Source organism: Podarcis tiliguerta, assembly GCF_965153285.1.
Source record: "Podarcis tiliguerta genome assembly, chromosome: 4".
Classification (NCBI taxonomy): Eukaryota; Metazoa; Chordata; class Lepidosauria; order Squamata; family Lacertidae; genus Podarcis; species Podarcis tiliguerta.
In genome coordinates this window covers 74,433,366-74,577,544 of record NC_139537.1, presented here as the reverse complement: position 1 = coordinate 74,577,544, position 144,179 = coordinate 74,433,366, and the positions used below count along the sequence as shown (strand labels likewise).

Below are 144,179 nucleotides of genomic sequence, written 5' to 3'. Positions count from 1 at the left end.
GCCATAGTCCCAATAAGACTCCTCACATCTCTTATATTAGCTATCAATGCAAGAAAAAGCAACTGCAGGATTTAATTAAGTGGCAAAGACTACCTCTCCATTCTGAAGGAAATCAGCCCTGAGTGCTCACTGGAAGGACAGATCCTGAAGCTGAGGCTCCAATACTTTGGGAAGAGAAGACTCCCTGGAAATGACCCTGATGTTGGGAAAGATTGAGGGCACAAGGAGAAGGAGACCACAGAGGACGAGATGGTTGGACAGTGTTCTTGAAGCCACTAACATGAGTTTGGCCAAACTGCGGGAGGCAGTGGAAGACAGGAGTGCCTGGTGTGCTCTGGTCCATGGGGTCATGAAGAGTCGGACACGACTAAACGACTAAACAACAATTGTAAGAGGTGGCAAAGGGTTGACAGTCTTGGATATAAAATTATTTCCTTATAGAAATAGGTGCTTCAAAGAGTAAGAGACTAGCGTGGACCTGAATTCTACCTACCTTCTGACAGTTGATATATGGCATAGCCAATAGTTCATTTACAGATTGCAATGGGAAAAATTCAATCTCCACAGAATGTTTATATCTGAGGGACTCCGCTTCTCAGCTCCCCCCACTTGTGACAATTGTTGCTATTCAATGAATATTCACAGGGGGGAGTTAATTTCAGGGAACATAAATGAGAGGTTTTCACATTTCTAAGCATTAAGGTTACCGCCTCAAAATGTAGTGCTTTTCTTTTAGAAAATTGGTGTTTTTGATGGGTTCTCAGAACTATTCACTTTGTGTGTGTGTGTGTGTGTTGGTGTTGAGGGGGCTCAATATCAATGAACAGGAATCCGAATCAAGATTTTTACAGACAAACAAGGTTGGTCTACACATTGCTTGATTTAATGACTGGCAGGTGAATGTGTGAGTTAATTTTTGGGGCAGCATGATATCAGGTGCTATGGGAGTTCTCTATGGTCTTGTATGAATGAGTCACCAACGATCTAAGGTTGAATACTCAAGAATGTTGCCCAAGTGGAGGAAGTTGGCACCTGGCTAGTAGTTGCTTAGATTTTCCAGATCTAGAGAGTTTCTTGAGGAATGGTTTTACTGCCCCCTCTCCTCTCAGACATATATTCCCTCCCTCAATAAAAACAAACAACCCCCCCAAATAAAACAACAATGTTCTGTGTAGGCAGGCAGAAATGTGACAGCCAGCCTAACAATATCTAGGTAGATGACAGCCTTTAGGAAATGGTTAGAGAGGAATATATGACACATGTTGGCACATGTATGAAAATATCAACATTCTTGAATTATTGGCCTGTATAGCCACGGTACATTTCCTTTTCTGACTGATGCATACTGTTTAATGTGGTAGAAAATGTTATACAAAATCATGTCACTTTCTCTCGCTTGATTATTTTACAGAAGCTTTCTTTTGGCCTTCTTTTGGCATGCATTTGGAAAATGTGATTTTTTTTATCAGTTAACCTTTTCAACAAGAGAAATTGAGACCATAGCTCATTGGTAATGAGTTCTATTATACACAATTTCATGGGAAGTGCAGGGCAAAATTAATGTTTGTAAAATATTTTATGTAAAATGTTTTGACCAATATTCATTGCTCAGAAGGGTATTCGGCCAACTTTGTGGCTCGGATTGTGCATGACAGTTGCTTCACAATGACAAACTCAGTGTGACTTACTTCCAAATAGACTTGGATAGATTGCACTGTTAGGTAATCCTATATTGGGAATTGATGTGTGTTGCTTATGCACAGATGTTTGGGGAAAGGAGCCCCCATCTTGAAAGACGTAAACCCCTAGAACGTACTTTGTATAGTTAAGCATTTAGCTCTATCCTCAGTACAGTGTGTTTTGTTATATTGCTATGGCCAGTGGCTGATAATTTAAAAATAAGATTCTGTGTATGTATGAAAGATATTCCTGAGTCAGGAATAGAAAGTAGAGCGTTAAGAACTTAATAACCCGTACTTGAAAGCAAATTTGTGTTTCAGCCACTAATCTGGAGTAACTCAAATGATGTTAATGTTGGGGGCGGGAATTGAAATTAACAAATAAAAATCGAGAGTTAAGGAGTAGGGATGTTAATTTATGAAAATCTCAGTGCTGTATTTACTATGCACATGGATTCACCACCACCACCACCACCAAATTCCGGTTTTGCTCTTTGATCTCATGGGAAGAAAGGTTTTTTTCCAGAGTCACTAAAAATAAGAGCAATTACTGCATAGACTATAAGCAAAACAGTATATGAATATACAGGTTTCCTAAAGCAGTCAGATACATAGAAACAACGCATAAATTAATAGAGTTAGCAAGTTTGATGGCCAAAATAAGGAATATTGATTTTTTTAAAAAGAAGCAAGTGGGAATGCCTTTGAAGAATATTTAAAGAAAGATGACATTAAGGTAAACTGGCAAGTAAGATGAGCTTATGATCAGCAGTAGACAAGGCAAGTGATGGGAAGGGATGAAAAAGGATGGTAAAATAAAGGAGATGTAGCAAAATGAATGTGATATAGGATGTCAGTGAAGGATAGGTTGGGAATAAGACTATGGATAAGACTATGGCAAAATGGTGAATGCATGTAAAACATAATCTGAAAAATGCATAGATAAAATTCAAAAGAAAAGAATAGAAAAGAAACAATGCATATAACTGGTTGAAAATAGTGACTCATGAAAATATAATACTATGCTGCTGAAACATGATTCCACATAGGGAATGAAGCTCTTATGCATATCAGGCATATAATTTTGTTGTTGTTTTCAAAATCAAGTTTCCACCTCAGCTGATTATACTAAGCTCTCAGGCTGTGGTTGTGGTCCATGAGCTTCATTCAGGTAGTCTACGGCTTGTCTCTAAAAATACAATTAAAAACCATACAGCCTCTGGCACAGTCGTTTGAAATTGCTACAACAGACAGAGAAACTATCAAGTGGTCCTCCAAGATCTTCAACTATTTCCAAGTGGACCACGGGACAAAATGTTTGGGGAGTATGCGCCCACAGAGGCCTTCCCTGGTGCCCACATGGGTACCCCCTCCCCTGCTGAAATTAGACTAGAAAGAAGCCTTCTGTTGTAGCCAACGTAATAGGTTGTTGTGTGGCTGGTTTTGGTGCATGAGCGTGTGGTGCTCACAATATTTTCGCTGGTTTGCAGATGTGCCCAAGGGCCGAAAAGGTTGCATAACTATGGTAGACACTTCTCCCCAAACACCTTGTCAGCTCCCAAACACCTTGGGAGTCGAACGTTCCAGCTCCTGAACAATCGAAGCCTGGCCTTTGGCTTGGAGTCAATTTGATTCCCTCCCCCTCTTTCTTTTTCCTTTTTCCTTTCTCCTCCTGTGATGAGGTCGCATTTTAATTGTTTTAATGTTGTATTTTAATCTTGTTTTTAAGTTGTATTCATTCAACTCGTTTTTATTATTGGTTGTTAGCTGCCCTGAGCCCGGCCTTGGCTGGGGAGGGCAGGGTATAAATAAATTTATTATTATTATTATTATTATTATTATTATTGAGTGTTTCGGTTTTCAAACATTCTTTGGGAAGCCGAATGTCCGGCGGGGCTTTCGCAGCTTCCGATTGGAAGCAGGAGCTTCCTGCGGCCAATCAAGAGCCGTGCTTTGGAAGTCGAACGTTTTGGAAGTTGAATGGACCTTTGGAACGGATTCTGTTTGACTTCCGAGGTACGACTGTATAATATTTGTCTCTGTGTCACCACAAATTAGAGTGTAATGTAGCCCAGGGGCGAATGAAGGCGTCGTGACACCCAGGGCGGCAAACTGCTATGTACAGCGCATGTGCGGCATCGCTACCTACAGCGCATGTGCCGTACATAGCGGTTTGCCAGCAGCGCTGCTACAGCACCGTACGGACAGTGCCGGGATCCTCTGCTTGCGGCTGCAGCTGCGAACAGAGGATCCTATACACGCAGTGTCACGATGGCTGCTCGCACTGCCGCAAGCCCCTGTGAGGTGCCTTCTTGTCACCCCTCCCACAGGCATTGCACCCGGGTCACACCACCCCACACCACCCCCGTTGCGATGCCACTGATGTAGCCTCAAGGTAATGTCAGTTTTCTCAAGGTCAACCATTTCATATGGAATCTGGAGATTAGCACATTTTTCTTCTTTGCATCAGATTATGACTCCCCACCCCTACCCCAAAAAAATTATGTCTAAACAATTGCTGCTCAATTTCCTTTTGTTCAGATATTGTGGTCTTGGTGTGCTCTTCATACTTTCAACTTAGTAGGACATATGGATCTTGCACTATCTTCCTGCTAGCAAGCATATTTCATCACGACAAGTTTAAAGGGCAGAGGAAATGCTTCCTTCAGAGATAAAACTTTCCCACATACCAGGATATTAAAAAGGGAAATTGATTTACACCCTTTCCCTAAGAACAGGATATTAATCCTTTGTAAGCAAATGTACTTCCAGATACAATTACAGGTCCAGCATTCCCGTGAAGCACAAACAGTTTTATCTGCACCTACTTTGTCCAGCAATTGAAGTGATTATTGCTGCACACAGTAATTATCTTAACATGTGGTGTGATGCTGATTAAATGGAGTCTGCAAGTGACAAGTATATCAGTGGACAAACTTAAAGCCCTTTGATTTCAATGAGTCTAAGCATGACCAAGTCTGGATCCAATCCATTATGTTCCAAGTTTCCCAATCATATTTACTCCAGTTAATTGGAGTGCCTTGTGTGTCTCTGCCATCAGCTAGCATCCATCTGTTAATTTTACCTTGTAAAACAGATTTCCCTACTCCACAGAATAGTAATATTAGTAAGACAAACCGTATTCATGAGAATATTCACAAAACCTTCAGATTCATTTTGCAAAATAAATTCTGACTTAATGTGGAGTGTGACTTGAGGAGGGGAACACCTGAGGCGAGGACCCAAATTTACTTAAATGTAGGGTTGTGACAGTCAGTGTTGGAGCAAGCCAATCGGGCACCTGGGGCAGCACGTGTGCCCTGCACCCAGGGGCGGGGCCAGCCGCCTGTGCGGTGGTGCCAGCCGGGGCAGGACGCTCTGTGCCTCCTCCCTCCCTACAGCTAAGGGGGAGGCAGCGGGTGGACTGTTGGGGGTAGCGCGGAGCCTGCGGGCACCCAAGTCACCACATCACTCCCAGGAGAGACAAGTGGCTCGGGCACGCTGCAGGCCCCACTGTGAGTGCCTCCCAGCATTTTGTCACACACACCCCTCAGTGGTGACACCTGGGGCAGCCCACCCCCACCGCACCCCCTTCCTCCGCCCCTGGCGACAGTGACCATATAATAGTAATAGTAGTGATTGTTGTCATCACTATTTTGTGGGGGGCATTAAAGGGCTTAAAAGGTAAAGGGACCCCTGACCATTAGGTCCAGTCGTGGCCGACTCTGGGGTTGCAGCGCTCATCTCGCTTTATTGGCCGAGGGAGCCGGCGTACAGCTTCCGGGTCATGTGGCCAGCATGACTGGTGAACCAGAGCAGTGCACGGAAAGGCCGTTTACCTTCCCGCCGGAGTGGTACCTATTTATCTACTTGCACTTTGATGTGCTTTCGAACTGCTAGGTTGGCAGGAGCAGGGACCGAGCAACGGGAGCTCACCCCGTTAAAGGGCTTACCGGAATGTTAAAGTGCATGAAAGTGCTCTTTTAAAAAGTGGGCTTTTTGCAGTTAGAAAGATGGCAGAAAATCCGCTAGAAAGTGTGGGATGAATGAATCGTTAATGGGAAGGCATGTAAGCACCCTGAAAGCAAATGAGGATAGATGCAGAATGAATGCTCCTTGTTAAATACCCACCCAGGAAACAAATCAGAACAAATGCTCTATAAAGACAGGGAATAGTTTAACCACCATGTGCAAGCAGAGCAGGATGAATGCTGGATAAACAGGTTGTCTGGAGGAGCCCAAAGTAGCAGCAACATGGTGTAGATATCAAAAAGAAAGGCAACATAAATTAGATTTTTATAGCTACAAAAGACATGGTGTCTCTCTGAAACCTCAGTATTTGCATGTAAATTCTTGTCCCCTTTGTAATATCTATTTTCCAGCAACTCTTCTGATCTTTGCTGATCCTCTCCTCTGATTAAAATCTTTGTTTTTCCCAACAACCTCCTCCCCACAGGCCTGCCTTAGATCTCTCTCTCTTTGCCGTAGTGACTTGGCAATTATTGATCCCTTTTTGTTATTAAGAGAACTTGCTTTCAGGTTGCATTTGTCTGAGATACATACAGAAAATCAGGCTGCTGCTTTCTTTTACAAGACGTGCCAAAATCTTCTATAACTTGTTGAGGAAACGTAAGCTCCTTTTTGAAAGCTTATTTCATAATGCACAATCCAGGGTGGGCGGGGTGTAATTTGGTGTTTTGAATCGTACTGATCCTACACAAATTTCTTCCCTTTGTCAGCAAAATGCAGTAAATATGTTAAGTGGATAAAGTACTTAAGAGGGGATTTGTGATCTTTGTTTCATTTATGTACGGTGGTTTGCGTGTCGAGGTCCCCAGGTCCACCCCAAATAACTCACACATCGCACAGAAATTTTTGTTTAAGATTTTTGGCATAATTTTGGCCACAACTTTATTAAAATACAAATTTGTGAGTGGTTGCGTAGGCATTGGTTGCGACTATCTGCCCCCACCATGGGGGACAGACTGACATTCCGCACGATGCGAAAGTCAGAATGGGGGAATACACTTGGGGGTTACGCGGAGCAGGGAACCTGCCCTCACCCCAAATGCAACCAGGTGCGACTATCTGCCCCCACCATGGGGGACAGACTGACATTCCGCACGATGCGAAAGTCAGAATGGGGGAATACACTTGGGGGTTACGCGGAGCAGGGAACCTGCCCTCACCCCAAATGCAACCAGGAGCTCATTGCTATGGTCCGAGCCCCCTTGACAGAGTGGACAAGCAATAGTTAGCTCCCAATTCCTTTAACGGAATCCCTTGCAGCAGCAGCATTAGAGGGGCAGGCACAGCCAATCCATGCCCCTCAACCAACCAAACCATAAACCAATGCCTAACCGCGAACCTTACAAGTTGTGACGATTTGCTACGCAGTAGGCAAAACCAAATGGCCCCAGCCAATCAGCCAGATGGACAAATTCCTACCAGGCCCCTGCTCCAAAGCAGACGACCCCATGACAGGCAATAGCAAGGTCAAAGCGAACAACCCTAATTCTAGGGAGGGAGGGATGGGCAATCCGATGCACTGGCGAAAAGAGGAAGCCCTAGCCTCGTGCAAGGAGTTTTAGTATTTCTGGCTGTCAATCAATAAATGGCAACATTAACTTCTTCCCAACAACAAGGGAAGCCCCAATCGCATCAGTGGCCAACAATCAATTAGCCCGCCTTCCAACTTTGGAGTGTCCTGAAGGCCCCCACCGCAACACGTGCTCTCCATGAAGGAGAACACGCTTTGCGTGTCGAGGTCCCCAGGTCCACCCCAAATAACTCACACATCACACAGAAATTTTTGTTTAAGATTTTTGGCATAATTTTGGCCACAACTTTATTAAAATACAAATTTGTGAGTGGTTGCGTAGGCATTGGTTGCGACTATCTGCCCCCACCATGGGGGACAGACTGACATTCCGCACGATGCGAAAGTCAGAATGGGGGAATACACTTGGGGGTTACGCGGAGCAGGGAACCTGCCCTCACCCCAAATGCAACCAGGTGCGACTATCTGCCCCCACCATGGGGGACAGACTGACATTCCGCACGATGCGAAAGTCAGAATGGGGGAATACACTTGGGGGTTACGCGGAGCAGGGAACCTGCCCTCACCCCAAATGCAACCAGGAGCTCATTGCTATGGTCCGAGCCCCCTTGACAGAGTGGACAAGCAATAGTTAGCTCCCAATTCCTTTAACGGAATCCCTTGCAGCAGCAGCATTAGAGGGGCAGGCACAGCCAATCCATGCCCCTCAACCAACCAAACCATAAACCAATGCCTAACCGCCACCGAGCACTCAAGCTCGCCGCCAACCACTCACAACTGCAACCCTTCCTTCAATCCCAAAGCAACCACATCCAGCCAGGTGTTGTTCCCCATAGGGGAAAGATGCACCCCATCTGCCCTAAAGAGGGCAACAGCCTTGAAGGAAATAGCAGGGTGCAATATCACAGAACCACCTAAAGCAAGGACCTATTTTATTTTATTTTATTGGTTATTTTATTGGTTATTTTATTTTATTTTATTGGTTATTTTATTTTATTTTATTGGTTATTTTATTTTATTTTATTTTCCACCGCCTTATTAACATGCTTTCTGGCCTGCTCGGTGGTTCCGACTATCTGCACCTGACCTCAGCAGGGCAGCACTGACGACTGGGCTCCACCATATCGTCAGTACAAGCAAACATCGTGGGGGAGCAATGAACCAGGATCAGACTCAAGCGCACCCCAAATGCTCCAGGGACCCTTGCGTGGCCCTACCCCTCGAAAGGGGTCGACAAAAGCATGGCAAATCCTTGAATTCCTTTAAAGGATTACCTTTACGCATTGGAGGGGACAGGTGCTCCGACCCCCTCCAGACCACCTTGAACCAATGCCTTAAATTATTTTGAGTCCAGGGAGAGCTGCCATCAACTCATCCAAGTCCTCCTGCATGCAGGAACGCAAACTTATGCTGTAAGAAGACGGCAAGTCATTCTCGTCCAGCTGCACCACTAGCACTGCGGGAGGACCTGCACATGTCACACTCGACCGCACCAAAGGAAGGAACTCCTTCCAAAGCATTCTGCATCTGGACACCCAGTATATGTTCACATGGGCAGGAAGACTGAGATGGCGCCCCAGTCCAGACTCGTCAGCGCGCTTGCCAGCCCAGTGTACAATGCTGTGACCGACAATCCAAATGTGCACAGCTGCTCCTATGAAAAAAGGAAATAACAGACAGGCATCAGCACAGACATCATTGGTGACACTTCCTGACGTAACCCTTGTCAGCATCAGACTTCCAATGACCTGTATTCACAATCCTGTCTACTGACAGGCCCTCAGTGTGCAGCCTTTGCAGCAGCCCCATTCGGAAGGAATGAGGCGTGTTCAGCGGTAGGCAAGCCGCAGGCCGTAATAACTGGTGCACGATGTAAGCACATTGATGCCTGGCTAATGGGAACCCATTTTCATGGACTAGGAGCAGGCCAGCCCCCAAGGGAACGAAAAGCCAAATATTTCTGGTATCCATAACTGGGCAAAAGGCCCTCCTCACCTGTGAGGGGAAGCCTGATGGTGGCACTCCTGCCCACTAGGTCTGTTTTAGAGTTCCCAACTCTAATGACCAGCTCCAAAGCAGATAAGGAAAAGTCCTGAAGCAATAAGCCTCCAGACTCTCAGCCCCGTGCTGGCTCCAACACAATTTCCCCAACCCTCAGTGCACCAAAATTGCAATGGAATACTGAAAGAAGTCTCGCCTTGATCTTTAACCAGCAGACAAGTTATAACTTGTTGCAGATACTGCATAGGTAAAAACTGACCGACTTCCTGCCCACTGTCGTATGAGGTTGGAGCCTATTCCGACCTTCCAAGGCCCTGCGCACGACAGACTTTATACAAGGGTCTCTGCAAATTAAAGCTTTACTATAACAGACATTGCAGCGGACTAAATACTGATAGTTTTAACAGCACATTCAATCTGCAGCAGGTGGACCAAATACTGCAGGATCTGCTCAGCGGATGGGGGCAAGTTCCTCTGAATGGCCAAGGGCTGTCAACTAAACCCTAAGAAATCCATCCAGACCTTCTCATAAGAGCTAAAGGCAGAAGGGGAATGGAAACTGCTACTCCCTGTAATTACTAATTGTTGTCAAAGTGCAACAGGTGGTCCGGAAAAGTCTGGCAATAGCTGAGGGTCTGGAGCCCAGGATCTGAAGCACTCCATCTGAAAATGGGTTAGAGTGTCAGCAATATCATTAGAGGATCCCATAATCAGGTGAGCAGCAAGCACAATATTAAACCTTAAGCAGTGCAGCTCAAAAGCTTGAGCGGAGAGGCGGAGACTCTGCTGGAGCGCGAGGACTGTTCCGCCAAGATGCTCACCACTGCCTGGTTATCAGACCGAAAGCAGATCCAACGGTCACTGAACTCCTCGGTCCAGATGTGAACTGCTACTACAATGGGGAAAACTCAAGCAAAGTTAGGTCACATGACAGCCTCACCACACCAGGCTTGAGGCCATGGCTTTGCACACCAACAGCCCCTGAAATAAAAACCAAAGGCCAAAGATCCAGCAGCATCAGCATGAACCTGAAAATCACTGTGCAGGTTCAAGGTATCCTGCCATGGTGAACTACTATTGCATCCATTTAGGAACTGCAACCACCGCATGAGATCTGCCTTCCCCCTCACTTGGTAAGCGTACACGAAGGTAAGGGGACCTCGGGCCACAGGCAGCCTGGCCAAGTGGGAACGGAAGGGGTGGCCTGGGGCAACCAATCTGCATGCAAAATTAATTTAACTGACCTAGCAAATGAAAGGATTTGACAAAGCAACACTTGCTTCAGAAGAAGTATAACAAAATAACTTCCTTGAAGGCAAACAGCTTCCCCACAGGCAAGCAGATGTTTGAGTAAAGGTATCCAGCTAACCCCCAAATATTAAGAGGGGGTCCCATCCACTGCCTATGAAACACTCAGCTCCTCAGAGGGAATAAAGGATGTCTAGCAAGCCTACACAGAGGCTGGTGTCACATGAACCAGCCAGTAAAATAATCCAAAAATTGGTACCCCCAGTTAAATGAGTATAGACTCGCACTGTTCAATCCAAAAAGGCGCTAAAGGACTCGAGTGCTGCACAGGCTATTGCGCAACCCATCGGCGTCGCCTTATCAATTTAAGGAGCCCCGTCCAATTTAAAGCCCAACCACTTAAAATCTCGCGGGAGAACCAGCAGCAGCCTAACAGCCGATTCAATATAGCATATTGCCAACAAGGCACCTCTTCCAATTTTGTGGTAAGCTCAACCGCCTGCTCCAAAGACGTGAACTTCGCGGAACAATTCCTTAAGGATAGCGTCATTCACTGAGGTGCCTTAGGGATGCGATAAATAAGGATCAGACGGAATTATATGGGGCTTTCTTAGGGGTCCCACTTATGTCCCAATGCAAGCTGCTACCTGACCTTCTTTCTGGCTACCTCAGGTGGCTCTCTAACTGACTTTTGATTTGCTGTATTCCGAGCCACTGGCTGAAAAGCCAGAGGAATCCTAAACCTTGAGAAAACCCTTTCCACAAGCACAAGTCGCTGACCCCTCTAGATAACCTTTTAGCCAGGCTTTCGAGGGAGATAATTTTATGGGAATATGGGCCAAAGATGAGGAGCTATTGCTTGCCAGCTCCCAGCCCCCGCTTGGGCAGGGGGCGTCTTGTGCTGCCACCTAAGATGTGTGAATTTACAGGGCTGCCACTGTCCAGAACCCCTAAACAACAAAGTTGCCGCCGGGCCAGCTTCCTGCACACCAGTTTCAGGTTCTACTGCTCAGGGAATTTCCATTTGAAATGTGGAGCTGCGTAAGTGGTCCACACGTCCCCGTCCCTGCGATCCCAGCAAGCTGTGGGGATGATGGCAGCCCTGTGTCTAACATTCCCATCATAGTGAATTGCTACTTATAGAATCATAGAGTTGGAAGGGACACCAACAATCTTCTAGTCCACTCCCTAATAATAATAATAATAATAAATAATTAAATAAATATAATATAATATGCCCCGCCCATCTAGCTGGGCTTCCCCTGGGTGGCTTCCAACAAAATATTAAAATACAGTAATGCATCAGACATTAAAAGCTTCCCTAAATATGGCTGCCTTCCGATGTCTTTTAAAAGACTGGTAGTTGACATCTGGTGGGAGGGCTCTCCACAGGACAGGTGCCACCACCGAGAAGGCCCTCTGCCCGGCCCCCTGCAACCCGGCTTCCGTCCAGTTAGAACGATGAGGGAGCATGCAGCTGTCCCATACAGGGAACAATCCTGCAACCTAGGCATTACTGGCACCACGTGCTGACCTGCTGAGCTAACCAGGATGATCCTTAAAGACCTGGGAGAGCCTCACCCTGACCCCATAGAGGTCCAAGGTGACGTCTGAATCGTCATAAGAGCCCAGGGATGAAACACCTGTGAGGAAGTGTAAGTATCATCTCTGCTCTTCTTTGTCCTCCCCTCCTGGATCGCCGCCTCTGAAGAAGCTTTCTTCCAGAAGAAGGCACCTGGGGCATCAGCAAAACATCCTCTGCAGGAGAGGCTAGCTCTGGAGGCATCTGCAAAGGCCCTGCCATAGTCTGCAAAAAACTAAATAATGTGAGGAACCAGTGAAACCAATGCTTTGTGCACCACATGGGGACGCTATTCAGGTCGGAAATTGCTGCCAGAGGCCATCGAATTCTTGAGCAAAGCCCTAGGATCACCTGCTAGGCCAGACATAAAATGTTTCCAATGAGATAACAGACTTGAGGCAGCCCACTGCCTGTCCAGGTACCCCTGCTTGCCCTTTTAGAGGGAAGCATCCCCTCAAGAAACCTAAATTTATTTTGATTTGTTTTGTTATAACAATGGCTAAGTGAGGGATATGAACCCTGTCTCCCAGGACCTAGTCCTGCACTCTACCCACTAAGCCACAATGGCTCGTCTCTAAAATATTTTCTTTACAATTAAATTACACAGGCTGCAATGCTCAGAGCGGCCATTGTCAGCCTAAAATAATGCAATAAAAACAAGCGCTGCAGTAAACAAGCGCTGCAGTAAACTATGAGAGCAAATTAGGCCTCAAAAATGGCGCTCCCGCCAAAAAGAAGCAGGGAAAGTGGCAATCACAACGGGGCCTGCTCCCAGGCCCCAATTAGGCCGCGCCTGCCTCCCTGCAGCCCTGGCAGACACCAGGCCTCCCTGGTTCACAGGGAAGGCCTGCCAGGCTAACAAGGCCGAAACGGCCCTTTAAATAATAGGACGGGGGGCCTCACGGCAAGGCCTCATAAGGGCCTGGCAAAGGCCTCAGCCAGGCCCACCCTTCACCCGGGACTGGCAGAAAAGGGGCAGCCGGGGCAATAAATAAAAGAAAACAGGCCTTGGAGAGGCCTGCCACCAAATTAGAAGACCCAAAGTTAAGGTAAGCTAAAGGAGGGGGAGGGGGAGTAGGGGGGAATTAAAGACCAAAAGGGGGGGTGGGAAAGCAGACTAAAAGTAAAAGAAAATATTACACAGAAAAAAGAAAATTTAATAGGACTAAAATAACAATTAAATAGAAGCTAATGCAATTAAAGCAGGCCAAAGACACAAGGTAATTAGTAGAAAAAATACAACCGTCTCCCTTCGCTGTGATCAATCCGATGCACTGGCGAAAAGAGGAAGCCCTAGCCTCGTGCAAGGAGTTTTAGTATTTCTGGCTGTCAATCAATAAATGGCAACATTAACTTCTTCCCAACAACAAGGGAAGCCCCAATCGCATCAGTGGCCAACAATCAATTAGCCCGCCTTCCAACTTTGGAGTGTCCTGAAGGCCCCCACCGCAACACGTGCTCTCCATGAAGGAGAACACGCTTTCTTGCAACAATTGAACTCTTTCATTTTCTTTACGGTCATATTTTTGATTCACATTTTGCTTTATTACATTTAGGAGTCTATTATTAAATCCTGCCCCCCCCCCCCTTTTTAGAACATAGTCTCTTTTTTCATTTGAATTTCACATTGCTGTGTTTCATGTTATTTATTCAAAACTACGTATGTGTAAACTCCCCCCCCCAAAAAAAAAGTATTGCAAAACCTCCAATTGCCAGTGTTAATTAACAGTACAATATTGTCATCTAAAACAGTTCCTCTAAATTAAGCCCAGATCTAGAGGTCGTAAAATGAAGCAATGAGCCTCTCCATCTATAGCCACAAACTTTATGTGTTATTCCCATTGTGGGTTGGGATCATGCACGCAGCAATGAAGCCTATGTGCCTTCTCAGTGGCAGCTCCCAGATTTTGGAAATCACTCCTTGGAGAAGTTAGATGGGCTCTCTCCTTGTTCCAATAAGCTTTCGGGAACTGACTGCTTTTAATGAAAGCACTGGCATTTTATGGAAATTATTTGCATGGTTTTAATAGGTTTTCTTTTTTAAAAAGTACATATGGTATATTGTTTTAATTCTATCAATGTTTCATTGTTTTCTTCTTCTTTTATGTTTTTAAATGTTCTTATTTTTATCTGTAAGCCTCCTTGAGTCCCTGTCAGGGGAAAAGGTGGGGTAGATATAAATAAATTATCAATAAACACAATGAAAATAATAAATGATGCTAATAACTCAGCAGCAGACTGCCTTCTGGAAAATAGAATTTCAATCTCTCATGCAAGACTGTGTCTCTACCTAGCAGCGTTCCCACCCTCAAGCAACACGTCTCACGTGATTTTCAAAAGTGTCAACACGAAGAAATATTGTCCCCACGGAAACATGAAAACCCATCCACACCTCAGGCGAAGTGATGATGGTGACAGGATATCACATTGAAGGTGGGCAGCGTTCACGTGCTTCAGAACACGTGCCATTGGTTGGAAGGCTGCTTGGAAAAGAAACAAGAAACAAGAAAACAAATCATAGCAGGAAACAAAGCGGGACAAACCGCCCACACCATCTTTTGTTGAGCCAATGCAATAGTGACACAACTGGTGGTATAAACTGGCAATTCACTCCTTTTATGCCATAGGGCAATGCTATCAAGGTAAAGGTAAAGGGACCCCTGACTATCAGGTCCAGTTGTGACCAACTCTGGGGTTGCAGCGCTCATCTCGCTTTATTGGCCGAGGGAGCTGGTGTACAGCTTCCGGGTCATGTGGCCAGCATGACTAAGCCACTTCTGGCAAACCAGAGCAGTGCACGGAAACGCCGTTTACCTTCCCACCAGAGCGGTACCTATTTATCTACTTGCACTTTGTGCTTTCAAATTGCTAGGTTGGCAGGAGCAGGGACCAAGCAACGGGAGCTCACCCCGTCACAGGGATTCAAACCGCCAACCTTCTGATCAGCAAGTCCTAGGCTCTGTGGTTTAACCCACAGCGCCACCCGCGGCCCACATGCTATCAAAAGCAGTGTCTACCTTTGCAATGACCAATCCTCAGGTGCCATCTTCTTAAGGGGACTGAGGTGTTGCCCATGCGCAACGTCACACAACGACCTGACATCGCACACACAATACCAGGCGGTGAAGCCAAATGCCCTCTGGATATTGAGGGGACTTGGAGGAACTGCCTTGGCCCCTAGGAGTTGGTGCACCTGCCCCAATCCATCCCAGAGGCATAACATTTAGAATGGGTGGAGAGAGAATCTCGCAGGCTTCTCTTCCTGTTCCTCAGGCCATACTCACGCTACCCAGGCCACACCACTTACAAGCTTTGCTTTGCACTGTGACTATGTTTGCCGGGCTGAAATGTGTCCCTGAACTCTGAAAATGTCTCTTGCTTGTCTGGAAGGATTGAGTGTTGTGTGTGAAGGAACGAGCCTACTGCACAAAGATAAATTTTCCCCATGACAATTAATCGAGCTTCTGGTATATATTTCTAGTGGCTGGCTAGCACAAGGGGCTTGGCAATTCACAATATGATAGCCAGGCACCAACCACGAATGTTTCTGGATAACTGTAATGGATTGGGGGAAAAGGACCAGTCAGCACAGAGCGATTATGGCAGTGTAGCACACCATATTAAATCAAATATTATTTTGCAAAATGAGTCTGAGGGTTTTGTGAATATACTCCTGTCTACTGTTGTTCTGGCTAATGTAACTATTTTTAGTGTAATCCATTATAACTTGTGAGGATGAGAGAAGGATGAGCAAATCTTTGGGAAGGCAGGTCTGCAATGTGCCCAGAGTTCAGCAAGTTCCAGTAGCTGATAGCTATAAACAGGACATTGTTTTAAGCAAAACATCAGGTTACAGGAAAGGTAACATTCCTTGGGAGTTTAAACTGCATGTTCCAAGATAGCTGCACCCATTTTCCTAGGCCGTAAAGGCACAGTGATGGGTACAGAGATGATAACCTTGTGTTGTCGGACTGAGAGCTCTTCAATAATTGAAATCAATAAATATTTTTGAAAAACTGGTACCTCTCCCTTAGTCTCTGTGCCTTTCCTCTTTGCTTCAGGTTGCATTTATGACAGCAGAAGCCATACTTTGATGGGTGGTCAGTCAGGCCCCACCCCAGCTGAACTGCTGCTGCTTGACAAAGACTTTTTCTATTCCATAAGGCTTTTAATGTATTATGCCTGTTAATAACTTTTTACCTGAGGCTTTCATTTGTTTTAAACCCCGTGTTCTTTTGTTGGTCTACTGATCGTTGTGTAAAACATTTTGTGGCCAACTCTGGTGAAAAGCGATCTGTGAATATTGGAAATAAATACATAAATGTGAAGAGAATACTATTTATAAAGTTTACTAGCAGGCAAATGTAGAACAGAAGTGCTAATAACCATTGTCTGGAAATATCTCCTATTCATCGCAGCAGATTCTGCAAGCCATACGGCAGCCTCTGCAGAGAATATAGCCTAGATGGAGAATATAAAGGGTGTGGGTGTAGAAACTATCCTACAGTAGAAAGTGAAAATTTACATCTGTTGCCCTGCCTACTTTTGTCTCTGGCCATGCCCACCATTGCCATGTGGACCCCAGAAGGTTGCCTGTAAGGGAATGTGGCCTTCAGACTGAAAAGTTTCCCCTCTCTGACGTAAGATGTTGCGATATATGGAAGCCCCACATGAAACACTCAGGCGTCAAGCTGCAATTTAAGTAGGGCTGTGTTCCAATTGCAGTCTTGCATCATCCAGGAATCAGCATACAGAGGTGGGATTACATACAGGGAAGAAGGCTGTGTGGGCAAGTCAAACATACCTCTTTATACTAACTGGCTATAGACCAATTTGGCAACGCCCCATGTCTCATGTTCATAGCAGCCAACTTCAAGGGGCCGAGGGGTCTTCAGCCTCCTCTATAAAATATTTGAGGGCCTCCCACAAAGTAGATAGGCACTGGCTTTCAAATAGGGTATGTGCACCGCATCATGTGATTAATTATTTGGGGCTGAGTTTACCCGGGAGGTTCCCCCCTCAATATTTTATTCAAATTGGCACCTCTGCTCATGTTGCTGATTCACAATTCAGCGTGGGACCAATTCAGCATCAGCAGTTGATCTTTATGTGCCGCTCAAGACCATTCTCTGAGTCACTTCTGGAGTGGCACCCTTCATGTTAAGGATTTCTATACTTATTTCCAATGTATCTCCTGCAGCAAGGTTAGGTATTCCAGGTCAGTTTGGTAAATGTTAAAGAGTTAAAATCCATTTGGTCTCAAGAAGCTTCTATGGCTTTTAGCAAGGCTACTCCTGAATAAAGGTAAAGGTAAAGGGACCCCTGACCATTAGGTCCAGTCCATTAGGTCGTGGCTGACTCTGGGGTTGCGGCACTCATCTCGCTTTATTGGCCGAGGGAGCCGGCGTACAGCTTCTGGGTCATGTGGCCAGCATGACTAAGCCGCTTCTGGCGAACCAGAGCAGCGCACGGAAACGCCGTTTACCTTCCCGCCGGAGCGGGTACCTATTTATCTACTTGCACTTTGATGTGCTTTCAAACTGCAAGGTTGGCAGGAGCAGGAACCGAGCACCCCATTGTGGGGATTCAAACCACCGACCTTCTGATTGGCAAGCCCTAGGCTCTGTGGTTTAACCCACAGCGCCACCTGCATCCCTTACTCCTGAATAGACGGGTTTTAATATAATGGGACCCACATACAGTGATTTTCCTAAGATCTCAAAGTGTTGAGCCTCAAAAGAATCTTTAAGACAGGCCAGTATTGTTCTCCCAATAGCACAGATGGGGTGCTGAGGGTAAGTATTAGTAGCTGTGTTCAAGGCTCAGCATAGATTTCATACTGCAAACCCTAACAAGGAATGTGGAAGCTGTGGCCCTCCAGATGTTGTTGGGCTACAACTTCCATCATCCTTGACTCCTGGGGCTGATGGGAGTTGGAGTCCCACAACATCTGGAGGGCCACAACACCGAGGCATCCCAAACCTAAACTTGACCTTGAGCTCTGGTCAATCTCTCATGCCGAATTAAACACATTTAAAACCTTGGCTGTGCCAAATGTGCATTTATTTTCTTTTCCTTATATTTAACTTCCTCCCACACTTACTGATTTTATACAGATACACATTGCAGTTTCTTTTGTTCCCAAAGTTAATTGGTTCCTCTCAGTGGACATTGAAAATAATTAATTAAACTGAAGATCTGCAAGCTTAAAATACCTCTCAAATTCAAAGAGACCACTTTTAAATGTCCAGCTTTCTCTTGAATACCTCCCAACTGCAGATCTCATAATGCATTTTTTTCTGGAGTTGCGTCAAATCAGGTCTCTTTTAATGTGTGCCAAGTGCAGCCATGGGATTGGATCTCACAACCTCTTTTTCTTTTTCACTTCAAAGCAGCTGTCTGAGGCTACAGATTTAATCAGGAAGCGGTGTTGATGTGTGGGGGGAGGGAGGGGCGAACATATTTCCATCATGCCATTTTCCTATTCAAATCGCCCCCCATAGCTGCTGTTAGCTCTACTGTGGGGAAAGGTCGAGTACAATACACATAACTACTGTCTCTTTACCTCCGAGAAGCTAATAGGTTTTGGGGACAGGGGAAAACAAACGACCATTGGGCAGCAGTAATAAATAGTAAGGGAAAAGGTTAAATTGTTGCTTGATCAAATTAGCAGTCCCAGACAGCTCTGGAGTTAAAAAAGGAAGCTGGAGGATTCAGTCATGTATTGCCAGCATCACCTATAATATCTGTTTGGCACTCATGTGACGCTAAATTCAAATGGCTTGAAGCAAATTGCAAAAAAAAAAATAGCCAATTAGGGCTTTAAAGGCCAGCACCAACACTTTTAATTGTGCTCGGAAATGTACTGGGAACCAGTCTAGCTGCTGCATTCTGGATTAGTTGTAGTTTCTGAGTCACCTTCAAAGGTAGCCCCACGTAGAGCGCACTGCAGTAGTCCAAGCAGGAGCTAACCAGGGTATGCCCCACTCTGGCGAGACAGTCTGTAGGCAGGTAGGGTCTCAGCCTGCATACCAGATGGAGCTGGTAAACAGCTGCCCTGGAGGCAGAATTGACCTGCACCTCCATGGACAGCTGTGAATCCAAAATGACTCCCAGGCTGCAGACCTGGTCATTTAGGCGCATGGCTGCTGCATTTAACCTACCACAACTATTTCTCACATGCCAACTGCAATTCTGAAAACAACAACTCTCCATCCAACTCTAAAACTCTCCTCCCTTTGTCTTTCTGACAACTCATCTTTAGTGGGCTATTACCAGCCTGCCCCCCTGCTTGTATTTTAAGATTCTAAATTCAGTGTCTGGCACCCTGGAATTATAAGGGGGCTCCAGGACTTAGAAGGGGAGTCCAGACTCGCCTCAAACTCATAACAATATGCTATGTTGTTAAAAATACGGGCAAACAAGAAATGTGTAGGATCAGAGTGCCATCTTTCTTCACATTTCAATGAAATGTCATATAATAAGATTTCTTTTCATATATAAACAGTCTGTTATGCATTGTTAAGGTCGCTTCCAGGTGACCTGTTTATTAAGCACTCCTCCTGATTTATTTGTTGAATGTAGGGAGGTTAGATAAATGTTGGCTATCATGCATTCGTGATGATTTTATTTTGGAGGAGTTAGATGATGTTGCATCAAACAGTATCCCACAATTTCTAGTTCATTTTCCTGTCACTTCTCACAAAAAGTCTGAAGTGGGTGGGGGTTTTTGTGGGGGGACACACAATTTGGTTCGACAACAGCACAAAACCAGTTTAGTTCTGCAGCCTGAATTTGTCAGTATGTGGTTGAATCTCACCTGAAAATGGTGACAGTCTGGAATCCTAAACCGAATACAAATGCTTCCCACGCCATAATAATAGAATGGGTTCCCCCACACAATGTTGTTAATTTGCATCTGGATATTTCCTGGGCAAATAAAGAGTTTTCTTCTGGTGACATGCACTAAGTGGCATTTGGTAAAAGCAGCAGAAAGATATCTCAGCTGAGTAGAATTTTAACTGTCTGCAGAATATCAAGCAGGATAAACATGCCCTCCACACAGGTGCTCCCCTATAATTACAGTACAGCAAATCCTCCAATCTGACTTTGGCCCAGTGGTTTGATTTCTGCTCCACTTGATGAATTTCGTACAAGACTAGTATAGACATTGGATAGACTAGTACAATTATATGTCTGGGAAGCACTGCTAAAAACACACTGAGCTCTGGGATAAACGAGAATGGGGTAAACGAAGGGCAGTTTTCTTGACCTGCTGCAATTATGTGAAGGTCACAAAAGCAACTCGCTGCCTTTTTTCTTTCTTTCTTTTTTTTGCAGACGTAGCTGCTTTGGTGTTTATAATCACTGCTGATTTCTCCAGATCAAGGGCAACAGAGCCTTACTGCATGTTGCATTCTTAACACTGGGGACTGGGGAGTTAAATATATGTGTAGAAAAGCTTCTTTTCCCATCCTCCAGTCAATGCCTTGTTAGATTTAGCATATATTCACAGGATGCTAACGCGGAGAATTATCTTACCAGAGGCTTTCTGAGGACGTATCTTCTAAGTTAACAGCAATTGCTTCCTGATCATTTCCCCGTTTATAGATGTAGCGAAAAGAGAAGAAGAAAAAGTAATCATACCAACAAAGCAACCTGTTTAGAGTTGGTCTCATTTCTAATAGTCTGGCTTGCAGTGCAGTCCTTTCTTTAGTACTTCTGAGATGCAGCGCTCTCGAGAGCCTGAAGGTGAAAGATCTTTCTGTGTTACAAACACACAAAAGAGGAAGTGGAGAAGTCGGGAGTGAAAGGGGAAAAATAAATTGCACAAATAAAGATATGGACTAGAATGCAGTGACTGCAATATCCACCTGGCAACATACTCATTCGTCTATATAAATACTTGCACAGAGAAATGTATAGACACATAACACCTGTAGCCATACAAGTACTTCAGTTTGTCACATTTTGAAGATGTTGCTGCTGAAGTCTACTAAGTCTGCACTCAAAGGGTTCAGGAAGCAATAATGCAAACACACAAATTCTAATACAGAGATCAGTCTGCATTTGGACCCAACCTCTCCTATTCATTGGGACTCGGGTGGCGCTCTGGACTAAACCACAGAGCCTAGGACTTGCCAATCAGAAGTTTGGCGGTTCGAATCCCTGCGACGGGGTGTTCGGTCCCTGCTCCTGCCAACCTAGCAGTTCGAAAGCACGTCAAAGTGCAAGTAGATAAATAGGTACCACTCCGGCGGTAAGGTAAACAGCGTTTCTGTGTGCTGCTCTGGTTCGCCAGAAAGTGGCTTAGTCATGCTGGCCACATGACCTGGAAGCTGTATGCCGGCTCCCTCAGCCAATAAAGCGAGATGAGCGCCGCAACCCCAGAGTCGTCCACAACTGGAACTAACGGTCAGGGGTCCCTTTACCTTTACCTAACACCTATTCCTTGCATTGGAAAGAACCAGCTGGCCATGCAGAAAGGAAGATCAATAGGCAAAATAAAAAGCAAATGCTTATGTGTGATGATCATGCAAGTGTCTAACAGTGTTCTTAGGCATGCATGTTGATGATTTGATCATACAGTACAGTTATCCCAAGTGATGTACTGCAGACAGCAAGTGCTGTCTCTGTCACCTTTGATAATTTCAAAGCAAGGACTTAGTAAGAAAGGGCTCTTTCTTTTTGGTGCCCAGGTTCAGCTCCTGAACATTTGGTAAGATGGCTGATGTGTATGGGAAGATCCTGGTTTAAAAAGAGGTAAGAATTCTCTTAGTTTCAGAGAGTATATTCCTCAAACCCTGTGACATCACTTCTGGGAGGATAAACAGGAAAGCAGAATGGAAATTACTTGCCTGCTACTTACTTCTTCACACAATCATTCCTTCTGCTGAGCTGAATTTCAGACTTTAGGAGGGCTTGGGCTTTGGGCACCTGAATTAAGAAGCATCCAAATAAGAAGTCCAGTTTTCATGACATGACCAACACCTGTCAGGCGTTGAGGCGCAGAGGACTCTTGCAATTATTTCTGCAACAAACTAATACGGCTACACAGTCTCTGGAAGTTGCAGAATGAACCTTCAGATTACCATTTAATTCCAATCTGAATGATGCAGGGATCCACATTTGACTTATATTTATATCACAGCATCCTCAGAACACACTATTCGGGCACACAGATCCAAGGTATGTCTTAAGATCCATGCACATTCTATGCTGAAGTTGCATGTTCTTTGCTGCAAACACACTGGTGTTTGCCAACATGTACTGTGGCAACGTAAAGTAGGAAGAAAAAAACAGTTGTGAAAACATGTCAGTCAGTCTGAAGTCACATCCCAAAACACAACCCTAGCATGTTTTCAAATGTCTGCACTTTCCATGAGCCTTGCTCAGGTGTTCTGAATTTGTCAATAATCCAGAGTGGATTGATATGAAAGTCTGAACAGAGTCTACTCAGCTACACTCAAGGAGAGAAACTATGTTGCCAGTACAGTTGTTGTTGATGATGATGTTCAACAAGTATACAACTTTGACAAAAGAAAAAGAGGAAACACAAAAGAAAACAAAAATACAGCCATGGACATGAAAGGAATACATGTCATTTTTACAGTACTAAGGTACACTTTTTAATAGAAGCTCAATGAAAGAGCACTAGCATCTAATTGTAAACACACAGGCAAGGTTAAGTCGTGGCTGGAAAAAGTAAAACAGAAAAAATACTAGTTAAAGGTGCTTGCAAAAAAATATCATAATTTGTAGGGGAAGATAATAATATGTGGATAACTATAAAGATATGTGTACCAAATGCCCGTATAATCTTCAGGCACCTGTGCAATTTTTAAGGCTTTATTAGGGTCCAAATTTAGACTTTCAGATCAAAAGACAGAGGCTGTAACTAGGCACAGAAATAATGACATTATTCTCCCTCTTTTCCTTGCCGATTATGAGTGCTTCCTGGTAGGTGTTTATTGTGGGATCAATGCTGCTGCTCACATGGGCACGTTTTTCACAGCGCCCACGCAATGCCATTACCATCAACATGCCAGCCTGCATTCTCCCTCTTCCAATTAATCTGGATTCCCTCTTTCCATGGAAAACCCAGTAATTAAAAAAAATAAATCAAAACCTGTAACCAACAGCCCCTTTGCAACATCTTCACGACCCTTTTGCTATTACAGTGGTACCTCGGGTTAAGTACTTAATTCATTCCGGAGGTCCGTTCTTAACCTGAAACTGTTCTTAACCTGAAGCACCACTTTAGCTAATGGGGCCTCCTGCTGCTGCTGCGTCGCTGGACCACAATTTCTGTTCTCATCCTGAAGCAAAGTTCTTAACCTGAGGTACTATTTCTGGGTTAGCGGAGTCTGTAGCCTGCAGCGTATTGTAACCTGACGCGTATGTAACCCGGGGCACCACTGTATATGTATATATACAGTGCTTTTTTTTTCTTAAAAAAATGTTTAGGGGTACTCTCATTTTGACTCAAGAAAACCACCATTTTATAGTTCAAATTGGGAAAAGGAAATACAGTAATTGGACAAAAGTAGAAAGATTCACAAAATGTTTAGGGGTATGCATACCCCTGCGTCCCCCCAGAAAAAAAACACTGGATATATATGTGTGTGTACACACACACAAGGGATGCGGGTGGCGCTGTGGGTTAAACCACAGAGTCTAGGACTTGCTGATCAGAAAGTTGGCGGTTTGAATCCCCACGACGGGGTGAGCTCCCGTTGCTCGGTCCCTGCTCCTGCCAACCTAGCAGTTCAAAAGCACGTCAAAGTGCAAGTAGATAAATAGGTACCACTCCAGCAGGAAGGTAAATGGCGTTTCCGTGCGCTGCTCTGGTTCGCCAGAAGCGGCTTAGTCATGCTGGCCACATGACCCAGAAGCTGTACACCAGCTCCCTCAGCCAATAAAGCGAGATGAGCGCCGCAACCCAAGTTGGCCACGACTGGACCTAATGGTCAGGGGTCCCTTTACCTTTACACACACAAACAGAAACTCCAGGGAGAGGCACTTGAAGGGTTCTTTGCCTCTGGCTCCAAAATGACTTAGTCGGCCATGGCTCGCGGAGGGTGGGCAACCATTTGCTGCTGCGCCTCAGGCGGCAAAAAATATTGAGGAGTGGGCGTTGCATCTCACAAGGAACCCAAGCGACGTTCCCGTAAGGAAACGCGGTTGCCCCCGCCGCAGCTGCGCGCGTCAATTTGGTCTCGCCCGTCCCACTTGGGCATATTGGGGTCCGTTCCCCTCAGCCCCAACTTGCAGAAGACTTTTGAGGGAGAAGCTGCTCGCTCAGCCTTGGGCGCGGGAGACCATATGGGTGCGGCGCGGGAGAGCGAGAGACAGAGCGAGCAGTAGCAGCGAGTGCGCGCGCACACACACACCCCACACACACCCCGAGAGACCACCGGCAGCATCCCCCAGTTTCGAGCGAGCAGCCCCACCCGGGCGCGCGCTCGCTCGCTCTCTCTCTCCCTGTGCGCAAAGGGGTTGCCCGCGTGCGTCCAAGTCTCCTCGGCCGCCCTTTCCCTCGAACAATGAGCAGGGGCCGCGCGCGCCACCACCCACCCCTCCCCTCCTCTCCCGTCCCTCACCGCTTCCCTCCCGCCCACAGCCCGGGACTAGGAGCCGGCGGAAGCAGCAGCAAGCAGCAGCTGCGGCAGTTCCCACCCCTCAGCAGCCACACAGAGACACCGGCAGCAGCAGCAGCAGCAGCAAGACGCGGCAACGGCGCCGGGTTTGGTTCAGTATGTCCACCACCGCTCGGCGCCGGCGGCGACCGAGGCTTGCAGCGGCCAGCCGGCAGCAGCAGCGGCTGAGCTTCCCGGGTCTTTAACTTGACCCTCTGCCGCCGCCGCCTCCTTCTCCTGAGGTAGGGGAGGCAATGGTAATGAACTGACCCGGCGGCAGCGGCCAACGACCCAGCCTTCTTCTGCGCTCCCCACTCACGGTAAGGAGCGGCGAGGGAAGCGCGCGCTTTTCTCACCCTGCCGCCCACATACACACACACACACAAACACCCGCCGTCCCGGGAGGCGGCGAAGTGAAGTCGACCCAGTCACAACAAACAGCAACAACCGACACAATATTTTCCAAAGGAGTCGAGGGAGAGAGAGGCGCTGCTCTTTGCCCAGGGAAGGAGAGGCAGGCAGGAGCGCGCGCGCGGTGGACCCACACAGCGTGCAACCTTCACGGCCATGTGCAAGGAGGGGAAAAGGCGGGGGGGGGGGGGCGGGCGGCGGGGTCAGAAGCTGGAGTCGCCCAGACAAGGGAGCTGTTTTTTGGGGGGGGGGGGGGACGGACTAATAATGCAGTGCCACTGAAGTGGGGAGGGCGTGGGAGATAGGAGGAGTTGACAGTTGGGCGGCTGGCAGGCAGCAGGAGGAGCTGGGGGAGGGGGTTGCCTGCGTGTGTATGGGGGGGGGGGAGAAGCTGGTTGGCGCGTGCATTAAAGGGACCCGACTCCCCCCCCCCCCCGCCAGTTTCCCTCGAGGAGCAGCGAAGGAGGAGAGATCTGCTGTCTAAAGCGAAGCTTCGGTTGCTGCTGGGTCTTTGAGGAATTCCTAGAATGTGGTACGTTGCTGGGTTTTCTTTCTCCACACCCCCCCCCCCCCTTCCGTATGTGTGTGTGTATCTCTATATGTGCACGCGAGAATTCTTCGCCAAAGGGAAAGGCGTTCTTTTTTTTTACACCCCCCCCCCCCCCCGCTAATGAGGGAGATGCTGCCTTTCTTTCCCTCCAAATGGAACATCGCTGCCTGGGCTTGGCAACAGCAGCACCGGAGCGAGCGAAGTGGCCCCCGGCGCAGCGAGCACACACACTCTTTCTCTCACACCGAGATTGTGGCAGCTTGCAAAGTGCGTGGGAGATCAGAAGTATTTTGCCCTCTGGCTCTACGAAGAGAAGTGCGGCCGTTTCTTTCTTCCTCTCTCCCTCTCTCTCTCTCTTAATAACCCGGCGCTTTTGTGTGCAGGGAAAAGCAAGCCTCATTCAAGGAACGGGCTAAGTTGTCCTGCAAATCTCCCAGAGCTTCAGTGATCTTGAACATGAGAACCGGAGGGAGCCGAGATTGGTTCGACTCCTAATCCCTCTCGTATAAATGCAATTTGAGGAGGGGTGTGTGTGTCGTCGTCTTCGTTGAGACCAGTTCCTAAACTATTTTATTTATTTATTTTTGCTAATGTTTAGTGGAGCCCAGCCTTTTTGTTTGTTTCCAGACTTCTGCAGCTTACAGTAGGCAGTGTGGTTATTTATTTATTTAGCGAGACTTGGCTGTTCAAAGAGTTGAATAGATATGTTTAGAGAAGCAGTGCTTTCCAAGAATTTAAATGAGGTCTTTTTTCCTTTTTTTTTTAAATGGCTTTCCAGGACTTTTCTATTAGCTCTCATTGTTTTCTCTGGCTGACCTTTGGGTAGTTTAGCAACTGTACTGAATTTTAAGACAGAAGTATATGGTCACACAAACATTTTGTTGTGCGTCTTTTGTTTGTTTTTCTGTGCAACTGGAAATATTTATCACAATCACCATGGTGGGAAATATTTGCATTTAACAATATGATTTACAGTTATAATAATAATAATAACAATATGCTCTAATACCAGCTTTTCCTTTAATCAGATGTTTTGTGTTTTCATAAAGAGTTTATGTGTGGTGTAGAATGATATAGTCGAATTACAAGGACAGAAATTATTTAGATTGCGAGCCTTGTTACTTACATGCTTACATGAGGTCACAGGTTACATGACTGTTCACATGTTTCACTGAACACAGAAACATACTGTCTCTACACATGTACAAGTGTTCATTTGCACAGTTTGGCTGAAATGTACGCAGACTGTGCACTGGTTGAATATTGCATGTGAATTACTGAATGAGTGTGCAGCTTAACTATCTCTGTATGTACGTACATTGAATGTCCATCTAGACATGTTTACTCAAAAGTAAGCCCCATTGAATTCAGTGATCTTTACTTCCAGCCATAGTTTCTGATTTCAAGCATTTGCACTTCAATCCTAAACACTTTGACTTTGAAGCAGTTTCTATTGATGAGAGTAGTTCTGTTGAGAATACATTATATGGAAATAATCTTCCCTGAAATTGATGGGTTTCATTGCAAGTGAAACAACTCAGGTTTTAAGGCTCAGCCAGCACCTTGGGGGGTATCTCTGTGTGTAAAATTAAACCAGGATTTCTTCCAAGAAGAACCATTGCACTGTTGCTTTTTAATAGTTGAAGAAAATAGCTCAGATAATTTTTGAGGAATCATTTCAAGTGACGGGGGAAAGTGCATTCTAATTTTAGAACTGAACTCTTTTTCTTTTTCAAGAAAATGCCAATCACTTCACTAAAATGCCTGGGAGTTTAAAGTTGAAATTGGACATGGAAATAGCTAGTACTCAGCAGAAGTGCTTTGAATCTTCAGAGAAGATTTGCCATGATTGGGGCTGAGTTAAAGAACCTGTAGAAAAATCACATGCTGTGAATGTGTGGACTACTTTGCAAGAGGTTTTCCCCTCAGAGCTCATAAACCGCACAACTAAGGGAAACTGTGTGATGCATGCATGAATGGTAAGATTTCATTGTGTAGCATAGTCATATTGCACTGCAAGTTAGGAATGGAAGTCATTCTGCACTGTATTTGGATGTGCAGATGAGATATGAGCTGTAAATGGACCTGGGTGCAACTACATTTCTATCCTACCTTTCCTCTCGGGAGCTCAAGGCACAATGTAAATGGTCGTTCCTTCATTTTATTCTCACAGCAACCCTGGGAGGTAGGCTAGGCTGAGAAACAAGAGGTCCAAGTAACCCACTGGATGGCTCAGTGTTGATTTGAAACTGGGTGTTTCAAATCACTACGTTCTACAGATGTAGGTAGTCCTGGTCTATATTAAAGATGGTTGGTGGGAGCAACTGTATAATTTTGGTATAAAAGTTTGGGTCAGAGCTTTGAGATAGGAGGTCTTATATTCGATAAATTTTGTAGGTGAAAGCCCTGTGAACCTTTTGATCATACACAGTTTATGATATTTGCATTTCTCCCAGTAGTTCTGCATACAGTGGTACCTCAGGTTACATACGCTTCAGGTTACAGACTCCGCTAACCCAGAAATAGTACCTTGGGTGAAGAACTTAGCTTCAGGATGAGAACAGAAATCGCGCTCCAGCAGCGCGGCAGCAGCAGGAGGCCCCATTAGCTAAAGTGGTGCTTCAGGTTAAGAACAGTTTCAGGTTAAGAACGGACCTCCGGAACGAATTAAATACTTAACCCGAGGTACCACTGAATATGGAAAGCAAATTTATAAGATGTGTGAACTGTCGAATCTTATGTTTCAGAATTTCTGTGAACTTGAGGTAGAAGACCTGTGAGATTCCTTATCAGTATCATGAATCGCCTGCCCACCCAATAAATATAGTATTGGAGCCTATAGCATTGTTGAGATACTGTCAAGGTCTGGTTGCACATCAAAACGATTGGTGTCATATATGTACTTCCATTTTGTGAATGTTGTTTACCAGTAATAATGGCATCTTTATGCATTTGCATGGATGCATGTTGCTTCTGGAAGTGTACATGATGCATTTGCATATGCATATAGTGCAAGGCATACTCCTGCAGGGGCAGTGTTTTGAACATAAACTTTATATAACCTTTCAAGTGTGGGTGACTTCAACAAGGATGTGCCCTCTGCCTCCTCATTCTGAGAGATCAATACTTAATTTTTAGTTAACATGTACTAAGTACACTGGAACACGAACGCAAGATACAAGGTTTTTCTTCTTTGCAAAGATTTTCAGTGAAATACCATGTATTTGCATTTGTGTATCTTAGGAGTCATTCACACATGCATGTTGACTCGTTGGCTGTAACATTGTGATGGCTGGCATGTGTGAATCACAGATTCATGTCCATTCACATGCTTACAAGAGTAAGCAAGCATTGAATGTACAGTGGTACCTCGGGTTACATACGCTTCAGGTTACATACGCTTCAGGTTACAGACTCCGCTAACCCAGAAATAGTACCTTGGGTTAAGAACTTTGCTTCAGGATGAGAACAGAAATCGTGCTCCTGCAGCGTGGCGGCAGCGGGAGGCCCCATTAGCTAAAGTGGTGCTTCAGGTTAAGAACAGTTTCAGGTTAAGAACGGACCTCCGGAATGAATTAAGTACTTAACCTGAGGTACTGTGGGTTAAACCACAGAGCCTAGGGCTTGCCAATCAGAAGGTCGGCAGTTTGAATCCCTGCGACGGGGTGAGTTCCCGTTGCTCGGTCCCTGCTCCTGTCAACCTAGCAGTTCAAAAGCACGTCAGAGTGCAAGTAGATAAATAGGTACTGCTCTGGCGGGAAGGTAAACGGCGTTTCCGTGCGCTGCTCTAGTTCGCCAGAAATGGCTTAGTCATGCTGGCCACATGACCCGGAAGCTGTACGCCAGCTCCCTCGGCCAATAAAGCCAGATGAGTGCCACAACCCCAGAGTCGGTCACTACTGGACCTAATGGTCAGGGGTCCCTTTGTACATGAGTGAAACTAGAACTCTTAGTTACAGTATGAGACATCAGTGTTTGTAGCATTTGTTCTAATGCATGAACTGTGGTTTCAGAGAACATCCATGTTTGTAGATGGGTCACAAGGATCTTCATGGAGGTGTGATGTTACGCTAAACTACAAAACATATTTGAGAGCAAATAACGTTTGTGGCAATCTTTTCCTGGGGTGAGAAGTATATGCAGAAACAACAGGTCTTTGTGAACAGCTTGATTGACCCCACTGACCAGTGGAACTGACCTTTGGTTGGAAAGGGATGGTGAGAAGTTCCTTGCTGAACTTGGCAGAAGGGCGAGCAGGAAACTTGGCATGGTGCAACGTAGTCAATGGAATTGGCATGGACAGCATCAATAGGAAAAGGAACATGGGAGGTTTTGATTTAAGTAAAGAAACCTAACCCCATTTTCTTAAAGTGGATACTACTTATTCGTTGTAGGGATGCGAGTGGCACTGTGGGTTAAACCACAGAGCCTAGGACTTGCCAATCAGAAGGTCGGCAGTTTGAATCCCCGTGACGGGGTGAGCTCCCATTGCTCGGTCCCTGCTCCTGCCAACCTAGCAGTTTGAAAGCACATCAAAGTGCAAGTAGATAAATAGGTACTGCTCTGGCGGGAAGGTAAACAGCGTTTCCGTGCGCTGCTCTGGTTCGCCAGAAGTGGCTTAGTCATGCTGGCCACATGACCCGGAAGCTGTACGCCAGCTCCCTCGGCCAATAAAGCCAGATGAGTGCTGCAACCCCAGAGTCGGCCACGACTGGACCTAATGGTCAGGGGTCCCTTTACCTTTACCTTTACTTAGTCGTTAATAGTTTTATTAAGGAGTCTGTGCCACACACCCTTTCTGTAGCAATGCTGTTGTCCCTTTTCATGGTGGCAAGGTGTACCTGAAGTGATTTGAAGAACCAAGGTTTTATATTTTATTTTAGCAATGAGTTTCGGTAATTCAACAGGGTTTCATGATATGGTGGTTTAGACTTCAAACCGTTTCACTGCCTCTGGGTCTGAACTGAAGCAGTGCTGGGACAGCATGTGGATATTGGTTTAGCCTTCTTTGTTGACTTGTTCCTGCAGGTGTAGAATAAGATCTGAGTCGTTGCTTTTCATTTCTTTAAGAGTACACACTGGCCCAGTTCACACATAACACTAAGCCTAACAATGGCTTAGAGCAAACAAGAGATGTTCAGAGAAAATCTGCCTTCCCTGATACCCAGGCCTTAGCCATGGTTTGGCTTAGCATTATGTCTGAACCCAGGCTCATGGTTTTGTCTTGCTTCAGAGCAACTGCAAATGGTAAACCAAAAACAAACCTTGATTGCAGCTTCTGATTTGTCTGAAGTGAGGCAAACCATGAGCCTGGGTTCAGGCATAATGCAAAGCCAAACCATGGCTTAGGACCTTAGGTGTATTAAGTGCAGTGACAGCAGGACCAGGGGAGGAGTGCAGTGCCTGTGATTTTCACTCTGAGCATCTGCATGTTTGCTCATTCACACTAAGTCATGGCTTGACTTGGTGTTAGGTGGGAACTGGGTCATTGTGCACTTGCTCCAGAGAAGCGGACATGGAGCAATGGATCCAAACTACAAGATTCCACCTAAACATTAGGAAGAACTTCCTGACAGTAAGAGCTGTTCAACAGTGGAATTTGCTGCCAAGGAGTGTGGTGGAGTCTCCTTCTTTGGAGGTCTTTAAGCAGAGGCTTGGCAACCATATGTCAGGAGTGCTCTGATGGTGTTTCCTGCTTGGCAGGGGGTTGGACTCGATGGCCCTTGTGGTCTCTTCCAACTCTATGATTCTAATGAAAGTTATCTTATAGAGCAGCATTTTCCATGCATTGATATATTTGACAATATTATAGTTGGTGCTAAAATTGCTGCAGGGGACAAGAACTCTGCTAATCCCCGTATTTCTGAATACTATACTTCAGATTTAAGGCAAAGATTTCACCATTTTTACATACCTGCATGGCTGCTTTTCTGTGCTGAGTGGTATTGGTTGTCTCTTGGACTGGTAGTTCTTGAGCCTTGGGTGTGTTTGTCAACAATGTATTTCACAAACGTTTTGTGTTTATTACTGCTATGTTAAAAGATATCCAAAGCACTTCTTTTTTTTCAAATTAGAGGCCTGAGGACACCGCCTTTCTTTCTGACAAATGCTTGGCAGCCCTCCTTATCTTCCCTAGAAAACATTTCCCCAAATATTACATCCTTATTGGCAATTTTTGGACTTTAGCATTACCCAGAAGCCTCCCTCATGATTCGGCAGTGAGATAAATGAACTCGGAGCACACAGACCTCATCCTTTATGAAGCTAAGATGTAGTTCTGTGTTTGCTAGATGGTGCAGCCAATTAGTAGGCATTTCTTTCCTATGCTTCCTCTTGGTCACAAGGAGAGAGTCTTCCTATTACTTTAAAAACTTGTCCCTGTAGGATACTGACATAGGTACGCATCCATAACGAAGGTAGGCAGATATCAAAGCTCTTGGAAGACTAGGTTTCAAGGCTAGCACCTGACAGATAAGTAGAGTTGTGGATTCCAGTTTCCAAAAGGTGTTGTTTACTAACTGAATGGCAGGGTGTAATTTGGAAGGTGTGACTGTGTCACAGAGATGAAGCACACCTGCTAAAACTGTTCCCTGCTACACAGATTTTGAAGAACAGGGACTTCTTTCATGTCACAAATTGGCAGCAATGCCAGGGAAAATCTGTTCTTTTGCAGTAGTTCACCTCAAGCATATATTATGCTATGCATGTGTCGAACACTTTCCCAAAGACATAATCGAATCTGCAAGAAACAGCGAGGGGAAGGGACTTGACCATGAATGTTGATGTCAGTAGATTGATTCTTTGCTCAAAAAAAATGCTAACGCCTCTGTCAAAGGTCTTTGATCCAGTGAGCGTTGACATAAATAGTTACAATCACTTTGCAATTGCTTTGTTGAAAAACCGTAAAGGAAATAAAAACCACTGTTGGTACTTTCAACAGGTTTCGCTTTTGTAAGTCAGTGTAAAATTCACTGCACATTTTTTAACATGCATGAGAAGAATGGCGGAGAAGGGATGGCTGAGAAGGAATTAAAACACACAATGTGGTACCTTCCGCTTGTCTTTCCACAAAATGTTAAAATAGTCTTCCACAACTTGGTTAATTTGTTTTGTAAATGGCTTGTTAGGTATCATTTGATCTTTGTCTGGTTTAATTATCAAAGATCAGCATGGCAGTCTATATATGCTATTGAGCTACAATAATTATATTCAGCCCCTAAAATGAGCGTTTATTTGTTTAGGAGCAAGCTTGTACATAATGCACCATAAACTTTAAACCTTTCTCATCCTTAATTGTTGCAGTTTTGGTACATACAATTAAAGTGTGTGAGAGAGGGAGTTTGTTTTGCACTGCTTAGAAGAAAAGAAAGATAAATGCCACTGGATGTAATTTTTGAAGCTGTGTTATTTAAACAAATATTTTGTAGTTAATTATACACTATACTACATATTTAGGAGCTACAGCATGGTTTCCTGGAACTTGAGTTATTTATAACTATAGTGGGTTTCTCAAAATAATCAAGTGAGGTTCCCATCTTTCAGGCTCAGATACGTTTATTTGAAATCATGTTTGCTAAAAAGTCAGATGTCTTTATTCTTTCTCTCTCTCCCTTTGCCGCACTCAGCTATGACTACAGCAGCAGTCCTATGCACATTTACGTGGGAGTAAGTTCTGCTGAAATCAGTGGGGCTTCAGATTTTATGTGCATGGTAAGAAAATGTGCCCAATATGGTACTCTGCAGATAAAAACAACCCTAGTTGGTAGTGACATGTATCAAGCTGTATGAAAAAAAAAGCAGGCTGTAATCAGCAAAATTTTGAGGGTGTGCAAAACTAAATCACCCTCTCCCCAAAAAAATGGTGGAGAGGGTGATATTTGGACCCCACGCCCAATGTTGTCACTAAGTCTGCACCTTCACACTGCCACATATTACTTCTAGAGCTGGGCGATATATCGATATATCATCCAAAACCGGTTCGAAGTCCATATTGTGATATCGGTTTCATAATTTTTGACTGGGCAATATATTGCAAATCACGGTGTGTTTGTGTATGTGTGCTATGCAAAAATCATAATGTGGGAAAAACTGTGAAGCCGGCCAGTGCCTCTACAGAGCTCCAACCTTACTTCCTTGTGATATATCAGTATATTGTGATGTTTAGCTGGTGATATATTGTGATGTATGCTGTAGATTTGGGTTTGTGTGATATGTGTGTTTGTGCACAAAGATGCAGATAAACTCATGAGTTCTTGAATATATGGATCTTTGTCCCATTGTAAAGCTGGGTATTTTATTTTTTATTTTAGTTTTTGATACTTAGTTTTTATTGTTTGTTTGTTTAACTTGCATTCTGCGTTCCTCCCAAAGGTGCCCAGTGTAGCAAACACATTTGCAATAAAAAGCGATGTAACTAAAAAACTAAAAAACATATGGATGCATTTTAAAAAACTTAAAAACATATAAGAACCTTTAAAAACAATAAACAGGGGGGAAACGTTGAACAAAATTTTAAAGTGGCAGATTGTTGTGTCTGGATAGGCCAGCTGAAAGTGAAAGGTTTCCAGCAAGCATCTTAAATGGTGAAGTGAGGGTGGCTGCCTAACTTCAATAAGCAGGGAGTTCCCATGCCTCACTGATGTGGTCCAAAGGAAAGCAGAGCGATGCATTTTTTTGGAAGGAGGCGTACAAGGTGCTATCCACCCACCTTAGGGACTCTAATCCGGATTTGTGTAGGGTTCACTCCTCAGCTTTTTCTTTTCCCGGAGAAATAATGGATCAGAGATTTGCTTCCTAGATGGGCTACCTTCCGGGTAGACTTGCCTTCATATGCCCCTCACTTCCCTCACTACAGCATGGCCATAAAACTGCCTTCTTGACCATTGGACCCACTATTGGTCTCATCTGCTCAATCGGTTGACGTCTGTCTTTACATGCGGGGGAAGTTCCAAACTCACCAAGGGTTTGAGACCCATCGGCTACCCTCACCTGGTTCAGCCGGCCAGTTAGAGCCATTCCCGGAGTGTGGCCACTGTGTCATGCTGACAGCTTCTAGGAGCCACAGGTGAGAGCTGAGTGGAGGATGAGGACTAAAGGTAGACAAACTACACCAGAAGGAACATGGCGTGTCCCCCACCAGAGGCACTACCCCTCCCCTAACATCCCGTACCCCCCAACCCCCCTGGATATATATATAGAGAGAGAGAGAGAGTTTCTCAGGATGTTATGGACTTCATTGATGCTTTATATTTTTAAAGATCAGTTTTTAAAGATCAGTTATTGGTGTGGTTACAAAGATGCCCTCCCCATGCCGTGAACAAGAGTTTTTACAATCAACCTTCAAGGTGAATTTCATGGTTAGGGGTCTTGTCCCCTCGCAAAGAAGCCATGCCCAAGTGCAATAAGACACAGAATTTATTTACTCTTAAAAACTGAGCTTCACTGTTGCAGTTTTATCTGCCCAAAAAACATCTTTATCCCACCTTTCTGCTAAGAGTGGCTTCCAAGAAGGTTTACAGATTCAATTTTAAAGCCATCAAATGACAAAAACTAATTAAAAGTTCCAGATCTCCATATCTTTCCAAACCTTGATGTAATTATCCTTAAAGAGATTACTATTCCTATTTGTTAATCAGATACCCAGATACTTTGTTTTGTTCACTATTGCCCGACCTGATGTTTCCTGTAAATAATCTCTTTCCTGTGTTGACATGGTTTTTGCTAGCATGTTGGTCTTACTTTTATTTAATTTGAATCCTGCGACCTTTCCAAATTCTGATATTCTTTCTAAAAAATTTGGCACACTTTCCACCGGATCTTCAGTTGTTGTTATCAAGTCATCTGCGAAGGCCTTTATCTTATGCGATTTCCCCCGAACAGATACCCTTTATTTCTTTGTATTTTCTAATTGCGACCATTAAGAATTCCAAAACCATTATAAACAGTAGGGGCGAAAGAGGACAACCTTGTCTAGTCCCTTTATTTATTCTGAATTCCTATGTCATCTCGTTGTTGATAATTAACTTAGCTCTTTGTTCTTTGTATGTTGCCTCTATGCCCCTGCTGAAATTTTCTCCAAATCCTATCCTCTTCAGTGATCTTTTCATAAACTTTCAAGAGACACCATCGAAAGCCTTCTCCGTGTCGATTAGCATTAAGATAGCATTTTTATCCAATCTTATTTCTAAGTACTCCAAAATATCAATAATATTCCTTGTATTGTTATGCATGTGTCTACCCGGTAGAAAGCCTGATTGATCTCTGTTTATTACTTCATTTAGTACTTTTTTTAACCTATCAGCCAAAATGCTCGCAAATATTTTATAATCATTGTTTAATAGAGATATAGGTCTGTAGTTTTTTACTGATGTTCTATCCGTTCCTTGTTTGGGTATCAGCATGATATACGCTTCTTCCCAGGACTTTGGTGTTTTCCCTTCTTTCAATATACCATTTAGTATAATTTTCATTGGTTCTGATAGCACATCTTCTAATTTAATTATAATTATCATTACTAGGTAGAATCTCTGTGGTTAAAATGAGCATCCTGCCCAGGTTGATATTCCTATTTCAAATGATACCAATAATTGGTGGGGTAGGATGCTTTAAACAATGGGGGGGGGGAATCTAACCAAATTTATTTGGCAATATAAAACATCGAAAATTAAATATAAATTAATAAAAGTTAGTAAAAACACAGATTTGTCATTAACTGACTTAATTTTATACTATGATGCAGTGTGCTTCATGTGGTTGAGAGAATGGCTAACATTAGAAAATGGTGACCTATTGGATTTGGAGGGGTTTGATAATCGTTTTGGATGGCACGCTTACCTAGGGTATGAGAAAGTGAAGGTGCACAGAGGTTTCCTTAATCAGGTCACAAGAAAATCATTATACAAAACTTGGGAGAAATACAAAGAACGTTTAGAACCCAAAGTACCCTGGTGGCTGTCACCCATAGAATCGTTAACGATTAAGAAGAAAAACATGGGAACAAATTGGGCCAGCTATAGGGATTTGCTAGAAGAGAAGAAGAAGAAACTAAAATTAAAGGATTATGAAGAAATGAAACACCACCTAACAGGGTGAATTCAATATCACCAGCTACCAGTAATCAATATCAATATCACCAGTAAATTTAATGAAGACAAAAGAAATAAAGGATTTGTGACAGAAGTCTTACTATTGGACAAAAAATTATTACAAAGCAAAGTAAAAGTAATTTCTAAAATGTACAGTTTATTGTTAGAGTGGGAGGTTAAAGATGAACAAATTAAAGAAGTAATGATAAAATGTGCCATAGACTTGGGTAAAAACATTCAGATAACACAATGGGAAAAACTTTGGAGGGGAAACTGGAAGTTCACAGCATGTGGAGCTATAAAAGAAAATATGATAAAGATGTTCTTTAGGTGGTATTGACACCTACAAAAATCTGTAAAATGAATAAACTAAATCCAACTTATGCTGGAGGTGCAACCGATTAGAAGGCACGCCTATACACATGTGGTGGCAATGTGAAAAAGTTAAGGGCTTCTGGGACTTGGTTTTTGAAGAAATGAAGAAAATCTTTAGATATAAATTTTTTTGGGGGGGGGGGGACGGGGGACAGAAGCCTTCTTGCTGGGAATAAATGATACAGATATACCCAGAGAATACAAGAATCTATTCTTGTATGCTGTGGCGGCAGCTAGAATCCTGATCGCAAAAACATGGGGAAAAAAACACAATTCCATTTAAATGAGAATGGCAAGATAACTTATTCAGTTACATTGAACTAGCCAGGCTGACAGACATGATCAGGGGCCACAGCAAACAAAAACTTCAGAAAGACTGGGGAAAATATAGTGATTATCTGAAGAAGCAATGCCTGCATATTACTTCTTGGACTTGTTTTAATTAACTTCTGTAAACTGATGTGGGACGCAGGTGGGGCTGTGGGTTAAACCACAGAACCTAGGACTTGCCGATCAGAAGGTCGGCGGTTCAAAAGCACGTCAAAGTGCAAATAGATAAATAGGTACCGCTCCGGCGGGAAGGTAAATGGCGTTTCCGTGGGCTGCTCTGGTCACCAGAAGCAGATTAGTCATGCTGGCCACATGACCTGTAAACTGTACACCGGCTCCCTTGGCCAATAAAGTGAGATGAGCGCTGCAACCCCAGAGTTGACCACGACTGGACCTAATGGTCAGGGGCCCCTTTACCTTTAAACTGATGTACGGTTAGAATAAAAACAATCAAAATGGAAAGTAAGTTTAAAAAGAAGATTAAAGAAAGCAGATTACTATGGTTGATATTAGACCCACGTAGAGGACGAAGGAAGTCAACAAAGAAAATGGACTCAAATTTAGGTTAATACATATCTTTATTTTTTGAGATACGTTCTTTTTTTCTTATTTATTCTTTTTTCTATTTTTATTTTCACGTTTATATATTATTTGTATTTTGTTTGTAATATATTGTATGTCTATGTGTTGTTTTCTGTATGTTTGTCAGCATATAAATAAACTATATATACAAAAGAAACCACTACTTAAACGTTAAAGTGAATACAAGAAACAAAAAGGCATTTTAAAAGACCGCCGTGAAACAAAATGAATTGTGCGCTAAGTATTGTTAAAAGCACAGGCAAAATAGGACAGACTTTACCTGGCACCTAAAAATAGTAACAGTGTTACCAGGCAAACTCACAGTTTGGGTACTACCAGTCCCTGTGTCCAGTAGCCACTCATTAATTAATGGTAAACATATACAGAGAATTCTGGCAGACCTTTAATTGGCTGACAGGCTCCTAGGACAGCAGTTGGTCCTTTAGCATGGTACAAACCCCTTAAACCTTTGCAGTATGGTAAATGTGGGGGGTTTTGCCACTTCTGCAGGATATTGCAATATAGATGTGAGAATACAAACAACGCTAACATTTCAAACACCACTGTGATAGTACAGTCCATACCTCATGTTACGGACGCTTCAGGTTACGTCTTTTCAGGTTGCGTCCCTCGGCGACCTGGAAGTTACTTCCGGGTTTTGCCGCTCGCGCATGTTCACAAGCTCCAAATTGTGCCGCACACCTGCGCAGATACGGCGCTTCAGGTTGCACTCTTTTCAGGTTGCGAACGGGCCTCCGGAACAGATCCCGTTCGCAACCAGAAGTACCACTGTAATAATAATTTATCTTAATACTTAGGTGCGAAAGTAATTACTTTGTTCCTGTTCTCTTATGCTCATTGCTTTCACGGGGGAGAGCGAGGTAAGCAGTATAGAATATATTGATTCTGCTGGGTCTTATGTCCGGAACAGGTCTTCTAACACCTAACACTGCCTGTCAAAACCATATTATAACAAACCCTGGTTCTGTGTTTGTGATTTCCAAGCATTCATTTCAATTCTAGTGCCAAGCTCCTAAGATACTAACCCTATCCTTGACACACAGCCTGCTGCAGAGATGGGGAACCTGTGCCCCCTCCCCAAGATGATGTTGGCCTCCAACTCCCACCATCCCTGACACTGGAGCAGTGTATCCATCACAAAGTGCAAAGAGTAAGTATGCACTAAAGGCTGCTTCTGTTAGCTACAAGCCCACTGCTGCCTTTGGTGAAAGCAGTGGGGAGTGCAGCCTTTTGAGCTGGGGAAACACCACATGTTCCATCCTACTCATTCCTCTTGTAGACCATTCATAAGGTGTCCTATCTTTCAGGATGAAAGCTGGGGCATCTGCAGCAGAACGAACAAACAACATGGAGAGCGCTCCGGTGTGTACGGGATGTGTGAGTATTATATTAATGACTACTTTGTCCTCCCCCAGCAAACGAGTCTGCAAATGCAGACATCAGTGGAAGGCAGAGCTAGTCTGCAGGTGTCTCCCTTTCTCGAGACCTCACTCATGAGCCCCTAATGAACCCCTGGTTATTATACCTTTTGGTTACAACTGTTATCCATTATGCATTATCATGTACATGTTTCTCACGTCTCCCCACAGGCAACCAGGCAAGCATCCAACACAAGCAGAGGAAAGGATGTTTCTCGCTTCTAGTCCAGTGCCCAGTGGAAGGCCAGTTGCTCCTCTGGGAGGTTGCTCTGGTACCTTTCCTTTCTAGAGTGCATCGTACACAGTATTTAGCAAATGCAGCATGGACCTGAGATGATGATGATGATGGAATGAGCTGTCTGCTGTCCCAACTGTCGCAGGTACAGGAACCCTGCTGCCCTAACTCTCCATGTTGTGATACAGCTTAATAAAAAGCAATGACTGTTTCATCTGTGTCTTGTCTTCACATTTGTTTGATTTATTTAGAGTGTTTATATACCACTTGATCAAAAAGAGAATCTCCAAAAAGTATACAAACAAAATTATAGAGAAGACGTATGTAAAATCCGCAAACGAATTGGAAACAAATACACACACACACACATCATTATTAAAGCCATTGTGGTCAAACCGCACCCACCTGGCCTGCACCTGACGTCATATATGACACCAAGTGTGTGGCAGGTAAAGTCAGACCTGGGACAAATGGGGTTTGCGGGGTCTGCTGGTTGGTTGGTTGGTTTGGCTGCCCCTATGGAAACTTTGAAGACACTCTGAAGCCCTGACTATCAGCTAATTGTCAGGTTTTCAAAGCGCAGCAAAGAGCTCTCTGCAGGCACCAATGAATGGTTGATTGTTGGTGCTTGGAGGTTGCTGCACAGCCAAAGCCAAGCCAATCATCTGGGACTGGCTGCACTAGTGCAGTCAAGGGGACTGGAGGAAGCAGCCTGGAATCAAAGTGTTTCCTCCAGTGCTTTATAAGGACGTCAGGTGGTTCAGGTCCTACCCTCCAGAGCAGGAGAAAACAAGTTTGTTCCCACCCCTGTGTGACAGGCCATTAGATAGTTGAAGATGGCAGTCGTATCTCCTCTCAAGTCTCCTCTTTTCTAGACACAGATAACTAAGTCATGCTTCTCAATCGGTTTGCTGAAATGCAATGGTTTTCATCAGGCATCTAAAACAATATGGTGTGGGTACTTGCCTCGGGGCAGTAAGATCCAGAGCACAGGAGCTGCCCCACTAAAGGAACGACTCATCAGGAATTAGCTGGCAAATGGGGTCCCTAACCCATTCTGATTGTTACCTCCTCCATCTTCAGGATGGTATACAATGGGAAGAGGGCTCAATGAACTGAGGGTTGTGACTTGCCTACAGTACAGTGGCTGGTCCAGCAGCAAGGAATGAGGGGGTGGCTCTTCCAGCTCACTGCCCTCCTGACCCTTCTCCATCCCACGGTTATGGTGTATTGTCAGCCGGTTGCATGAAGTGGCGGAGAGGAAATGGATAGCAAGCTCTTGTGGGGAAAGGGCTGGTATCTGCTGGTCTTCAACCAATGGGATATGTGGAATGTGTGGCTGGATTGGATGACGTGTACCTTGGGGTCCAATTAAGGCAGACAGCTGTGTGAGGTCCCAGGTGTACATGTGTGTTCCCCCATCAGCTCTTTCTTGCCGTGTTCTGTGGCCAAGTCAGCCCCCTGCCTACTGAGTCTGTGCTGTTCCACTGATCTACAGCTCTCTCCGTAGACCTCCTTGAGTAGCAGGCTTTGTGGTCAGGGGCATGATAGTCATGGGAGACTATCAAGCCCCCCCCATCATGAGCTCTTCTTTCTGTGGCTGTGTGGTTAAAAATGATTAGCTGAGGGGAATGGGAGTTGTGGTTTCTACTCTTGCTGACTCACCCCCTTTCTATCTATAATTATTGTTGCTCACCAGGCACTGTCTCCATAGAAGGGTTTGTGGTTGCCTGTCCATCTCTTTGGTGTGAGAGTCAAGTTCACCCGTCTCATTTGTCTGCTCTTTTCCGTTCGCTAGGTCTTGGAGCTACTTCCTGCTTACGCACTTCCTGTTGTAGCTTCTTCCTTGTGGCCCTTTCCCCTCTCCATGGCAAATGCATAAATACCAACATAGGCATTGTGCATGCAGTGTTATGTGCATGGCTTGCTTGGAATGTTTTAGCTATTCAGGAGTTGTTTCTCTGGAGGGCTTTAGTCCATCTTTTCTTCATGCAGATTTCATTATAGCTACAGAACTGAGCTATGGAACTGCTGGACTTTTTCTGGACCGGATTGACCATTTCCCCTTCAACCATGTCTAATTCATTGGCAGAAGAGTTGCTCTTTTGGTACCTGTGTCTTGGGTATATCTGAGAATTTGAACCCCTGCCTAGAGCAGCCATAGTTCGATCTGAAAAATACAAATACCTAGGTTACAAAACTATAAAAATAAAGAAAAATTAAGTTTGCAAAACAATAATTACCATGTGGTTACGGTAGATCAACGTGTCAGTGCCCACTTAGCCCCAGTGTAAATATGACATACTCTATCAGCAAAAGTCAGAAATTGAAAGATAACTATAGCACATACACAAAAATTGATTTCAGATTTGAAATCAGCATTGAAAGAACATATAAGAACAGTTGAAAAAATCCCATGCAACAGAAAATGAATAAAATTTTGTTCCCCAGTATATTGTGTATCCCAAGGGAATACATTTTTTTTGCATACCTCCAACTGTACATGTCATTTTCAATGCTATATAAGTCACTTAACATTTATTGTACTACTTTGGCTATGTGTTTAATAAAATATTGAATTCTTGCATTGTGAAAAACAAAGATTATGGTGAAAAGTGAAAAACATTAATTGCAAAAAAAAAAAAACTAGAGCTTACAGAACAAAACCAACTTCGGATATGAAATCAGGTCAAAATTAGGTTAGAACAACTGCAGGTGTCAATGCAACAAAAATTTTGTTTCCCAGTGATCAGGTGTGGTCTGCGGCCGTTTCTAACCATTAAACTACTAAGAATTTGCAACTGTGCTGGAAGAGGTGCTGTGGGTTCACCCAGTGGCAGAGCTTCATGCTCCGGGGGGCGGAGAGCAGGGGGTGGGGCTGGCGCGCATCCCAGGGGTGTGACACGTCGCCCACAGGGACGTGGCACCCAGTGTGGGCGGTGGGACAGCTGCAATGGCACCCCACCGGGATCACGCTGCCGGGGGCAGTGCGCTCCCCCCACACTCCTCTTCTTCCTTCAGTGGGTTCACCCTCACAGCGTGGTTTTGTCTTGCATATGAAAGAGGAATTGTGTGGGTTAAGTGATGTTGTCATAGTGTTTATGCTGTCACTGCATGTTAATTGGTGGTTTTCATGCCATGTGGAGGCAACTTGACTGGTGGATGGTGGAATGGTAAAGGGGGGCCCAAAGTTTGTTTTACAATTTTACCCCAAAGTTGTTCAGCTTTTTAGGATTGAGGTTGCTGAGCTTTTTTTACAATTTTGCCCCAGGACATATACTGCCATGGGAGCCAGATTAAATCGACTGGTGAGCTGGATTAGGCCCCCGAAACGGACTTTGGACATGCCTGGGTTACAGTCTCTGCATGGGAGTAGCCATCTCTGTTGCTGCATTGCCTTTTTCCCAACACTGTTCTTGTGCTTTTATCATTGCTGCTTGGTAAAGCATGGGAATGCAGCTTGCTACACCAGTGTAAGCTATAGCAAAGTGGCTAGAACAAAATGGAGAAGCCCTGGCTTCCAGGCATCCTTCAGAGTAGGAGATCCCCCTAGTGACTATCTGCAATGAATTCCTATGCCCTTGTTACAGAGGTTTCCTTGGAGAAACCAAATGACAGGATAACTGGAGAATTGAAAACTGCTTTAATTCTGGATAGTGCCTCTTAGAGGGCTATAGAAACATTGTTCTTACCTATGGGATAGGTAAGAACATAAGGAAATTTGATTCTGAGCTATTGCCATACAGGGCTGTGTGGATAATGGAGGGCTGAACTCCGAGATAAGCAAATTGTTCTATTCCCAGACACACTGTAGTGGTGTACTTTAAATGCAGAAATACATACACAGTATTTAAGCCCTGCAAATAAAACATCTCTGACAAATGCATGATTAGCTAAGCCAAGAGATGAGGAAAAGGCTTTGTACAGACTATTCTCTTGAGTAAATAATCTGAATTTTATGGGTTTTGTAGGTTTGAGGCATAACTTTAATGTTATTTAAATGTAAGGATTTCTCGAGTGTGGTCAGCTATAATAGCGTATTGATTTTTGAAGATGCAGCGAGTAATTGCAGACACTTGGAAGCTTATTCTCCTTTTGATGCACTCTTGTAACTTCCATCAGTGTGGCAGTCATGCATGCATGCATTTGAAAAGAACAGGCTCCTTTGTGGTCGAGCCATTTTTTCGCCGTAGATACATATTTGCAGAAACCGAGGCGTAAATCCAAGTTAAAATGGAGCCTTGGATTTTCTATCAGCTGATACTGCATGCAAATTCTAAATGACTCACAATGTTAATCACCCACAATAACCACAAATAAAAAGAGAAACTACATACCGTATTTTCAATAAAGTAATTCCCCTTCATATCGTATGCTCCCTGGTGGAGGTGGGGAATGAGTTAGAATTACAGTAATAGAATCAGAGTATGTGGTAATCCCTTTTTGATGGTCGCATCCAAGCACTGTTGCCATGCAGTCACTAACGATTAATTTCACTGGGACTTGGCTTGGAATTCTGGTGTAACATCCTCTACCTTGAATGGAGTGTCTCTGTTAACAATTGGGCAGTGGTACGTTTCTTTGCTTTCATTTTTTGTATAGCTATTGAGCTTGGAGATTGCTACTTGAAATTTTGACACACTTGGACTGTGCCTTGGGCTGGTCCTGAACACCATATTTTTCTATCACATGGAAGGTTAAGCATTTTGCTTGCCATTTTGTCACAAGCCACCCCCTTAAGTTACAGCAGCATGCAATAAGGCTTAAGTCCTGCACCTTTGCGGAAGTAGTAGTCCTGCTCTATTCTGCCTTGGTCAGATCACACCTGGAGTACTGTGTCCAGTTCTGGGCACCACAATTTAAGAAGGATATTGACAAGCTGGGATTTGTGCAGAGGAGGATGATCAAAGGTCTGGGAACCAAGCCTTATGAGGAATGGTTGAGGGAGTTGAGTACGTTTAGCCTGGAGTAGAAGAGACTGAGAGGACATATGATAGCCATCTTTAAATATCTAACAGGCTGTCACATGGAAGGTAGAGAAAGCTTGGTTTTTTCCTGCTCTGGAGTTACAAGTTACAAGAAAGGAGATTCCGACTAAAAATCAGGAAGAACTTTCTGACAGTAAGAGCTGTTCGACAATGGAACAGACTCCCTTGGGAGACTGTAGACTCCTTCATTGGAGGTTTTTGAGCAGAAGTTGGATGGCCATCTGTCATGGATGCTTTAGGTGAGATTCCTGCATTGCAGGGGGACAAACAAATGGTCCTCAGAGTCCCTTCCAACTATATGATTCCATGTTTCCGTAACTGATGACCAACATAGATCAAAGAAGTTGCATGGAGGAAGAGAACAAGTGGCCATCCAGATGTAGTTGGACTCCAGTGGTCAGAGATGATGGGAATTCTAGTCTAGCAACATTTGGAGTTGGCCACAATTTATTCACCCATGAGCTAATATCAGGGGTGGCTCGGGATGTTCTGCCACTGTAGGCACCAACCCTAGTTAACTCCTCCTGGAAGATCTGGGCCCCCTCCCTGACCGCACTGCCAACACCCACGCTTATGCCAGGCCCACCTCTGCAACTTGGCCTGTGGCTACACCCGCACTGTCGCCTTGATGCATTGGCAAGGGTGAAGGCAAGGCCACTGTGGCAGCAGTGGCAAGTACAAAGCTGGTAGTGGTGCAGTGGTGAAGGAGAGGGTCAGGTCTGCCGGCTGAGGCAGATTGCTTTGCCTTGCCTCAAGGAAGCACAGAAGGAATTCCAAGTGGCTGTCTTGTTGAATCGTACTGCCAATGTGAACTGGACATAAGTCACATCTTACTACTTACATATAGAATTGTACCCGTATGGCATGGCACTAACAGCTGTCTCGGGCTTTTACTGGGATCTTCAGTATCTGAATAATTATGTGGGTTGGGTTCAGCTAACCCACTGAAACCAGCTCAATGACTCCCACTAGCGCAACAGGGCTTCCCCTCCTGCCCCCCTGTGCGTCCCCCAAATCTGCTCTGGAGGATCAGGAAAACTCGCAGAACAGTGCACATGGTGGAGACGGGGAGATCATTACATCAAGCAAGCAGAAATGCTTGCGCCTGACAGAACAATCATAATAGCGTGACCTTGAATTCCTCCCATTGTGTTAACAATAATTGCTACTCTCGCTCAGTAATTTCAGTATAGCCATTTCAAATATCAATGAATTTATGTTTTAACATCCTAAAACTATAGTGAACTCATTTTTTGACTACCTAGCCTGACGTAGTGAGAGGAGTACCATCTATGCACAAAACGGGAGGTATCAGCAGACTTGTGGAAGCTTCAAAGTTTGCAGAAGTTGTTGTCTCCTATCCACAAAAGAGCATTTAGAAAAATTCCATAAGGATGGGGGGAACCCTAAACAGTTGGTGAGCGTGGCTACAGAATGATACAGATCTGTTGAGAAGGGTTTGGGAATGAAAACCAGAAGGCACAGGGAACCCTGAACAGGAGCACTAACTCAGTGCAACATTTTTGGGACACGCACGCCTGACTAGTTCTTTTTGATAGAAAACTTGGGTAATGGCAAAAAAATTATAATTATGCATTATGTAAGGTTTAAGGAATATAATTGTAAACACAATACTTTTATGTTAAAATGGAATAAATTTCTGGCTTGTTCTGGCTATGTGGAATACCTTTGAGTGTTAATTATGTATTTCCGGTGTTTTGAGGGAGCTTATCTGTATTATGTTTTCTCTTTCTGTTGTTAGCGTTGTCGATATGGAATGGAAGTTTGAGTACTGAATAAATAAATATATTTTTTTTAAAAAAGGTGTGTGGGGGGAATAATAGTAGTAAACACAGATACAGAGAGCCAAGGGGATTATAGCCAAAACAGCAGTGAGAAAAAGGAGCGAGAGTATCAGCATGCTCAAGGGGAAATCAAGGTTCTCAGAACCAAAAAATAAAAAATAAAAAAGCAACACATTGAGGCCTGAGATTGTTCCAATACCTAAGGAGTACAGTGGTGCCCCGCAAGACGAATGCCTCGCAAGACGGAAAACCCGCAAGACGAAAGGGTTTTCCGTTTTCAGAGGTGCTTCGCAGGACGAATTTCTCTATGGGCTTGCTTCGCAAGACGAAAATGTATTGCGATTCTTGAGGTTTTTTTCCGCTCCCCAACCCCTTTTTCTAAAGCGCTAAACTGCTAATAGCCTTTTAGCAGCTAATCCCTTAAGCCTTTAATAGCTGTTAATAGCCCTTAAACTGCTAATAGCGCTAATCCGCTAATGGGCTTGCTTCGCAAGACGAAAAAACCGCAAGACGAAGAGACTCGTGGAACGGATTCTTTTCGTCTTGCGAGGCACCACTGTATAGAGTGGCAAACTGAAAGCAGATTGGGAGGAGTAAAGGAATGAAACATCCTTTTTTGGATGGGATGGATGGAACCCTGAACAGAGGTTCTCCTTAGTGCCATGTCACTAGACCTCAAGAGGAATCTAGGCCTTTAATCTCTGCACAAGCCGCAGCTGTGGGTTTGCTTTTCTCCCCAATAAGGAGAGAAAAATGGAATTGCAGGGATGAACTCTTCTGAGGTAACTCTTTGTTCCTTCATACTCTAAAAAGATCAAACCTTCATGAGTTGATTGCTTCACGATGGAATGGAACATCCTCTCAAGAATGAAGCGTGTCTTCAGTTTAAAATTGGTGTTGAGGAGTCTTAAGCTATTAGAAGCTTGGTCCAGCATGGCTTCAAATTGGACGGGGGACCGTGTGTTGAGATTCCTGCATTGCAGGGGTTTGGAATAGATTTCCCTTGGGGTTCATTCCAACCCTACGATTCTATGATTCTGTGAAAGGGTTTCTGATTTGGGACAGACTTCTTCTGTTCCAGACTCTTCACAATTTTTTAAAATTTGACCATTTGATTTTGCTTCATTCTTGCATGGGGGCTGGCGCAAGGTTTCTTTGTTTAGTGGTTGTTTTACGGTTCTTTAAGAGCAAGGGGTTAGTGTCAAGAACACCACTTATTCAGCCTGCCTTGGATAACGTGGGTTTAGTTTGGCAGCTGGTAGAAGATAGACACATTTGGAACTAGAAGGGGAAAACCAAAAAGGGGCAGAGCAGCAGGGAAATTGTAGGAAAGGAGGTATTGGGCAAGAAAAATGTGGTCTGCAGGAAAGGTGTGGCAGCCGGCCAAGATTCCACTGCACGACACAAATTGTGTTACTTTGGTTTTCTCAAACTCAGATAACTTTACTACAAGCAAATTCTAAGCTCCCAGGGGGGGCGCCTGCAGAGGTTCTTTTTGTAAAACCCCTATTTATGGAGGACAGAGACACCTGATTACAATAAAAGTATTGCTAAACTGCTGGTTTTGGGGTTGTTTTTTTAACCTGGGAGGGAGGAATGGAAAACTAAAGTCCACTAAAACCCCAGGGTCTACTTCATTATTTCAAGACTAACTAGTGCTTCCCAGAAATTTTTAATATTACAAGCTGATGGCTCAAGTTTATTCATTTGGCTCCGATCATTGTAAGATCCCACTTCTCCAGAGCGGAGTTTTTCTCCTGCCTCTTAAGCATGGGGGTGTTGCAGATTTTCGAATTGTGAGTATTTGGTGGAAGTGAAGTTACTGAGCTTGTAATATGTCTGTAAAATATTACTGAGGGGAGAAAGGGGGAGTAAAAGCTCAGTCTAAATGGCCTGAGAACTACAATCCTAAATACTCATGGAACTGTTAAGTTGTACAAGCAGCTTTTACCACACTGGCGCTAGTTTTTCCACTGTGCAGAAATGTCAACAAGTGGTGTTGGCAATGTGTTGGGACTGATATTCCGCACGTAATTCAATTTCAATTAACGAGCACCCTCAAATTAGTCAGAGGCACTAGCTTTTGCCAAGATAACATGAAAGTAAGTTTTAATTTTCCGAGCCAAGCCATTTTGAAATTACAACAAGCCAAAGGAAATTAGGAAAATATCCAAGAACAGTACAACACCTCATGGGGGAGGGCAGGGGGGGAGGACTCATTTATCTTCAGAATGCCCAATCTAGTATGTCTCAGATTTGATAAGTGAACGAACCCTCAAACTCTATTATAGGAAAAGGTGATGTCTGTAAATTGGCATTATGTGATGTTTGCTCTCCTGAAAATATGTATATGTTGGGCTTTTAGTAACATTTCTTCCTCCACCCCGGCAGAAATCATTTATGAATTTTCTACTACAGAGGATTTTAAAACAATTTACCATATTTTTTTGCTCTATAAGACTCACTTTTTCCCTCCTAAAAAGTAAGGGAAAATGTGTGTGCGTCTTATGGAGTGAATGCAGGCTGCGCAGCTATCCCAGAAGCCAGAACAGCAAGAGGGATTGCTGCTTTCACTGCGCAGCAATCCCTCTTGCTGTTCTGGCTTCTGAGATTCAGAATATTTTTCTTCTTCTTTTCCTCCTCCAAAAACTAGGTGCGTCTTGTGGTCTGGTGCGTCTTATAGAGCGAAAAATACAGTATTTTTTATTTGTTTGGATAATTTTATTTACTTATTTTAGGAGTTTCTATCCTATCCTTCAGATATATTTTTTTTATTAGATGGCTTATTTAATACTACTACTACTACTACTAATAATAATAATAATAATATGCAGAGGGGGGAAATAGACATATAAAAAACTAAAGCAGCAGTGACAACATTGTGACAACATGAGAGATAAAGCTCCAACTTGAAGTCTGGGTGGACGGGGAGGATGACTCTCCCAGTAGGTACCAAGTGAGTTTACCTGGAAAGTTTATCACGAGTTTATCATGACATCATAAGAAGGTCTGATGGCTTATTGCCACTCACCATCACTGTGACAGCGGAGGAAACCTGAAGAAAGTCTTGCAGCAATAATCTTGGGAGTATTAGCAGATGGACCTTTTCAGACTCTCTATATTCCAGGACACACTCTGCATGTGAACTTGTCTTCCACATAACTGTGAGTTCTTGGGATTGGTCTAGAACATACATTCGGTTTATAATAAGATTCTGGGCAGCTCAGTAGTGCCTTGCCAGTGCTCTGTATGCCACAGATAAAGTGCTTTAGATGTAGCCATCATGTCATAATTGAAGGTAAAAAGGTAAACTTAAAGGACCCCTGGACAGTTAAGTCCAGTCAAAGGCAACTATGGGGTGCGGCGCTCATCTCACTTTTCAGGCCAAGGGAGCCGGTGTTTTTCCACATGCATCTTTCTGGGTCATATGGCCAGCATGGCTAAACCACTCCTGGTGCAACGGGACACTGACGAGTGCCAGAGCGCACGGAAATGCTGTTTACCTTTCTGCCGCAGTGGTACCTATTTATCTACTTGCACTGGTATGCTTTCGAACTGCTAGGTTGGCAGGAGCTGGGACAAAGGAATGGGAACTCACCCCACAACATGGATTCAAACTGCGGACCTTATGATCGGCAAGCCCAATAGGCTCTGTGGTTTAGACCACAGCGCCACCTGTGTCCCCTCTGTAATTGAGGACAGTGGGCCAGCTTACTTTCAAGGAAACCATTGTGATCTCATTGAGGAATCCTTGATAAGCTTCCACAGAACCCATTTCTGTACCACTTTGAAAGCCACTGGAGTAAAGTAGGAGGGGACTGTTCAAAATGCAACAGACTAAAGATGTTGCAAATGTTGGAAAGGGGATATCGAAAACACAGCTATATTCTTACAATATATGGTACGAAGCAGCTCTAAGTAGGTAGTATTTCTGGAGTTAAGAGACTGAGACTGCAATTCTATATTCACTTATCTGGCATGAACTCAATGAAGCTTACTTCTGAATAGACATGCATAGGATTACGTTGCCAGAATTAAAAAGGAGAAGAAGACGATTATGCTTTGCCTTCAGAAAAAGTGGGAAACGGCCTACTTCCTTCATCAACTTTCTGAGCTACAAACAAGGTAGACAGGTAAATAATTTCTCAAAATAGAGAAATGTGGGCAGTTTCCACTTCCTGTGTCATGCGCACCGACCCCTCTCGCTCTCCAGGCTTCAGGAAGACATCCGCAGCCTAGGCAGCCCTGCGGGAGTTCCCGCAGGGCTGTCTAGGCTGCGGATAGCAGCCTGCCACCCGGCGCGTGGGACACCCTGAAGCAGAGCGCGCTGGGCAGACATCCACAGCGTGGGGAGCCCTGCAGGAGTTCCCCGCAGGGCTCATCACGCTGCGGATAGCAGCCTGCCGCCCGGCGCGCAGGGCACCCTGAAGTAGAGCGCCCCGCGCGCCGGGCAGACATCAGCCAGCCCCACAAGCTCGGGGGACAGCAGGGAGGCGCAGCGCCGCCATCCCGCTGTTCCTCGACCTGGTTCGGTTTCCCCGACCTGGTTTTGTGGGGGAAATAAAGGAATTTTTCCCCCTTTATTTCCCCCCAAAAAAACTAGGTACCCTGTGGAGCCAGGCCAATGTTAATAAACTGGGGCTTCTATCAGATGTTCTGGTGATATCTAATTCCTGTCACTTGCTTTTGATGAGCCAAAATTCCATTTATCCTTGAGCATTCACCATGCTGACTAGCGATGATGAGAGTTGGGAGTCCACAATTGGTGGGCACTAAGCTAGTTACCCCCTACAGTATTCGTTATAAAAACAGTTAAAGAAAGTAGTTAAAGAAGTTTTTCCTAACAGCAACAAGTATTTGAGGTAATTTATTATTATTATTGTTATTATTATTGTTGTTGTTGTTGTTGTTGTTGTTGTTATCTGGTCCAATGGTTGCCATTGGTTTGAATTGAATTAATTTTATAATGAATGATTTTAGAGTGTTGTGTTGTGTTGTACTGTTTTATTGAGCCCGGCTTTGGCTGGGGAGGGCGGGATATAAATAATAATAATAATAATAATAATTATTATTATTATTATTATTATTATTACCCCGCCCATCTAACTGAATTGCCCCAGCCACTCTGGGCGGCTTCCAACACATATAGGAATGTAATAAAATATCAAACATTAAAAACTTCCCAATACAGAGCTGCCTTCAGATGTCTTCGAAAATTTGTGTCGTTCATTATTTCCTTGACATCTGATGGGAGGGCGCCACTGCCGAGTAGGTCCTATTGCCTAGTTCTAATAATAATAATTTATTATTTATACCCTGCCCATCTCTCTGGGTTTCCCCAGTCATTCTGGGTGACTCCCAACAGAATATTAAAAGCACAATAAAACGTCAAACATTAAAAACTTCCCTAAACAGGGCTACCTTCAGATGTCTTCAAAAAGTCAGATAGTTGTTTATTTCCTTGACATCTGATGGGAGGGCGTTCCACATGGCAGGCGCCACTACCGAGAAGGCCCTCTGCTTGGTTCCCTGCAACCTCACTTCTTGCAATGAGGGAACCGCCAGAAGGCCCTCAGAGCTGGACATCCGTATCTGGGCTGAACAATGGGGGTGGAGACGCTCTTTTAGGTATACAGAGCTGAGGCTGTTTTAGGGCTTTAAAGGTCAGCACCAACACTTTGAATTGTGCTCTGAAATGTAATAAATTTAGCACTACTTCTCCTGGGATAGATCATACACGACGCCTCTTTAGTGCACTCCCTTGGTGCTCCACAATTGCACATTTGTCACCTACGCTGGCTGGTTCCTTCAAAGCAGACATTGACACTCGATTTCTGATTCTTGTCTGCCAAGCAGAGCTTGTAATCATGTCTTCCTCCACCCCCTTCTCTTTGAAATGCAATACTTTTCTAATCAAAAGACTTGTTCACTTTCCTTTTCTTTTTTAATCTCTCTGGCTGAGAGACAAGAGGAAGAAAATAACACAGCGAGTGTAGAGTAAGCGAGACATTTGAAATACCTTCAAAACACGCAAACAAATAACACTTCATGACTGATTGGCTTAAAGACCTTGACAACTGCTGTGACTTTCCCCCCCTGCAACATCCATTTTTAAAAAAAGAAATAAAAAGATAATGCAATTTGAAGCCAGAGCTTAAGAAAGTGCATTAACGCTAGAAACTATTTGGATGGCATAATTTAGTCCTGGAGGGCATGAAGTAGAAATTAAAGGAGAGTGTACTTTTGAGCATGTGAGGTGTTTCAGACACAGGTTTTCCTAGCCCTACTTGGAAATGCCGAGGAAATGCGACCTTATGAATTAAAAGCGGGTGCACTACTACTGTGAACACCTTTTTCTGTTATTTGCAGGAGCTTGAATTTCAGCAGTTCTCACTTGGGTAGTGTAATGGTTCTAGGGGTTGCTCGTGCGTAAATCGGTGCCAACACCTGGCTGGGTTGCCTGAGTGAACCTTTCCTGTCCGGACAGCCACTCACCCGTGGCTGTCTCAATCGCTGGCAGAATCTGTCAGTGGGCGTTTCTTGAACTTCTTCCAGCATAAAAGTTCTTTGATGCCTAGTCTTCGCCTACTCTCCCTGCGCGGAAGCCTTCTGCGCAGGGAGGGTGTGGGCACCGGGGGACCCGTGCTCTCCCCGCTGGTTCCCGGCAAAGAGTCTTGGAGCCACCTCGCCGATTCCCCCATCTGCCCCCCTTCTCCACTGGTGCTACGCTGATTTCCTTCCCCAGAAGATGTGCTGCTTCTCTCCCTCCCGGGACGCTCTCCGGAATCCCTCTGGAGCCCTCCCTCTCCTTCTGGCTCCGATGGCAGTTCCCTGACAGGTAGTGATGGGAAAACTCCTCTGAGTCTGTTCCAGAATTAATGTGGGGTTGGGGATGATTAAGATAGTGCTAGTCTCTTGGCCATGGTCCAGTGGCCCACCCATCCCATCAGATGTCTATATGCAGGGAGAAGACTCAAACTGTGGTCAGAGGAGTTCAGAGTCATTCACACCATTATGCCCTGAATGATACCATTTCGTGTTTGAAGGGGTCTAGAGGCCTAGTGGAAAGCCTATTTTAGGATGTACTACGTGGTCTAAATGCCTCTAAAATCAAAAACAAGTGTGAGATCATGGTGGCCATTTTGGGTGCTGCAATCTTGCACGGTGGGCTCTCGCTTTTTGGAGGGCCGTGATCTCGTGTGGCACCCCAAAACACACCTCCCCAAAAAGCGCCCTTTCGGGATGAGGGTGAGGCCTGGGTCACATGACTTGGCTGGGAGCGCGTCCCTGTTTTGGGTCTGAAAAGTTTGGACGGTGTGAAGAAAACCAAATACCAAAATGAGCCCCAAATACCCTCATGCGACCAGCCTGGGTGTTAAAATTGTCAGATGATGCCCTGTTTGCAGTACAGTCATACCTCAGAAGTCGAATAGAATCCATTCTGGAAGTCCGTTCGACTTCCAAAATGTTCGGAAACCAAGGCGCGGCTTCCGATTGGCTGCAGGAAGCAGCAAAACACGCGTCGGACATTCGGGTTCCAAAGTTTGTTTGCAAACTGGAACACTCACTTCCGGGTTTGCGGTGTTCAGGAGCCAAAACGTTTGACTCGTAAGGCGTTCGACTTCTGAGGTATTACTGTACTTCCATTCTACGTGGTCCAAAGGGTTGTGGTAGCCCATGAGAGGGCCTTCTCTGTGGTTGTGACCTTTCCTGCAAGGTGTATTTTACCCCACCATTGTATGCTTTTTGGCAAGTGGTAAAAACAAACCTGTACTCAGGCCTTTGGATATCTATCCTTCTGCATTACTCTTCTGGACTTGTGCTTTGTTAACTCTGTTATTGGTTAGTTTTGTGGGTTTATTTTATGTATTTAATGATAATTTGTATATAATTTTTGTACCCCACCATGGGATTATTTAGGGAATTGGGGGCGCTATATATAGAAATAATAAATCAATAATAAAACGGTTTGCAGAGCTCCAATTCGTGAAAACAACAACACTTATATTAGGTAGAAGTAAGCACTGCTTGTTTGCCTCAAGTTGTATGTTAGGGATATTCTTTGAGTCATCTAGAATCACAGGGTAGCCACCAAACAAATAATAAAGTATCATGCCTAAAAGAACTGGGGGGCAGGAAGAGAATTGCAACATGATCAGTGTCTCCCCTTTCTGTAAAAGCTGGGATATTTCATCATCCTCTAAGTGCTTTGATCCTCACCAAGCCTAGCAAACAAAAGGTTGTTTTTGGGTGCATGTAAGTGTGCAATTTGCTCTTCTATTTCTATTAAATATGGATGGCTAACTCTCAGTTTGGGGGCCTGATCTAACCCTCAGAGGTTTCTACTGTTCCAGTCAATAGTGTTCTGCATCCACGGTTTCTGTTGCTTGCACAGTGGTTTGGTATATTGGAGCTGGGAAGCTCAGTGCTAATTGCAGACAGTCTAGGCTGCAGTCCTGTGCCCATTAATTTGGGAGTAAGGGCCATTGTTGAGAAGACACATACAGGACAGTGTTGTTACTCCCTGTGGTTCAACCCCTCATGCTATGGAATGTCTGGAGGAGTCAATTTACTGTGTAGGTGGATACATTTGATTGACAAAAGGGTTTCAAATCCGTGAGCTTGTGCGAAATGTGCTATACATTCAGCCTCATCTGATTTTGTTTACTTTGAGCATCATGTGCAAAGGTTAGTGCAGCCAGCTGCCAATTAATCCCCCACCCACCCACCCTGAAATTAAACTGAATAGAATCAGACCAGAGGATCTAGGGTACTCATTTGCACTGACAGAACTATAGCGTCAGGAATTGAGCATGGGAGATTAAAGCAGCGACTGTCTGATGGGTGTATCTGCAGTGCTGGTGCCTGAGAATTCTGGAATGGAAACTGTATTGCATGCTGATGAAAAATGCTGTTCTCAGAAAAGCATACCCTTAGGCATGTTTTGTTTGAAAATATGGCATTATACTTCATGTAATTCCATATCAGTATGGGAACAGTGACATTTACTGTATCTGCAGGCTGCAGCTCGAGTATTTCCTGTGCATTACCCCCCTTTTTTAACAGTAATCAATCATTGCTCATGTCAGAAATTTCAAAGTATGAGCTCAGGAGTCTATGACACGAGCAGTTAATGGTTCGACATGCACATCTGTCTCAAGCAATAAACTTTAGAAAGTCTTCTGAAAAGTTTTGCTTATGTATGATCCATCCACTCCAAACATAAAAATATGTTGCTTGAGACATTTTTTTTTAAGGAGCTTAAAAGTAGACATTTTCCGTTGTGAATTGTGAACGGAAAAACATTTTCCGTTGTGAATTGTAATAATGTGGTGTTTAAATACTGCATAAATTCATAACAGTTAACCCTTCTTAGGTAATCAAGAACTTCTAAAAAATCTATGTCACTGATAGCGCAGTTAATAAATCTTTGAATTGACTTGTAAACATTAAACCAGAAAGCAGAATTGTTACTTTTTAAAAGCTACTGTTACGAACATTTTCTTGGTGCTTAATCAGGACTTCAGCCCTTTATAGCCAACACTTTTAGAATACTGTACCACAATACGAAAGAGAGAAATGAAAAACGACGCTTATAATAGTTTTAAATCAATCTCTCTCCCTTTTTCCAGTTCAGTAGTTTTAATCATTCTACGAGTCATAAAAATGTTAGCTTGGAAGTAAGTTTCATCTGTGGCCAAGTAGCTATGGATTCTAACTTGGTGCTTAAATATCTGGCTGAAATGTATTTTACCTAATAAAAATTATGTGAATCACAATTGGTAACCCAGTCCATTTTTATTTAAGTAGCTGAGGGAAAACTGTGCATAACGATTTAATATCAGCAGGAACAGAATACTGCATGTTTTCCTTCTCACAGTGAAGTTAGAAAGACTCTTCACCATTTTCTGCTGCTGCTGCTTCTTTGGTAATCACTTGTAGCCAAATAAGATTGTTTTCCATAAACACGGTTTTAACAGTGAGTCCGTAAATGACTGTGGAGGCCAATTCTGGATTCGCACATCCTTCCACAGTGGGGACATTGGTTTCCGGAGGGGAGCTGATCACGGTGAGGGTTTGCCAAGTGTGCCTTCTTCTTAGCCCGTTTCTCCCTTTCATCCTTAGTTTGAGTGTCTTCAAAGCCCATGGCACCTTTGGTAAAGGCTGTTCCCCAACTGGAGCGCTCGCAGGCCACAGTTTCCCACTTGTCAGCATTTATACTACATTTTTTTAGATTTGCCTTGAGAGAGTCTTTAAACCTCTTTTGTTGACCATCAGCATTACGCTTTCCATTTTTAAGTTCGGAATAGAGTAGTTGTTTTGGAAAACGATCATCAGGCATCTGCACATGACCAGTTCAACAAAGTTGATGTTGAAGAAACATTGCTTCAACACTGGTGATCTTTGCTTCTTCTGGTACACTGGCATTTAGTTCAGCTGTCTTCCCAAGTGATGTGTAAAATTTTTCGGAGACACCTTTGATGGAATACAGTGGTACCTCGGGTTAAGTACTTAATTCGTTCCGGAGGTCCGTACTTAACCTGAAACTGTTCTTAACCTGAAGCGCCACTTTAGCTAATGGGGCCTCCTGCTGCTGCCGCGCCGCGCCGCCGGAGCACGATTTCTGTTCTCATCCTGAAGCAAAGTTCTTAACCTGAAGCACTATTTCTGGGTTAGCGGAGTCTGTAACCTGAAGCGTATGTAACCTGAAGTGTATGTAACCCGAGGCACCACCGTATTTTGAGGACTAATACTTTAAATATGAAGTGTGTCTGCATCCTGGAGCTCTGGTTTCCTGGGACATCTCCGGGCTCCCCTGTGACAGCTGCCCCATGGCTCAACCCCATGTCCTGATAGGTGTTTTGTTAACTTTAATTCTTTGGAATAGTATAAACAAGTCTAGCGACAGAGGGGCAGGACTTACAGGCTGGGATGTTCATTTGCTTGTAAAGGGCTCCTTGCCTCCGCTCTTATGTGTCATTAGGTAATTCCTCTTGTTCTCGACTTCAGATATCAACTGTTATAAATTGGGAATAATGACGATCCACCTCAGAGGCTTGTTGAGAGGGCAAACGTAGAGTAGACGGTAAAGCACCTTTCCAGTTGAAATGCTATATAAAATAAGCAGTAGCATCAGCACTCCAAACACAATAGAGATGATGAAGCTCCTTTCAGTATGAAATGTTATATGAAATTAGCTGTAGTCTCTTCAAATGCCAACCAGCAAAGTCTTTGTGCTTATTGTAACTTCACCTCTTCCCCATTATGCTCCTTCCTGAATGTTCTTATCCCTGCGTCACTTTTTTCTTTCATTTTTCTTCCCCATATTTCTGCCTGCCCTCCTTTTAAATAATACTATGCTTGTACTAGGGACACGGGTGGCGCTGTGGGTAAAACCTCAGTGCCTAGGACTTGCCGATCGTCAGGTTGGCGGTTCGAATCCCCGCGGCGGGGTGCGCTCCCGTTGTTCGGTCCCAGCGCCTGCCAACCTAGCAGTTCGAAAGCACTCCCGGGTGCAAGTAGATAAATAGGGACCGCTTACTAGCGGGAAGGTAAACGGCGTTTCCGTGTGCGGCTCTGGCTCGCCAGAGCAGCGATGTCACGCTGGCCACGTGATCCGGAAGTGTCTCCGGACAGCGCTGGCCCCCGGCCTCTTGAGTGAGATGGGCACACAACCCTAGAGTCTGACAAGACTGGCCTGTATGGGCAGGGGTACCTTTACCTTTACCTTTATGCTCGTACTACTCCCCCCTTCTTTTTCAAAGAGGAAAGGTATGTCAGCCATGGGCCTGGATCAGGCATACATATCTGGGCTAAATAATCTTTTTCTCCCTAGCATGCCCAGAAGTCTGAAAAAACCAGTATCTTAAATCACTGTTTAAAGTTAGGTTAGGATCCTGGCTTGTTCCAAACTTGGTAACCTTAGTTTCCAGTTTAAATGTGCAAGGAAACTATAGATAATTTTTAAAAAACCCTGGTTTGTCGTAGCATACTGAGTGGAGAGATGCAGTGCAAGGATGGCCTACGTGGACCGTATCTCAGCTTATACGTCAGAGCTGAGCCTTAAAGTGGTTGTACGGTGGTACCTCGGGTTAAGTACTTAATTCATTCCAGAGGTCCGTTCTTAACCTGAAACTGTTCTTAACCTGAAGCACCGCTTTAGCTAATGGGGCCTCCTGCTGCCGCCCGCCGCTGGAGCCCGATTTCTGTTCTTATCCTGAAGCAAAGTTCTTAACCTGAAGCACTATTTCTGGGTTAGTGGAGTCTGTAACCTGAAACGTATGTAACCCAGGGTACCACTGTACTGAGATCCTCTTACAAACACCGCTAGGTTGGTGGCCTGGAGGTGATGTACAATAACACAGCCCCACCTGCAGACAGAGCTACCTTTTGCAGCTTAGCTCCTTGAGGTTTAACTGGCATCCCTTCATTTTAGGAAAGGGGGCGGGGGAAGAAAGTAATCGCCTAGGCACCAGCCCTAATAATATCATCATTTCTAGTAACTGAATTGCTGTCTTTCTGAACCCTTACATGTCAGGATTTGTATCCCATCCCAAGAAATTCTTAGACTCAGACATGGAGAGCTCAAGCCAAAATTACTTATTTGAATTGAAGGTGCTTTTTAACATAAAAAACCTGAAGATGAAGCATTAGAAATTTGAAGACAGTTAAATGTTGCATTAATTGCATTGGAGACAGACTTTTTATACTATAATAGTAAACAAATTGGTGGCGGCGAAGAAAATGCTACCAGAAGTGAAGTTGTTTTGTCGTGTATTTTTGGAAGCAACATTGTTAACAAGTTTTACCATCACAAACATATATATATATATATATAAATTAATATATATAAAATTTTGAAAGCTGCTGTTCTCTCAAGGTCTCTGCATGGTATAGGAAGACTCTGACATAAGAGCAGCATGCAGTATGTTAGCAATAGTAATGGGAGATTCAAATTCCTTTGTGGCCATGGGGAAGCTCACTTTCTTAGTTTTGGGTGTTGCTGACTTTCTGTTTAAGTCTATCTTGTATAGAATTGTTGGGAGGAAAAAGCAAGAGAAATAAGTTTCAAACTATTCTGTTTGGATAGAACAGTAATAAAATGCAAGGCTAAGTTCATAATTGGGACTTGCGTTTGGGGGATATGGAAGGCAGAGATAAAGTTACCATCCAGCTTAGTTTTTGAAAGTATTCATTTCAAGTTAAAGTTTGTAGATTATTTCCCTTTCCCACCAACCTCACTACGGATCTTTTGCTTAAAGTAGCCTTAATCATTTGCTTTCCCTAGCCTTTGTTCAGCATCCTCTTTTGCCCCTTGTAGAACCATGTGCAGGTGTGCATAATGAAGACTAAAGGCCCTGCAAAGAAAATTGCCTCTATTGCACAGGGTTCTGAAAGAAAAAGACTGAAAAAAGGTATGTTTCCAGAGAAATGTCTGCTAGAACAACTCTTGACTAAAACCATTGTGAAAATGAGGGAAGAATTGTTATGATTTGAGTGGGCCTCCTCTTTGCGCCATTTCTATGCTCATGATTTATAGGCAATGCTGCATGGTTGCAAAGAATTCTAACCAGGTAGGAGCCACGACTAAATCCCAGTGGCTTGTGTTAGGTTACATATACAACTGTATCGCATGCAGAAGAAAGCCTTCTTGATCAGATGCTGGCTTAAAGTACTAAAATCTCTCAGCCATGTGTGAAACTGTGCCAGAAAAGAGAAAATGTACGCATTAATACTACTTTATTTTCCTTGAGAAGGCCAAATAAAATATCCCAGCTGGTGTTCATTGGCTTGTCATCAGCAATTTAGCCTTATTATATGTTGTTTTTTGTTTATTAAGTTATACAAAAGAAAACAGTGTTAAAAGTCTAAGAATTTCAGGTTTTTTTCATAATGCTTTATGCATCACCAAGCAATGAAACTGATATTTATCTTTAGTTTTGGCAAGCTTCTTCATAGATCAGAGGTGGCAGTAAAAGTTTAAATAAGAATTCAAATCAGAGTTGCTGATTACTGTATTTTTTGCTCTATAAGACTCACTTTTTTCCTTCCTAAAAAGTAAGGGGAAATGTATGTGCGTCTTATGGAGCGAATGCAGGCTGTGCAGCTATCACAGAAGCCAGAACAGCAAGAGGGATTGCTGCTTTCACTGCGCAGCGATCCCTCTTGCTGTTCTGGCTTCTGAGATTCAGAATATTTTTTTTTCCTCCTCCAAAAACTAGGTGTGTCTTGTGGTCTGGTGCGTCTTATAGAGCGAAAAATACAGTATATGCCTGGTGGCTGTCGCGCAATTGCATGTGGAGTGTCTAGGACCAACAGCAATGGGCTCATGACCTCCTGATTGTCTTGTGGTGTGTGTTTTTGTGTGTGTGTTCTTTTGAATGACTAAGGTCCAATATGGTTTCTCTTTGTGGAGCTATGCAGTTGCAGCAGCCCCACCAAAAGCATGATATATATAAAATCAAAGCTACAGTAGTAAGCATCTGTTTTCAGTGATATATTATTATTTACTTAGTCGTCTGAAAGTTCACAAGAGTGCAAGGTCTGAAACATTAACACAACAGACTGTGTGACATAAGCATCACTATTAGATATTAGTGACTATTCTAAATCCTGTATTATTGCAATTGAGATACTAAAGCTTTTATTACAATATTTGTCTGAAGGCACACTAATGCGAGTAAGGCAAAGAGGATTAGAAGAGAATATGAAACTTTGAAATAATATTTTCCAGAATTAACTCCAAAGCAAGTATCTGATTAATCTTATATTGCATTATGAGCCACCAGCAACCTGTTGAACAAGAGAAGGACTAAAAGGTACAAAGAGAAAAGGAACTGGGCTGATATTTAAAATATTTGGTACAATTTATGTGTACTTAGCAGTTTTATTCTAGAGAACACCAGCACTAGCAGTGCAGTCCTCTGTATGTTTATTTGGATGCAAGTTCCACTATGTTCAGCGGGGCTAACTACCTAGTATGTGTGCTAGGAATGATGCTTAGATTTCTATAAGGGGAAAAAATGAGGTGTCTTTGGCCACATGACCCTGAATCTTTGTTCCTTGAGCCTTAGTGGGGAAGTGAGGACACTCTGTACATGCACAGAGGTTATGAGCAGTTCCCTGGGTTTTTTTTGGAGGGCAGAGGGGGAGAAATCCCAGGGTTGCACCGTGTTCAAAATTAAGTTTTCAACCAACCTTTGTTAGTGCAGACTTAAGAAACAGCAGTACTTGACTGTTTAAAATACTGTGAATTCAGGGCATACAGAGTTGAATCAACATTAACAGGTTAATTTTAATAGGTTAAGGAAGAAGAGTGGTGATGCACAGGTCAAGGTAAGTTTCACTTCCGTTTTTTTGACCCGTGCTCTGTTGTGAGCGAACAAACTTGCACCACAGCATGCAACCCAAAAACACACGTTTTTTGGTCTGGTGGTTTGGCACAGCCAGAGCATGGGATCCAACATGGGACGTCTGAAATGGGGATCAGAAGCTGGGGTGCCTTCTGTCAATCCAGAATGTCCCACTTAAAAAGGGGCCCCTGGAATATATGCAAGTTCAATCCCTGCCATCTTCAGATAGGGCTGTTAATGAACCCTGGAGAGCTGTTTCCACCGGTCAGTGTAGACCACAGCTTTCCAAACTTTTCATGTTGGTGACACATGTTTTAGACATGCATCATTTAGTGACACAGTAATTCAGTTTTACTAGCAAACTGGACATACTAACCCAGACATAGGCAAACTCTGGCCCTCCAGATGTTTGGGACTACAATTCCCATCATCCCTGACCACTGGTCCTGTTAGCTAGAGATGATGGGAATTGTAGTCCCAAACATCTGGAGGGCTGGAGTTTGCCTGTGCCTGAACTAACTTCTTTTTTCCAGCCCCAGGAGGAGCGTGGGGAGTGTTTGCACGACACAACTACACACTGAAGCCGACACACCAATGTGTCGCGGCACACAGTTTGGAAAGCTCTGTTGTAGACAGTAGCGAACTGGAAAGAGCAATGGCCTGACTTGCTAAACTGCAGCTTCTTATCTTCCTATTCCCATTTTACAGATGGGAAGTAGAGGTTGACAATAACTTGCCCAATGAGTGCTGTATATATGGCAGATGTGTGTTCCATATCCTAACCCAACTCTCCATCACTGCACCACAGTAGTACTCTGTAAGCAAATTTTTTTATCTTCCATTTAGAAGACTTAGCAGAATTTGTTAGAATTAATGACTAAAACTTTGTAACTGCTGGTATGTAACTTTTGGAATGATGATTTCCAGCGCTCTCGTGGCTGGAAACCTTAGAAATTTTGTCTTGGAAAGCAATTTCGTTTGTTGCTCTCAGCTGCGGTTACCTCTGTTGATGCAGAGTAATGTAGCAAGAGCAAATATTTGTATAGCAAAGAAAAGAAACCTTTATTCTAATCATGCTGAGAGCAGATATAAAATGAGTTATTGCATATGGAGTGTGAAACTTTGTAAGGGGCTGTAATATCTTATTTCTAATGGCCACGTCTTGCACCCAGTCACAGAGGTGCACATAACTTTCTGAGACCACAGATTTATTTATCCTGTCAAAATGTTTTAAAACTCCTCATTTTTGCTGTTTATTATGTTTCTTTAAATACGGCATCTGGAGTCAAACACAAAATCCATCCCAAGCTATGCACACTCATTTGTGCAGGTGTGATTAATGCAGTTCGTAAAAACGCTGCTATAGGCCGTTTCTGACGTTGAATGGTTCATTCATTACCAATAACTCCTTCTCCCAGCAGCCATTTCTGGTTGTAATATACCATAGAATACTCCTGCAGTCATGCACAGTTACCCATGATGTCAGAGCAGAGGAACGTGCTGCTTTGAGCGGCAGTTTTTCAATTCATCTTCTCCTCTAAATTGAATGAAGTAGGCTGAGAGAAATCAGTTCCATAGGAGATCAGAAAATGGCTTAACAGTTTCTTGCTTGTACTCCCAAATTAATAGTCTCGCTGTGCCAATTCACTTGTGTTGCCTTTCAACCACAGAGTGCTTAATAACACTACTGTTAACATTTCAAATACATGTGGACAAATACCTGGTGGGTTGTGTGATAGAGGATTTTCTTTTCGAGAGCCAGTGTGGTGTAGTGGTTAAGAGCGGTAGTCTCGTAATCTGGGGAACCGGGTTTGTGTCTCCGCTCCTCCACATGCAGCTGCTGGGTGACCTTGGGCCAGTCACACGTCTCTGAAGTCTCTCAGCCCCACTCACCTCACAGAGTGTTTGTTGTGGGGGAGGAAGGGAAAGGAGAATGTTAGCCGCTTTGAGATGCCTTAAAGGGAGTGAAAGGCGGGATATCAAATCCAAACTCCTCCTCCTCCTCCTCTTCTTCTTCTTCTTCTTCTTCTTCTTCTTTTCTATAGAGAAGTTGGGGTACAGAAGTTGGGGTAAAGGATTAGACGATAGTTCCTCTCCTGCAGACATAATTACCTATGGCAGCTTTAGGGCAGATGGCCAAGTGTCTTAAAGGCACACAGATGGCTTTAATGCCAGTATCAGGAGGAAGAAGCCCCAATGGCGTATATATACCATAATTTACATCCATGGCTGATTCTTATAGCTATTGTATCCTAATATGATTGTGTCTTTTGGTTTTTAAAACAGGAGATTGTTTGTTTCGTGGTTGGTTGGTGGTCTGCTTCGGACTCCAAAAATTGGCAAATATCCAGAGACATTTGATCAATGCAACTTTCAGTGGAATCCTAGTGATGATTGTTGGTCGCAAAATTCAACATTTGGATTTCAGGAGCCAGGATTCCATGCTGATAATAATAACTCGCGCACTTTCAAGATTTCATGTTGATGGTACACTTCTTGCTAGAGAACGGTTTACTTGGAAAGGAATTCACTTGAACCTCTTGTACCACAATGATACATTTGCATCACTCCTATTCGTTGCAGCATAACTTTCTGGTGGATTGGTCTCATGGTTTTTTATTTGAAAATTTAGCTCATCTCCACGGCTAGCAGAACTCTCACACTCACATGGTGCTGCTCCCTGAAGAAGGGCTGAATCACAGTTGCATGTTGAGCACTTGCAGTCCTAACCTCCTGTTCAGAGTGCTATAGGGGATTAGTAATTGACAGAATCACTGTCAACCTGGTGGGAAGGCTCCTTCTCCGCTGCTGAGGCTTTGCCACAGGTGGGAGATCCCACCTGTGGAAATCCGTGAAGTGGGGTGTGGTGGGTTTCTGCTGGCTTTGGATCTGCTAGATCCATAGCCCCAGGGATTCCCCCCAAAGGGCCTGATAAAGCCCACCTTCTGTGCCACCTGTTATAACTGGCAGGGCTTCAGATGTAACAGTGGACTCACCACTCTGCTCCCAGACGGGTTAGAATTTCTGTGTCCCTCTCTCATCCTCCAATTACTCACACTGACTCACAGGCTGTGAACTGGCCCTACTGGGGGGGGGGGGGGGAGTCTGTGATGATATAAAACCTCTCTGTGGTTTCTGATACATGTAGATCATTACCGGATGATGCGGACTGCAAGTGATGAACACTTACATGTGAATAGGGATTTTAGAAATCATATTTTTGTACCCATTCCCCCTGAGACTGGAGAGGAGGAAGCTGACGGGCAGAATCACCCCATGGGCTAGTTTTTAAGCACAAAAGCAGCCAGGTGTGGGCTGGCTGAGATTGTTGGGGGAGCACCCCATTCACCCCAATGGACCACCCTCCACTGCCTTGAGGGACTTGTTTTGGGTTTGCCTTGAGGTTTCTGCTATGTTAGGTTTGAGGAAAAGCGACTGGTACTTTTTGGATTGTGCTTTTATAAACCAGATCCTGGTTCATAACTGGATGCTTTTTTATAACCATTTGCTAAAAGTTATTTCGAAAGAAAAATTAATGCTATGTCAAATAATAACAAAAACAAAACAAAGCAGCACCATGGGGTTCAGTACAAATGGCAGTATTGAACTGCATAGTGCTAGCAATGTATTAGAGAACTGAGAGTGAATTATGCTGCTTGCGCATGAATGTTGGCTGCGAATTGTTCCTTTATATGGCACCGAAATGGAGAGGTGACCTTTTGTAACACTCAGTCTGTGCAAACCTGAAGCGTATATCATGTTGATTTCTAGCTTGTTTCATAATTTCTGTCTGCTTTCCCTTCTGTTCTTTCAGTTTTGTATTTTTTATCAGCTTTCTCAAACCAGTTGCTTTTAGATGATCTGCACACCTACATGAGATGGGCAAACACAGATCAGCTGTTGCATGAATATGCGCTCATAAGGAAGGCAGAAAATTTACTTAAATGCTCTATTTTGCACTGGAGGCAATTGCCTTCTGCATGGTACAGCGCCAAAATGTGTGCCCAGGCATGTGCCTCAATGTCACAGAATAACACCTTTTTAACAATCTCTCATCTCTGCCTGAATTCACTGGTGAAATACACCTCTTCCTCTCTTAACTTGTGCAGGTATGTCCAGGTGTATCTGTATCATGTGAATTTTATTTTTCTTCTAAGATAAGTTGCGTTCTCAAAAAGCAGTGGCAGACAGTAACTCCTGGCAGTCTCTAGTTCAAAGAAAGGGTTCTAATTATATGATGGGGAAGTATTAAAAGCCACACAACAGCTGCAATGCAGTGTGTCTGCGTGTCTGCGCTTTGAAGAGAATCTTCCTTTGCTTTATGCTGGAAAGGTTCTTTAATTCCTCATACCACAAGAACCTTTTCCACCTAGGTTGCAGAGTTTTCCCATCAAGTTTGAATTCCCAACGCCATGGGAATGTCTGGCCGCAGAATTCACAACCCCTGCTAACCCTGCGACGAACTTCCAATTGAAAAGCTGCAATATCCTTCCTCCCTTTCTCTCGAGGGAAGAAAAGGGCCTATTTAACATAACAGTGCCTAACGTAGAACATCAACTTGAACCGTCCTGACCTCATAGCTGTGTGTCTTTATATGCTTTTTCTTAGCAATGGAGAACCTTGACAATACAACGTCCTGAAAGAGAGGAAAGTTTGAAAAGGATAAAGACTCTTCTTCCACTCAGCCCCCCTCCTGTAATAAATAGGAGGCCTAGTTTAGAGACATTAAAAGTGCCTTCTGTTGCAAAACAATGGGAGTTGTGGCACAGGGGCTGCAGTCAGCCACTTGAATAGGATCAAAGGAGGATGAAAGCTCCTTCAGCAGCACAGTATTTTCACTAGAGAATATCCTTTGTTTTAATGCAGGCTGAGAATCACGCAGCCAATTCTTGGGAGTCTTAAGGAAGCATGACTGCCACACTGCCACTTATTTAGGATACCAGAATTGTCATAAAAAACCCGACTCCTAATAATAGTTAACATTTATATTCCTTTCTTTAAGTTATGTGCTTCATTGGCATAACACTTTAAACATCCCTGAGACACACAATGGTTTAATCCCTAAATTGCAACTTGAGACAATGGCTTGCATAAAGCTACCTTGGTGACTGAAATTCTGGACTAAAATTTGAACCAGGGTATTTTTTATTCATAGCTGTGCCTATTAACCTGCTCTTGTCTGAAATTCAGAAAAGAACCTTCATGGGGACTGTGCTAAATATGTTAACTGTTCTGAGATACACAGTATTCTGTCTTGATAAGACTAGATTAGATTTCCTTCAGACCTGTTTTAGCCCTTGAATTCTGCCATTTGTATAACTTCTAGAAATGAGTTGAGTCAAAAACCCACTGTGATAAAATGTCTTAAACTTGCAGAGCACTGTGGACACATGCCTCATGTGGAATAATAAAGATTTGCACGGGCCCTTCAGTTCTATAAATGTGTGTGTGTGTGTGTGTATACCCTTGTTTGAAAGTTTGAAGCTGATTGTCACTTGTCAATATAATTTTTTTTTCAGCATGAGTTGATTTGGCTGTGGTTTGCAGATCAGCATGCAAAATGTGCTTAAAGAGGGACATTATGCTGTGTTGCCCTGAAAAATTGACATTATGCCATAAATATCCTAGGTGTGATATCTGTTGTTGAGGAAAACAATTTACCTACCGATAAGTGTTCCTACGTTGCATAGTTTTCGACACATTATCATTGACCTTAGAGTTGTTTGTTTCTTTCCTACCTTGAGAGACGTTCTTTGCTAATACTGAATCTTCTTATTCCAGGTTTGATGCTCCTTCACTGGGCCTTTAGCATACGGCAGAATAGGCCCAGAGTTGCCATGAAACCTAACTTGAAGCAATGGAAACAACTCATGCTGTTTGGAATATTCGCGTGGGGTCTCCTGTTCCTGGTTATCTTCATCTATTTCACAGATAGCAACACGGCTGAAGCAGTTCCAAGCTCCTTCTCCTACACTGAGACTAAAAGGCTTTTGCCCATTCAAGGCAAGCAGAGAGCTATCATGGGAGCCATGCACGACCCGTCCTTCTCTGAGACAGCTGATGAGAACGAGCTGCTTCTCGGCAAAGACGTCTCGGGTTCACTTAAATCGGGGACTGGGAGCATTAAAAAATGGGCTGACCTAGACGATGGCTTTGAAAGTGAAGAGGAATTTTTCCCTCCCCAATTAGGAAGAAAATCAAAAAGTGCTTTCTATCAAAGGTCTGGTGATTATTTATTTGCTGCTGGTCAGCGTCGGTCACAGAGCAGTATTCAGAGAATAGGGAGATTAGTCTCAGCAGAGGGGGCGGATCAGAAGAGCAATGCCTTGGAGGATAATTGGCTCCCTCAAAGGAAGAAAAAGAAAAGACATGCAAGACGCAGGAGAAGCCAGATGTTTGAAGAGTCCAATGAATGGGATGGAGTATATTCCACAATGTCGAAATCTTTCCTCTACAGGCTTTGGAAAGGGAACGTCTCCTCTAAGATGCTTCTCCCTCGCCTACAGAAAGCAAGGAAAGGTTACCTGGATACTAATAAGCATAGGGTGCACTTCAAAGGGAAGCGAAACCTCAAGTTGACTTCAGAGCAGCTCCTCTGTGAGCTCAAGGCACGGGTGGACGTCAGGACCATCGATGGCAAAGAAGCTCCCTTTTCTATCCTCGGATGGGAAAGGCGGGTCCCCAAAGTTTCTCTGAGCAAGCTGTACCCACGTGGGTTTGGTAGCTGTGCTGTCGTCATGTCCGCTGGTTCCATACTGAACTCTTCTCTAGGGGATGAAATAGGTGAGTGGAAGGATCTCGACAAAATGTGCAAAACCATGTACATGTGGACCAGGACTGTCCATAATAACATAGATAGAGAGCCCTGATAGGTCAGATCAAGGCCTATCAGCTTGTTCCCCTTGTTGGCCAATAGATGTCTCTTAGGAAGCTCACAAGCAGGCCAAGAGCCCAATAGCCCTCTTACACTCATTCCCCAGAAACTGGTGTGCAGAGGCATACTGCCTTTGAAGCTTAGAGCCACATATAGCCAGCATGATTTGTAGCCAATGATGGACTTAAAGGTAAAGGTAAAGGGAACCCTGACCATTAGGTCCAGTCGTGGCTGACTCTGGGGTTGCAGTGCTCATCTCGCTTTATTAGCCGAGGGAGCCGGCGTACAGCTTCGGGGTCATGTGGCCAGCATGACTAAGCTGCTTCTGGCGAACCAGAGCAGCCCACAGAAACGCCGTTTACCTTCCCGTCAGAGTGGTACTATTTATCTACTTGCATTTTGACATGCTTTCGAATTGCTAGGTTGGCAGGAGCAGGGACCGAGCAACGGGAGCTTACCCAGTCGTGGGGATTCGAACCGCCGACCTTCTGATCGGCAAGCCCTAGGCTCTGTGGTTTAACCCACAGCATCACCTGCATCCCTATGATGGACTTAATCCCCCATTAATTTGACCACCAACATTTTCAAATCACCTGAGCTAGTGACCATCAGAGCATCTTATGGCAGGGTATTCTGTAAATTAACTAGATTGTGTGCTTGGCGTTTCAAGAAGATGTTAATAAAATCCTTCACCAAAGGCTCCTGAGTGAGCTTAGCAGTTGTGGGATAAGAAGACAGGTTCTCTTATGGATCAGTAACTGGAAGAGGAAGCAGAGAGTAGGAATAAATGGGCAATTCTTGCACTGGAGGGGTATAAGAAAGGGACTTTCCCAAGGCTGTGCTCTTTAACTTGTTCCAAAATGACATGGAGTTAGGGTTGAGCAGTGAGGTAGCCAAGTTTGCCGAGTATTAGGAGGGAGCAGGCATTAAAATAAAACGACAAACAAGGTTCATTGTGAGCAAGTGTAAAATAATGCAAGAAATTCTAAATCTGCTGTGCTGATCATACTATACCTAGATAGGATTAGGGCCACCTAGTGCTCGAAGGCAGGAACTTTAGTTGCTTTTAGCTGGTGGCATTTTTTACATTTATGCACATGGGATCTGAACTGGTGTTGACTGTCCAGGAACGAGACTTTTGGGTTGCAACGGATAACTCACTGAAAATGGCTGTGTTGATGTGTGTAGCATCTGTGGAAAGAGTAAATTTTCATGTTAGAGATTGGGAAAGGCATTAAAAATTAATCTGCCCCATCATAATGCTGTTAATTAAATCTGTGGCATGGCCACACTCGGAATGCTTCATACAGTTCTAGTTGCCACATCTCAAAAGCATATTGTAGAGCTAGGAAAAGTACAGAGAAGGGCAACCCAATTGATCAAGGGTTTGAGCAACTAGTGATGTTGGCTTTTAGAAATTTTGCGTATGTAAATTAGAGTAATTTGCATAAGGAAATGTTCTGATGCCCTACAGAATAATCTAATTTAGCACTTTTATTTTACTTGTATTCAATAGACAAAATCAAAACTGCCAAACTTGCCTAATTATTTATTTGCAGCTAGCATCTATTCATCTTTACTTTAAGGAATGGAAAAAATTTCCACAGATTTTTAGTTTATTTTTAATGTAGAAAATGTGCCTTTCCATTTCATTGGTAGAACCTTTCCCCATGTGAAACCTTTACAATATTTGAGACTTTTTAGTTTAGAAGTGGTAAGTAAGGGTGGACCGATAGAGCTATAAAAAGTTATGCTGAGAGTGTGGATAGAGATAAGTTTTTTCTCTCACACACCCATCATACTAAATCCCAGGTGTCATCAAATAAAGATGAAGCCAAGCTCATTGGTGTGATTTAAATTGAGTGTGACGCTGCAGTATATTGGTCAAAAAGCCGCAGTTCCATAAAGAAGGTAAAGGACCCCTGGATGGTTAAGTCCAGTTGAATTCTCTTGAACTGCTAGGTTGGCAGGGACAAAGCAACGGGAGCTTACCCTGTTGCACAGATTCAAACTGCCAACCTTGCGATCGGCAAGCTTAAGAGGCTCAGTGGTTTAGACCACTGCGCCATTCATGTCCCTATGCAACAGACACTGCTGTGTGAAATGAAGGTTAGGAAATGGGACAGGAGAGCTAGTGTTATAGTCAGGAAAACTCACGTAATAAACGCTATATCTGAATGCACCCCTAATCAACACACCTTTGTTCCATCCTGAGTGTGATCTGTTAGATGTAGACTGTGGAGGTTTGCTCCAAATTGTGGGGTGAGCTAGAATCCTCCCTAATCCCTGGTAAAGGCTAAGGAGGAAAAGGGAATAAATGTTTTGTCACTTCAGTTCCTAAACACCAAAACAATGTTCTTCCCACAGATTCTTTAAAATGAACTCTGGGTTAATCCTCTAGAGCCATTCATATTTTCATATCCAGATAGGTTTCCCTTTAAATCTCTTATGATGAAGTAGAACTACTCTCATTATCCAACTACTTTAATAGGCTTCCTGCTCAGAACATGTGCCAAAGCTGCCCTGGTAGCTTCCAGTTTCAAAAGATAATCCCACTAGTTTGAAAACCTATGAGGTGTGAGAACTCCACAGGTTCTCTCCCCTGCCTTTTCCTCACAGATAATGAAGCAAAATATTTCCTTTTTCTGGTTTGTGTTTTAAAGTGCTGTTGTCTGTCTTCCGCTTTCTACCAAACTGCGAGTTCAGTATTGAATAAGCTGTTTTGTTTGTTTGTTTTAAGGGTTTTTGGAAGGCATGTTGACCTTTACCTTGCAAAAAGGCTGAGATGCCTCTGAATCAGTGACCTTTTGACGCCATAAGAAGTAACATTTTTGTTTCCCATATACCCAGTTTTAGTGGTCACTCAGTGTGCCCGTACATTGTAGTTGTGGAACTCTCCAGTTGCCCACCCACAGTACTTCCAAGTCACCTCTCCCTCTTCCTAGTTGACCTAGTTTTGCTTACTAAGAAAATAATGTTCCTCTAAGTGACCTTCTTGTCGAGTATTCATCATTTGCTTGCACAAAGCTTTTTCAAAGGTTAAACAACGCCTGCTCTTTCTTGATAATTTATTCTGATTTGCATGCAAAGAGGTTATGAGTATTCCCATCAATTGGTCATTTATTGCACTCTTTTTAATCATTCTCCCCATCGTGTTCCCAACAGCAAAAAGCCAGTTTACTGTTGTTGTTGTTGTTGTTGTTGTTGTTGTTGTTTGTTTTAAAAAAAATGTGTTGTTGTTTTTTGGAGTGCCGGAGCACTTTAATTGCACAAATTTAATTTTCCAGCTGAATCCCTCCTGCAAAATATTGACAATCTGGAGGCAACCTTGTTACATTTTAAACGCTTATTTGCATGCACAACCAGAGTAAATGACAGATTCCCTCTTCCCACCTTTTCATTGCAAGCTTGCATGTGGAACAGTGAGTCATACGTAGCCATGCTAATGATTGAGAGGTATGGCGCCTCAGGGTGATGCCTAGTCTTGATTGATTGATTGATTTAACCCAGAATAAAAGAGTGTGATACAAAGTGTTTATCCTGGGCTCGTTCTTGTGTCCTACTGCTCCTATTTCACTAAATCCCATGGATCAGCGACATTCCGCCCCAGCCCCGTTCTCTTAACACAGATGCGTATATTAACAATGGACTTCCCTTCTCTTCATGTAGGAGCCTGGATCTGTTGCTAGGGGGATTCGGGAGGGAGGGAGAGCCTATTGCAGTGAGATGCTCCACAACGACTGCCCTGCCGCATTTGCCATAAGCTAAACGGGTGTAAATGTGAAGCCGTCATGACTCTGCCAACAATTTATAAGGCATTATGAGAATGCGTGCTGTCATGTTCACCTCATGGCAGCCTGACTTTTGTTCTGCTTTCTTATTCTGTTCTAGGAAAGCCTCGGCTTTCGTTCGTTTGACAAAAGAAATATTCGTGGTTATTGTCAACCTCACCCCCCCCCCCATCAAGATGCGTTTTAAAAATTCCAGAGGCTTAATGTGTCACTCAGTACCCTCTCGTAATGCTTCGTTTATGTGCCTCCAGGTTGTTGTTGATGATCGCAGTAGTAGTAGTAGTAGTAGTAATATGATGTAGTATTTATGTGGTATATTTCAATAGCTAAAAGCACATTTTTCTTGCACATTCACCTCAGCAGTCTCGGGTTATAGTGTTTGGCTGTAATTCCTCTGAGGGAATCACAAGGCACACAGCACCTGTTTGTTCCACCCCAGCTCCCTCTTGCCACTCTTCTGTTTCTTTCATAGACTTGCCACTCTTTCCCTTCCTTTGCTGACCCTGGTGATGATCCCTGGGGACTTCCTACTTTGGGGAGTGAGCTGCTGTCACTGCCACCCTAGCCATTGGGGATAGAGAGCAGCAGAAAGGGGTGGGGTGGGGGGAGACCAGCTCTTCTTGTCCCACCTGCACACAAGCTTCCTTTAATTCTTCTTATGTTCTTATTTATTGAATCATCTGTTTCACTCAGTCTGAAATAAGACACCCTGCTTCACACCTGAGGGTGTTCTTTCCCTGGCATTGAACTCAGATAAAGCCTCCTGCTGGTCTAAATGGAGAACACAGAGGGGGATTTGAGCTAGCCTACTGTACAGAGTAGGTGTGGGTTAAACCACAGAGCCTAGGACTTGCCGATCAGAAGGTCGGTGGTTCGAATCCCCGCGACAGGGTGAGCTCCTGTTGCTCAGTCCCTGCTCCTGCCAACCTAGCAGTTCGAAAGCACGTCAAAGTGCAAGTAGATAAATAGGTACCGCTCCGGTGGGAAGGTAAACGGCGTTTCCGTGTGCTGCTCTAGTTTGCCAGAAGCGGCTTAGTCATGCTGGCCACATGACTCAGAAGCTGTACGCCGGCTCCCTCAGCCAATAAAGTGAGATGAGCACCGCAACCCTAGAGTCGGTCACGACTGGACCTAATGGTCAGCGGTCCCTTTACCTTTACCTTACTGTACAAAGTTAGCATTTGCATTTGTTGCTCCACCCACTTTCACCTTTGGCTCCACCCACCCGTTATCTGGCCCTTGGAAGATTTTCCAGAAGGAAATGGGGCCCTCAGGCTGCATAAGGGCCTCACCCTTGACTGAAGCCTGTCAGTTAACTATGAAGTTGTTGTGCATTGTGCAGGAAGGGTCGTAGGTGTAAACCCCCAGAGTATCTAGGGTATCTAGACTGCTGGCAGTGGGAAACACCAGGATGATCTGGAATTATTGGGGGTACAGTGGTACCTCTACTTACGAGCACCTCTGGTTATGTATCCTTCAGGATACACACGCAGCAAACCCGGAAGTATTTTTCCAGGTTTCACCACATGCGCAGAAGCGCTCTACTGCACCGCTCGCATGTGCAGAACAGGCACCTCTTGTTGCGAAAACCTCAGGATCCGACCATATCTCCTGTCCGCAACCGGAGGTACCACTGTATTTTCACACTACCTAGAAACCTGGACGTCATTTAAAGAACCAAAAATCTGAAAATGTATTCCCCTACCCTGCACTTGGAGGTCGAAGAACAGAATGCAAACTATGCCTGTAGTAGTGGCCAGACTCTTATCAGTAGAAAGAAGATAAAAGTCTGGGGTTGTCAGACAATGCCATTTGGTAAGAATAAGTATTGCTTTAATACTTCCTTCGCTGGTTGATAGTGACTGTTCTGCAGTGCGACACTCTCAGGAAGCATGATCATAGGTCCGGGATCCAAGGATTGTAACATGAAGCGGTAATATGGGCTGAAAGTGGGCAGGGGTCAACTGATGATGGGTCCTTGAGGTCTTCAAAGGAACACAGCCTGGTTAACTAGCAAGGCAGAGCAAACCAAGACATGACAAGTCTTGGCTCTCCAGACGTACCAGTAGACTTTGGGCGCCCCCTTCTGTTTTTGTGCTAGAAATGTGATATTTAGGTTTTACTTCTGAGCGTTGAAAGTGTGGTTTTTACAAAAAGGGATATATGCAGCTGGCCTGAATACTTTTTTTTGAGAGTCCAGATGCTTTTATAGTGAGCTGTTTTAAGCAGAATAGCATTGTTGTTTTTTTACGATACGATTCTAGGACATGGTGTTCTTGTAACCTGAGGTGGTTTTCCAGGACCGTTTCTCAAACGTCCATATCATAAATCTGAAACGGAATGTAATACTAAACTTAAGAGTAATGCCATTTTATACAGGGTTGTGGGGTTTTTTTAACTGTAGATGTAACATCTGCTAGCACTTGGTCTGCAGGAAACTTTGGATTTGTTGTGGTTATTCACAGCTTAGAATTTTCTAACAACCTTGCTTCTAAAGTAGAAGTTATCAAATTGCAAATGTGCTAAAGGAAGATAGGTAGACTGGTGACCAGCATTAGAAATTCAGATATATAAGCTATGTACCAAATGGCTCCTTAAACCAGGGTTACAGTCGCCTAAACAGAATGCCTAGTTGCCATTTTAGGACCAGAGGGCTGAAAAGTCGTATTTTTCAATATAACTTTTTGGTTCCTGAAATTCATTCTGATTGGATAGAATTCTACAGGATGTGTTGCTAGTGTGTGAAAACAGGCAAGATCCAAGGATCCCCAAGCACGTACTTCCAGATGGTGGGGACGTCAATAATAATAATAATAATAATAAATTTTATTTATATCCCGCCCTCCCCAGCCGAAGCCGGGCTCAGGGCGGCTAACAACAATTAAATAATCAAACAATCAAATAATCAAACATTCTAAAAACATTCCATTATAAAAATTAATTAAGGTCAAATTAATGGCAACCGTTGAGCAAAATTCTGTGCAGGTTGCCAGAGGAGGGAGTCAGGCTGGGACCTGACCAAAGGCCTGGTGGAACAACTCTGTCTTGCAGGCTCTGCGGAAAGATGTCAGGTCCCGCAGGGCCCTAGTCTCTTGTGACAGAGCGTTCCACCAGATTGGAGCCGCAGCCGAGAAAGCCCTGGCTCTAGTTGAGGCCAGCCTAACCTCTCTGAGGCCTGGGACCTTCAGGATGTTTTTATTTGATGAGCGTAGGTTTCTCTGTGGGGCATACCAGGAGAGGCGGTCCCGTAGGTACGAGGGTCCTAGGCCGTATAGGGCTTTAAAGGTTAAAACCAGCACCTTAAACCTGATCCTGTACTCCACCGGGAGCCAGTGCAGCTGGTATAGCACCGGATGAATGTGATCTCGCAGTGAAGACCCTGTAAGGAGTCTCGCTGCGGCATTCTGCACCCTCTGGAGTTTCTGGGTCAGTCTCAAGGGCAGCCCCACGTAGAGCGAGTTACAATAATCCAGTCTGGAGGTGACCGTCGCATGGATCACAGTGGCTAGGTCAGGGCGAGAGAGGTAAGGAGCCAACTGCTTAGCTTGGCGGAGATGAAAAAATGTACCATCGTGGCATCTAGGAATCTTCACTTGGTTGCAAGTGGCCGATAACCGGGTGCAAAACGCGCCTGGCAAATTTTGAATGCTGCTGGAGACCAATTTACAAGTAGATATTACCATTTATTGTCCTTGCAAGCATGGCACTGTTGTGTGTCACAGTAGAGGAGGGGCAAGGAACTGGACCTGACCAGCAGAATACAGTGGTACCTCGGGTTACATTCGCTTCAGGTTACAGACTCCGCTAACCCAGAAATAGTGCTTCAGGTTAAGAACTTTGCTTCAGGATGAGAACAGAAATCATGCTCCGGCAGCGCAGCAGCAGCAGGAGGCCCCATTAGCTAAAGTGGTATTTCAGGTTAAGAACAGTTTCAGGTTAAGTACGGACCTCCTTAACGAATTAAATACTTAACCCGAGGTACCACTGTAAATTGTTATTCCCCCCATCCTAGGGCCAAGTTTGACAGTTGAGTGGGACTGCAGCACCTACCAATCACATGATGTTGCAGTAACATTAGATGACATGTTTTTGCCCACGAGGTTTGAAATCAAACAGCAGACAAAGTCACAGCCTGCAAAATGACAGCAATCAGCTGATGGTTGGGTCTTGTGAATCACTATGCACAGGACTTTTGAAGACCCAACCATAAACTGATGGTCGGTGTCTGGCCAAACCTCTTTTACCTGGTCCACACCTGACATCAGGTGTAGGGCAGGTGAGCTTGTCTAAAATGGCCTGCAGTCAAGCGTTTTTGTTGTAGCAGAGCAATATTCTGTTTGCATTCACCGCTAATCTTCAGATACTATTATTTAGAGTGCAAGACTTTGCATGTCTAGTCAGAAGTAGGTCCATTTTGTTTCAGTGGGACTTAACTCTTGTGTAAGTTATATATAGAATTCCACTCAGAGATTGCACTTGTGCTTTGAGCCCCAAAACCCATCCTGAAAGACACAGTGGAGACAGAATTTAGTTTAAATGTTAATGAGCAAATTCTGGCCACAAGTTTATTAAAATATACAAATGTGACTGGTATTTGCTTAGGCATTGGTATCAAACTATATCTGGCTCCTGCCCTACCCTGCAGGAAGCCTGGAAGGGTAAACAACCAACAGGGGGGATCTCTGTCAGTGTATATTGACTGGTGCTCACCCCGGGGTTCCCAGGGGTCTTGGCATGGCCCTAGTCCCTCTCGGGCCTCAGACGAGATCCAGACCCCCAGATTCCTTTAACGGAATATCCTATTCATTGGAGGGGCAGGTTAAAAAAAAAAAGCTTTTAAGAAATTGGCCCCATTGAATGCAGCAAGAAGCTGCTCTTCATCTAGGGTTCCAGCTTGCACTTCTACAACTCAGTAGGTGGGCAAGGGAGAAGCATAGCCAGTGAGAAGGACCACAGACTCAGACTGTGAATGAAAGAAATTAAACACTTTATTGATATATAATGAATGGGAAGCTCAGAGCAATTTGCAAAACACAGCAATTCAAAATAGAAGAAAGTACCAGGCAATTCAAATAAGAAAAAAGAATGTGGAGTGATTGACAAAGCAAGTACTAATTAAGCAATTAGTAATAAAGCGATTTCAAACATACTGATTTCTAGACCCCTTCCTTATTTTAACTCCCATCTAATTTGATTCCAGAACACCACAGCGTTTCCCCATAGCTCCCAATCCAGGGTGGTGTGTCTAAGGATCTTTCCAACAGGGTCAAGCAAAACACACAAAAAATGTGGGGAGATGAAACAACCCACCGGAGTCCAGCAAGATTGGAATGAACATTTGGAAAACAGCAAATCTAGGGTAAAACAGAACCCCAGTAAAAACTGGACTGCTCCTACAACTACTGCAGGCATAAATGAACCCTGTAAGAGCAATTGGGGGCGTAAAAGAGCTTCATTTTCCATCTGCCAAACATTTTTCCTTGTAATTATCAGAGAGGGAACCAGACCTCGGCATCAGTTTGGAACTGAGTCTAAAGATGGAAATCCTCTGCCTTCTGTACAGGCTCAGGATTCTCCAGAAAAAATAATCCTTGCTGTAGGCTTCTTGTGCTGTGCCAACCTGCTTAATGTGGCCAGCACTGCACTTAAATTTTCAAATCCATTCTTTTAAAAAAATCACCACCACAAAAGCGGCAGAAACTTGCCCCTACCCCTCAGTTTTCATGAGAATATTTTATGGAAAGTGGTTTAGGGGAGAGGGGATTTCATCCCAGTGTAAATAACAGCAAACCGCTCTCTCAACCCCCCCCCAAGGCATATTTTGACTCCTTCATCTACTGTGTTCTTCACACATTCATTCCTTGTCCAAGTGCCAAGATACCACACAGGAAATCAGTTCTCAGCAGAAGTTGCTCACAGCTTGCTTGCGAAGAGCCTGGGTTTCTTGTCACTGATGCTACTCATTTTATTCCCTCACTTGCTCCCTTCCTGTGTGCTGACTACAGTGGTTCTTGGGAGCCCAGCAGGAAGGGGTCGATGCTTACTTCCATGTAAACATGCAGATGATTTTACTACACGATGACTCTTGTCGGTTACTCACCTGAATGTCCTTTCCTCTGACTTTATAGACTCCCATGATGCCGTCTTGCGATTCAACTCTGCTCCAACAAACGGATATGAAAAAGATGTCGGAAATAAAACAACCATGCGCATCATTAATTCCCAAGTAAGGCACTTGAACATCTGCATACTTGTGTTGTTTTCCGTATGTCGCAACTCCTCCTAGAACTGAACCAGAAATCCTGGGGAATTCTGCTTTGATTTTAAATAACAGGCCCCAGCTTTCATCATTGCTGGGAACTGTTAACGTGTCCAGTAGTGCTTCCTAAAGATTACATACCAAAGGGAGGAGACAGGTGGTGGATTAGGTGCTGTAGCTCCTATATCTTCTGTCCCTCTCCCCTGCCTCCAGGGGGTTCCCAAACTGTGGTCCATGGGGTACCAGTGGCCCACAAGCTTTTTATTCAGGTGGTTGCTGGTGTGTTTGGATTTGTGGTTTTATACGAAACAATATTTATTTATTAGACTTCTTACTCGCCCTTCCCAGGGCAGGTCACAGCTACCTAAAAATGCAACATTAATATAAGCTGAAACAGTCTACAATCTACAGAAGAACTGCAGTAATGTTGCACAGTTATGGTGATAACATATTCAACTGAGGTGGTTGATAGCGCAAAACAACAAATAAGCAAGGCGTGGGAGGTGGAAACAATATAGATGCAGTGTTTGACAAAGTTGCATGACTATACTGAAGGAAACACACACACACACACCCTGTCCATGTATATACAGTCATACCTTGGTTGTCGAACATAATCTGTTCCGGAAGACCATTCGACTTCCGAAACGTTCGACAAGCGAGGCGCAAAGGGCTTACTGCAAAGTCAATGGAGAAAATTGAAAAAAACCTCAGCGGACGCCGTTCGACTTCCGAGGCAATTACTTCCGGTTTTTCGGCATTCAAAAACCGAAATGTTCAGCTTCCGAGATGCTTGAAAACTGAGGTAGCACTGTGTGTGTGTGTGTGTGTGTGTGTATTATTGATAGATATGCAGTGCCCTCTTGTGGTGGACACATTGTATGTTTACTTTTCAAAATGAAGGTTTATTTGTAAGGACAAGTACTGTATTTTGATTTTCCGTTTCCTTATCTTTGAATTGAGGATAATAACAACCTGTGTCTCACAGTCCGTCAGTCCAATAATTCTTTTACGTGGGGTGGGTGCATGATGGGCACAGCAGAACACATGTTCCGTGCCTACCACTCTATGTCATCACGAAAGTATAGCCAGAGACATTTGGTCAAATTTAACAAAAACCACCTGGACTGAAATTGCTTTCCTCTTCTCCTGGCCCTCTCAGCAATATATCTCAGCTTCGATAGCCTACATATCGTAGGGGTATTTAAAATGAGTATCATCGTCACATCCTCTTTTTTTTGCTCTTCAAAATATGGCAACCCTACACTGCAGGAATGGAGAATTTTAGACCCAGGGCTGATTGTGGCCCTCTAGGCTCCTCTGTCCAGTCCTCAGAACTTTCCCCAAGTTATACCCCCACCCCACCCCCCCAAAAAAAAACAAAGGCTGAGGGTTTTTTTAAGGGGGGTAGTATGTTGAGACGTAATGCCATTGCTTGATCTTATGAGGATGTTTCATAATCATTTGGGAATGTTTTAAATACTTGTGTTTGTGTGTGTTTTGTGTTTTGCAGATTCTTACGAATCCTAAGCACCAGTTCACTGACAACCCCTTATATAAAGATGTTACTCTAGTCGCTTGGGATCCTGCACCCTATTCTGCAGATCTGACTGTGGTAAGTCAGCAGCCAGGATGAGTTCAGCACCCGCTGCAACCTCCTCGTTTAAAAGCAACTAGGTTCAACAATGCCCTTTTTCAAACTGTGAGAGTGTTTCCAGGTCACAGATTTCCCATCGCAGGAAGCCTAAAACTAGGAAGTACTACAGAGGAGCGGCTGCTGTGCTACTGTTTAGCGCTGCTCTCACTGACTTGGGCCAGCACAATAAATCTAGAAATGGTTTTGCTTCCGAACTGAAGCAAACCAAATTCCTACCCCATGTCTAGATGAGAGATACATTACCATGAAATCCACCCTAATCAGAGCACATTATTTGAACGAGCTTGTGTTGTCGTTTTAGGAGCTTAACTATGGAACAAGCAATAAAGAATGGGAAATAACCTAATAAACAGGCTCAACCTACCTGCCTTCTTTTTCCACCTGCAATCTTGACTAGCAGATAATTCCTGCTCCTTTTTAATCAGCTCCCTTAACTGTCTCTTCACAACAGGCCTGTCAATCCCTCTCTCACCATTTCCATCTAACTCTCCTGCTGCCCTTTTTTATTCTTCTCCACAGCTTTTTAGATATAATATGCCGGTTGATATTATACATGGGAGCAGCAGAATGTATTGCTATAATTTCTGCAGTTTACAGGGGAACAGAGAGTAACACCCACACCCACACAGAGAGAGTGTGTGTTTAAAAAATTTATTGTGGAATTAAAAAATTGGCAGCTTTATTATGAATATTTCATCTCTTGACACTAGAGGGAACCGTCTTATTGCACAGAACACAGGAAACTGCCTTATAACTGCCCAGGGTGGCTAGGGTAACCCAGCCAGATGGGCGGGATAGAATGAATAAAATTATTATTATTATTATTATTATTATTATTATTATTATTATTATTATTATTATTATTATTCTGAGTCAGATCATTGGTCTCTAGCTCAGCATTGCCTGAACTGACAGACAGCATCTGTCCATGGTTTCAGGCAGGAGATATTCCTTGGCCACCTGGAGACGTTGGTGGCCTTTGGCATGCAAAACATATGATCCACCACTTGAGCTACGTGACCAGTGTCTGCACGTTTTTCCTGTTACTCTGGCCTTGCACGACCTTCCTTCCTTGTAGCACCTTCAAGTCCTCCCACCTCCGTGTCCCCACATCACCTGGTGCTTGTTAACTCAGTCATCCTGATCTAAGTGCCTGTCCACCTGTGATTATTTTCCTTCTCTTCTCCCTGCCAAAATTCATTTCTGTAGCTCAAGTGCTGCCACCGGCATAGCTTATGAAAATTTAAGTTTGCAGGAGTTTAAATAATGCAAACAACTTGCGGGAGTTGTAAACATGCAAAGAAATCTGGAGTAACTGTGTTGCAATTGGGCTTTTTTTTTTCTCCTTCTTGCGCAGGTGGGGTGTGGGGCCTGCACATAGATTTATGGAAAGCAAAAGGGGGAGTCCTTGTCCTAGCTGGGAGTAAAATGCTGCAGCACAATTCCTGTACATATCATCCCACTGCCTGCAAGCCTACTACACCCTTGTGCAAATTAATTGAAACAAACAATGTAGTTTATTGTACACAGCTCACATCTACATGTACAAAACTTACATAGTAACTGATATGACCTCTGTTATTTTTAAGCAGCATTTGAACACTGTTTGGCATGGAGTCTACAAGTTTTGAACAGTCACTGTGGATTTTCGGATCCCTTTACCACACTTGAATCAGTGCCTGAATGAACTTCTCCATAGTCGTACAGTCTACAGCACGGAGGCGACGTTTGCATATGGCCCACAAATTCTCAATGGGATTTACATCTGGGGAATTCCCAGGCCAATCAAGTACCTATATTTCCCACTCTGGCATGAATTTCTTCACCATTTTCAATGTGTGACGGGGGCTAGGTCTTCCTGCAATATCCCAGTACCATCAGGATACCTCTTTTCCAGCTCTGGAATAACTCTCTTTCATAGAACCTCAATATATTGTGGCAAGCGCATCATTCTTTCTATCGGCTGCAGGCTTCTGACACCATAATGATCAACTGACTTTTTGTGTTTGTTTTGAGAACAGGATTACGAGTAAGATAGAAAACATGCTTTGTTTCAATTAATTTGCACAATCCAATGTGCCCAGCATAGCTCTTGTGACATCCAGCAGAAAGACCTGTACCCAGAGCATGGACTAAGCATGGTACAGTCCTGCCCACAACTGGTTTAAACCCACCCTAGAGAGTTCCCTTTTACCTGCCATCGCATAGCAGGGACACATTGGCTAGGTTTCACCATATAGCAGAACGTTCTCATTCTGAGAGCTGCCTGATGGTTCTCCCAGCTTGTTTACCATGGGAAAGCTTCACATAAGATTTGGAGTTTTGTCAGCTGAGCTCTTAATTCTTCCCAGAGAAGAGGTTGGTAACTTGGGGGCTTGTGGGTGTTCTTGAACTGCAACTCCCATCATCTCCGGCTCCTGGATATGCTAACAAGGGCTGATGGGAGTTGGAGTTCAGCAACATCCGGAGGAATGCAGGTTGGCTGTACCTACCTTAGTGGCAAAGCCCAGTTTTTTGTCATCTAAAAGTCAATTGATATTTGTTGGGATTGATTGGCAGGCATTGAAAACTGTATCAGTTCTGCTGCTCTATCTAAACTGTCTGCACCCTAACACATGCTAGTAAGAGTTGCAGAAATCCATATCCACTTCCTTCTATGCCTTGAAGGTGTGTTTTTATATCCACAGGGAGCTGGCAAATGTGATGTTTTAGATGCAGGTTGGTATGTGTTTAGCACTCCCTAGAAAATGTCTGGTTTTTTTGTTTGTTTTTTGTTTTCTCCCACCAGTGGTTTAAGCAGCCAGACTACAACTTGTTTACTCCCTATGCACTGCATCGCAGGAGGAATCCTAAACAGCCATTTTACATTCTCCACCCCAAATTTATATGGCAGCTCTGGGATATCATTCAGGAGAACACCAAGGAAAAGATACAACCCAACCCTCCTTCTTCAGGTTTCATTGGTAGGTGTGTTTATCGGTAGATTTCTTCATTAGCTGCGTATGTAGAGTATATGCTGAAGTTTAGCATGTGACGCTTGACTGTGGTGGTAATGAAATTTAATTTGGAGATGGATGGACGAAGGCATGCCGTTTAACAAATAAGTACCATATATACTATTAAATAAGGGACACGGGTGGCGCGGTGGGTTAAACCGCAGAGCCTAGGACTTGCTGATCAGAAGGTCAGCGGTTCGAATCCCTGTGATGGGGTGAGCTCCCGTTGCTCGGTCCCTGCTCCTGCCAACCTAGCAGTTCGAAAGCACATCAAAGTGCAAGTAGATAAATAGGTACCACTCAGGCGGGAAGGTAAACGGCGTTTCTGTGCACTGCTCTGGTTTGCCAGAAGCGGCTTAGTCATGCTGGCCACATGACCCTGAAGCTGTACGCCAGCTCCCTCGGCCAATAAAGCGAGATGAGCGTCGCAACCCCAGAGTCAGCCATGACTGGACCTAATGGTCAGGGGTCCCTTTACCTTTACCTATACTATTAAATACACATGTCTTATGAACTTTCCAGGATTGTGTATCTGCAGGACTTGGGAGAAACAAAGTTTTGTCTAAAACCATTTATTACTAAAGTATACTCCAAAATTTATATAAGCAGTAAACACAGAAGGCATTAATCAGGTCAAAGTCTACTACTATAACCAATAGTCCAGCAGGTGGTTCTTTGTGGAGCTGGAGTTACAAAACATTCTTCATTTTATGACCTGTGCTGTACCGGTGCCTTGAAAATGTCTTGTGTGTTCGGAATGTGAAACACTGATTAGAGAGAACTATGCATTATCCTAAATCGCACAGGTATGACTAGGACTTACTTGGGTTCAGTTGTGCGTTATTGGGGGTATGGCTGGAATGTGTTGGCACAGCAAGGTGAAATTGTGACCTCATCTGACATCAGGGACACCACAGTGATAGATGCAACGAAAGCCCAACAGGACACTTTGAATATACAAGCCATATTCAGAGGAACAAAAAGCAAACCTATGATAAGAACACATAATGGCTTTTACACACCTGCTTTTCCTAGCTCTTGGCTCTGAACTGCAGATTCTTTTTACAACTCTCTGGCCCTGATCCAAATCTACATGGTAGAGCAATGCACGAGTAGCTCCAATCAGATAACGCTGTTCAGCTCAGAGGAACTAAACTTAGCTGTTCCCCCAATGCCCCATCCAACACAGTTGAGTGGTAATATTTGGAATATCTTAACTGGGGCAGCTGTATTGGATAGGAGAAGCGAGTATACAACAGTTATATCTGCCCCTGATGCAGATCCGTAGCTGGATGGAGAGTTGAGTATAAAAGGGAGATAGACGCAGGAGTCAGACCTAACGAAAAAGAAAGGTAAAAACTGAAAGCAAACATTTGATGCTTGTGTCACCACTGAATATGAAACATACACCATATCAATAACCAGATAACCATGTAACGTGCTTGGAAGTGGAAATTGTATAACTGTTTATTTGAGAGATGAGTGTCGAGGGCAGAGTCATACATCAGCATCTGATGCTATCAGTCAGCATAAATGTTTCAGGGATGAATTTTTCAGTGTGACTATACATCACCAAATCTCACAGAAGATTGCTGATTCAAGCTAATGCTGGCGGACTGGAATAACTGATGCTGTGAATGCCAAGGGATGTAAATTAGAGAAGATCCTGCAGGGTTATTTTCAATACTGAAACCTTACATTTATGAACAAATATTCTTGGTGGCAAATTTCGGCATAAATGAATGAAATAAATGAGGACTTGTCATAATGCGACAGACCTTTATTTTCAATAATACACACACACACAGACACGGAAGGATGTTAAAACTGACCTATTTTCAAATGAGCTTGAAACTTCCTTTTTGTTAAAAGGTGGGAGGGATCATTATTTCTTGTGGATGAAATAAAAATAAAAGTTCAGCCCATGTCCTAATTCACTGGATAGCTCAGGCTCATTCACATCCGTGGTCTAAATAGCAAAACTCAGTTTGAATTGCAAGGCATGTGATGCTTAGTGGACACTGTGCTTATCTCTAGTCAGGACCAGAAATGCTAAATACCCTCATCCTGGACTTGAAAAGTGAAAGCAGGTCATAGCTACCAATTCCGGAAACATTGGGATTGTGGGAACTGGCCACACCTCTTATTATAAAACAGGGATAGGTTTTGAGGAGAAGCTTTTCAGATGGCTAGGAGGTGACAAGTAGGAATGAGGAACGATATGCCTCTGTGCACTCTTTACTTGTTTGTCCACACGCCCAGAGTGTGTGAAGTGTGTAGAGCCAGAGGAGGACTAATGTATCACCAGATGCCCAAGTTACATACCGCACAGAGGCGCTCTCATAAAGCCATGGAGCTCATTCACAAAGTCTTACTGTGTGGAACACTTCAAAACGCTTCTGCTTCCCCATCTAATTTTTTTTAAGCACTGATGAGGACGACTCATTTTGCAGCAACATGGTCCCTTCTCCATTTTACTCCCATGGTCATAGGTCCAGATTTGCTCAAGTGTACATCTTTTTGTATTTTTATTTCTGGCATTTGTATGCTACCCTGTAGCATAAAGCTTTTAAGGTAGTTTACAAAAACAAAGTGGTTTTTTGTGTGTGTGAAATGTGTTTGAAATAGGTCGATGTTTTCCCATCCTTCCCATCCCATCTGCGTTTGAGCCTTATGTTAAATGGTTGCTAATGGAAGTGCAAACTCAAAATAATCTTGGGCAGCTGCTTTTTCCTCTGCCTGTTTGGAATTTAGGACTAAATTCTGTTTGCATGTTCACCTTTTGATCTCTCATGACTTTTAGAAGTATTGGTTTTGGCAGCCGATACAAGAGAGAGAGAGATGTTCTCTCTGTGATGGCTAATTGGTAAAGAAAGCTACTTTATATGTGCAATTCATTATCACACAAATACACTCACATTGACCTGATATTACGATCAATAAGCGGTGAACATACATGTGTGAACTGGCTTTCATGCCACTAGATTGTGTGCTAGTCAATCCATCTGTTGGTAGGCCTCTAACTAATGAATGTTTCAATGCTTTCAACTCTTTCAGTTTTCTAGCTTTGCCGTAAGTTATCACTGCAGCACGCATTTTAAAGTAAAGATGAACTCAGTTTGAAAATAGGAGAATCTGCATCTGTACTGCAATGACATTTCTCCAAAGGCCACTCAGGATCCTTCTCACATCTGCACAAACATCTGCCAGGCAGGCATTTCCGCCAAGCCTGACATATTAACATCTCTGCTTGATTTATGGCCTGCTAGTAGCTTATCAGACCCAATCTCAGTGCTCAGAAATTAAGATAATGCTTGCCCCAACACCTGCTAGAAGTGTTATGACTTAAGAAGGATTGGGAAGCAATTTGGCTTTAGGAAAGCAAAATATGTGTGAGCTAACCACAAAATATTTTATTGAATTCCTGTTAAAGGGTTCCAGAGGTAACACAACATAACAAAAATACAACAGAGCTTCTTGGTAGCACTATATCTGCTCCCCGTTTGTGCAAGAACTGACATGATGGAACAAGCAATACTATTATGAAATAGCTATGTAAGACTGCTGTGTGTACACACACAAGCACACAGAGAGAAAACCCCACATAGATATGAAAATAGATTTAAGCACCAGAAGCAGGTGTAGGCTTGAGAATCACAAGCCATGCTTAAAACAGAGCTGTAGCCAGGTGGCATAATATAAACGTTTGTGCACGTAATGGACTTAGATGGAATAGTGTTTGAATCAGTGGTGGGAACCAAGATACAGATGATGCTAACAAACTTTTATTAGTGTGTGTGCGCGCACACACACATACCCACAAAAACGCTCTCCTCAAGTAAGCTTAGAAAATATCAAGATCTGAAAACTTTCAGGGCTACTTTCTCTTCTAGGAATTAGGGAATGAGCGATGTGCTCCAAGGATGTTTCACTGTGTGCATGAAGAACCCCTGGCTCAGAGAAGGGGGCAGTATGGAGAAGGCAGAGAAATGCTATTGGGTGACAGGGAGAAGGCAGAATTGCTCAACACCTACTTTGCCTCTGTCTTCACCCAAAAGGAAAGCAGTGCCCAACCTGGCGATAACAGAACAATGCAAGGCGGGATCTGCAGCCTAACATAGCAAAATAGGTGGTAAGGGAGCACCTAGCCACTTTAAATGAATTCAGATCTTCAGGGCCTGATGAGCTGCACCCAAGGGTACTAAAGGCGCTTGCTAATGTAATCTCAGAGCCTCTTTCTATAATCTCTGAGAATTCTTGGAGAACAGGTGAGGCCCCTGAAGACTGGAAGCAGGCAAATGTTGTCCCCCATCTTCAAAACAAAAGGGGGGGAAACCCAGGTGTAAACTACTGGAACCAATGGATCCAAGTCACAAAGTTCCAACTAAACCTTGCCAACAGTAGGAGCTGTTCAACAGTGGAACAGACTACAAGACGTAGCGCACTCTTCTTCCTTGGAAGTTTTAAAGCAGAGGTTGGATGGCCATCTGTCATGGATGATTTAGTTGGAATTCCTCCATTGCAGGGGACTGAACTAGACTATCCTCAGGGTCCATTTTGACTCTACAAGTCTGCGATAGCATGTTTAGAACATCATTTTTGCACAAAAGATCTGCTGCAAAATGGCAAATTAGTGTGGTCTTATTTTTACTTCTTTTTTTAACTTATAAATAAAACATGCCAGTCTTGGACTGAGAACCAGTAGATACTTTGAAACCATTGGTAATTTTTGTGATTATATTGCCAACGTTTACAGATGTAGGTCTACAGGTTTTTTTTTAATTTCAATGGAAAAAGCAGCTATGATTCATGTCAATGGGTGTGCATAAAGATTAGTTTTCCTCCAATGAAGAGAATTTGAAAGGATTCCACGTTGTGGAACTTCTCTGGTCAGTTTGCCATGTGGGAATCAGAACACTTACGGTTTTGCAAATATTGGTGTGATCATTTGTACATATGTATCTTGAAGTTTTATGGCTACTACATAGTTTTGAATGAAAGTTGCAGGAATTGTTAGTGCTTAGTTTCTGGAATATGCAGCATTCAAAATGTTCTCAAAATCGAGTTTTTGCTAAACTAGAAGCTGAGCTGAATCCCAATCAGTTTTCAAAATATATTATTTCTTTCATACTAAACAGTTGGTACAATAAGGTAAACGAAATTACATTCTTGTGTACTTCCAATCTTCTGGAAATGACTTTTTAATTATCTTGCTAATTACATAGTGTAATTGCATTGCACAAAGATACATGCTGGAAGTTGAAAAGCTCTTGAGTGATTAAAATTGCCGAGGACAAATTAAATTTCTTCCCTTTTTTTAGAATCCTTAATATCCATTTATATTTACTATTCATACAATGAACTTAAACATTTATTTAATTCTGATAAAAGAACTTCAACACAAACCCCAAAATCCCAAGAGTTTGATCTTCTGCTATTGAGCTAATTTCAAACCATTGTATAAAATTCCTAAATACATAGCTGTGCGATAAGAGCTTGCGACACAGGTAGCTGAACATTGTACTGTTTTTGGCTGACAAATCCTACATTGATGTAGAAGATAATTCTGTGTAATAGTGCATGGATTGTCATTGCTATGTATGAGAGTCTACAATGGAAGGAGAGTCTACCAGCTTTCAAGGGAGTCCGTTCCACTGTTGAACAGCTCTTGCTGTTAGAAAGTTTTTCCTGGTGTTTATTCAGAATCTCCTTTCTTGCAACTTGAACTTTGGGTCCTTCTCTTCCCAAGCATGAGAAAACAAGCTTTCTCTGGCTTCCATGTGACAGCCCAAAGATACTTGAAGATGGTTATCATAATCTCCTCTCGGTCTCCTCTTTTCCAGGCTAAACTGCTGGGATAGTTCAGTAGACCATGAAACACTTAAATCTCAGGGTTACAGGTTCACCCCCCACATTGGGCAAAAGATTTCTTCATCGCAGGGGGTTGGACTAGATTGGCTTTGTGGTCATTTCCAACTCTACAGTTAACTGACCACGCAGTAGTTCCTTGAATCTTCTTCTTTTGCCCTTTTTGAAGATGGGGGCTACATTTGTCCGCCTCCAGTCTGCAGGGACCTCGCCTGTTCTCAAAGAATTCTCAAAGATTATAGACGAAGGCTCTGAGATTACATTCACAAGCTCCTTGGGTGTAGCTCATTGGGCCCTGGAGATTCGAATTCATTTAAAGTAACTAGGTGTTCCCTTACAACTTCTTTTCCTATTTTGGGCTGCAGCTTCCTTCTTGCATCATTCGTTCTGCTATTGCCAGGTTGGGAACTGCAGAGAACCTACTACTTGCCTGTTCCTCTTGCTTCGAACACAGCCAAAGAAATCTTTATAATTATTTTTAACCTTTTCCCCCAAGCCTGAGCTTCTTTCTGAGCTTTGCCCCACCTGGGACATTCCCCCTGCAACTGTTGGCTACATGTGTATATTCTTCCTTCGTGATTTCCCTTTCTTTCATTTCTTAATACATGCCCTCCTTAAATCTCACCTCATCTGTAAGCTTATGTATCATAGAATCATAGAGTTGGAAGAGACCACAAGGGCCATCGAGTCCAACCCCCTGCCAAGCAGGAAACACCATCAGAGCACTCCTGACATACGGTTGTCAAGCCTCTGCTTAAAGACCTCCAAAGAAGGAGACTCCACCACACTCCTTGGCAGCCACACTGGTTTCTTTAGATGCCTCCCACTTTTCTTTCTTGTTGGAATTGTCTGCATTTGTGCCTTCATTATTTCACCTTTAGGAAATACATAGGGCAGGGAAATACTATTAGGCAGGGGAAAGTGGCAAAGTGGTACCTAATGGTGAGCAAGGGTTGAGGATAATGTTGTCCGTGCTGACATCTTAGGCATGGGAGTGTGCTTTACACAAGCAGTAGCAAGCACATACTGGGTAGGGATAACTCGAAGAGTAATTAAAATGAAGTTTCCTGTTAACAGCTGTAGATTTCTAACCTGGCGCCAATATGTTTTTTAAAAGTTAAAACCATAAATATGTAGGTTACATGTGGCCTCTTCACATGTAGATTGGGACTGTGGGGGTTGTCTAGTCCGACCCCATGCAGGAATTTCTTGCACAACATGGGGCTTGAACCCACAACCCTGTGATTAAGAGTCTCATGCTCAACCGACTGAGCTATCTCTTGGTGCGCATATATTGGCTAAAATGAAGTTGCTGTCCCGTCATCATTTAATATCAATAATGATGCTCCTTATAACCTGCCCCCTCCAAATCCGACTGATACTAAATCACTGTGCTTGCTTGAGAAGGGAGATCTACATTTTGTGTTGTGAAAGTGAATCGGAATATTTAAAGTTTATTACCAGCCTCGATATGAACCAGCAGTTGTGTGAGCTAGTGCATATTTACTACTCTTTAAAAAACCAGTTAATACTGTGACTTAGTACACATTTGAAAACTATTCTAGCGGTCAGTGCTTATCAGGTTACAAAGATCTAGAATGAGATTTTTGTGAAGCTGAGGCGGAGGCAGCTAACCTCAAAAGAATGGGCATTGAGGCATCTACCAATAACTTCAAGCAGCTATCCCAATACATTATTCCCTTGCATATCTAGAGCACCAGTCTTTTTTGTGTGTGTGTGCTATAATCACATAATTCCTACTTGATTCAGAGTTAGAAACAGTTAATAGCAACACGTTTTGTTCCTGCTTAACGCCCAGCAGATTCCTTAGGGGAAAACAAAGCAAGCTGGCAATAAAACTGTAACATATATGATATAGATGGATCAGGCAGCAGCTTGTACTCATTCACAAGAATGAATTTTCCTTGGACATCTGTGGTGGGCTGTCTGAAACAGGCTCTGGGCTTGACTCTGGGCTCAGAAGGCGGTCTATTTTCTCGTCCATTTGGGGAAGTGCTGGCCTAGTGGTTCCACCACCTGCTTTCTGGTTCAGTTGGATGACTGTGACCTTTGACTGGCAGGTGGTTTCTCCGTCAGCCGCTGAAGCAGGTTGGCAGTGGAAAAGCATCAGAAAGCATTTGTAGAACTGGAAAACAAAAAAAACCCAACCAGTTTCATTTTGCTAAACTGCAGTTTTCAGGTTACGAATTAGGATAAAGATTCATGCATTTAAAAAGTTAAGTGAAGATTCAGATTCTGCTATCTACATAGCAATCCAACCTTTCCCAAACCTTTTCACTTTGGAGCCTTTGAAGAACATGCTGCATCAGCTCCGGCACCTCACAGCTCATTCCTCCCTCAGTTTGAGGGCCAGAGCACAATGGTCCTCAAATTGGTCCTGGGCGATGTACCACATTGGCCCAAATATAAGCCGCACCTGAATATAAGCCGCACATTTAAAAGTATTGGAGGGAAAAGACAATACCTAAATATGCCACTCCCTCGCTTTCTCCCTTGCTGGCCTTGGGGGACTACGTGTGGGGCAGGCGTCGCTGCGTGGCACTCCTGGCACTGTTTACCCCGTGCTCCTGGCTGCATACTGGATTCTTTTTGTAAGGTCGTGAATATAAGCTGCACTTTAACTTTTCACAGTCAGAATTTGGAAAAAAGGTGCAGCTTATATTCAGGCCAATACGGTATATCAGTATATTGCCCAAGCCTAATGCTGACCCCACTGGGCAGAATGGAGCCTCCTTGACTTCAGTAGGAAGGAAGGCCAAGTTAAACATAATAGAGCCAGACACGATAGCATTGGTTAGCATTTTGGCACGTTGGCTGTAACCTGCAAATCACCCTCTGAGAGCTGCTCCTCATCTTGGGCAAATTGGCCCTGGAGCAGACAGGATGAAGAAGCGTTTGGATTTGATATCCCGCCTTTCACTCCCCTTCAGGAGTCTCAAAGCGGCTAACATTCTCCTTTCCCTTCCTCCCCCACAACAAACACTCTGTGAGGTGAGTGGGACTGAGAGACTTCAAAGAAGTGTGACTGGCCCAAGGTCACCCAGCAGCTGCAGGTGGAGGAGCGGAGACGCGAACCCGGTTCCCCAGATTACGAGACTACCACTCGTAACCACTACACCACACTGGCTCTCATACAAGTCACTGACAGGCTTAGTTGTGCAATGCCAGAGGACCACAGTGCTGTTTCAGGCAAGAGAGGCAGGTCCTGAACCTCAGGAAAAGCCACGACTGCTGCTTTCTGCTTCTTTAGCTTGGAGCCCCCCTCACAAGCGGGTCTTAAGAAAAGACTGGGGGTTAAAGGCCATAGGGAAGGGGGCTTATCTGGCTCCCTGGAGGACTTGTGAAGTTTAGCAGGAACTGGTGGGTGGTGGGACTAGGAGCTCAGGGCTTGCCCAACCAAAGAGTAAGTAGGGCTGGCCGGGAACATCTTTGTCCATTGAGGCAGAAGCCCTAAGAAAGGCTATCAAAACACGTGGCACAGTAGCACCCAAATGTATTCCCTAATTCACAAGCTGAGATTCCTGCTTGATGACTCTCGAGGCTCCTTCCAACTCTACAACAGGAGGGAAGGAAAGCAGTAGCAAAATAAAGGGGGAGAAAACAAAGAAAAGAGGCAGCTTGAAAGGAGAAACAACAGTGCTGTCTACCCCTTCACCATTTATTTTTTTTAAAACAGAAGGAGGAGAGAAAAATGAAGGCTGGAATTAATTCACAGGGGCAGCAGAAAAACTCACAAGAACAGAGGAGCTATGAGAAAGGGAACAGGAATTTGGTTGAGGTCAATGGCAATGCATCAACTCCTGTTTTCTTGATACTACTGGTGCATTTCCTGTTCTTGGTCACCAGGTGGCAGGCAGAACCCACTCAACAGCCCTTTGTCCAAAGAAAATATATTGATTCAGCCGCCACCGCATGCTAGAGATGATTAGCAATTTAGCAAACAGAACTGGACTTGATTTTCGCATGTGCAATAATTAAAAAGGAACCTGAGTTTGGAAACTTATTCTGACATTTTTAAATACCCTAAACGTTTCCTCTGTTTTCAGGGATTCTCATCATGATGTCCATGTGCAGCGAAGTCCATGTATACGAATACATTCCTTCAGTCCGGCAGACCGATCTCTGCCACTACCATGAACTCTACTATGATGCGGCTTGTACCTTGGGGGCTTACCACCCGCTGCTTTATGAGAAACTGCTGGTGCAGAGGATGAACAGAGGCTTCCAGGAAGATCTGTACCGGAAAGGAAAAGTGATTTTGCCAGGGTTCAGGTCAGTGAAATGCCCTGGATGGAAGTGATTCCCATGCAACACTAAGAAAGGATATTTCTAGAACAAAGTGCAATAAGGTGCTGCTGTCGTACTAATAAACAACAAAGAAATACTTGAAAAAAACCCGGATCCTAGACCAATCTAGTCTTGAGTCTATAAACTGTAATTAAGTAGCAGGCTTGGGGGAAGTCCTTGCTTCTGAGGCCTGAGTATTTATTATTGCTTTGAAAATAGGTTTTGGGGTTTGTTTTGGGTTGTTTTTTTTAAAAAAGGCTTGCTTTTTGAGAGATGCAAACTATGGTGAAGGTAAAATACTGTGAGGATATATGCCAGAAATCATCAAGCAGTTATACCACATGTGCCCGATTGCAGTCCTTTAGACAAGGCAGATTAAACACAAAGCCTAACCTAGTGAAGCAGTCCTCACAATTAAACAAAAGCAAACTTCAGCTATATTTTTCACAGCATCTTTTAAGATTTTCCTCTCTTCCCTCTTATAAAAAGTGCCAGATGTTTACTGAATACAATGAGCCATGTTTTCGTTTTATTTAAACTGTTCTGGTGGCTGAGCTTCGAACCCTAACCTTAAAACACTGGTGCTGGACTCTTTTAACATGTGTTAAGACGTATTTGGTCAAATACATAAATTGGTAGCATGCACAGGAAAGGTTGAGTAGAAGACCGCCACCTGGCTGTTTCAGAAAATAGCATCTTGAAATTTGCTTCCGTGCCAACGTTCTGGCACCAGTGTCTATATTAGAACAAAGATATTTTCTGACCTTTTATGTGGGACTGAATTGCCACACATTCATGTACGCAGGCCTGCAGGCTGATTCTCATTCATCATGCCATGACAACTCCCTCCAAACACCCTCATGACAGCTACTGTAGTCAGGATGAAAAGTCTTACCTGCGGATGAGCCATCAAGGGAGTAGGTTGTTGTGCGACAATCACAACCCACAAGCAAACAACACAGCTTATCTGCAGAAAGCAGTTGCTTTCTAATGCTTTGTTTCCTCTACCATCTGTGTGGATGTGTCAGGATGCTGTCACTGGCTCCCGGCAGTGGTTGCCCAGGAAAGTAGAAAGACAAGGAAAATTTTCTTACAGTCCTTTTTTATTCCAAACTTTACAGAGAGAGGCTATAGAACCCAGCCTCTTGGATAATGGCGTTGTGCCAAGTGAATCTTCACACACCCCAATCTCTTCCACTTCCTCATTCATCATCATCATCATCTTCTCTACAGGTGTTGCTAAGTGCCCTCTGTCTTTGAGCTCTTTGCTCTCCTACTTTTAAGGCTCGCTGGGTTCTGGGAGATGGTGGGTCTGGAATGCTTTCTAGTGACGTGTCAACCACCTCTCCCATTATTTCTCAGCTTTTCCCCTCATCTGCCTCTGAGCTGTGACCTCCCACACACCCCCGTTGAAAATCGATACTATCTTCCTCTTCCTCCTCCCTGGAAGGTTCAGGATGGGAAGGCGGTCTCCACCATTCTTCCTCCTCTGCCCAGTCCCTGACAGGATGTTAGACTAGAGATCTTCAGCAGCCTTTTCCATTTTAGTTTTCTTTCGCTGCCCCAGAGCCCAGCTGTAGCGCTATTCAGGGGTAAGTGTCAGGAAGAAAGGTTGGGGCAGAGGGCAGCAGGGCTTGTAGTCTTCTGAATGTTCACTACCACTGCAGTATTTATTGGCAAGCCAAGTCAAGGGGAAGCGAGTGAACAGAAGAGAGGAGCTTTGGGGTTGACAGAAAGTAGTAAGAAGAGAAGAGGGAATTCATCAGGTTACCTTGTGAGCCAAAGATGCAGTGAGATGCCAAACCCTGTAGGTTCTTGTTGTTAAGAGCGGAGAGTCAAAATTCTGGCCCAGAAATATTCAAGCAATGCTTCTGCATTTGCAACATTCACTTTCACCCCCAAGTTTCTAGCAATAGGTAGCAAGATCCTGATTCTACTTCTAGGTCTTAAGAATGTAAAGACAATTTAGCTGGATCAAGCTTGAAGGCCTATCTCATCCTGCATTCTGGTTCCAGCAGTGGTCAATTAGATGCCTCTGTGGAGGTTTGCAAGAAAGGCATAAAGGCAGTGGGCTTACTCTGTCACTTGTCCCCAGCCTCTTGACATTGACAATATCTCCAAACACAGAGCATCCATTGGGCTGCTGTGCCGACCTGCTGTGTGTCACTTTTCTGCCTGTCTAATCTTGTTTCCGAAGGTGGTGTTCATCTTCCACATCTTCCAACGATATTTTTTTTTAAGTGATGAGTTCCATAATTTAATTCAAAGGAGGATGGATCAGGTCTCCCCCTTCAGGCCTACATAAGACTCCTGTCAAATGCAAACTCTACCTTGCAAAAGACTGCTGAGCACCAACAGAGACGGTCTATAATCTTTCACCTTGTTGTCGTGGAAGGATAGCTCTCCAGGTGTTGGGAGTGCAGCTTCCTTTCTTCCTTCCTTCCTGTGGGCCATGTTGGATGGGGCTGATGGGAGCTACCGTCCAACAAAGTCTAGAGATACACATGTCCCCCATCCCTGTTGTGTTTGCTCAATCAGGAGTATCCCAGTAAAGGAAAATATAGTGCGCATATCTCATTGCTTAGGCTCTTTAAAAAAAAAAATTACCCAGCTGGGTTGAGAGAGAGAGAGAGAGAGAGAGAGAGAGAGAGTTTGCATCCGTGCTTGTATGCATATGTTTCTGCTGTATTCTTAACAATAACCGCCTGCCTGAGGCATAATTCAATTTAAACAAATAATTGTGTTGGGTTCAGCATAATTTAACCATGGCTTAATTTAACATCCTATTTGTTTCAGTGGGAGCTAATCTCATTATTGCTAACACAGCAACACACACCAAATACTGGATCATAGGGGCCGAGGTCCCTTCACCACACCCCATAAAATATCGGAGGGGGCTGGGCCCCACCCAAAGTTGATGGGCATTGCCATTCATATGGTGTGTGTGTGCCATGTCATGTGAACCATTATGTAGGATGGGGCTTGTCTAGGTTCCCCAGTATTTTATTCAAGTTGGCACCCCTATACTGGATACTTTTCTGAATAGTGCCATTTTAGTCAAGTTTTATCTAAGGATTCAACTGCTTAGACATTCCTTCAAGAACCTTAAATTAGTGGTGGCCATGTGGTATCTTCTTAAATGTAACTTAGAAGCACTGCTTGTCTCCAAACTGAGGTCTAGTACAAACCCAGGGATGCCACCACAGATCCTGAGTCAACCTTCCAACAAAGTCTGGTTTTCCCTCTCGCCATTTAAGTTCTCCTAACTCAACCACTTCACAATCGAAACTGTAGTTGTTTATTCCACTGACTTCAGCAGGGTTCGAATTGGAAACTTTAAAAATATTATTATTGGTTCATCTTCTGATAAGTGTTCACTTTGCAAAATTCCACAGATGAAGAATAATGCATTTTACTTCAGTGTTGAAGGGAGATGAGAGGGGAATAGGAAGAAACAGGAGGGGAACTTCCGGTTTTGTTTTTTAAAAGTTGCAAGTGAAAGAAAAAAAGAAAGCATTAGCAAGTGATAGCTGATTGAAAGTTCAGACTGTTCAGTTTAAGACAGTAAATGAATGTGTATTAGATGTTAAATAGAATTTTGTATGTTTTTAGGCCACCTTATTATATATATATAGATATATATATAACAGTGCATTTTTAATCTATATCAGAATTATAAATGTTCAGTAAATGTCTGCAACTCCTACTTGAAGTCAGTGAGAAATCTCACTTTAAAAAAGTATGAAGTCTGTTTAAGCCTTTGCTTCTTCTTCTTTTTACCAGTTTAAAAAACAAAAAAGCAAGGGTTGCTGGGAGAAGTTAGTTTTGATTGGCATAAATATGTTGAAAGCTTCACACTTTCTCTGCACTGATGGCTGTACAGTTGAAAAGTTGCACTCAACACCTTGGGGTAAAGCATACTTGTTTTCTGTTATTATTATCTGTCATGATCTACACTTTCCACTGTGAATTTTTTAACGTGGTGCTCTCTTAATTTTTTATGCATAACGCCTTCAGAGGGTCACTTTGAGGTGTTCTCATGTTTGTTACAGGGAAATTGATCTATAAACTGTTGAGCCAATCTTTGTTTTGCTAGCAAAAACAAAACGTTCATCTCTTGTTGTTTCTTCCATGGTCATGTGTGACTTGGAGGCATGGCCAGGTACTTGCTTCACCTTCTCAGTTTTTCCCCTCTGCTTGCTACCAGAGTTACTTGTGTTGAGTTCAAAAGCACTGAATGTGGCACTGGGCACAAAATCCAGCTTCCAGCGCCTTGTATCATATATTTTTTTTTAAAAAAAAAGAGGTGCTTTGTAGCCTGTGTGGCTGGCAAAAATATCCCAACAGTGTTGAGCATTGCCTGCTCCAAACTCAGAGAAGTCAAGAGGCAGTGCTTTAAAAAAATATTATAGGAGCCTAGGGCAAGGCTTCAAGTACCCAGTTTTCTTCCTTGCAGAATCAGATTAAAAATATGGAAATTAAGAAAATCATGCACCCTTGTTTAATTAGCTGACACACAAATCACAGTATCCAGCTTTTCTCTGCACAGAATCCATATTATTTTGCAGGCCAATTTCCCCCCCACACATATTCTTTTGCTCAAAGGTAAGTTCCACTGTGTTCAAATGGATCCTGCTCCCTACAGGTGCATATAAGACTGCAAACCTCACATGGCACCTGGGAGTAAGCCCCATTAAACTCAGCGAGGCTTACTTTCAAGTAGATATAGGATAGTTCTGTCAATTAGCCTTGTGGCAATCGCACGGCTAGGTGGGAGATGGGAAGTGCCTAGTTTCCACTGAATTGCATAAATAGCAATCCTAACCCCACTTATCTTGGAGTAAGCCCCATTGAATTCACTAGGACTTACTTCTGAGTAGACTTGGTTAGGGTATGGCCACAATGACCCTATTCCATATGTAACACAATAATTTAAATGCACGAGCAATGCAAGTCTTGAAAGATCTACATTGGCTCCCAGTACGTTTCTGAGCACAATTCAAAATGTTGGTGCTGAAAGCCCTAAACAGCCTCAACCCAGTATTCCTGAAGGAATGTCTCCACCCCCATCATTCTGCCCGGACACTGAGGTCCAGTGTCGAGGGCCTTCTGGTGGTTCCCTTGCTGCAAGAAGCCAAGTTACAGGGAACCAGGCAGAGGGCCTTCTTGGTAGTGGCACCCGCCCTGTGGAACGCCCTCCCATCAGATGTCAAAGAGAAAAACAACTACCAGACTTTTAGAAGACATCTGAAGGCAGCCCTGTTTAGGGAAGCTTTTAATGTTTAACAGACCACTGTATTTTAATATTTTGCTGGAAGCCGCCCAGAGTGGCTGGGGAAACCCGGTCAGATGGGCGGGGTATAAATAATAAATAGATTATTATTATTATTATTATTATTATTATTATTATTATTATTATTATTATTTTCTCTTCGTATGCTCACCCTTGCTCTCCCGTCCTCTCACATGGCCAAGAGGAGGAGTTTGGCAGCATCTTCTTTTAAACTAGGGTTTGCTGAAACAAGCCAAAATAAAAACCATGGGTTGTGATCCTAGGCTTGTTTCAAAATTTCAACAAACTATTCACTAAAATAATCAACCATGTGCTCCAGAAGGCATGTCTAACTGCATTATCTATTTATTTTGCCCAGGATTCTGAAACTTGCTTCCTTCATAGCACAGTCCCGTGCATTTCTACTCAAAAGTAAGCCCCACTGAATTTAATCCGATGTACTCCTAGGCAAGCAAACGTTCAAAGTCGAGGTGGAGAACCTGTAGCCCTTCAGATTTTGCTGTTCTAGCCAAGTTGGCCAATAATCAAGGATGCTGGAAGTTACAGTAAAGAATTGCAGCCTTACTACCTTTCTGTCTAATGTTAGGGGCAAGGAGAATGCTAGCATGGCCTATTATATACATTTTTCACTGCCACTCCAGCCTTGATTAAGATACAGAATTTCCTGGAGATTTTGACCGCAGAGAACTGGTAAATGTAAACCAGGTGATAGATCACTGACAGGGGAAGAGAAATGAAATAAGGATTGCAGTTGTTGCTCTTCATATTTCTATGCTTCATTCCCTTTGCAGATGAAGTACAGTGGTACCTTGGGTTACAGATGCTTCAGGTTACATACGCTTCAGGTTACAGACTCCGCTAACCCAGAAATAGTACCTCGGGTTAAGAACTTTGCTTCAGGATGAGACAGAAATTGTGCTCTGGCGGTGTGGCAGCAGCGGGAGGCCCCATTAGCGAAAGTGGTAACTCAGGTTAAGAACAGTTTCAGGTTAAGAACGGACCTCCGGAACGAATTAAGTACTTAACCTGAGGTACCACTGTACTGAAAGGAGACAGAGCAAGTTGGTCCAGCTAAGGTTCTAAAATGTTCAACCCTTCCTAGAAAGGGCTACCTTTTCATCTGCATGGAGAGAACAGCTCTGGTCCAGCTAAGGTTCTAAAATGTTCAACCCTTCCTAGAAAGGGCTACCTTTTCATCATCTGCATGGAGAGAACAGCTCTGCCCACCCCCAACGCCAGACAAAATACTTAAATTGTGACACCCTATTGCCGTCGAGTAGGCCCTGTGGCGGTGTGAGCTCTCATCCCTAAGTCAGAGGAAACATTTGCGGGTGTTACGCTCATCATGCAAAAATATTTGAAGTGTTAGTAATGAAAGCTGCAAAATGCTCCACACTTGTTAAAAATCACCCTTTCTAAAGTGGATCATTAAATATAAATGGAGGTTTTTGAAAATATTGTTTGGGCGCTAAATAATTCTTAGTACTTGGGGGGGGGGAATCTAGCTAGGAGTTGTTCTTTTGATTTTGTTCAACAAGACTTTTCTATCCCTAAATTGAACTCTGACTTCATTAATTTCAGAGTGCCTAGCCTTGGACAGATTGCAGTCCATAATTTCCTTAACAAGATCCCCTTCTTTCTTTCTCTCACACAAACCATACCAGGGTAGTTTTACATGTGCTGAAATTGAAGACAGACAAGGTTATGACTGGGCTTTCCACATTTTCTTCTTAATTTTTTTGAAAGTTCAGCTGCTTACATGGCATGCAAAATTGGAGTAAAGATCAAGTGCCCCTATGGAAGGAAGGGTGGGATATAAAAATAAATGATGATGATTGTATTTATTTATTTATTTTTAAAAAGTAACCAACTTCTTTCCCTCCCTTATACTTTACAATTTGAAGATAAAATACTGAAAATGTCGTGAAATTACAGGCACATTTCAACAAATTTTAAAATCTCATATAGAGGCATTTGCCTCCATAAAACTGCAGCTTTCTGTGCAAAGAGAACACCTGGATTAACTGTTTATATAAGTACCTCATGTCTATTGAAGGTTTATTTAAATAACTGCCCTGAGATCTTTGTGATGAAAGGTGGTGTATGAATTGAATAAATTAAATAAAAATAAAATGCATTTTTATATCGCAGATTTCCACTCTGTAACATGGCAACATAATTCGAACCTCTGTTGTTACATGGCCAGCTGTGTACATGCCTTATATTCACACATATCATCTCATTTTCTAAAGCTGTAGTCGCCGAGCTACTCAAATAGAAGACTGTGTACTTTTTAAATAGCCTTGAGAATTATTTTGTATGGTAATTTTTTAAGTGAATGTGCACTCTTCAAGAAACGAAAGCTTGAGATTTTCCAGGAGTCGCATTTTTAAAAACAGTGTTTGTATACATTTTAACACTTTTGTATTTTCTATTTTGGTTTTATATATTTTTATGTATGCACAGTGTACAGATTTTTCTTGTAAATAAAGTTTGTTTGTTTTTTTTATTTGATTGGATGCATCAGTCTCTCATTATTTAACATGAGGGGATTAAAACGTGTGTGTTACAAAACAAATGTTGCCATTAAGGAACTAACTGCACATGTAGGTAAAGGTAAAGGGACCCCTGACCATTAGATCCAGTCATGACCGACTCTGGGGTTGCGGCACTCATCTTGCTTTATTGGCCAAGGGAGCCGGTGTACAGCTTCCAGGTCATGTGGCCAGCATGACAAAGCCGCTTCTAGCGAACCAGAGCAGCGCATGGAAACTCTTTTTACCTTCCCGCTGGAGTGGTACCTATTTATCTACTTGCACTTTATGCTTTCGAACTGCTAGGTTGGCAGGAGAAGACCGAACAACGGGAGCTCACCCTGTCGCGGGGATTCGAACCGTCGACCTTCTGATCGGCAAGTCCTAGGCTCTGTGGTTTAACCCACAGGCCACCCGCGTCCCCTTAACTGCACATGTAGCACCTGGTATATAAAGGCAGTGTGGTGTAGTGGTTAGAGTGTTGGACTAGGACCTGGGAGACCAGGGTTCAAATCCCCATGAAACTCACTGGGTGACCTTTGCCCAGTTATTGCTTCTTAGCCTAACCTACCTCACAGTGTTGTAGTGGGGATTAAATGAGGAGGGGAACCATGTACACCACCTTGAGCTCCTTGGAGAACAAGGTGGGGTATTAAGTACAATAAATACATATACATTCCGAAAATAAGCTAGGTATTAGTCCCCAAGCTACTTTTGATTAATAGCCTTGTGAGAAGTGACCTATCCCTGAGACCTAATCTGATTCCCTCCTGCCACAAGCTACAGAACAGGGGAAAAGGCAAGTGTGAGCAGAAAGATCTGTAACTGCTAAGGCATACTGAATTTTTAAAAAACTACTAATGCACGGACCTCGCAAGGGAATCTCTGTGTTTAAGGAGGCTTCCACAAGCTAGCCTTAAAAAAGTATGGCGGAACACCCAAAGATACAGTGGCTGGATCTGGACACATAAAAAAAAAACGTTACAGGAAAACACGTTACAGAGCTCATAGCATAAAATCCCACAGGAGATTTTGGCTGCCCTACATCTGGTGATAACAATATAATTATAGTTATAGCGATATTATTGACTGAGTGTAGCTAAGTCCAGTGTCTCTGTCCCTTACAAACTGTGTAGTTGTTCCATTGTGTGGAACAGCTTGTGAATCGTGGTAAGGAGAAGCTTGGGGACCGTGAACAGAAGCATTGCTGGGTGCATGCGGTCAACTGAATGTTTATACAGTGGTTTGCTGCACTGTTCCTCAAAGCAAATAGCCGTGGAACTGCCTGATCCTGAGTTAATCCATCTACATTCCAACCTTGATTGGCTGGACAAGGTTTCAAAGAAATATATTTCCTTTTTAAAAGGAGGTGCTGGTCACTGAACCAAGGACGACACATATTGCTCTACTACTTCAGCCCAAACAATTAAATGCTGCTCTATATCTGATACCTTTTAGGTCTGGTGTTGTCATTTTAAGGTTTCAGCTTGACTGCAGGCAGAAGGCAGAGACAAGAGACGGGCATTTGAAATGCTCAGGAGTAGCATGATGTACCAAGAAAAGTTTACACGAACACTTTATCCTTGTCATACATTCCTGAAGGAAAGACTTTAAAGCTATTCACCGTGATTCAATTGCTAGGCATTAGTTAAACATGAAAGCCTTCTTCAGAAACAGCTTGCTCTCCTCACAAAACCAGTAAAAAGCCCCAAATGTTAGATATGCTTTCCCTCCTACACACATTGATCAAGTGGCCCATTCTTCCTGTGATGAATGATCCCTATCCTTATGATGTCATTCTAAGTAAAGGTAAAGGGACCCCTGACCATTAGGTCCAGTGGTGGCCAACTCTGGGGTTGCGGCGCTCATCTCGCTTTACTGGCCGAGGGAGCTGGCTTACAGCTTCTGGGTCATGTAGCCAGCATGACTAAGCCGCTTCTGGCGAACCAGAGCAGCGCACGGAAACGCGGTTTACCTTCCCGCCGGAGCGGTACCTATTTATCTACTTGCACTTTGACGTGCTTTCGAACTGCTAGGTTGGCAGGAGCAGGGACCAAGCAATGGGAGCTCACCCCATCGTGGGGATTCGAACCGCTGACCTTCTGATCAGCAAGTCCTAGGCTCTGTGGTTTAACCCACAGCGCCACCCGCGTCCCTGATGTCATTCTACCATACAACAATAAAGGAGAAACAAACCCCTGACGAGTGCTGAGATATGTGAAGGAAGATTTCGAATACATCCCTGTGGCTACTTCACAGTTGTTTGTCCAGGTAAATAAAGAAGCAGCTCCCCTGCCTCGCTTAAACCTGTTAGAGGTCTCCTGAGGAGTGAGACAGCCCTATACACTGGTACCTTGGTTGTAGAATGGCTTGGCTCCTGAACAAATCGGCTCCCGAATGCTGCAAACCCGGAAGTGAGTGTTCCGGTTTGTGAACGTTTTTCAGAAGCTGAACGTCTGACACAGCTTCCAATTGAGTGCAGGAAGCTCCTGCAGCCAATTGGAAGCTGCGCCTTGGTTTTCGAACAGTTGCGGGAGTCGAACAGACTCCCAGAACAGATTAAGTTCAACAACCAAGGAGAGAGGAAATCCCGACTAAAGGATTATGGCAAGAGAAACTGATGCACTATGCAGAATTGGCAAAATTGACACATAAACTACGGGACAAGGTTAACTGTGACTTTAAAGATGAATGGGAACCTTTTACAAAGTATCTAAAGATGCAACAAAGTGAATTGGACTGCTTGGCAGGCTTTGAATAAACACTCCAAACTTTTTATTGATAATAACCAGTTAGCTAAATTAAGGAGTTTATAATTGTGTAACATGCAGAGAATAGCATTTATAGAGAAACCAGAGATTGGAACTGAGGGAAGTTGGGGGACGGGGAGGGGGGTTGTTTTATGGGAGGGGGGAAATAGGGGGGAAATTAAGGATGATATGTTTTAAGATAATATGTTCTGTTTAAATTCCTAATAATTTTTTTTTTAAAAGTTCAACAACCAAGGTACCATGTACAGCTGTGGATTGGGGTGGCAAGTGCTGGCATCTTGTTATCACAGGTGCATGGACAAAACGGTTTCCTAACACTGTTGGGATCACAAGACTTTACAGCTACCTGGTGTGCTCAAAAGGCATGGGATAAAGTGTACCAGATCTTGTGCTCCTCAAAAAGACCTGTCTGGAGTAGAAGTAAAGTCCAAACGGGTAAAAGAACACCATTTCCCTCAGTATAGACCTAAATGATCTAGGCTTACTGAGCATCATCTCACTGACACTGCCTTCAAAGCTCTTAACATCTTATAATCTCTACTTCCATGGCCTTAAATAATACACGGACAATATCATTCCACCAAGCTATTCAGAATGGATAACACACACATGCTTAAAATTACCAGGAAAGCCATTCCCCACCCCACCCCCAGTAATTTTTACATGGTCTTTAAAAAGATAAAGGCCATAGCTTCTACTTTTCATGTTGCACTAAATGTAAATGTCTACATTTTATTTCTGAGTACATGCAACTGACTGGTTGTTCTACAGTACTCTTTGCAGTAGAAGCTGTAGTACAAAGGTTAATTTGCAGGGGCACAAGCTTTTTAAATGCCAGTCGTACAACCTGTAGCCCCAATCACTTTTTCTGAGATCTGAACGGCTCTACAAAAGGTCTTCAATCCATTCGTTTGTCATCAAACATTAAGAATACCTAGGCTGAACCCAATTAGAGTACCTAAGCTGAATCCATAGTCAACTTTGTGATTGTACAAGGTCCTAATAGTCCAGCTTTGCAGACTGCACACTTGCATGTGGGTTTCATCAACAAATCTGATGCCCAACAAGTCACTATTAGTCAACTGCAGATTTATAATTTCTGTTTGTGAACTTATAATTCCCTGTCTATGTACAAATGGCAGAAGCAGTAATTCATGAATGCACAATTTTAAGTTAACGCCATGTGTTTAAGATAGCGGTGGGAACCCTGTGGCCCTCAAGATGCTCTTGGGGCAATCCCACCCACCATCCCTGACCTGGTTAATGCTGGTGGGCAAAAACGAGAATTGGAAGTCCTGGAACATCTGGAAGTTCACAGGTTCTCCATTCACTGCTTTTAAGAGAGAATCTATGAAGGGTGTGTCTGGACTGCACCTAAGCCAAATGTTTCCACAATTCTGCTTCCAACAATTTAACCAACACTTTATTGATTTGTTGCCTGCCCTTCACCCAAAGGTCCCATCATTAAAACACAACGTTAACAATGACAGAACAACTTGTAACCATAAAAAATAAGGCTGGTCCTAACAGTTTATACCCAAAGTGTCCAAAGAGGTGCCTCTTCAGCACCTTCCTTCAGAAGCCAGATACACCTCGGTGGAGATGGAGTTCCACAGCTTAGCGGTTGCCATGGAATGCCCTCTCCTGGACCGCCACCCTCCCCCAAGCCTCTGAGGGTAGAGACACTACCAAAAGGCCCCCAATCTGAGCACTTGAGCTAGACTGATGGGAAGGAGGCAGTCTCTCTGATATTTGAAACCTCAAAAGGGCCTCCTAAGATGAGGAAGCTCTGAGGAGAGCTCTGTGCACTCTCTCTATTCCCCAACAAAACTCACTTGGGAGGTTTTCTCCCCCTAAGGATAATGTGGATGCAGCGGTCCCACATTCCCAATAATCCCCTTGTTTGGGTATTCCGCTAAATGAATCCAGAGGTCGTGGATCCTGTCCAATGCCCTGCTGGTGGCTAGGGCTATGGCACGACCCCCGGTGACATCAGGGGAAGCTTCCAGGCGTATTTGCATCAACAAGCTCCTCCCACTGGTTGTTAACCTTAGGATGACTCCTCGCTGCCCGGGGTGGAGTCATGTATAGATTGTTTGATCCAATGCCTAAGCCAATGCCACTCACATGCTGTAACCAATAACGCTGTGGCCTTCTTTGGCCCATTAACCTAAATACATGTGTCCCTGTGTCTTATTTATCTCAAAGCGGGTGGCGGGTCCTCGAATCACAATGAAGACTACTGGGAATGGTAGCTGCTGGCTCTTCCTTCCACCAACATGGTCATCATTTGCCGCCTTTCAAATTCTACTGCCCTTCTAATTCTGCTACCCTAGGCAGCTGCCTGATGGTTAAAACTGGGTCTGCTCCCAGACTGGGGCTAGATATGATTGCCAGGGCCCTCTAGTGACACCCTAGACATTTTTCTATATAATCAAGGATAGCTTCAAAAGTGAGCAATAGAATAAATATGGAATTGTTTCCATAATTTATATCTCAACCTTTGATGCGTAAGCACACTCAGGGTGGCTTGCAAACCTCCAGATACATTTATAGCCATTATACCAGCAGTTAATTTGATAATAAAGTGGATTCTTAATGTTTTCATTACGCATGCAACAGACATTATGCTGTATTTGTGACGCTCTGTTACGTTTTATCGTTTATTTATTGTTTGTAAGCTGCATTGAGATTCGTTTGAATCAAAAGTGCCATAGAAATGCGATCAAACAGATCAAACATTGTGACAAGCTAACTCTAAACTTAACTTCTGTGCTCTAACAAAAAGTAGCCTACCCCAGGGCGGAAGGTCCTCCTAACTAAGGCAAAGTTTCTTTGAAAAATGTCCCTAAGTAATTGTTGGCAGACCCAAGGACTTCTAACATACAGCTTGAAAGAGAACACTTCACCTAGCTCCTTATCCAACAATACTATGTCAGAATTATTTAGCCAAGCAAATGATGATTGATGGATACAGAATGACATATGCCCATAGGCCAATCTTCAAGTCATCATTTCAACATCCAGCTTCAATTGGAAATGCATTTATTAATGGCAGCGTTTGATAAACAAGATTAGAATACTGTTTCTATAAGAGAAAGTAAGGTTCATTCCAACACTCTAATTCTACGATTGCGTGTGTAAGAGAGAGGGTGGGAGAGAAATAGAGGAGGGCAGGGACCTTGAGAACTGTTCCCCATGAACATTTATTATTATAATACAGTGGTGCCCCGCAAGACGAATGCCTCGCAAGATGGAAAACCCGCTAGACGAAAGGGTTTTCCGTTTTGGAGGTGCTTCGCAAAACGAATTTCCTATGGGCTTGCTTCGCAAGACGAAAATGTCTTGCGATTCTTGCGATTTTTTTCCGCTCCCCACCCCCTTTTTCTAAGGCACTAAACTGCTAATAACCTTTTAGCAGCTAATCCGCTAATCCCTTAAGCCTTTAATAGCCGCTAATAGCCGCTAAACCGCTAATAGTGCTAATCCGCTAATGGGCTTGCTTCGCAAGACGAAAAAAACGCTAGACGAAGAGACTCGCGGAACGGATTCTTTTCATCTTGCGAAGCACCACTGTATATTTATTTGTAGCATCAGTATAGCACACTGAGCAGGGACATGCCACCTGGCCACAGTTTTCTACACTAGGATCAGAGTGTGGTATCCTATTTAAATTATAGCAGTAATTTCTAATTCTGAATATATAAATATGAGTTAGTATACACAAAGCAATGTTTTCCTTGTTCTTCTCTTTTGATGATGGATTTCCCTGAGTTGTGGGTGGGGAGAGAGTATGCAGGACTATTTATTGTTGTTTTGGGAATGATATTAAGCTGCTTCAGAGGTAATGTTTGCATGGGGGGAAACGTAGTCTGTTCTCACGTCAGCACAAATTTGGAAGATAAACAGGCAAAGACTCCTTAAAGTTTTTTAAGACTTCACACACTTTTAGTCCTGGCATTACCTTGGGATTCATCTTGAAGGGTTAGAATGTAAATCTCCTTGAATGATAATGTTGAAAGAACAGTTTGTGTAGGAAGGATGTAAAAATTACAGCCATCCTGTGTGTGTTCTTGCATAACTATTACACACATCTGTGTGTTTTAATGTCAATTACTGTGCTTTCAGAATCAGTTTTACACGTCTTGGAGATGGAAAAGGAATAAAATTATAAGTGTGTTAGAAAAGAGTCATAAAGCCTGTAGGCTGTGGGAAGCAGCTAATTGGGTTATTAAATAGTGACTTAGCCACAGGCTGTCACACTATATACAAGACGAAAAATAACATTAAAAATACAGAATATAATTTTAAATTACAATGACAGGCATCAATTGAGAATAGCAGCATTTAAATATGAAATGCCAAACTTTTAAAAAATTAATTCCGCAGACTATTAAAGCCATCACATTTTACAGCCTTGGTAGTTTTATAAAAATTGTCATGGTCAGATTAATTGAAACTTCTATTATAGCTCATTATGAATCAATCATCCTTTCAATCCAGGCCAGTGGTTGCCAAATGTTTTTCCTCCAATAGATCACTTGAAAATTGCTGAGGATCTTGACGCACAACTTAAATTATTATCATTCTTTTTCGTCTGGTTGTAGCAATTGTAACGTGCTGTGCTGTGCCGTGTGGTTTTTCAAATTGTATTTTCACTGTTTCTTAAATCTGGCCCTACTCATCATAGTCGTAGACATGCCTTATATTTGGTGTTTACCTCTGCAGACATGGGTGGCCTGAGACAAAGTTCCAGTAGAACAAAAGAAGTGCCATGGTCAGATCACTTCCTGGTGCAACTAGACTTCACTGTGACCCTTCTCCTCCACAGGGAGATGGGAACGAATTCAAATGGTCTTTCCCACCACTTAATGAATCCAAATGGCTTCCAGAGATCCCAATCCAGAATGAGAGTCCTATACCTTGCAGTTAGCTGCCTGAATGGACTGGAGAAAATGTTTTTTCCCCCCCCTGTAGTTGTACAGAAATACATATTGCACCCTTATATATACAGTGGTACCTTGGTTCTCAAACTTAATCCATTCCAGAAGTCCGTTCCAAAACCAAAGCGTTCCAAAACCAAGGCGTGCTTTCCCATAGAAAGTAATGCAAAACGGATTAATTTGTTCCAGAGTTTTAAAAACAACCCCTAAAACTGCAATTTAACATGAATTTTACTATCTAGCAAGACCATTGATCCATAAAATGAACGCAATAAACAATGTACTGCGGTCACACAATCAATCAATCAATCAGTAGCTGAACTGGGTTCCACGCTGTCACAAAAACAAAACAAAAAAGAGCCACAAAAGCGCAAAATAAATAGCAAAAACAGACAGACCTCAGCGTAACACTCAAATCAGAAATGTGGCACTCAAATCGGAAGCATAACACTCAAAACAGAGCACATTCAGCTTCCGAAAAGAGTTCGCAAAGCTTCCTTCCGGGTTTTCAGTGTTTGGGTTCAAAGTTGTTTGAGTATCAAGGAGTTTGAGAACCAAGGTAGCACTGTAAAGGGAGGGGATCTTACATCTAAAATGGGTGAAGATGATGGTGAAGAAGATGAATATGAAAGGATGAATTATGCAACCTTTTTCGTTGTAGCTCTCACTCTTCCTTTCCCCCTCTAGCCCTTACTAGTTTTTTTATTGTATTCCTCTTGGTGGAAGGTTGTCTCGGCTCGTTAGTGTGAACTTATTGTGCAGACTCCAAAGATATGTAAATATTACATAATAATGAAAAAGAGATGAGATCACAGTGGCTACTGCTTTAAATAATATATAAGGTAGTGAAGCATTCTTTTCCTTGGTTATCTGACTCTGACAGAAGAATTTATGTGCAGACGACATTATTCTTACCAACAGCTTTTGGAAGTCTACATCCCATTTTCAAAATATACTTGCAAGCCAAATAAAAGGGAGAGAGGAAATGAGGAGAATATAGTACATTTCAGCAGGTTTCTGCCACCGTTCTCCTCAGAACTGCCATATCTTTTCAGCTAACTGTTCGCATTTTTAAAAAGAATTATGATGATTGGATAATTGCTCTACAACCTGCCATCTTGAATAAGACTATAGGTTGCTATTGTTATTTTATATCCTTTTTAAATTAGCAGTAAGATGCCTTGAGTAAAAATATGCTTTTACAAAAATATGTTTTTTTTACAAAATTTTACAAAAATATGTTTGTAAAATCCTAACATGCTGTGTTGAAATCCTAACATTTTAGAACCAGAAGTGAGGTAGATATTTTTAAAATTCTTATTATTTATTCAGTTTGTAGAATGCCCTTCGTCTGAGGATTCATAGCATAAAAACACAAAAATGCATAACGTAACGAACAAAACAATACCCTGCAAAATGATGTTTGTTAGATCTTATCTTTCCAGTATATAGATTTAAATATAACTTAACTGAATTCTGTAGGAACAGTGTGATAGAAATAGCTAACAGCCCACTCCTGTGAGCCATTGTACTGAGGCAACAGTTCACAGGTGTGGCTTCAAGGTATCAGGATTGGGCTGGAGCTGAGGACATGGGCTGTTGTATTGTAACATTGCTGGGTGAGCCCAGTCTCACCACAAATACGGAAATAGATCTAGAAAGAAACTCACTTGGAGGAATCCTAGGTTTCCTCAAGGATCCTAAAGCCAAACACGAAAATGCTTTTAAGAAGCATTCCCACGAGAACCAAAGAATATTTCTACAAAGAGTCACAAGAGGGCACCATTCAAGGATGACACTTTTCCACTGGCAAGTTAGATTTCGCCTATTTAAGCATGTGACATGCTGACATGTACCTAATTTTCTGAAGGTATATTATTTAACATCACAATGTATCCCTAATCTGCAAATGGTGAATACAATGCTGTTGCTCTTGGGCAGGGAGAATGACACAAGAGACTTCCATGATGTTCAGGGAAAACAAGAAGCCTGGGTCTGCGAAGAGGCATTTTTCCAAGTTTCCGAAAGTCAGTACAAGCAGTTATGATGACAAAGACGAATTTCCTATTGTGGAAACCCCCATGGTGTGAAAAGAGGTGATTCAGAGAGATGAGCACAGCATACATTACAAGCCTGACGCACAACTCTGACAGTGTTGCGATATCTTAATATATTAGTGGGAAAAGCCGCAGCTCTGGCCTGTGGGAGTTATCTTAGAAACTCCAGCAGTAGTTCTGGAGCAGGAAAAGGGGAGGTTTGCACTGCGCAGACCTCCCACCACCTCGCCCATCTCCCTACCAGTGAGGAACAGAACCCCACCTGCAGGGAAGCTAACACAGCACCACCACCCCACCTGGTGAGTTGCTTTTCCTCGTAGCTACATCACCTCACCACAACCCTCATTTTCAAGGGCCAAGAAGTTGTCCCTTGCTCAGTGAGGGAAACAGTGCAGTTGAGCAGGTTGCTACTACAATTTCCCCCAGAATTGCCAAGACACACAGGATGATACTGAGATTGCCATTCTCGCCCATGACACGTGCTTATCAAGATACGGTCCCACCGTAAGATTCCATCCCTAACACTTTTGTGCCAATTAATCTAGGAAAGCAATAATAAAACAAAACAAATGTTCTCTATCTAGCTTTAAAGAAACTCATCAGGTTGCCTATTCTAAAGGCAATGAATCGTTATTAGGTCTTAGGGCGGTTCACAACATAAAAGTTACAATGTTGGAAGTACAAAATACATTATGAAAACAACTAGAACAGTTAACAATACTAATGTATACAAACTAATACAGTGGAACCTCGGTTTTCGAACATAATCTGTTCCGGAAGACCGTTCGACACTCGAAACATTCAACAACCGAGGATCAATGGGCTGGCTGCAAAGTAAATGGGGGAAAATGAAAAACGCACCTTGGAAGCCATTTGACTTCCAAGACATGTTTGAAAATGGAAAAAATTACTTCCGGGTTTTCGGTGTTCAGGTTCCGAATTGTTCAGCTTCCGGGACGCTCGGAAACCAAGGTTCCACTGTAAATACAATCCCCAACAAAAGCCCCTAAAGTGTCCCAGACCACAAATACAAAATGCATATTAAGATATAATATTTAAAAACAAAGAACATCACCTCCAAAATAAAACAATACCCACTCAAGTTAAAACCCCATCCCTGTTACAACCATAATTTTAGCACAAGGGGGCCAGCCCACCCCCTCATTCCACCCCCAAACTGCTATTATTTACTAGTCAAAATAACTATTGAGCTTATCGCCCAACTAAAGTAATCTTGGTTGTCCTGTGAGTTTTAATCTATTAACTGTGCAATCCTATGCATAACTACTCAAAAATCGATCCCATTAGGTAGAGCGAGGCAGCCACAGAATAAAACAGCAAATTGTTGAGCACCAGCAAAGGTGGAAATTATTTACCTTGCCTTGGGGGGGAAGTCCTCCATGTTGGGTTTTCTGCTTCAGATGCTAATAACTCTTAGTCTTGTCCTCAAACAAAGGAATATTACTTTGGGAGCACAGAAGTCATTTTCCGTTTACATAAGACAGCTCGCTTTAACTGTAATGCTCACCTGTTTGTTCATAAGTATGTAGATGATTGGGTTGCAGACGGTGCTGCTCTTTGCCAGAATAGACGGTATGACACTTGCCACTGGGGACACCAAGCCTGGCCTACCGAATGTCGCAAGGAGAGCTATAACTCCATAGGGCATCCAGCAAATCAGGTAACAGATGATGGTTGTGATCACCATGAAGAGGACGTGGAATTCTCTTTTACGGGCAGATGTCTTCCGTATTTTTCCAACCTGGTAAAAATTACATAGGGTCTTATTAGTAAGCAGTCCAAAATATCCAAAGTATAGCAAGTGAATTTAAATGGTCAGTAGGTGGGTTCCCACAAGGCAAGACACAGTGATAACAGCAAGAACCTTTATTGAACAAACAGAACTAAACAACAGGGGCAAAGCAACTGCTTATATACATTTCTGAAGGCCTGGGGGCCACTCCCACTCCCAACGTGATTGGCTGTCTAAACTTCCAAGCTGCGAATCATGACTCAGAGTTTAAGGGCCAATGGCAGAAGCCCAAATCCAGAAATGTTCTGTGATTGGATATCATGAATCGAATCAGAACACAGGGGCTCAGAATCCTTAGTGTAGACTCAAGCTCAGGCAAACACAGACCACTGAATACAGTGGTACCTCGGGTTAAGTACTAAATTCGTTCCGGAGGTCCGTACTTAACCTGAAACTGTTCTTAACCTGAAGCACCACTTTAGCTAATGGGGCCTCCTGCTGCTGCCACGCCGCTGGAGCACAATTTCTGTTCTCTTCCTGAAGTAAAGTTCTTAACCTGAAGCACTATTTCTGGGTTAGCGGAGTCTGTAACCTGAAGCGTATGTAACCTGAAGCGTATGTAACCCGAGGTACCACTGTACATAACAATCAGGCCCTTGTTCTTTCGAGCAGGACCACCCTTATCATTATGCAGAACAAGACAGGTGCCTCAGGCTGGCTTTTCTTGCAATTTATTGGCCGTTAACTGCTCCCAGACACTAGTTTTAAGCACTCCCTCTGCCTCACCCCTGAAACAAATCCAAAGTTAAAATAAAATTGGGTGTCACGCGGCATCCACAAAATACCCGGTACTCCAGATTGTTTTTAATTAATAAGCTTACAGGGCAAATCTTAAGCATGCCTGCTTAGAAGCTAATCCCATTGAATTAAATGGGGATTACTCCTAAGCAACTATGCGTAGGACTGCAGCATCATTTTCTGTATTGGAGCAACCTTTGGCATGGAATTGCTTTGAATTGGCTGCTCTTTGCCTTGGAACGCTTTAGAATCTGAACAACGGATGGTCAGACTTGGCTCCCAAGTAGATTCCCAGGGCACTACTAAATGGTTATGTGTGTGTGTTAATTGCTCAATTTAATTTGAAAGGAAAATAAAATATTCTTTAAAAGTTGTTAATATTGTCCCTCTCTTGGAGTTCTGTAGGGAAATGACCTTGAAAACAGCTGCTGAAGAACCAATCAATCATCACGTGTGAATCATATTGTACTACTATCTCATACAGCTCCTAATTAGTGTTATATAAGTTCTAAGTCGATATTGTCAATTGGTAGCAACATTCTAGAGCCTGACAAGTGTGCGCAGTGCTCACAGATCAGTGCCTGAACAACAACCCTGATGTACAGAAATTGACTATCCCTGACCTGAATCATAGAGGTTACTCTTTGAAATGTCTTTAATAAATAAGATGCAATGTCTAAGTAGAGGGACTGCGTACCGGCACCTATTTTTCTTTTTTTTTTAAAAAAAAAACTGGTTCCAACTCAAGCAAGTACCGTATTTTTCGCTCTATAAGACGCACCAGACCACAAGACGCACCTAGTTTTTGGAGGAGGAAAACAAGAAAAGAAATATTCTGAATCTCAGAAGCCAGAACAGCAAAGAGGGATCACTGCACAGTGAAAGCAGCAATCCCTCTTGCTGTTCTGGCTTCTGGGATAGCTGCGCAGCCTGCATTCGCTCCATAAGATGCACACACATTTCCCCATACTTTTTAGGAGGGAAAAAGTGAATCTTTTAGAGCAAAAAATACTGTATGTTCATTTGCCCAGTACAATGGATGTTAACATTTCATACTGCAAACAGGAAACTGCCACCTGAATGCCCATTCCCCAAACCATATATTAATATTTACCTAAGGAAGCTGCCTAACACCTAGGCAGACTCACTGTTCCATCTGTTTCTGTACAGTCTACACCAGGCATGGCCAAACTTGGCCCTCCAGATGTTTTGGGACTACAACTCCCACCATCCCTAGCTAACAGGACAAGTTGTATGGGATGATGGGAATTGTAGTCCCCAAACATCTGGAGGGCCAAGAGACATGCCTGGTCTACACTGACTGCAGCAACTCTCCAGGGTATCAGACAAAGAGTCTCTCCCAGACCTACTGGGAGATGTTGGAGACTGAACCTGAGATGTATAAAGCAACTGTTTCTGACTATCCGTTCCACCATCTGTGGATTCTGAGAAGGTGAAAGCAGCTACCGGGGAGGGGAGGGGCCAAGACCAGTCACCCTGAATGGGCTCACACTGTTGACTCATAATTATCGCAAGGCAAGCACTTTCACATCACACCGACTCTCCTCATGTTGGGCCTTCTGGGGTTGTGTTTACCAGCATCCATCAGAAGACAAAGCATTTTGGAACATCACAGAACCAGCTTACTTACAAGAACTTTTGTCGGTGTGTGACCTTCAGATTTGGCCTGAGCCTTGTTAAGAAAAGCATGAACAAGTGGGGACTGCGACAAAATGTTGCAGAATGTACTCTTGTTCAGTGTTCTATCTAGCCATTTCCCCTTTCAGGATATTCTAGTCCCACTTTCCCTCTGTCTCTTGATTACTTGTGCCTTCGTCACCCAAAGAAACTCAGCATTCCATGGCCACTGAGTAATAATAATAATAATAATAATAATAATAATAATAATAATATATTTATACCCCAACCATCTTGCTAGGTTTCTCTAGCCACTCTACGCAGCTTCCAACAAAATATTAAAATACAATAAAACACCAGACATTAAAAATTTCCAGTCATCATTGGATTGGGGGGAGGGTTGCCTCATGAAATCACCCCTAATATTTTAATACTTCTGTACACTCTAGGGTTCTGAAAACCCTGTAAAACCCTAGGGTTTACTGCAAGTATGCTCCCTCTTGTTTCTGAGCAGCCATTCTAACTTGGCACCCAAGTCTGTTATATATGCAAGGTTCTTGTTGTGTCTGAGGCACTATAGGGCACTATAGAGTGAGAGGCACAGAGTAAACAAGTCTTCAAACTTGGCCTGAATTCAGTGTTCGAGTGCTCACAGCGAAAGCGGGCAAGTTACAAGCAGCATAGCTGGGCCCCCTTACAAATATAGCTTGCAAGAAGAGTTCATTACAGAGGCACAATTCCCTCTGGGCCCACCCAGAATTCTGCATTTGCCCTGAAGCAAAATAAAAAAAAATCCATTTACCCACAAACCAAAATAGATGCATTTATCCCCAGAGAGACATAAACTATCAGGATGTCCCAGAGTTGGGGACCCTGTCACAACGCATTCATCCAACCAGCGCTCAAGAAACAACAAAGTTCCTTCCGGGTCTCCCATCCCAGCAACAACTGGTTGCCAAGTGAGATTATACAAGCTCCTTTAAACAGATGCAATCCTACGGTGCTTCCTTCTGTGTCTGTATTCAGCTACTCCCTCTAAGGGAAAGAGAGGCTTTCTCTGATGCGCCTAAGCATGTGCCTCCAGCAAGACATCCCTAGATTCTTTTTGACAGGTGAAACAACTGCAACAGGTCTCTAAGGGAGATGAAAGTGAGGAACACAAGGAAGCCATCAGGAGTCAGCTCAGATAGCCTCTGAGACCTGCAGCGGCAGGTACTATCACAATAGCTTTAGAAAGCGGAGATGAAATATTCCAGGTAAAAACATAGCCAGCATGAGACATCAACCACCAGCTTTTCCCCCATCTCACCGTACAGCTGCTGTTAGACTACAGGTGAAACTCGGAAAATTAGAATATCATGGAAAAGTTCATTTACTTTTGGCAGACTTAATGTTGTTGGTCCACTGTGCGTCACTGAGTCCAGGGTCAACACAACCGTCTACCAGGAGATTTTGGAGCACTTCAGGCTTCCTTCCGCAGACGAGCTTTATGGGGATGCTGACTTCATTTTCTGGCAGGACTTTGGCACCTGCCCACACTGCCAAAAGTACCAAAACCTGGTTCAATGCCCATGGGATTACTGTGCTTGATTGGCCAGCAAACTCGCCTGACCTGAACCCCATAGAGAATCTATGGGGCATTGCCAAGAGAAAGATGAGAGACATGAGACCGAGCAATGCAGAAGAGCTGAAGGCTGCTATTGAAGCTTCCTGGTCTTCCATAACACCTCAGCAGTGCCACAGGCTGATAGCATCCATGCCACGTCGCATTGAGGCAGTAATTGACGCAAAAGGGGGCCAAACCAAGCACTGACTACATATGCATGCTTCTACTTCTCAGAAGTCCAATACTGGTCTATTTACAATCCTTGTTTTGCTGATTTCATTTAATATTCTAATTTTCTGGTATTGTTAATTTGGGGTTTTCATCAGCTGTATACCATGGTCATCACAATTATAACAAATAAAGGCTTGACATATCTTGCTTTGCATGTCAAGAGTCTATCTCATATATTAGTTTCACCTTTTAAGTTGAATTACTGAAATAAATGAACTTTTCCACGATATTCTAATTTTCCGAGTTTCACCTGTATCTCCAAAAGAGAATATTTCCATTTAAAGGAAATGTGTTTATATTAACAAGCAATTTGTGTGTGGTAACAGGTAAGGATTCCTAAGAGGACACGAAACATTGAGAAGTTAAGGGATCAAGGGCTTTGAGGTGAGGAATCCTCATCTGCATTTAAGTGCAAGTTCCAATATTGCTGCCACTCAAACGTTAGAAAGTTCAAACAAATTTCTTTGCTTACTATTCTGTGGGTAATTTTCCTGTGGAATTATTGTTCTTCCCTGTTAGCTCTTTACCTAAATTCTTGCTAACAGGTACAAGGAAGTATTATACTGGAAGCATCACCAGGAGTTTATGGCTTGAGTCAATGGCATATAGGACACAGACAGAAGTATAAAGCCAGAAGAGATGTCATTTCCTAGTACATGGTACATTAATGTGTTATTTGTGCATTCCACTGTGAAGAGTGGCACCAGTCAGAAAGTCCCCTTTCCTTTAGTAACAAACAACCCCTAGAGAAGACAACCTCTCTTTGCACCCAACCAAATACAGTATACAATAAGAAATGGATTTTCTTATTGTACACATCCAGACATTTTTTTTAAGTGCACAGTATACACAAGAGACTTCTAACAGAAGTAAAAAGTGGTTTTTTGAATGAATATGGAATTTTGAAATGGCCAACGCCACAATCCTAACCATGCCTACTCATACGTAAATCCTAATCCTGTTGAATTCAACAGGGCTTACTCCCCGGTAAATGAGGTTGGGAGTGCAGCCTTAATTAACAATTAAAGTCTGTTGTTAAGAATTCTGTGCCACATTCTCACAAGATACTGTGAGTGATTTCCAATTAAGACGTACTGAGTAGCTCCACTGAAATCTGTTCTTTTGGCTATCACCATATGGAACATAGCGCAAATAGTTGTGTACAAAATACACACATCCATTATGAAGGTTATACACATGTTTTAATTCTAGTTTTGCCCTTTTTAAAGGCAGTTTAATGAAGTTTATTATTTCCCCTGAAATAAACACCATATGACTTAGCAATAAACAATCCGGAATAATCAGTCTGATTATAGTAGATCCTAATGTCCTACAATCTTGGCTTTGAAATGTTAGAGCGCTTTGTGAATATTGTAGGTTCCTACTGGGCAGATATTTAATTCTTGAAGGTATTCAGGTAATAGCTTTTGCTCTGACAGGAATCCTCCAGGAGTTAGCTCCTGAAATCAAATATATCATCTAGCATTACTCATAGCCCTAATTTCAAAATTCTCATGCAAAGGCCAACCCTGCTTACTCAAGTACTTAGAACCTGACTAAAATTGGACTCTCGGGGCTTCAAATGAGAAAAACATCACTGAAAGCCAGGAGATGTCTACCACACTGAAGAATAAGTAAAAACTGAAGACTTCTCCAGACAATCAATACATGCATAACCCTTCCAAATTTTGTCCTTTGCGTGAGAGTTCTCCAAGTTCTAATTCTAAAGCAACATCACAATATCCAGCCAACACCTAACATGTGGTGGAGCCTGGGAAAGAGCAGAGCACAAGCAAAGTTTAACTGCTGTACATGTTTTTGCAGAAATTATAAAATGCAGGTGTAGCTGCCATGGTGCCCCTCCAGAAGTTGCATGACTACAGCATCCATCATCCCTCCCCACTGGGTTTGTTGGCTGGAGTTGATGGGAGTTGGAGTTCAACAACATCATAAATCTCATTAATCAAGGTAGAATAAATTAGGCTGCAATCCTAACCCCGTTTGGTTCCATTGAACTGAAGGACTTACTTCTCAGTAGACACTGCAGTAATTAGCAGTGCAATCCTAAATAACAAATTAATCACAAATACTGTCAACTCGTCAGATCCATGAGGACAATCAAAAGGCGCCTGGTTCATTAAAGCTAATCAATCCTGCAGACAACCCTTAATGATGCTGAAGTTGGTTCATCTATTTACAAATTAGGTAAAAGCATCTTATTAATGGAGAGCAATGGAATTACCAGTTCAATTCATTATTCAACCTAAACCATTTTCAGTCAGTTCATCAGTGTCCAAGACAGATAACCCCTATTCATCGATGGAAAGGTTTGATGGTCTGGACTTGGTGAGTTTACCTGTCATAGATGATGCTATTGTTACCCTGTCTGATCAGAGGAACAGCCTAGGTGTTCTCCTGGAGCCAAGTCTTTTCTTCATCTGCACTCAGAACCAAACTGCATGAGTTTACCTTCAAGGCCAGCATATAAATATTTTAAAGAAATAAACAAAATGTTTACTCTGAAGGAGCAGGAGATAAAGGATCTGCTTTGGGTGCAGATGGAGACAATCCCTGGAATCTCCAGGGAAGTCTTGGAATATTCTGTGTCTATACCTTGGATACTGTAGTAACTGTCAGTCAACGTAGACAGTACTGAGGTAGGTGGACCAAGAGGCTCACCTGATGTAAAACAGCTTCGTAGAATCACAGAATTGTAGAGTTGGAAGGGACAACGAGGGTCATCTTGCCCCAAACCTTAATCTTTTTGCTCTCTGTTCCGAGAGAACAGTTTATGAAGACATGCAGCTCTGCTACTGAGGGAAAGGAGCTATGGCCCTGAAAGCTTCCTAGATAGGAGACGATTGCTCTCAAAGGAGGATAGGATAGAACTGTAATAAACAAACAGAGATGCCACTAAGTATAGGGGACTTACTCTCAAGTAAGTGTGCAGAGGATTAGGGCCTTCGAATATGAAATGAGAGAAATCTACCATCTTTGAAAGCCTTCAATTCATTTTTTGAATGTATATTAGAGGGCACGTATCTGAAACGCAACCTTCCTCAGAGATAACATATAACGCCTGTGACACACTTACCTGTTTGACATCATAAAAGAGGCGGGCGTAGCAGTATATCATCACTATTACAGGGATGACTAAGCAGAATATGAAGAGGCAGATGATGTACGACACTGACTCTGGTGTTTCAGAGGTCCATCGGACGGAACAGCTGGTGCCTGCCCGCTCGAGCCCATAGCTGCTCCAGCCAATGAGAGGGGGCACAGTCCAGACCAGAGAATAGAGCCAGGAGCCCCCAACTCCTAACAGAGCTTTTTGGTAGTCGGAGCCACGTTTACTGGTGAGGGTGCTGTAACGTTCATAAGACAGAATGGCCAACGAGATCAAAGACACAATGCCTGAAACGAGAAAGAAGTGGGGACAAAAATAATTAAGAGAATCACTTTGTGTTATTTCATATGATGTAAAGACTTAAAGGGCAGAAAGCGAAATACAGTGGTGCCTCGGGTTACATACGCTTCAGGTTACAGACTCCGCTAACCCAGAAATATTACCTCAGGTTAAGAACTTTGCTTCAGGATGAGAACAGAACTCGTGCCCCGGCGGCACGGCAGCAGCAGGAGGCCCCATTAGCCAAAGTGGTGCTTCAGGTTAAGAACAGTTTCAGGTTAGGAACGGATCTCCGGAACAAATTAAGTACTTAACCTGAGGTACCACTGTACCATTTTCTGCATGATGAGAATGTCAAGGGGAATTATTATTATTATTATTAGTTAAATTTGTATACTGCCTTTCATCCGTAGATCTCAGGGCGGTTCATAGCATAAAATTACAATATAGAAAACACAAAAATACATAATAAGAACAAAAACAAACCAAAAATTCCCCCTCAATAGGAAGAAGCTGGCAAGGCAGACAAGGTCAAGTAGCACATTTTATTTTCCGTTTTCCCTTCTATAGACACACAAAAAAGGCATGACTGAACTTGAAACTTGACATTTATGATAGCGATGTCTCCCTCCACTGAGAATAATTTTGCAAAATTCACCCCAAGCTGATTAGGGAACTTAACCTCCTGGTCTCCATTGATCTTTATTGTTACTTCCTTGTCACGAAAGGACATACAGATGCTGGAACCAAATAGTATAGTATAGTATAGTATAGTATAGTATAGTATAGTATAGTATGGTATAGTATAGATCTGCTTTTCAAGCTTTTGGCAATCTCAGAATTATTCAAAGAAAATATTCAAAACTCCTGCCTCTTTCTCAATGGAAATACATTCCCTTTGGTAAAGACAACTGTATCTGAATAGATTTTTTGTAAAGTCATGATGACTGCTTTAAAGCAATTTCCCAAGTTTTCATCAGGACACAGGACAATATCCCTGCCAGCTGGTCTGCTAGTGAGAGTGCTGGCAGGCAAGTGAGAAAGAACCAATGGAAGCTGCACTCAGCTTTTCATGGTCATCATTTGCTCACTCATCCCCTGGAGGTTAGGAAGAAAAATGACAGAAGTGGGCAGCTGGCGATCATGAGGTGGTGCTAGGGAGCTTTTGGGAGCAAGAATGCAGTCCTAAGTAAGCAGATGACTATGCTATCCTCTGATGACCATGGCCCTGAGTCAACCATTTCAGTGTGACTGATATTCTCAGGAGGATACAGACTACAGAAGATGTGGATCCTATGCCTATATCTTCCTTTCCTGTGGGATGGCTTGTGCTAGTGTGGGAAGTAATCATACAATCCGCCCAACCCAGATGGTTTCCTCCTACAGACATGAGTGGAACAGCTTGAGTTCTAGTCTATATTCTTCAGGTTAGAAGTCTATTTTCTTAATGGCAGAAAAGTATATGAAACATTATCATCTTTGTATCTTATTGTATCATGAGTCATGAAAGGAGGGGGGCTTGTCTAGATGTCATCATTGGGTTCCTCTCAAAGCCTGTGATTCGATATCTGTAAGATAGGGTTTCTGCAAAGAAAAAGGGACTGCCATAGTGGTTAATCTTAGCGTATTTTTGGTCTTTGTTGGAAGCCGCCCAGAGTGGCTGGGGAAACCCAGCCAGATGGGCAGGGTACAAATAATATATTATTATTATTATTATTATTATTATTATTATTATTATTATTATTATTATTTATTATCCAAACCAAGCCTTGGCCCAAGAACATTCTGACTTAGGCTAACATCTAGACACTTCTGAACCTTCTGAAGTTTGGCATATAGAGCAAAAATGTCTGCAAATAAACTCAGAAAGTGTTTGGCAAGATGGCCTCACCTCCCTTTATCTTATAATGGAAGACTGGGATCAGCAATGGGAGGTTTCTGGGACAGATGCAACAAAGGGGTAGCAGAAAGCTGTTCAATTGCCAAAATGGGGCACACAAGATGCTTGGGAGGAGCAACAGATGTAGCAATGGGACCTGCAACTTTTCCAGTTTGAGAGAGGGAGAGCCGGGCTGTGAAGGGTGCTGTCCACAATCAGAAGCTCCAAGTGATCTATCATTTGCAAGGCTGTCCCCTGCAGATTGCAGTGAAGGATCAAATATTTGAATTAAGAAAGCTGTAAGCTACTGTTAAGGTACATGTTTTGCCCTGTTTCCCCTTCTTTGACATGTATGTATATGCTCCTTTTATTTTTACATGGCAGAGAATTCAAACAGTTCCCACTGTGTTCCAGCAACAGATGTTATCATGTGGGCTGCCAAGTTCATGCATTGTCTGTGTCCTGGACACAGGGATAGACTGAAAGATATGGACATGGGGCTCCCACCATAAGAATGAGTGTAACTGCATGTGTTGGCACCTAGAGAACAGGGTGAGCCAGCACATTTTTGGAAGCCACTTCACACATTCAATACCTATGCATACCAAATGGCCAAAGTTTGCTACAAATTTGCCAGAAGCTAATTCTTAATCCACTAAATTGAAACAAAGTTTGCTTGCACTGAAATGCATATATAATGACAGCAACATTGACATTTACACACAGCTGATGTGTACATGGGTGAGTGGGAGAAGTGTTTTTTTTATAACAGGCAGACAAGAAGCATTTGGAAACTAGCAGGGTTTGCTATGGATTATACAAGTGCGTAATTGTGGTGTTGTCTGCAAATCAATAAATGCTGTTGTTTATTGACCTGGAAATCGTTTAATGATGCCCCAATTACAAAGGCATTGCCACCTCTACATAAGATTTGTCCCCTTTGATGTTTGGGAAAATACCAATGTAAACAACCAAGACACATCCACTTAGTTAACTTCTGGGGGTGGGGGAGAAAAGGGAAAAATTCTTATCAAAAGGAAAAGTATTTCACTAGGTATGCCAAAAAATTTAGAGGATTGTGCTTACAGAGAAAAAAAGAATGTGGCTTCGATTCAATAGTGACTACTTCCAAGTGATGGAGACAGATCCTGATAACAGCTGGATTTTATATTTTCAAAAATGGAAGAACCACCACTAAATATTTCTGCATCCCAGCAGTCCTCAGGACAATCCCAGGTGCAACAATACACCTAGAAGAGAGGCTAGTCTAATATTATTATTAATATTATTATTATTACCACCATCTCAGTGCAGTAACTAAATGCAGACTCTATGAGGATGGAGAAACTGTAACCCTCTGGGTGTTGTCCAACTCCCATCGGCTCCAGTCAACATAGGCAATGGCCAGGGAAGACGGGAGTTATAACCCAACAATTGCAAAGCAAGAATCTTCCTTTGATGGGAAATGCCTGATGACATATGATGTGCACTCTTTGTAAAGGCTTGAGGAATAAGGTCCTCACCCCTCTTAATCTCCATTCCGGGTCATCCAGCCACTGCCATGGTGTCCTTTTTCTTGGCAGATCAAGATGAGCAGGTGACAGCAAAGGTTGCAAGCTGGGGCAATTAGAATAAGATTCACTATTTGACTATCGATTCAAAACCCTAAAAGAGTTAAGTACTGTGACTAGACCTGGGCATAAAGAGTAGGAAGTTCCTTTTTGAAATGCGTATTGTCTAAAGAGCGCAAATCATTTTCTGCTCCTTTTCCATGCACAAATTCATCAGCAACACATTCCAAGTATTCCAATTTAGAATCCTGAAGTAAACGTTTGAACTCATTCCACCTCCTGGGTATATGATAATAGATGACAACAAACTAGAGGCCTGAAGGGTTTCTAAACATGCTTGAGGACAAAGCCCTGTCATTGTTTATAATCTAGTTTGTTAAATATTGGGAGTTCAAGCATTACATCTGAAGCTATCGTTTTAAATTTTAAAAAGTTATGCTTTCCCCATAAAACTTCCCTGTGGAGGATAAGGCTTTTACGTTTTATTTCATTAATAAGTTACTGAAGTATAAACATGTTTGAGCAAACTCCCACCAGCTTCACCCATCTTAAGTAAGTGTTTTCCCCCCTTCCCCCACACCCCCCTTTTAATGAGAAAACTTGCCAGGCATAAAAGATCTTTTAGGTTACGCTGATAACTGGACACATGTAAGTGACAGCAGAAGGACAAGAACAGTCACTTTGCCAACAAGGGATTTAAATTACCTGGGAAAGGAAAGCTTCTTAAATGCTACTAATTGCTAACCTTTGGTTTCAACTAAGAGTAATGTATCTCACAATGCACATGGTAGCATGCTAATAGCTTAATTGTGAGCTGAAGGCCTTTAAAAGATCAAAATAAGTCCACGTAAACGTTTTAAAATGATGGCAGAAGTTTGAGTAAAGCAGGGGAGAAAGTTAAAACTTCTTAAAACTCTTTTGAAAACAAAACTTTAATGTCTCTTCATTTCTACTTTACTCAAACCTCTGCTGTCGTTTTAATCAAACCACTTTCCCCCCTCTCAGTGTTTCTCCTTTGTTGCTCCCATGCCATGGCCACTGCTGTTGTGCAACTTGACTTCCCTTTTGCTTCCCTGCCTCACCCTGACTTCATGGAAATCCGGGGATTAGCCCCCCCCCCAAGGGAGTTGCATGACGACATTCTTTCATTTTTATTATATAGAGAGTTTGAAGGGGATTTCAGTGGCTTGTCAGAGTGGTGTTACATGCAATATCCAGTTCACACCAGAGGTTAAGACTGTCCGTGGAAGTCATTTCTGCACTGCCACTGGGTTGTTTGTGTGTACAGTGCTTATTTGTCATCAGTGACACCAGCTACTATCCAGTCAGGAGTCCATGACATCAATAACCTCAAGTGACATTTACCTACCACCCCCAACATGTCTGTGAAATAATGGACAATATCAACACAATTACAAAACATTCACACTGAAGCCCAAACTGAGTACCAATATGATTAGTTATCCTTATGTCCTGGAGGATAAAAATGTTTTTAACTGGTGCCATATTGTTTTTTGGGGGGGCGGGGAGTTAGCATCCATGTGCCTCCGTAGAGAGAGCATTCCAAAGATTTCAGCTATTACAGAGAATACCACAGCTTTGCAGGAGGGCCAGAACTTACCATACTTTTCTCTCTATAAGACGCCCCCATGTATAAAATGCCCCCTATTTTGGGGGGCTCCAAATTAAGAAAAAAAACCCTCAGCACTACCCATGTATAAGAAGAGCCCCAATTTTAAACTTAATTTTTTGGTTAAAAAAACCTAGTCTTATACATGGGAAAATACAGTAATACTCATGGACGTGCCTTATATTTAGAAGGTCACAGAATCCTTTCCTGACTTTTCCCATTAAACGTTTGAGCACAAACATTTTTATAGGATAAAGGAGGCAAAATTCACATACATACACACACACCCCAACAGAAAGAAAGGGGAAATGACTATAAAACCAGTATATGTCTCTCATGAAGGTATACCCTCAGTTCTAAACACTTATTGTGTTTTTCATTTCTTCTGGTTAGTCTCTCCCCTTTTGTCCTTTTTAAAAAAATTCTGAATTACCTCTTGTTCATTACCTCTTTAAGGTGACAACACACTAAAAGGGCAGATTGATTCCACTGAAATCAAGGTTACCTACTTTTTAAAGGAACATATATATGGAGCTGAAAGGGATAGGAACAAGGCTCTTCATCAACTCCAGTTATAAAAGTGTTATTAATCACAATGTCTGGTTAAATAGGCCAGATCCAAAGACTCTAAAATTAAAACTATCCAACTGAAGGTCAAAGCCCTGGTTTACAGCTAAAGAGTGTGTTTGCCCTTGAAACTTATTTATCTAGAATTAGTTTTGCAATCATTCAATTGGTAATTATGGTCTTCATGTTCTTACAAATTGCCTTAATAACTACAGAAGGTCTGCTACTTGTTAAAAGTTGAGATTTGCTTCACAAAAATTAATTGCAACAGATTTCTTATCCAAAGGAGATTCTGCAGAATATACAGTAAATGAAAACATCCAAGTAGATTTTTTTCAATTATTCTGCACAGACCCAACAATGCCTAGGTTTGGATCCGTTTTCCGTTTATTAAAACCCCCTCTAAAAAGCCAAGCAACTTCTCTCTAGTTATGCTCCCTTTTATTTATCACAGGATGCTGTGTTCTTCTGTACCATTTTAAGGATTTTTCATTTATATAAGGCCAAACATACTAAAACTAAGATACAATTTTTTTAAAGGTTCAGCAGTCCAGAAATGCTATCATAAATGCTGACTCAAGGCTACTTAGGACTACGTATTTCACAGGGACACAAATTATAGATTTCAGCCAACAGTGACATTTCCCAATGTTATCTGGATAATAAATAAATAGATAACAAGGGGGGGAAACTATTTCGGTTTTACAATTCAGGTCAATATCGAAGGCTGAGAAACAATAATTCCATATTGTCTTATTTCTTTTTGACATTAATGAATACAGTACAAGGCTTTGTGGATCTCTCCAGAACCTGTTGTTGTCGCCACTTAATGCCGCCACTGTGCTGGGGTGAGGGCAGAGTTGTGGAGGCAGTGCGGCAGCAGTGCAGTGGCGAGGCAGCACTTCCCATCCCAACTCAAGCAGCAAAGTGGAACATGACGCCCCTGAATCAAGGGACCATCCACAGCCTCAAAGAATGGCAGCCACACCTTCTAGGGCTACATAAGATTTGTGTGTCCTGAGTACAGAGTACCGGTACCTTCCCCCCTTTTTTTGCTGTCCATAGCAGCCATTTTGTTCTAGAACGCAGGACACTTAATATAAATACAGTCCTACCTTGGATCCCAAATGCCTTGCGAGTCAAAAGTTTTGGCTCCCGGATGCCGCAAACCCGGAAGTGAGTGAACCCGAATGTCCGACGCAGCTTGCACAGCTTCCCAAATGTTCTGGAAGTCGAACGGACTTCCGGAACAGATTCCGTTTGACTTCCGAGGTACTACTGTATAAGAATACTGACATCTCCTTTTCTTTTCTTTTACACCAAAGAAAAAGTACTGCTTGTAGGCCACACAGAAAGCAGGAGAGCGTGATCAAGCAACCTAACAGGAGGACAGGAAAAAGGACTCACATTCATTTGGGGTTTTTTTGTTTTGTTTTGTTTTGTTACGTAAGTGGTAGGTGGGAGTGACATACAAAGCAGCTGGTATGAATCCCCATGCAGCTTTACGACTTGGGTCGCAATCCCAAGCACCTTTACTAAGAGAGAGAAAAGCCCCACTGAAAGCCAAGGAACTTTGCTTCCAAGTGAAGATACTGTTATAGATCTGTGAGTGCTAAATGCTTGGGCTTTATTAGAACTGGGAAATAGCCAGACCCAAGCGTGTGCTGGGGGTAGTTAAGAGGTGTGGACCCACTGATAAGCCTCTGTCATTTGCACATGTAAAAGCAGCAATGTGGGGTTTCAGGCAGGAGTGTTTCCTAACCCTACCTAGAGATGTCCGAGACTGTAGAATGTACCTGAACACTTCTGCATGCAAATCACATGACATATATAACTATGCCACTGTCCTTCACCCCTGTACTTATGCGACAGGAATGTTAAAAACAGCATGCAGAGAGAGGGCAAGTATGGGAGCCATAGGAATAGAACCTATCTATATACTATGCAACAACAGTCCTATTTCTGTTTGCTGAAAAGTAAGCCTCATTCATTTCAATGGGGTTTGATCCTCCTAGGTAAATGGGCATCATATCACAGCTCAAGGTGGCAGGGGAGGAGTTAAACCTCACTAGTAGCAACTGCTTCTTTCACAGATCTTTCTCTTCTATGCCCACAAAGAAAACAAACACCCTATAACATTCAGTATGAACCACACTTTCATTCATCTGACAGGTATGATATAGTTTGTTCAAGATGAAGAATACCCGGCAGAAGAATGCCAGGTAATTTGGAATTACGTGGCTGAGAATTTTCTCAAATTACATTCTTCCTCTTGAAGCTGAATTGACAAGTGTGTCATGCTTTGATCTACAAAGACAGGTGTGTTGAGTGTCTTTCCTAGCATCAGTGGAAGTGGGCAGAAATGAGGAGCCAGGCATAAAATGCCTACATTTCTAGATAGCAAGTACAAATCAGTACAGACCAAATTGCAAGAGGTTATTGTTTGATGGCAGTGGATTAAAGAAAGTCTAATGGGCATGTGCTCCCAGAGGTCGACTTTAGCCTACACATTCAGACAGGATGGCCTTCCCGGTGTAGCTGGATTGCAGTCCTGATCATCCCTGGCCATTAGCCATGCTGACAAGGGCTAGTGGGAGCTAGGGCGCAGCAACATCTGAGGGGGCCACCAGCCTTACAACCATTGTTGTAAGAGGAGCGATACCAAGAATGGAAGAGAGGCAATTCAACATTCTTCATTTTCTTTGTTCATTCATGAGTTATATGTGCAAAGCGGGTGGGAACGCCATACATACTCTGAAGTGACTTCTGTAAAAGAACTTAATCACCCTGCTCACACATTTTACAGGACATCTCTGACCCGGTGGATTCTGCTTCCAACCAAAGTCAGATGAGGTGAAACTTTTGTGTTTTATTAACGGCTTTATTGTGCAAGGGCATTGGGCCAGAAGGTTGACCGGGAAACCTGCCTCCTAACCAATGAAGCAAGCGTCTGTCTCCATAGAGGTCTTCCCTTTTGGTGTGAGAAGGACGGTTACCTTAATGGAAGATTATGGAAGCAGCCGTGACTAGCAGGACAAAATCAGTTCACAAGCCAGAGGGGAACCCATAATTTCTTCTGAATAGGCTCCTTGCCACTTCCTGAACAGCAGGGGAGGAAGACTATAATAAGGATCTATTATCTTGCTGTTCTAACCATAGCTGTTGCTGTACCTGTACAAAGGCAGTCAGTTATGCTGCTATTATAGATTGATCTTAGCAATAAAGCTGTTGCTGTTGGGGAGATTGTTGTTGGAATAACGCATGAGGGGGCTATGGGACCATGCAGGGTAGACCATCCTGTGTGCGCCAACATGCAAAACTGCCAGTCCCCCACTACTGATGGACTCCATGTGTCTACTGATATATGCACACAAAGGTCCTCCATGGGAGGGTGATCCTGGCCCTGTCTTACAAACATGTATCAGTATGCAGACAGAGCCCTTTCACAGAATATCTGCATGTGTGTAGCAAAAATCTATGTGCATCGTGTGCAGATGTTGGGGGTAGCCAATGCACTCTTGTAGCCCATGCAGTCTTATTACTACCACACAGTCATATTCTTTCAAAGTGTGGATCTTCCTTATGTGGCTGCTAAAGCTGTGGAGAAACCATTGCTCCACCACATGATAAAAGGTAAAGGTAAAAGGACCCCTGACTACTAGGTCCAGTCGTAGCCGACTCTGGGGTTGCGGCGCTCATCTCACTTTATTGGCCGAGGGAGCCGGCATACAGCTTCCAGGTCATGTGGGCAGCATGACAAAGCCGCTTCTGGCAAACCAGAGCAGCGCACGGAAACACTGTTTACCTTCCTGCCAGAGTGGTACCTATTTATCTACTTGCACTTTGACGTGCTTTCAAACTGCTAGGTTGGCAGGAGCAGGGACCGAGCAATGGGAGCTCACCCCATCACAGGGATTCAATAAGTGTGTGATAATCAGCGAGAGAAAAACCATCCTGCCATTGGCTAGTTGGCAACCAGACACCTGCTTCATTGGTTCAACAGTCACCAAGCCGACATATTTCAGGATGAAACAAAATTGTGTGTGTGTTTATTTATTTGCCAATGGCAAGCACTAAGCAGAATGAAAGTGCTTATATCTTCACGTGTCCATGAAACCTTCCTTGCAACCCCAGCAGCACCAAAAAAAGCAAAACTATCTGAAACCCCAGAATGGGAATAATCTTTCCCCAGCCCACCTGTGCTATGGGACACATAATTCAGCCCTAAGATTATGCTCAGGACAATTATGCCCAATAAAGATGTGTGATTCAGAGCTTGGAATAAAAATGTGGATTGAGCTACAAACATCTAACCAGCCTAGGAGAGAATAATGGTTTGTATTCATCTAAGTTTTACTCACAGTTAAATCTATTGAAATGAATGAACATGACTGAATTGGGTCCATTCATTTCAATGGGTCTGTTCTGAGTAATACTTGGTTGAATACCACCCAGGATTTATTTACGAATCATCTTCTTGTAGAAATGGGTTCATAGCTGCCAACTTTTCCCTTTCCTTGCGAGGAATCCTATTCAGAATAAGGGAACTTCCCTTTTAAAAAGGGAAACGTCGACAGGTATGAATGGGTTACCAAAGCAGTGAAACGTAAGCTTCCAAACTCTTACCGAAACAGGAATTGACAAAGCCGTACCATCGGCAGCCATGCTCCCCTCCAATCCACTTGCCATAGATGTTGGATACGAAACTGAATGTGGTACCCGAGATGCACACCAACATATCGCTGGCACTGATGTTCAGCAGCAGCATGTTCACAGGGTTGCGCAGGGTTTTGAACTTGCAGAAGAGAATGAGGACGATCAAGTTATTCAAGAAGCCGAAAAGCAATATGAACCCAAGGAAAACTGCCACAATGGTGTGACCTGTTCTAGAGAGGCCAGTTCTTGGCTCATCTGTAGACGTGCTGAGGTTGACTGTCAAGTTGGCATTAATTTCTGACATCATAGTAAGTGAGATAATATTGAAGAACCTTATTTCCAGATCTACCAGCTTTTGAAGGCCGCCATCTTTCCATTACCAAGTTTGGGGGCTTTATTTACTCTGTCAATCGTGACATACTAACGATTAATGTAGACGTTGCATTGCTCACTCAGAAACACACTACACTGTTCCTCTCTGCCCCAACCTATTATCTGTGCAGAATAGAAGATATGAATCATTTCAACGTGTCCACGATAGCCCAAAGATAATACTTTTTTCAGAACTGCAGAGTTGTGGTTATGCCTTTTCTTCATCCCAGCTCCATAATATATTTTCATAACGCTCTACTATGAAGCTTTTCTCATGCTACTTCTGGCATCCTGTATACAAAGAGAGGAAAACATGTAAGCGTAGCAATCAAGGCAATAATTTTAAAGAAAGACATTGCATAATGTACTGTCATTACATATTTTACATAATTTCCCCATGTTATTACTCTTTCACCCCTTTTCCTGGATGTTAGTTTGAGGGTTACTAGGATTCTACAGCAGTGGTTTATTAGGGCATAAGGTAAAGGTAAAGGGACCCCTGACCATTAAGTCCTATGTATTTTATTGGATGAATTTCCTACGCCTGTGAAAACAAACATAGTTCTGTATCTGGAAGAAAGGTGAAGTAACCAATTCTGAGCAATGAGCGCAAAGTTGCGTTGACAGTACGAATGTGCTCTGCTAATTCAAGTCACCAGCAGAGTCATTATTCGTTTGTTTGTTTGTTTGTTTGTTAATTCCTCGCTCTTTGCCCTAAGATTCCCAGGGTGGGGGACAGCATTAAAACACAATATTAAAAACAATTTAAAGCAACAATCATAAAAATAAGGTGGGTCCTGGAAACACACACCTCAGGTGTCAAAAGCCAGGTTGAAGTGCACTGCCGGTAAAGGTAAAGGTAAAGGAACCCCTGACCATTAGGTCCAATCATTTCTGACTCTGGGGTTGCGGCGCTCATTTTGCTTTATTGACCGAGGGAGCTGGCGTACAGCTTCCGGGTCATGTGGCCAGCATGACTAAGCCGCTTCTGGTGAACCAGAGCAGCACACGGAAACGCTGTTTACCTTCCCACCGGAGCGGTACCTATTTATCTACTTGCACTCTGATGTGCTTTCGAACTGCTAGGTTGGCAGGATCTGGGACAGAGCAACGGGAGCTCACCCCGTTGTGGGATTCGAACCGCCACCCTTCTGATCAGCAAGTCCTAGGCTCTGTGGTTTAACCCACAGCACCACCTGGGTCCCTTGGGCATAGTCAAACACAAACACAGTACAGTCGTGCCTTGGAAGTCGAACAGTCCGTTCCAGAATTCCGTTCAACTTCCAAAACGTTTGAAAACCAAATGATGGCTTCTTCCTGCAGCCAATCAGAAGCCGCAGAAGCCCTGTCGGATGTTTGGGTTCCAAAAGAATGTTCGCAAACCGGAACAATCACTTCCAGGTTTGCGGCATTCGGGACCCAAAACGTCCGAGTACCAAGGCGTTCAGGATCCAAGGTACGACTGTACTACAATGAGTTTTTGCTATGCCTCTAAATACAAATGGGGAAGCTATGGCTCTCCACATGTCATTAGACTCCAACTCATGAATGGCCAACCTGCGGGGCAGTACCACTTTTCAAACGCTGGCCTTCTTGCCAATTACCCGGACAATGCAGGAGCAGGGCAGGCTGGCAGCTAGGTCAGGGCTGGAGTGAGTTAGTAACACTTAGTTTCCATTGCGATCAATAGGAAAAGTTCGTCACAGCTAGCTTTTCAAATCCCACAAGTATCAATGAGACTGAAGTGGAACAAACTTGCTTCAAGTCCAATCCCTTAAGTTCTTTGATTAAATTGTAACTGCTTAGTAGTCAACACAAAGAGTGGAAACAAAAGCAATTTGTAAAACAATAACATCAAAAATATATAATTAACAACTCCCACTCTTGTTCTAAATAAATCATCTTGTTCTTAAATAACACTGAGAGTTTCTGAACTCTCAGCTCTCAGTTTTTGTACTACTTAAGAACAGATTACTGATGAGAATGGAGTAAAATGTTTGACATTTTATAAATGAGTGCTTCTAAGGCAAGGTTTTGCCTCCTGTTCCTCTTTAATAGCACATTTTTCATTTCATGTACGCAACATATTACAATAAAATGAAAATGGAGCATTAATGCAGGTTGTGCTGAAGGAAGCTTAGGCTTAGGAGAGCACTCTTATACAAACTGCACTTTCTGAGGTTTGCTCAGATGGTGTTACTATTTTCCTAGTGCTTTGCAGTGTATTTAGTAGTGCATAGCTGCTATCTACATTTAGGAAATGCCATGATTTCTCCCCCACCCCCGTCAATTAGGAAACACCAACACAACAGTGGGGTGCACAGAGCATTCATGGTTGCTGCACAGTAGTATGTGAAACCCTTAGCTGGCTTACACCGTATGGTTCTCTGCCTCTCCTCTAACCTGACAAACAATGCAAGCTTTCCACAATCAAAATGGGCTAGTATAGAATTCTGCAAAACTAAAACTGAACGTTTCTTTTAAAAATAATGTCTTCTGGTCATTTAAGAAAGGAGGGGCTCTGCTTCTATGTAATGAATACTAAGCACACTACTAAAATTAAATGGTGTGTCATCAATGAAATATGTAACATCTGCATCTTAAGTAGTGTTGCATCTGGAACAATACTAGAAAAAGCCATTACCTATGACAGGCTTCCTCCAACTCGGCCCTCCAGATGTTTTTTGGCCTACAACTCCCATGATCCCTAGCTAGCAGGACCAATGGTGAGGGATGATGGGAACTGTAGTCTCAAAACATCTGGAGGGCCGAGTTGGAGGAAGCCTGACCTACGACCTGTGTCTACACTAGAGTCTTATTGCATAAATAGGTCTCTCTGTCTGTTGTTGTCTCCTCTCCTCAATTAGGAGGTCCCCATCCACCATAAATTCCCCAAACCCAAAACTTCATGCGGACATGCATGAAGGTATTTGTGGGTTTTGTTTTATAAAAGATACATTTCTGAAATCCAAGGTTTTTTAATATACCTGGTTTGCAGTAAAAAAAAAAAAAAATGTGCATGTGTGACACTCCAAGCCAGGAACCTTACGTCCATTGTGGGTATGTGTGCACATCTTATTTTTATTTTACTGCACAAAATAGCAGTATTTTAAAAAAAATGTGCACCACTCCTAGCTAGGTAAGAATTTGGAGCCATTCACATGAAAGGCTGCCACTTCCTTCTTCTTCCCCCTTTTCAATTTCTGCCTCCTATACCTCCAATGACAAGTTTTATTTTATTTTTATTACAGCTGTTTCATGCAAGAGAGCTGTTTTAAAAATAAAAACACCAGAACTTGCCTTCAGCAATAACCAGTGGAAAACAGCAGGCTGCATATTCTTCCTGTAGGTTGATGGAAACAAAATAGAAGGGGAGGCAGGTTGATAGAAGGAACCCAGCGATACAATGTAAAAAAATAAATGACCCAGCGATACAATGTGTTCCACTGCATCCATAGTCAGGTGGTAACATGACATTTTATGTTGGATTTTCTTCTCTTATTGGATTATCTGTAGCTCAAGAAACCCCAAATTTATCAGGGAGAAAGTGTAGCCTACCACTTGGATAAGGACATTGTGTGGATGCCACAAAAGCAATAGAGAGAGACACAAGCAGCTTAAAATCTGTCAAGCTTCAGTGTGGGCAAAGCCTTTGGAATCAAGATATGCTAACTCCACACACACATTTCAGCAAATTTCACCTATCAATCATATTCTATCCGATTTCAGTTAAACATATTTATTTATACTGAGTTATCCAGCAGGAATTAAAATGAAAATTTCAGGGTGCAAGTTAAGTATTTTAATTTCAAAATGGTTCTCTGGACATTTCCATGAAAAAGGGTTTTGCTAAATTTAGTAAAGGGGTTTGCTAAACCTTGCAAGAGAGTAACAATTTTGAAAGTGTGCCTGGGAAGGATGGTTGTTTTGGTTGCACCTGTCCAATTTAAAAAGGGAAATGATTAACAAGATCTGAACAGAATTTCTAGGTGTCATAAGATCCCAAATCCTGGCTATGTCCTGTATACTACAAACTTTAACAACAGGAAAACAGGTTAAATATGAACATCTAAATATTACGGGTCAAAGAAGGGGTAACATCTGGCAAGTTAAGAACAGTACAGAATGCAAATCACAAAGTGAAGTAAGCAAATTAATCTCAAATGAACAAAAAACGATGAAGAAAAAATATTTATAATTTAGGGTAACCTCTGGCATAACATTTTTGTTTATATCGGGGGCTCTTCTCCAAGTTAATTGTCTTTCTTAAAAGAAATGTTTAGCCTTAAGCTCCTTACACGCATGTTCATATAAATGGAGCAAGTCTGAATTTATAGCAAATCTGTTCCTTGAGATTCCCAAGCGAGCTAAAGACCTAACTACGCGATTGTGTTTAACAAATCCCTGATAGCCACTCATTTCTGCAAACAGCAGCTTTGGGGTGGGAGAAACATCCTAACCATTCCCACTCAGAAATAAATTATACAGAATTCAACAGGATTATTCCCAGGTAGGTGAAGTCACGGTTGCAGGCTAAATTCTTCTCCTTGCCCGCATGCCACTTCTTTGTTCAAAATTGCCAGTTCCCAAAGTTGTTTCTGCTTAGAAATTGCATTTTTTGTGGGTTCCTGGTTATTAAACTGATGAGAAACAGGAAAAAGTCCCCACACCCCAGAGTTTTAATCCAGTATCCACTTTTTTATTTTAAAAAAAAACCTTTAAAAAGAAGTCTCTCCCCCCCCAAAAAAAAGGCTTTCCCCCACCTCTTAGACCTCACTCACATTCTGCTTTCAGAATGCACAGTTACTCTACACTCATGTGAACTAAAATCAAACTATTAGCATCAGGTACCAACAGGTCCAGTGCCTCCAGAGAACCTCTTCATTTTGAGCATTCATCTTGATTCATTTGCGGGGAGGTCAGATCACCTGGCGCCAAAGCCAAGCGCAATCCTGTATTTTCAGCTGCATTTCCCTCTCACTTTCCTTACAGCACCAAGTCTGAATTTTCGGGGGTGGGGGGTGGGCAGCATGTTTGTCACACGACAAGGCAACAAAGAATGACTTCGTTGCAGAAGGAAACCAAGAATCAACTAGAATGGTGGAGCCTGCATTTGCCGGCTGGGGTTCGAGCCCACCTGAGAACAGAAGCAATCCGGAAGCTCATGCTCGCAGAAATAAACTTTGCAACCCTAAGCAGTGCTAGTGAGTGGACTGGATACCTAACGGGTTCATTTGTAATTATGAGGGAAGTATCCCTGTCGCTTCCCCCTCCCCTCCCTTCCTTCTTTGCTTCGAGCATTCGCTTCAGAGAGACTGTCTCGCCCAATACTCCCCAAGACCAGCAGGATGGTCTGAAGCATTTCAAGGGACTTGAGCTCTCATCAGCAGCTCCAGAGTATGAATGCCTTTTGTGTGAACCAGTGGCGTAGCGTGGGTTGTCAGCACCCGGGGCAAGGCAAGTAATTTGCGCCCCCTAACCCGTGGATTTGCGCCCCCTAACCCTAACCCCCAGATGTTGCGCCCGGTGCGGCCGGCCCCCCCTGCACCCCCCATGCTACGCCACTGGCGTGAACACACACACACAAACACACACGCCCTCTCTGCATCCTGAGTTGCTGCTATCTGTGTAGAAGAACCAACAGCGTCAATTCCAAAAGTATCAGAAGAGATTTTTTAAAAATTGGAGAAAGAGCAGGTCTTAACATCAACAAAGATAAAACCAAGCTCCTGGTAAAAAACAACAACCATGAACGATGGTAGTAAAAATACATTACAAAATGTATCAGGTCTAAAGACCAACAAGAAGGTTAAGTATTTAGGTGTATGGTTAACAGCGAAGAATATAAATCTATATAAAGATAACTATTTGAAAACCTGGGAGGACATTAAAAGAAATTTGCAAATATGGGGTAGAATGAAACTTTCGTTGCTGGGCAGAGTGTTGACCATAAAGATGAATGTATTACCAAGAACATTATTTTTGTTTCAGTCACTACCAGTGATCAGCAAGACAGATTGCTTCAACAAATGGCAAAAATATATTTCTGAATATATCTGGCAAGGGGAAAAATTGAGAATAAAATATAAAATACTGATAGACACAAAAGATAGGAGGTTTCTCCCTGCCGGATATGAGACTATATTATGAAGCATCTTGTCTGCTTTGGTTAAAGGAATGGTCGCTATTGAAGAATTCACATATTTTAGATTTGGAAGGTCATGATAATATCTTTGGTTGGCATGCTTATTTGTGGTATGAAAAGGTGAAAGTACATAAAGGTTTTACAAACCATATAATTAGGGGGGACATGTAGGGAATATGGGACAAATATAAAAATGTATTGGAAACTAAAACACCACTTTGGTTTTCACCTTTGGAAGCCATGGTGGTGAAAAAGAAAAATATGACGGAAAGTTGGGTGACTTATAGAAATTTATTAAGAGAGCAGGGTAGAGAATTTAAATTAAAGGTGTTTAAGGAACTACCAGGAATGTTAACAACATGGCTACAATATCATCATTTGAATGAAATATTTTAAAAGGATATGAAGCGGGGTTTGGTGAACAACTACCACAATTAGAGACCTGTTAAACTGTAATGTTACAATGATGTCTAAAATGTATAAGATGTTATTGGAATGGGAGACAAGGATGAACAAATGAAATCATCAATGATACACTGGGCAATATATGTTGGTCATAATATAGAAAATGGGAACATGGGAATGATTATGAAATACGGATATAAAATTTACAGCATGTTATAGTTTAAGAGAAAATTATATGAAAATTCAATATAGATGGTATTTAACACCCAGTAGATTGGCAAAAATGTATAAATCAAAGTCAAACAAGTGTTGGAAATGTAAAGAAAAAGAAGGCACCTTTTTCACATGTGGTGGTCTTGTAATAAGGTTAAAGCTTACTGGGAAATGATATAGAATGAATTGAAAAAGATGTTTAACATTTGTAAAAAAAAACCAGAAGTTCTTCTCTTGGGAAGTATACGATTAGAACCTCCCAAACAGTATAGAAACTTATTTATGTATGCAACTACAGCTGCAAGAATGTTATTTGCCCAAAAGTGAAAGGATGAAGAGGTCCCGAAGAAAGAAGATTCAATGCAGAAACCAATGGAGTATGAAGAAATCGCAAAACTTACCGGAATAATAAGAAAACAAAACAAACTTTTTAGAAAGGAACGGAAGTGGTTTATTGAGTATTTACAAACTGTAAACTGTAAACTGTAAACAAAAGACATTGGCAGGATGACTGTAAAAACCTGCAGCTTTAAAAACATATATGATATATATCAGAACAGACAAATAAAAGAATAAGTTTAGGTACCGGTAATTTGGAGTATGCAGGAAAGGACAAAAATAAATGTAAGGAACTGCAAAAAGTGGGGGAAGGGAGTAGAAAATTGAAAATGTTAAAACTTGGCAAAATAATTGCTGTAATGTATATAAATAAAAAAATTATTTATATAAAGAGTTGCTGCCCCAGCTGCTTCCCCACTCCATGTCTGCACCATAGGGACTTAAGGGGTCTTACCCCCCCCCCATATATATATACCCCCATATATGTATATAGGCTCCCCCCTCCCCGTCGATGCGCATTGCCACTCATATGGTATGCCCCGTCTTGTAATCAGTTATGTGGAGCGGGTCTTACCTGTGCGCCCCCCCCCCCGCCTCATATTTTATTGGCACCTCCCGTCTGCGCGACGCGCCAACGGAAGCGTTAACCTTCCTTGCGGGATTCGCAATCGGCACGCGAGGAAACGCCAGCAGCCTTTCCCACCCGGGACCCCCTTGAAGGGAGACTCGCGAAGGCTTCCCACGTCTCAGCCCTCACTCGAAAGAAACCAAGCCGACGGTCGAGGAGGAACTGTGGCGCGGCGCGTCCCGCCCGGGGGGCAGTCGTGTCCCACCCGCTCTGCGGCGCAGCTCCGCGGGAACCGCGCCTCCAGGGCTCTCGCCCACAGCGCCCGGACGGAGCGGCCGCTCGGAGGGGACGCGCGCCCCTTCTCGCTCACCTGCTGCTGCTTCGGAGAGTCCCGGCTTCCCTCCGCGCTCGAGCTCGCTGAGAGGTAAGGGATTTTGATGCCGTTTCCCCTTCCTTCGCTTCCCGCCAGCCACAACTTCCAGCTCTATCGGCGCCCTCCGCCCCCCTCAAGTCCGCCCACGCGCTTCCCTCAGCCCTGATTTTTTTTGGCGGGAGGCGGGGTCTTCTCGGCGCTGCCCGCCCGCCTCTTTCTGGCGAAGGGACGCTGGTTGGAGGCGAGCTCGCTGGCGCAACGGGGGCCGCGCTCCGACTCCGCGCGGGAATCTTTGGCGAGCTCAGGGGAGCTCTAGAAAGTATGCGAGCGGGACTTTGCGCAGGTGCGGGCGGGCGGGGGGGGGGGCGGTGTGCCCTACCTGCGCGGCCGGAGGTATGGGGAGAGAGCTGCTGAGGTCAGGGGCTGCTTTGCGCGCTTGCCAAGGGCATCTAGCTTGGCCACCGTGAGAACCCTGCCGGGCTGCGTGTACTTGAAATCTATAGAAAACACATTGTTTCTCCCAAAGAATCCTGGGGCAGTGGCGTAGCGTGGGGGGTGCAGGGGGGGCCGGCCGCACCGGGCGCAACATCTGGGGGGGTTAGGGTTAGGGGGCGCAAATCCATAGGTTAGGGGCGCAAACCCACGGGTTAGGGGGCGCAAATTACTTGCCTTGCCCGGGTGCTGACAACCCACGCTACTCCACTGCCCTGGGGAACTGTTGTTTAAAGGGAGTGGGGATTATAGCTCTGTGGTGAGTTAGCTACGTTTCTCCGGATTCTTTGGAGGAAATGTTGCGCTTTGACGGGTTAGATGGGGTTTGGGGCTGTTGTTATGTTGCTGGAACCTCTTGATTTAAAAGCGTGCTTCATTTATGTATCTTTAATATGCGTTTTTATTTTCAAATAATTAAGATGGTCTTCAACTTATGCATCTTAAATCGACAAAAACATCCAAATGGTGAGAAGATACAGTGGTACCTCGGGTTACATACGCTTCAGGTTACATACGCTTCAGGTTACAGACTTCGCTAACCCAGAGATAGTACCTCAGGTTAAGAACTTTGCTTCAGGATAAGAAGAAAAATTGTGTGGTGGCAGCAGGAGGCCCCATTAGCTAAAGTGGTGCTTCAGGTTAAGAGCAGTTTCAGGTTAAGAACGGACCTCCAGAACGAATTAAGTACGTAACCAGAGGTACCACTGTACTGCCAAGAACCAGCTAGTGACTGGTCAAACATCTCTCCTCTCAAAATCTCTGTCTGGTACCTTGAAAAGGCAGGTAGTTCCCAGCAAAGCTGCGTAGCCCACTGGACTCCCAATGCCAAGTTGTTTTAGCCACAAGTGGGCCCTGGTTGCATACACACCGGAAATCACTTCTTTACACCCAGAGAGTCCTGGGAGCTGTAGTTGTTAAGGGTGCTTGGAACTGCTGCTGTGTGAGGGGTAAACTACAAGTTCCCAGGATTCTTGAGGGTCAGGGAAATATGCTTTAAATGTATGGTGTGTACACAGCCCGTGCCCCGCATCAGGTGGGTTGCACTAGCACCATCATCTTCATGTCCTTATTTTTAAGGTTGAGGTTCATTTAAAAGGAATAAGGGGGCAGGGAGGGAAAGAAGAGGAGAGGGTGGGATAAATGATAAAGGCAGATGCCCAAGCAAGATTAAAAGCGGGGTCCCATTTTTTAGGGACGCGGGTGGCGCTGTGGGTTAAAGCCTCAGCGCCTAGGACTTGCCGATCGAAAGGTCGGCGGTTCAAATCCCCGCGGCAGGGTGCGCTCCCGTAGCTCGGTCCCAGCGCCTGCCAACCTAGCAGTTCGAAAGCACCCCTGGGTGCAAGTAGATAAATAGGGACCGCTTACCAGTGGGAAGGTAAACGGCGTTCCGTGTGCTGCGCTGGCTCGCCAGATGCAGCTTGTCACGCTGGCCACGTGACCCGGAAGTGTCTTCGGACAGCGCTGGCCCCCGGCCTCTTAAGTGAGATGGGCGCACAACCCTAGAGTCTGGCAAGACTGGCCCGAACGGGCAGGGGTACCTTTACCTTATTTTTCAGGTTGAGAATAAGGTTCCAGTCCTCTTTCAGTGGGATTTAGTTCTGAGGCAGCATGCTTAAGAGCTCTCTGCTCTAATGGGTCCAGGGTGTGTGGCCCAGATCTATCAGATGCACAGTTTCATTTTAGAAAGTGGGTGCCAAAGACCTGGGCTTGGGGCGGGCAAGATTCAGGTGCCTTTAATCTATTTATATCCCATCTGTTCCTCAAGGGAGTGCAGCATACATGGTTCTAACAACTACCATCATTTTATCCTCTTGACAGCCCACTGAGGTTGGTTATGCAGAGAGGTGGTACCTATTATTAGAGGTCTGTGGTGTCTGTTAAATAAGCCCTCTGGGGAACATGGTTGACGCCTCCAGACTCCCCGTAACAGGCATCCATAAACAAAATGCAGTGATCCCAAATTAATGTAGGTAAGGAGAGCTTGAAAAAGTGCTGCTGGCTTCTAGTCGAGGTTAATAAATGTGTAGGGTGGTTCTGAGCAGCTGGGAGCAGGGAAGAAAGGCAAACGCCGCAGATTAGTCAGTTTATTTCTAGGAGCAGAAGAAATCAAAGACTGCAGATTAACTGTGTAATCCTGATTGTAAATTGATTCCCTCCCTTGTCACAGCACTTAACAATGGCAGAACTAGTACAGCTGTGGCCCCCGTCTCCTACTCAGTATAAATACCCGCCTGCGATGACTTACAGAAAGCGGATTTCTTCTTATCTCGCAGCATCTCTAGAAGGCTGGCTCTCTTTTGCACCAGTAATCCTCTCCACCACTGAGGAGGAACAGCCAGCTAGGAAAAGGCAATGCAAGAGGAAGAGAGAGAGAGAGAGAGGAGGGAAAGCCTGGGGGAGTGGAGGCTTGAGAGAAGAAGGAAGATGCAGATTAGAGGTGGGCAGAAGATAAGGATCTTTTGGTGGATCTCCTGAGTTAGATCTCTGAGCTAAGCAGGAGTTGGACAGGGCAAAGCTTGGTGAGCCTGTCCTCGCTTGCTTGTACAACTTGCACATGAGTGGAATAGGGCCTTTTATGCCTCAGGAATGATGAGGAAAAGGTTCCTGGGACAAAATAGGAATTCATGCAATGAAAACAAGTCCCCAGGTTTGCATAGGTGCCCAGAGGTACCTTGTTCGACGATTCCTTTGTTTTTCTTCCTTTGCACCTGGTTCAAGTTAGTGGACCTCAGGGTTCTGGTGGGAAGCAAAGGAGATCCCACAAACCTACCCCTATGCTTTTCTCTGCCACTGACCAGAACAAGGATTTGGGGGCACAGGCATATCAACAACATTTTCTTGCGCTCATAGGGCCATAGTGCAGCAAAGCCGAGCACTAAACTTGGTACATATCATTTATGGTGGGAATGTTAGTTGCCGCAAGGTTTTGGGGATTTAATTTTGACAGAAAGGATAACTATTACTAAAGAAACTGTTGTTCGTTGCCCAAAATCAATGTTACTGAAAATTTTTGTAACTATGTTATCAAAAGAATTGGTTATATATTATCTTGGCAGCACAAACAGTAATTGCAACTCAATGGAAAACAGACCAATGAATGTTTGGTACTACTTGTGATGAAATATAGCTACAATGGAGAAACAAATGCATAATTTGAGATTATTTTCAAGACAACTCTTTGCCACAAGCCTGGCAAATATGGAGCTATGCCTGATGATTTGATAAAGTTTATATAATCTTTACTTGGACTTTGTTATTTTAATTCATGTGCAGCATTCTAATTTTTGTCTGTTACTCTAATTGTTCTCTCTTCTTTATATACATTATAGAATGAAACAACAATAATAAAAACTTTTACCAAAAGCAAAGCAGAGCACTCTATGGAAAAAGAGAGATCTCAGTCAGGGACATTCTTAAGTTTATATAAAGCCTGCTTGCATGCATTGCAAACTTGTCCATTGTTAATCCCTGGTGAAGTAGTGAGTGAGAATGTCCTCTGGGATCTGGACAGCAAAAGGCAATCCATTCTTAGAAACACAAACTGGTGGTGTTCTTTCTTCTTCTTCTTTTAAGCCTATCCTCTGAGACTCCCCTGTCCTCTTTTTTGTGTGCATGTGAATACATTAATGCAGCATCAGGTCAGGAGGCACTTAGGAATGACAAGGTAGTAGGACCTTCCTTTCTTCTAACCATACGTGGTTATTTGCCAGAAGCACCTGCATCTCTGATGATTAAGAGACAGAAAAAGGTAACCATTACAAATTCTCTTTTAAATCTCCCAGACTGCAGTATGCTGCCAGTTCTTGAGGTGCAGCTCCATATATATAGTGGTGGAGGAGAGGGGGGTGCGGGGGGTATGGTGCACCCTAGGTGTCATCACTGGGGTGTGTGTGAAAAAATGAGTTTATAAAAAAAATTGGGCTCACGAAACTTTTTAGGAGTGACGTGGTGGCTTAGGCGCCTGCAGGTTCCACGCTGCCTGAAATGGCAGCAGGGGACTTGCGTCTGCCTACTGCCTCTCCCTCGTCCGCGCTACAGCTGAGGGGGAGGCGGTGCAGAGGTTCCAAGCGTCGGAGAGGTTTGCCCCGCCCTCAATGGGCAGATCACCTCGCCCCCGGCTGCAGGACACGCCCCCCTCCGCACTAGGCACCTGAGCGGCTAGCTACCCTGCTGCATATATATACACCGTATTTTTCACTCTATAAGACGCATTTTCCCCCCTCCAAAAATCAAGGGGAAGTGTGTGCGTCTTATGGAGCGAATGCAGGCTCCTTGGCTTCAGCAATAGCAACGCAAAGCCTCCGAAGTGCAGAGGGAGCGCTCCCA

At 43.4% G+C, this 144,179-nt stretch overlaps 2 protein-coding genes across 18 annotated transcripts; one reads left to right on the top strand and one right to left on the bottom strand.

Moving 5' to 3' along the window:
* Window positions 1–24,684: 24,684 nt before the first annotated feature.
* ST6GAL2 (ST6 beta-galactoside alpha-2,6-sialyltransferase 2) lies at window positions 24,685–111,394 on the top strand. Of its 17 annotated transcripts, none has more exons than XM_083437832.1 (9): window positions 49,498–49,671; window positions 50,516–50,640; window positions 59,829–59,922; window positions 67,642–68,643; window positions 78,654–78,751; window positions 80,298–80,399; window positions 83,230–83,404; window positions 93,373–93,598; window positions 111,096–111,394. In XM_083437832.1, the coding sequence occupies exons 2-9, from the start codon at window positions 50,518–50,520 to the stop codon at window positions 111,199–111,201; spliced, it is 1,926 nt and encodes a 641-aa protein (XP_083293958.1). In that variant the 5' UTR covers window positions 49,498–49,671; window positions 50,516–50,517; the 3' UTR covers window positions 111,202–111,394. The 17 variants fall into 17 exon arrangements, with proteins under 17 accessions (XP_083293971.1, XP_083293960.1, XP_083293965.1 ...); XM_083437842.1 differs by lacking the exon at window positions 111,096–111,394 and adding an exon at window positions 97,009–98,510 and having other exon boundaries at window positions 49,505–49,671; XM_083437845.1 differs by lacking the exons at window positions 49,498–49,671; window positions 50,516–50,640 and adding an exon at window positions 24,685–25,028.
* On the bottom strand, window positions 86,829–139,525 carry LOC310676266 (parapinopsin-like). Its single transcript, XM_083438018.1, has 6 exons — window positions 139,359–139,525; window positions 130,917–131,609; window positions 120,332–120,651; window positions 112,740–112,973; window positions 90,092–91,451; window positions 86,829–89,942 (listed from the first exon to the last, which is right to left on the bottom strand). Exons 2-5 carry the CDS (start codon window positions 131,251–131,253, stop codon window positions 91,212–91,214), a joined length of 1,131 nt encoding a protein of 376 aa, XP_083294144.1. The 5' UTR covers window positions 131,254–131,609; window positions 139,359–139,525; the 3' UTR covers window positions 86,829–89,942; window positions 90,092–91,211.
* Between the last annotated feature and the right edge of the window lie 4,654 nt (window positions 139,526–144,179).

Coding starts and splice junctions, on each gene's coding strand:
- ST6GAL2 (XM_083437832.1), top strand. CDS start 50,518: ATGCATAGGATTACGTTGCCAGAATTAAAAAGGAGAAGAAGACGATTA. Junction 50,641..59,828: donor GCTACAAACAAGGTAGACAG/GTAAATAATTTC, acceptor TGCCCCTTGTAG/AACCATGTGCAGGTGTGCAT. Junction 78,752..80,297: donor TGCGCATCATTAATTCCCAA/GTAAGGCACTTG, acceptor TGTGTTTTGCAG/ATTCTTACGAATCCTAAGCA.
- LOC310676266 (XM_083438018.1), bottom strand. CDS start 131,253: ATGATGTCAGAAATTAATGCCAACTTGACAGTCAACCTCAGCACGTCT. Junction 112,974..120,331: donor TCTTTTATGATGTCAAACAG/GTAAGTGTGTCA, acceptor AATTTTTACCAG/GTTGGAAAAATACGGAAGAC. Junction 91,452..112,739: donor ACATACTTATGAACAAACAG/GTGAGCATTACA, acceptor TTTGTTTTCCAG/TTCTACAAATGCTTTCTGAT.